The sequence below is a fragment of the Prunus persica genome, chromosome G1, assembly GCF_000346465.2.
Source record: "Prunus persica cultivar Lovell chromosome G1, Prunus_persica_NCBIv2, whole genome shotgun sequence".
Classification (NCBI taxonomy): domain Eukaryota; kingdom Viridiplantae; phylum Streptophyta; class Magnoliopsida; order Rosales; family Rosaceae; genus Prunus; species Prunus persica.
This window is the reverse complement of record NC_034009.1, coordinates 22,238,254-22,348,738: the sequence shown is the minus strand read 5'-3', so window position 1 is coordinate 22,348,738 and position 110,485 is coordinate 22,238,254. Positions and strand designations below refer to the sequence as shown.

Genomic DNA, 110,485 nt, shown 5'->3' with positions numbered 1-110,485 from the left:
ATGAGCAATCCGTTGAGATATCCAATGAAGTGGATAAGTACTTGGCAGATCCTTTTGAGAGCCCTTTGACCAAACAATACAATCTCAACCATTACAAAATGTTTCAAACCAAAAAAAAAAAAAACCATAAAAAATGTTCAACTAATAACTATTTGTAAGCATCTCCCCGTAATATCTCTGCAACCAACTTCAATTGGAAAAATGGCATGTTATGCGAGGTGCAACTAGTTAAAGGAATCCCAGCTTTCAAAAACTCAATGTATTTCAACACGAACATGCCACAATCGCCTCTTAAGCAAACGAAGAACCCAATCAATTCAAGAAATACATTCGAGTGTAATTGACAATTTAAAGTAGTAAAACTAAATTAACAAGTTGTGCTCTCACTCATTAGACTACTGTAGAATACTCACATGTTCTATTGGCCACAGACACTACCAATCTCGGCTGTAATCATTTGTGTAAAGACCTTCTTTATAAACGTCTATATCGTTCAAAATATTTGGAAGCGAAGTTGAAAGGGGGGCAAGTTCATGCTTCAAGATCTCATTCGGAATAAGTACAACCATTGAATCGTACACTTTGATTTCACAATTAACTAGATCAATCATTAGAGCTACCCAATGCTTATGCTTTGTCAACATAAAAGGGACATACACCTTAAACATGATGTGTCAACTCATCCCACACGCCGGAAGCTCGCCATTAACAACTTTGAGTAAACTGTTTCTAATTTTCCACCTGACATGCTCTTTTTTTCTTTTATTATCCACAAAGCAAGTATGGATGTGATTTTTTGAAATAGAAAATAGAAGTTGTAAACATCTCCAAAAAGTAAGTATGGATATAATGTGTCATAATTAAATGCACTCGGTTAAGGCCTATGACATACCATGAAAAATAAATTTGTGGTTGTTCACTCCAATATTTCTACAGCCTCAAATTCTTATTGTTGCTTTTGGATGAGATACAACACCCAATCAATGTGCTACACATGTTTTTGTTGCCAATTTCAAAAACTAAGTACATTAAAAGAAATGCATAATCAATTACATTTACATCTCCTTGCAACCAACTGTCGTCTTTGACAAGGGGAGCGAAATTCAATCCCATCTGCCACATAGCCAAATTTCATCACTAAACTGCGAATGTAAAAAGGTTTTACACGAGAACATTTCAAAAATATACACTTATGCCATCTCTATAAGAAAACAAAGACTTACTTTGGTCCCTGGTGCCATCCCAAAAAAATTTCATCAACTTCACCATATCATCATGCGGAATCACCTTCATCGGGTCGAAGTTGGGTTTTAACTACCATAGTTTTATTCATCAATTCACTAGATTCGGTGATCTTCCACATAGAAATATTCCTCTTCCTCTTCCGTAATTGGACTCCTTGTTCCACGGGTTTAACTTCATCATTCAACCAAACATTCAATTGAGATACCATAACTGTAGGTTGACCCAAATCAATGTCCCCGATACTTAACTCAACATTTGTCAAAGATGTTGCATTCACTCACTCTGAAGATGTCACCATGGTGTTGCCATCGTTATCATCAACCCAAATAACTTCATCTGCCTCTTCCTCACTTCTTTTTCTTTGCACTTCATCCCCTTCAATCCCCTCATCTTCCTTTTCCTCTCCTTCATTTGATAAGTTCATAATTTCAGACAAAAAGGGATCACATTTGATGCAACCCATGCTTGTTAAGGGCTGATTGGGATAAGAGGAATATGAGCTTAAAGACAAACCCAATTTGGGCCACACTCCTTGTTAGTCCAGTTTCGTATGTCATATTGCAGGCCTCATTTCAGCAACTTACACAGGTTGGATGAGGAGATATCCTTGATAGAAGTTGTTCCAATGGGTGTCTATTAGAACATATCCAAATTTCAACCCAATTGGATAAATCCGGGGCCCTCAGCACGTTAAAGCCTCAACCAAGTTCACAGAAAAGTCATAGTTGGCTGCCATCACATTTAATGTGGCTACATCCATAGAGCCATGTGCTACACATAAGAGCAGCACCACATGGGAGACAAATTAGCTTGGGAACTCAGAAACATGAACAAAAGTCAAGCTTTCCATAAAGAGACTAAGAATAGTCCACAAAAGACATTTATTGGGCAGCTGAGGTAGTTAGGCAGCAGCTAAGAGAGGTGCGCTTCACCAGCCAAAAGGGAGGACAAATTTGGCATTTTATAAATAGAGAGCTGCACTATCATTCAAGGAGACACATACATTCATTTCATCCATTACTCACATTCAGATTCCCTCATTCACCACAAAGAGAGAAGAGAGCTAGTTGCAAAGGAAGAAAAGCTTGGATCTGTCTTGGGAACTACCTTGCTGCCATCATCTAGTTCTTCTCTTCTCTTTATTCTATCTATGTATTTCTTATTTTCTGTATTCCTAGTTATGTCTAACTAATTCATTTAGTTAGGGCTTAGGATGAAGCCCTAGTCATAAATATTCAATGTTATGGATGATTTCATAGTTAATTGAATTCCTTGCTTTCATTATCAAGTTGTTAACCTCCAGTTTAGTATGTGCTTGATGTATGTTTTCTTGGAGTAGCTAACTAGAATTTTATGGATCTAGCACATGTTGGGGTTTAGATTCACCAATTCTACTCTCCTTTCACAAGCAACATATGAATGGCCTAAGAATCATTCAAAGGGTTAATAACCATAGGTTGACTAGGACAGATACCATGTTCTAGGACTTGTGTGATTATCATATTCTCAAGGAGCTTAATGACTCTTGTATGCTTTATTCTAAGTAGATACCATGCTTAGATTGCATATTAGAGATCACGTGTTGTGTAGATACCATGCACAATCACATGACTTAGGAGAATCATGCATCTTGACCTAGATACCTTAGGCTTGTATGTGATAATCTATTGTTGATGAGCTTGAGTCAATTGCTATGTATTCATAACTTGGATAGGAAGACTAGTGGTGGATTCCAAGGCTCTAATACCTCTCAATCATTGTTTCACAACTTGTTGATTGATGCTAATGTTTACCTTCCAGCACTTTCATTTCACTTTCTTATTGTCATTTCAACAAAAAACCCCTCCATTTCGAGTGTGTGTGTGGTGCTAGGATTCTATCCTAGACTTTGCCATTTGTTAGTTTATTTTGTTTCCTTGTTTTTTATGTTTTGCTGCATTCTAACTAATTTAACTTGGAACCAAGTTACCATTCTCCGTGAGATCGACCTCGTATTTATATAAGCTATACTATAAACGGTTCGTGCACTTGCGAGAATTAAAGTTGTTATTTTTAATAACTCATTTTAGTTGTTAAGAATAGGGCCAACAAGTTTTTGGTGCCGTTGCCGGGGAAACCGGTAACGATGGTGCTATAGTTAGATTACTTTGGGTGTTCTTTTTTGTTGTTGTTAGTTTTATTTGTTTCTTTTCATTAGTTTTTCGTTTAGTTTTCAGGTTGTCTTTTTAGTTGTTATCTCCATTGAAGACACTAAATTTAGTTTCTTAGTGTGTGCATGTATGTCCGAATCTGACCAAGAGCAAAGTTCACCTGAGCCACTTTCACCAAGAGTTGCTGCTGTACGTACTGGTTTGAGGAGGAATTATAGTTCTTCAAGCACTGAGTCTAAGAGTTACGAATATGACAGTTCAAGCAAGATGGCGGAGATTCCAAACAACAACAATAATGTTGAAGGAGGTGGTGCGCTTGTTGTCCAACCTCGAAAACCTATGTATAAGTTTTCCATTCCCGAAGTCACCAATCAACCTTCGTGCATCGTCTATCCTCAACTCACAATTGACAGGTTTGAGCTTAGAAGTGGTATGATTCATCTTCTTCCAAATTATTATGGTAATACCACTGAGGATCCTTACGTGCATATTAAGCAATTCTTTGAAATAAACAATCAAAATTTAAGGCCTTGGTGATGAGCATATCAAGATGAGGCTATTCCCATTTAGTTTAAAAGATAAAGCTAAGCTTTGGTTATACTATTTGCCTAATGCTTCAATTCATACTTGGGATGAGCTTTCTAATAAGTTTTTGCAGAAATTCTTTCCAGCTTAAAAGACCAACAAGATTAGAAAGGAAATTCTTGGTTTCACACAAAAGGAAGGAGAAGCTTTTCATGAATATTGGGAGATGTATAAAGAGATGGTAAGTTCTTGCCCCCACCACAACATAGAGAGTTAGATGTAAATGCAATCTTTCTATGAAGATTTGCTTGATTCTGAAAGGATGATGGTAGATGCAACAAGTGGAGGAGGACTGATGAACAAAACATCAGATGAGGCTTTTACTCTCTTTGAATCTTTGAGCGCTAACTCTCAACAATGGAGCTACAATAGAGGAAGAGCAGCTCCGAAGAAAGATGTGGTCTCTGAGGTAAGTACTAATAATGAGATTGCTGCAAAACTTAATGTTATGTGTTCTTTGTTTCAACAGGTAGTGACTGGCCCTCTTGGAAACAAGGTGGAAGTTCAAGACTAATCTTTTGCGGAGCACATGCTGGAACAAGCAAATGCCCTTCAAGCAAGGAATCCTCATAATGATCCTTATTCAAACACGTACAATCCGGGGTGGAGAAATCATCCTAATTTCCGTTGGAATAACAATCCAAATGTGCAACAATCTCAAGGTGTAACATCCCATATCGACCAACGGAGAGGAGATGATGTGCCTTATATCTAGCACGAGGCCTTTTGGGAGCTTACTAGCTTTGGAGTCATGGGAACTCCGAAGTTAAGCAAGTTTGGGCTAGAGCAATCTCAGGATGGGTGACCTACTGGGAAGTTGCTCGTGAGTTTCCAGAAACAAAACCGTGAGGACAGAGAGGGGAGCCCAAAGCGGACAATATCATGCTACGGTGGAGCCGATCCCGAGATGTGACAATTTGGTATCAGAGCCATTCTGTCGTGTGGTGCGAGTGTGCCGACAAGAACGTCGGACCCCTAAAGGGGGTGGATTGTAACATCCCACATCGACTTAACGGAGAGAGGGTGATGTGACTTATATGTACATGCCCGCCTCTATCTAGCACGAGGCTTTTTGGGAGCTCACTGGCTTCGGAGTCATGGGAACTCCGAAGTTAAGCGAGTTTGGGCTAGAGCAATCTCAGGATGGGTGACCCACTGGGAAGTTGCTTGTGAGTTTCCAGAAACAAAACCGTGAGGGCAGAGAGGGGGGCCAAAGCGGACAATATTGTGCTACAGCAGAGTCGATCCCGGGATGTAACACAAGGACCTCCCCCAAGATTCCAAACACAACAAAGGCAATTCCAGCAAGCTCCCCAACAAGTAGAAGAGCAAAGGGCTGATCAAATGGGAGAATTGCAAGACATGTTCAAGAAGTTCATGGGGAAACAGATGCAAACCAATCAGAATCTTCAAAATGCAGTGAACAAACTAGAAGTGCAAGTTGGGTAGATTGCATCCTCCATGAGCAATAGAGCATTCAGAACTTTCCCGAGCCAAACGGAGGTGAAATAGGCCTAAAAGCATTAGATGAAATTGGAACTTGATTAGCATTAGATGATACCTTAGGGTTTGTGCTTTTTCCAGAAGGATTGAGGGATTGTTTGTTGGAAGCTGTGGGCTGCCCTTCTGATGGTTGAATGATCTCCATGTTTTCTCCCTCTTCTTGCTCTTCATTGGTATCTCTAACTTTATTATCAATTTTTTTACCACTTCTTAAGATGTGCACTGCTTTAGCATGCTCTTGATGCCTTGGATTCACCTCTGTTTGGCTCGGGAAAGTTCCGGATGCTCTATTGCTCATGGAGGATGCAATTTGCCCACTTGCACTTCTAGTTTGTTCACTGCATTTTGAAGATTCTTATTGGTTTGCATCTATTGCCCCATGAACTTCTTGAACATGTCTTGCAATTCTCCCATTTGATCACCCATTTGCTCTTGAACTTGTTGGGGAGCTTGCTGGAATTGCCTTTGTTGTGTTTGGAATCCTGGAGGAGGTCATTGAGATTGTTGCACATTTGGATTATTGTTCCACTTGAAATTAGGATGATTTCTCCACTCCGGATTGTACGTGTTTGAATAAGGATCATTATGAGGATTCCTTGCTTGAAGGGCGTGTGCTTATTCCAACATGTGCTCCGTAAAAGATTGGTCTTGACCTTCCACCTTGTTTCCAAGAAGGCTAATCACTACCTGTTGAAGCAAAGAACACATAACATCAAGTTTTGCAGCAATCTCATTATTAGTACTTACCTTAGAGACCACAACTTTCTTAGGAGCTCATCTTCCTCTATTGTAGCTCCATTGTTGAGAGTTAGCGCTCAAAGATTCAAAGAGAGTAAAAGCCTCATCTTAATTTGCTCATCATCAAGGCCTTAAATTTTGACTGTAGCACATATTTCAAAGAATTGCTTAATATGCATGTAAGGATCCTCAGTGGTATTACCATAATAATTTGGAAGAAGATGAATCATACCACTTCTAAGCTTAAACCTATCAATTATGAGTTGAGGATAGACGATGCACAAAGGTTGGTCGGTGACTTTGGGAATGGAAAACTCACACAGGGGTTTTCGAGGTTGGACAACAAGCGCACCACCTCCTTCAATATTATTGTTGTTGTTTGGAATCTCCGCCATCTTGCTTGAACTTTCAAATTTGTAACTCTTAGACTCAGTGCTTGAAGAACTATAATTCCTCCTCAAACCAGGACGTACAACAACGGCTGTTGGTGAAAGTGGCTAAGGTGAACTTTGCTCCTAGTCAGATTCGGACATACATGCACAAACAAAGAAACTAAATTTAGTGTCTTCAATGGAGATAACAACTAAAAAGAAAAACTGAAAACTAAATGAAAAACCAATGAAAAGAAACAAATAAAACTAACAACAACAAAAAAGAACACTCAAAGTAATCTAACTATAGCACCATCGTTACCGGTTTCCCTGGCAACGGCGCCAAAAACTTGTTGGTCCTATTCTTAACAACTAAAATGAGTTATTAAAAATAGCAACTTTAATTCTCGCAAGTGCATGAACCGTTTATAGTATAACTTATGTAAATACGAGGTCGATCCCACGGAGAATGGCAACTTGGTTCCAAGTTAAATTACTTAGAATGCAGCGAAACAGAAAAAACAAGGAAACAAAACAAACTAACAAATGGCAAGGTCTAGGACAGAATCCTAGCACCACACACGCACTCGAAATGGGGGGTTTTGTTGTTGAAATGACAATAAGAAAGTGAAATGAAAGTGCTGGAAGGTAAACATTAGCAGCAATCAATAAATTGTGAAACAATGATTGAGAGGTGTTAGAGCCTTGGAATCCACCACTAGTCTTCCTATCCAAGCTATAAATACATAGAAATTGACTCAAGCTCATCAACAATAGATTATCGCATATAAGCCTATGATATCTAGGTCAGGATGCATGATTCTCCCAAGGCATGTGATTGTGCATGGTATCCACACTACACGTGATTTCTAATATGCAACTAAGCATGGTATCTACCTAGAATAAAGCATGCAAGAGTCATTAAGCTCCTTGAGAATATGATAATCACACAAGTCCTAGAACATGGTATCTATCCTAGTCAACCTATGGTTATCAACCCCTTGAATGATTCTTAGGCCATTCATATGTTGCTTGTGAAAGGAGAGTAGAATTGGTGAATCTAAACCCTTACCCAACATGTGCTAGATGCATAAAATCCTAGTTAGCTACTCCAAGAAAACATACATCAAGCACATAATAAACTGGAGGTTAACAACTTAATAATGAAAGCAAGGAATTCAATTAATTATGAAATCATCCATAACATTGAATATTCATGACTAGGGCTTCATCTTAAGCCCTAACTAAATGGATTAGTTAGACATAACTAGGAATACAGAAAATAAGAAATACATAGATAGAGAGAAAAGATGAACTAGATGATGGCAGCAAAGTAGTTCCCAGGACAGCTCCAAGCTTTTCTTCCTTTGCAACTAGCTCTCTTCTCTCTTTGTGGTGAATGATGGAATCTGAATGTGTGTGTGAGTAATGGATGAAATGAATGTGTCTTCTTGAATGAGAGTGCAACTCTCTATTTATAAAGTGCCAAATTTGTCCTCCTTTTTGGCTGGTAAAGCACACCTCTCTTAGCTGCTGCCCAACTACCTCAGCTACCCAATAAATGCCTTTTGTGGACTATTCTTAGTCTCTTAATGAAAAGCTTGACTTTTGTTCATCTTTCTAAGTTCCTCTTATCCCAATCAACCCTTAACAAGCATGGATTACATCAAATGTGATCCCTTATTGTCTTAACCTACAAAACAAACAAAAAGAAGTAAGTGACTCAAAATAACGAGAAACTAAGCAAAGTCACTAAGTAAAGAAGGCATGCGAATGTATGAAATTATGAGTTATTACAAATATCCTTGAATCTCATCATCTTCCTCACATCCGCTAAATAGATGTGAAACGTCACAACTATTGGTCCAATTTTTCAGTAAAGCTAGGTTCCTCCTTACTTCCCGCTCAAACTCAGGACCTAAACAACGGTCCATTGTTTTTCCATCCTTATGACCCTTAACTCAATGGCGTTCTTTTCCCGCTTTACTCAATCCAACTTGGATCTCAACAAGCTTGCCATCTTGTTCATGTCATCAATGTCAGCACATGAAGAGGGAATTTACTATGACGAGACAAAAGCAGAGCGATCCTGTGGCCAACTACAATATGGTTGTCTCATCTCCTCCTCACTCGGATGTATCGCCCGCAATTGAACTGACTGCTTAAGAATACAAACAAGATTCATATTCATTCATTCTACTTAATAATTTCATTTAACCTTATAAACAAGTGCTAGGTTGCAAACCAAACCTCTTTGCTCTAGAAAAAATAATTGTTCAACTTTCTGAACTCGGGAATAGACATCATAGTTTTCCATCGCAAAATACACGAGGACAACTGTTGGATCACCAGCCTTGCAATAATTCAGGTCCGCCAATCTAGGAATTAATTCATATGCCCAAATCTACATAATTCACAAGATATATGTCATTATTTAAGTTTTAAAGTTCACAAAACATAACTAACATGAACATTATTACTATGTACCTGGAAAGCATATATCAAACCTTTAAAACTCCAGTAAGGCCTTTGCACTTCAACATGCCTACCCTAACAAACCTAATGCTTATAATCCCCAAACACAACCTCCAATTCAAACACAACATCCCACACATGAAGGGATTTTGTAGGAGATAGGAGGAAAACCCCAAAATCGAATTGGGAATTGGTTATTGTTTAGGCTAATTTTGAGGGTTTCAGTTAGGGCTTTAAATTAGGAATGGAATTGGGAATTATGACTTTCAATTGATTTAGTTTCTGTTTTTTAAGTTTAATTTGTTGTTTTGTGGTTTACTTTGATTATGTTTTAATATATTAATATGCCTCTATGTTGTTCTTGTTGTGTTGTGTTTAATAAATGAAGTCTAGCCACTCTAACACGCGTAATGCCTATAATCCCCACACACAACCTCCAACTCAAACACAACATCCCACGCATGAGGGGATTATTGTAGGAGACATGAGGAAAACCCTAAAATTAAAGGTGTGGTTACATTGCACAAAACAAATAAAGAAGGATGGTAATGGGGTAAAGAAGATTATAGGGGTTTGCAATTATTGCAAATTGGAGATGTCGACAGACCCTAACAAAAATGGGACAGTGAGTTGAACAACTCACATAGAGAGGAGGTGTAAGCTCTCTCATTTCTATCAACAAGGTGATGCAAATCAACCTACCTTGACTTCAGATATAATGGGTAGTGGATTGGTCCATAACACATTAATTTTAAAAAAAAGTGAGTTAAATATTGTGAGGTTCATCATTAAGGATGAGTATCCTTTTAGAGTCATTGAGAGCTCGAGTTTTAAGGAAATGATGCATGAGATGCAACCTCAGTTGAAGGTACCAAGTAAGAAGAAGGTTGCCGAGGGAGTGTGGAAGTTATACATGCTTGAAAAGGGAAAGATAATGAGTACGATTAGTGTGCAAAGAGTTAGTATTACAACTGACACTTGGATATCGATCCAAAATATAAATTACATGGTTGTGACAGTTCACTTTATGGATAGTGATTGGAACTTGCACAAAAGAATAATTAGTTTCACAAAGATCATTAGTCACAAGGGGATTGACTAGTTCTGATGATATACTCACGAAGATCACTACTCACAAAACAATTCGGTTCTGTTGATATACCCACTCATAAAAAGATAAGTATTTTGAAGGTGCAATATGGAGGAATGGAGAAAATCGGTTTTACAAAAAAGGATATTTACAATTTTGAAAAGATACCTCACTCCATGTACACCTTTTTCTTCACCAAATATTAAGATTATCGTTCAATACAATATTTGTGTGAGGAAAATATCCATAATTACTTGTCTAAGAAGTCAATAATCTTATGATGGCTATCCATATATATATATATAAAGGATATTTACAGTTTTGAAAAGATACCTTACTCCATGTACACCTTTTTTGTTCACCGAATATTAAGATTATCGTTCAACACAATATTTGTGTGAGTAAAATATCCATAGTTACATGTCTAGGAAGTCGGTAATCTTACGATGTCTATGTATATATGCAATGGTATATGAGGGCACAAATACCAAACAAAATAGATTAAAACCCAATATTTAAACAACATTTGGACAACGTAGCAAACCTTAGACAGCCTTTAAGCAAGTTCACAATGTATAAAAACATACTACAACTAATTATAGGGGTATGGATTCCCTAACATAACAAACACGAGTATCACCTTGAACCAAAAATCACTCTTACGGTGCCATTTGCATCAATTGCAACAAGTCCAGAAGGCAAAATTTATCTTTTCTTTAGTAGGCTAGCCTTCAATAAAAAAGCACTAGTCGCTGTTGTTACAAGCGCTACAGTGTTCGAACTTAATTCTCTCATAGTTAAACATATCTACTATATGTCTTGAAACAGAGAAAACTCCGCTTAATCTTTGTCTCAAAGCATCCCTGGTTCCTTTGATATCAATGTTGTTACGTTGATTCAAATAACACAAAAATTATAGTGCATCCTATTTTGACTAACAAATTCTGGACACGCCAAGTAGTCCAACTAGATATGCCGCTACTAGACGGCCTGTCGTGGCCGCAATGCGCATCCTATACAACGCTTCCACTTTACCCTACATGAAAAAAAACTTAGAAAACTTTTCTAAATATCGACTCAGGGTTCGCGCATGCCTTGCATTGTTGCAAGAAAAGTTAGACTGCAGGATTGGCATGGTACCAGCTAGGATGATTTGAGTATTTTGCCATTGAAATGGTTTTTCACACTTGTGGAGTATTTGAAAAAGTATGGAATAGTGACACACAGAAGCCATACGGAAGAAATCTTCCGATGATTGAGTCGCCACATATAACATCACTTTAAACCAAGCTAACTTTGGGGCGAAGGCTTGGGGCATTTCTAAATGGAGATGTTTCCTTCTCTTTCCTCCGATTATAGCGAAATGTTTTGAATTCATTGAAAGTATTTTGGAATGGAACGATATGGGGGGGTTTAAGAGTGGAGAATTGAAAATATATGGGGTTTTGCTTTTATTTTAGCTTCTGTTTTTAGTGTTTTAAGTTGGTGTTTCAAACTGGGATTTTGCTTCTTAAGTCCATTATTTAAATAGAATCCAATTGTGAGTTGGGAAGAAGCTAAAGTGGGTTTCTATCAACTCGTCACCTATGGGTCTGTGCTTGAACAACCACTTTATTGGCACCCTTTATAGGATAAAATTAATGGATTGTTGACTAGTGATAGAAAGTCCCATTAAATACTTTTTCAGTAACCAACCATAGTAAGCTTATACAAATCAAACTAATGTTGATGGATTCTTAGCCAACTAGTTACCTTCATTGAATTAGAATTAAAATAATATATTGCAAGCAATGTCATATATTTGTAACAAGTTTCACATTAATGTTTTGCTGGTTAAATATTATATTGCCTTTTCGGCGTAAAAAGTGGCACAATCTTGACGGTACAAGTGTCTCTATCGTTACCAACCCGCCCAAACACACCAAAGGATGATATATTTGATTTGGGCAGAGATGAGAGAGACCTGAGTGGGAAGAGGTATGAGTTAGAAGAGGTTTGAGTGAGAAGAGGTACGAGTAAGAAGATTCAACATGTCGTCGTCTTCATCTACCACTCAAACAAAGAGGTGTTAGTATTGTGGAGCTGCAATGGTGCTTCGGGTTTCGAAATCAGATAAGAATCGGGGGAACCCATTTTGGAAGTGCCTAACCTCCTATGTAAGTTTTCATTTCCATAACATGTATATGGGTGAAAAAAAACCTACGTCTAACTCTAAAACACTTGTCCTGCATATATGATAACTCCAATTAGGGAGCCAGCAGTTGCAATAGATTCAAATCGGTTGATGTAATCTCCCCTCAAGCAGAACACCAAGATAACACGTACGAGGCTAATGTGCTGAATATGCTCAAGTCCATTAAGGACATGGTATTAGTTTTATTACTTGTCTCAATTATCAGCTTATTTGTACTTTTAATGACCCATTAAGTGCACAGTTTCAAGGGTTGTAAAAGTTCTTCCAAAAATGACATATTATGTGAGGCCAGAGGACATTGGTTCCACTTTGGTTTAGGGTTGTCAAATAGATTGTTTTGGTTTAAAAAATGTTATTCGTACTTGAAATGAAACATGGCTTTAAAAAGTTTTGAAAAAAATATCTACATATGTTGTTTTTAATATGTGAGTTTGCTGTTTTAGCTACTATCCTTGCATCTAATTAGTTATTTTAGATAACTCCAGATATAATGATGTTACTTTTAATATTGCCCCCAAAAGGCTCAGTCCTTTTTAAATTATGTACAGCACTAATGGATTAAAGTTAGTATCATTAACACAATCTTAACCATCACAAAATGTTTCAGACCAAAAAAAAAAAAAATCACAAAATGTTCAACCAATAACTATTTGTAAGCATCTCCTCGTAATATCTCTGCAACCAACTTCAACTGGAAAAATGGCATGTTATGCGAGGTGCAACTAGTTAAAGGAATCCCAGCGCTCAGAAACTCAATGTATTTCAACACGAACATGCCACAATCGCCTTTGAAACAAAAGAACCCAATCAATTCAAGTAATACATTCGAGCGTAATTGACAGTTTAAAGTAATAAAATTAAATTAACAAGTTTTGCTCACTCATTAAACTGTTGTGGAACATCCACACGTTCTATTGGCCATAGACACCACTAGTCTCGGCTACAAACGTTTGCGTAAACGCTTTCTTTATAAAAGTCCACAGTGTTCAAAATATTTAGAAGCGAAGTTGAAAGCGGGGCAAGTTTTTCCTTTAAGATCTCATCCGGAATAAGTGAAACCATTGAATCGTACACTTTGATTTCATAATTAACGAGATCAATCATTAGACCCACCCAATGCTTATACTTTGTTAACATACAAGGGGCATACATATTATACACATTGTGCCAACTCATCCCACACGCCGGAAGTTCACAATTCCCAACTTTGAGTAAACTGTTTCTAATTTTCCACCAAACACGTTTTTTTTCTTTTATTATCCACAAAGAAAGTATGGATGTGATTCTGTGAAATAGAAAACATAAGTTGTAAACATCTCCGCAAAGCAAGTATGGATATAATGTGTCATTATTAAATGCACTCGGTCATGGCATATGACATACCATGAAAAATATATTTGTGGTTGTCCACTCTGATACTTCTACAGCCTCAAATTTTTGTTGTCGCTTCCGAATGAGATACAATCCCTAATCAATGTGCTGCACATGTTTTTGTTGCCAATGTAAAAAATTATGTACATTAGAAAAAAAAATGCATAATCAATTAAACTTACATCTCCTTGCAGCCAACAGTCGTCTTTGACTACGGGAGCTAAAAATTCAATCCCAGCTTCCATATAACCAAATTCCATCACTAAATTGCGAATGTAAAAAAGTTTTACATGAGAACATTTCAAAAATATATACACTAATGTCATCTCTCTCAAAAAACAAAGGACTTACTTTGGTCTCTGCAGCCATTCCCAAATTAATTTCATCAGCTTAACCATATCATCATGCGAAATCGCCTTCATTGGGTCTAGCATCCGAAGTCGGATTTTAACTGCCACAGTTTTATTCATCAATTCACTAGATTCGGTGATCTTCCACATAGAAATATTCATATTTCTCTTCCATAATTGGACCTTTTATTGCACAGGTTTAACTTCATCATTCAACCAAACATTCAATTGAGAGAGCACAGTTATAGGTTGACCCAAATCAATGTCCCCGACACTAAACTCAATATTTGTCAAAGACGTCGCATTCACTCGCTCTGAAAATGCCGCCATAGTGTTGCCATTGTTATAAATAACTTCGTCCAAATCTTCCTCAATTCTTTTTCTTTGCACTTCCTCTTCCTCTTCCTCACTTTTTTTTTTTAGCATTTTATCCCCTTCAATCCCCTCATCTTCCTTTTCCTCTCCCTCATTTCTTTTACTTTGCCCTTCATCCCCTTCAATCTCATCATCTTCCTCACATATGCTAAATAGATGTGAAACGACACAACGATTGGTCCGATTTTTCAATAAAGCTAGGTTCGTCCTTACCATTGGTGGATTTAACTTTATGCTCATACACTCTAAATGTGAAGGGGAAATACAATATAACGGACTAAATAAATGACATATTTTTGGAGATGTGAAGTCTGAAGGCTACACATAGCTCCTATACAAACGTACTTGAGACAAACTTCAATAATATTGATACTTCAAATACTCTACTACAACACACACTTGATACTCTTGATACACCCTAACATAGAGTGGATACAACGTCTATTTATAGGCCATAATATTAACTCAACATTAAACATAATCATAACCTTTATACCCACTAAACCTCACATTAACTTCAACTTATAAACTAGACATAATAGCTAAAACATTTAGATTCTAACTTTTATTTCCTAAACTTCTAACCTTTGAAATTACCCCAACAATCTCTCCAATAATTTCAAAGCTTATTAACGTAGATAATTTCCTCCTTACTCGTCTTCCATGTTGCTTATGTTCACGATACTTTGAGGTTGGCCAATACAATTTTCTTCTGGATTTTCATCTTGTGTTAGCATTTCAAGTTCTAGCTCTTGATCCATCACTTGATCTTGTAGCATCTCAATATCTTCCTGTAGCTTTCCACATTTGATCTTGAAATTCAACGCATTAAAGTTGACATCAAGCACTTTAATGATGTCCTGTTCGATTCAATAATTAAGACAAAAATATGCCACCAAGTGTTCTGCCTCATTCTTTGTGTTTTTCTATATGCTTGAAAAATTCGAATGTGCGCCTCCATCAGAACTAATATGACACATGAATTGCATTACATGAGAGGGTCCCTTGGTTACAAAATTAAAATGTGGTTCAATATTAAGGTTGCGTGTAGCTTCAATCAAAATGGGCTTGAATGACACAACGACTAATATACTCATCTTTTTCCTATTTTGGCTGCAAGAGAGAATACAATTAATAACCAAATACTTTCCTTCATGAATAAAAAAAAAAATCTACTTTTTTTTCCTTTTTACTTTTGGGTGCACAATTTCCCCAATCTTCACAGGAACCATTGTTCCTTTTTTCTTAGACATCCTTGTGTCATTCTCTCTTCCTTCGGCAACCATGTGCTTCTCTCTCTTCATTCGGCATCCATGTGCCTTTTTTTCATTGGCATCAATATGCCTCTCACTTACAACCAACACACAAAAAAAACTGTTTTTTTTACACATCTAAAGCCTACGGTAAAACTTTTCAATAATAACCAAAAATATTTTCATCATGCGAACACAATTTAAATATAGAACCATAACCAACGCTTCATGTTACATGCCAAAAATTATTTAAAAATTGGACCATGCTCCAAACACCACATATGTGATATATGTCCTCATGACCGTATTAGCTCTGATATCACTTGACAGGACCCGATCCAAATTTCGCTGTGGAATCTGAGCTGGACCCTGTGCGTGTCCGACACCTGGCGGATGTCAGGCACGAATGACCTATTTTTCCTTCTATACAAAACACGATAAAATAACAAGGTTGACTTCTACCGAAAAACTAGCAGAGTTTCCCTTGTAACTGGCTCAATACCAAAATATTTTCACCTGCCAAACAAGTATATATATATATATATATATACAACCAACTGTCAGCATACATATATATATATATATATTCCAACAGTTATATTCTAAGTTTATGGCAAAACATCAGAGCGACTACTAAGAATTTACAAAGGAGTTAATCCTTTTACAAAATAAAAGTCCTACATTAGAAAGGAAAGCGCGGAAGGTGGAAAACGGCCTGGTGGTGGATTCCTGTGCACGCTTACTGCCTGGGGGCTCAAAACATTAAAAAGGGTGAGTGGACCGAAAAACAAAGTTTCAGAAAATAGCATATGAACATACTAACCCCACTGTAAAAACAGTTATACAAACTAAATTATTCTCTTTATTTCTGAAATCAATGCACTCATATAATTATACACGTATAAAGCCAATCATACTCATGGTCAATATTAATTTCTTAAGGCATCGAAAACAGTTTAAAACTACCACCTAGGTGTACCCTTTATTTCCATCAATTCCTTGCAACAACATGGGTGACACATACTTGCAGGTCTCAGTGACACGAGGTCAGTCCGAGCCGCAACTCGCAGGATTCAGGGGACCGTAGTCCACCTGATCAGCATTACTTTCTCTACACGAGTTCGAGTATCAGAGAACTCGTGGGGCAACTGTCAAGCATGATGACAAAACTGAAGGCAACCAATATAATCCGAAGGCAACATTTAATATCTGGGTACAAGGTTGTTTAGGAAAATATAAAGTTCCTGTAACTTTTCAAATTCTGCTGCCATTTATTTGATAATTAACTAGAAGATCTTTTCCTATATCCTTTAAAGGAGATTTTACTCGGCAGCATGCAAAATAAAATATTTAAAAGCATATTATAGCTTTGAATAAAACTTATTCAAGATCAAATACTGTAACTGCACTGCTTAAATTCATTTATAAAAACAAAGAGTCCACTCACTGGTAGTCTGTGCTCACTGGACCTCTTGAAGGTCCCTCCTGTGGGTCAACTGGTGCCCGGATGCCTAATTTAATTACCATAATATTCTATTAATACAATATAGTATTAATTTAAAAACCCTGACCCCTGGCTCTTAGAAGTATGTGCGTCAAATTAAAGTTGTTCCTAAGGCCATAAAAGCTTTCTTTCAACTTAGGATAGTTTAGCAGTATCTTAGGACTCAAAAAACCCTAAAGTCCCAAAAAGTCAACCCGAGACCCCGCGGGTCCATGACCTCACAATATGATCCGGAAGCCTCTAGAAGGTCCAATATATCTAGGACACATGTCCCGATGGTTTGGTCTCGATCGGACGGTCGGATTGATCACGATCGTACAATCGAGTAATTTCTAAACTCTAGCCCTAGGGTTCACGATTTCAGAGTATCCAGGACTCCGATTCACGATCCGTCGAATCCTACACGATTCAGAAATTGTCTAGAGTAACATATCTAAAACTGATTACAATCCAACGGCTCCACAGTATTGAACCCGAAAATCGCCCAATATTGAAAATCCGTTCGAGGCTCAAACGGTATCCAAATTGAGATCCGCAAATTCCTACGCTCTCGTGACAACCTAAGGATCTCATCGAGACACAGTGCCACTTCACTACCCTCGCCCACGCACCGCCGCACGCGCCGGCAGCGCTGGGTGTCCAAAGCGATTACGTATTGCTGAAAAACCTCAAAACCACGGCTCCAAACTCCTACCCTAGGTATAACATCCTATTTGGAACCACTTTTGTTCTTGGACCTACCCCAAAAACTGACCGAAAGTGGCCGAACTCGGAGGCCGAAAACCGACTGAATTTTCAATTCGAAAATCAATTACCTACATTAAGAACCGATTGAATCCTACCCAACAGGCAGCTAGAACAGCTCGAGAGGTTCAAAATCCATACATGGGTTGTCCGATTTGGTGGCCGGACGACGGAGATCGATGGCAGTGAAGTTTCTGTCGAAATTGCTCGGATTTCTGCAGTTTCTAGCCAGCACCGGCGGTTCCAAGGGCTGAGAACGATCGGAAAGGGAAGAGGAGGTGGCAGCGGTTCGAATGAGTCCGGCCTCGTGGCCAGTGGTGCTCCGTGGTGACGACGGCGCCACAAAACTCTGGTAGGGGGGAGGTGGAGTTCGTGACGAGAGAGAGAGAGAGAGAGAGAGAGAGAGAGAGAGAGAGAGAGAAACTGAGGGAGAAGAGAGAGAATGAGGGTTTTTAAAAATCTAATTTTTCAAATTACCGTGTTGCCCCTCAGAGTATTTTAACCGTAATTCCTTCGTTAAAGCTCCGATTCGAGTCCACTTCGTGTCTACGAACTCGTTTCGTCATGCTCTACGCAACGGTGTGTGGAGAATTGTCAAATTCCTTCTCGATCAAAAAGTCAACTTTTCTTTAATAAATTATTCCAAGGGCAAAATTGTCTTTTCCTCTTAATAAATTAATAATTAAATATTAATTTAGGTTTGGCTTATTACACCACTTATTGATGGATTTAGCTTTATGCTTCATACACTCTAAATGTGAAAGGGAAAATACAATATGACAAACTAATTAAATAACATATTTTTGGAGATGTGAAGCCCGAAGGCTACACATAGTTCCTACATAAACTTACTTGAGACAAACTTCAATAAGATTGATACTTCAAATACTCTACTACAACACACACTTGACACTCTTGATACGCCATAACATAGAGTGGATACAACGCCTATTTATAGGCCATAATATTAACTCAACATTAAGCATAATCATAACCACTATACCCACTAAACCTCACATTAAATCATAAACTAGACATAATTGCTAAACTTTTTAGATTCTAACTTTTATTTCCTAAACTTATGACCTTTGAAATTACCCCAACACTTACTTCCTGCTTAAACTTAGGATCTAAACAACGGTCTAATAGTTTTTCCATCCTTATGACCCTTAACTCAATGACGTTCTTTGTCTATTTTACTTGATCCAACTCGGACCTCAACAAGCTTACCACCTTGTTCATCTCATCAAGGTCAGCACATGAAAAGGGAATTGACTCTGACGATACAAAAGAGGGTGATCTTGTGGCCAACTCCAATATGGTTGTCTCATCTCCTCCTCACTCAGATGTATCGCATGCAACTTGACTGATTGTTTAAGAATACAAACAAGATTCATATTCAATCATTCTACTTAATAATTTCATTTAACCTTATAAACAAATGCTAGGCTGCAAACCAAACCTTTTTGTTCTAGAAAAAATAATTGTTTAACTTTTTGATTTCGGGAACAGACATCATAGTTTTCCATCGTAAAAAACGTGAGATAACTGTTGGATTAACAACCTTGCAATAATTTAGGTCCGCCATCCTAAGAATTATTTTATATGGCTAAATCTACACAATTCACAATATATATTTCATTATTTAAGTTTTAAATTTCACAAAGCATAACTAACATGAACATGATTACCACGTGCCTGGAAAGCATACATCAAACCTTTAAAACTCTAGCCAAACCTTTGCACTTCAACATGCTTACCCTCCTTGCCCTTCTGATTTCTCCGGGTTGTTTCCGTTAATTTACATGATGCCTTACTTTTCCCATTCTCTATTCCATCTTCCTTTTCATAGCTTTTAGGAAACTTTGTTGGTGCGGACAATAGACTGTCTTGGGTTTTGTTAAAGGACACCGAACCCCACGGATAACGGTTGAATGCATCCAAGATTAATATTCAAATGCTTGTCCTTTCCCAAAACCACAAACTCAACAAAGTAAACAAGAGCTAGCTTGTAGATATCATTGCTCTCTCTGCACCTCAGAATTCCTTCGTCTAGAAAATATATTTCCTTAAGTTTGATCTCATCACTATCTCCACTGGAAATTTCAGGCATTTCCCCAAAATGGAGCCCTATGATCAAACAGCAATCCTAACGAGTGAATTGAGTAATGTTGCATCCTATCCAAGTCTTTCACACCTCGCCCGGCGACTCAACGCAAGACAATCCCATGCACAATTTGCCTGCTAAACTGAATCTTATCTATATTTGCAAGATGACCAAAACATGATTTCTTGAATTTATCTAATTGTTCTTCCATCAACTTCGTGTGTGAGCATGAATTCGCATGTGAGCAGTTATCGTTGTTTCTTTTCTTATGAAGCCAGCTTTTGATTAATCAAATGTCTACCCTCCACTACATGGTCATGTCTTTGGTTTGGGATTCGATTCCTTAGGGTACTTATCTACCTATTTTCATGAGTTTCTTGCCTCCCAGTTACATTACAAAGAGACTGCATTACATCACACAACTAATCAACCAAACACATTACAAAATTGACTAAATAGATGTACATAGGGATTAGTGATAAATCTCATTGGCTTTAACATAATTAAAGATTATATTATTCTTTTCATTATTGACAGTTTGTTACTCTGTAAATGCGTGTTGCTGATATTTTATTGAAATGATGCTCATTCGATTATTTTACATATACCCAAGCAAAAACTAAAATGCAAGTGAACCACAAACATGAAATGCCAAATCCAACACCATTGACTGTAAAAATAGGGGAAAACTGTAACTTTAACCCTAAACTAAAATTCCACTAAATTACTTACAAATTACCAAATGTTGGTTCCACTTGAACAATCGCGGCTTTACTCTCGAAATGGAATATTCACACTTATCACTTCCGAAATGGAAGAACCGCAACTTTGCTGCAAGGAATACGGCTTTGCTCCCTCAATTGCTTCCCCCCTTCCATGGCTTCGAACCTTCCACGGCTTCACCCCTTCCACTCAAACGAACTAATTTTTCAGGGTTTAGGGAACGAAATTGCCTTCAACTGTTGTTAGTGCTATGGGGTTTTGTGTTCAAACTTCAACCTTTGGGTGTCCAACGTCTTCAAACTTTCACTACAAGGAAAAACCCTTTTGTCGACTACCATGTTTGGTCGCTAAAAGGCCTTATTTCGTCGCCATATTGGTCGCTGAAACCTCGTGGCTGAAAGTTCGAGGAGACGGAAATTGAAGTTCATCGCGAAAACCTTTAAGCGACCACATATTTTCTTCGCCTAATAGAATTTAGTTGGTTGCCTATGAAGGAGAGTTCCCGCTAAAACACCAAATTTTGGAGCATACTTAAAAGGGATTAGGCAACCAAATTTATTTGTTCGTCGCCTACAGGCTCTGGCGACTAATGGATTTTGTCACAAAAACACTTTTTTTTTCTTTTTTTTTCCTAATTTTTTTGTCATAGAAAGAAGTTTTCTTACAAACAATAAATAAACATATTGTAATTTCGGGAAACAATAGATTTAGGTAAGCTAAAGCAATAGAAATTACATAAAAAAATTTCACATTCAAAGGTACATGAGCATAGTAGTTATTTAAGTACACATAAAAATAAGCAGAAATGAATAAAGAACTCTCCACTCAAGTCTAAAGCTCAGGCTTCAAATTTTCTTGCCCTTTGCAACCCCAAGTTTTGCATTCATTATTTCTCCACATGAAGACTAGAGACCAAGCCTGTGGGATAGGTGGGGTCGTGATCTGATCTCTTGGAAGTTCTAATCTCTACCAATTGTTTCCTCACCTCAAACTCATCCATCATCTTCCTCTACAAAAGAAATAAAATAAAGCAACATCAATATGTACACACACACACACACACACACATATATATATAAAATTAAAAAAAATATATATATAAATATGTATATACATAGTACTACAAAAGAAAAATTGGTATTAATATGGTACATCTTTGATCTGTTCCATTGGAACCATCACTCCTTTTATTGCTATATATGCAGATGAGCAGAAGTACAAACAAGCCCAATTTAAAATCTCCAACTTATATACACATCAAGAAAAGACAAACTTAAACTCAACGCAGACTAATTTCCTTATAAAAATGGAGTTCAAATAAGTTAATTCACTTTAACTTAAATTGAAGAAAGAAAACTTACTCTTGCATATCTTTGGCCCTGCTCCCACTGATCTCAGACTTATTGTTTTTCGGAGGAAAAGGGTTGTCTGGGAGGCAAAAAATAGGGAAGTTATAACCGTAAGGATAGAAAGAGCAGTGAAAGTTTTGGTGCCTAATCATAAATAAGTAGATTTAAATCATATTCCTTTTGCTAGTCCGATATAGCAATTCAAATTCCTTTCCATTTAGTACTACAATATGCATCTCATGTGCCATCATCATTGACTAGCAGCTCGAAGCATATGCAGAAAATCAGGGGATAAAAGAAACAAGAAGTACATTAAAAAAAAAGGAAAAACTCAATATTCTGCTGCAAAAGTTAGTCCTCTGGTCTTAAAATCATGGATGCTTTACCAGCTAATGTAGTAGTAATTTCAACCTTCTACATATTGCCAACCTAAAATTTGAGAACTACTTGAAATTATAATAAACAAGATTAAAACTAACAAACAAAAAATAATAACCTGTTAAACAGCTGTAAGTGACCCCTTTGTACGATCAAATTATTTCTCTCTATTCAAAAAGACAATAAAAAAAAGATAAGATCTTCTCTCTCCAACAAAAAGAAATGGATCTATATGGGAATGTTTATGCACGGTCTAAACCAAGAAAACTAATTTTAGAAATTACAAATATAGCAAATCACTTAATTTTGAGAGAGCTTTAGATCAAATTACACTTCAAACTCAAAATAGTATATGCTCCACCCTCCTAAATTTAACTAATCATCATAATTCAAGCAAATGCCAAAAGCATTAATCTTTTGCTCATTTAACCCAAAACAACAACATAATAAAACTAATCACAAAAAGCACCAAATATTCAAGAGAAAGCCCCAAGATAAAACTAAATGGTCCAAAACTAGGTTGTGGTGTCTCCCAAGTCCAAAGGCAGAAAGAAATTATTTTTAGGTAAAGGTATTAAAACAAGGGAAGCACAAAAAATCTTAAAAGGAGGTAAAACATGATGTATAAACCCGACAATACACAACATGAAAAAATCGACACCTATGTAAAAGGTACAGGTTCCTCATTTCAAATTAGGAATATTAAATAAAAAAATAAAAGGCAAGTGCTATTTATTAAGTTGGTCACCGATATTATCCACATACAAAGAACCACAAACTAAAATGAAGATAGATGATAAAAGCAAGAGGAACGAAAAGAAAAGAAAAAAACTTGTTTCAATTTCAAGCTATTTGATAATTCAATGACCCTTGATTAAATTTCATAAACATTAACATGTTACAAAACTCACAACTCAAAAAAAAATTAAAAAACAGAGAAACTAGTTGTCATACCTATACCTAACATAGAAGCAGCAGATGAAGAAGTGGTGAAGGAGGAATTCGCCAACTCAGTGGTTGAAGGGCTGTCTATGACCTCGTTATTATGACAAAAACAAACAAGATTTATTGTTCTAGAATCAAAATCAAATAATTATAGAAAATTGGTTAAATAAACAAAATAATTAAATGAACACACCGTTGAATTAGAGTTGGTCTGTGAGTGAAGTGATTGTAGAGATTCTCTGGTATTTGCATGAGTCAGAGAGTGTTGATGTAGCAGCAAGTGGAGTAGAGAAATCTGGAGGGGAAGAGAGAATGGGAAATAACTCATCGCACGAGAAATCTGAAGGGGGGAGGAAGAGAGGTTGGGTATATGAGTGATTGGTCATCGACGAAGGATTGCGCTAGGAGCGTCGATGGAGGATTTACTTGAAGGCGGCGGTTGTGTTGTGTGGGAGATGAAGAGAGTAGGTACCAGAGAAAGGAAAGGAATTGGGGGAATCGATGGGTTTGGGGGAAATTTTTATTTTTATTTTATGAATTTAGTCTAAAAATCAACCACAAAACCCAAAAGGCCAAAGAAGTAAAGCTAGTTTTAATACTTTAGATGCCTACCTCTCCATGATCAGCAACCAATTTGTTGGTCGCTAAATCTGACGAAATTTTTGGGCAGCAACTTTCATTTGCAAACGAACCAAGTAAACTTAGAGACCAGATATTTTAGTCGCATTTAATTTTAGATTTTGCGGGTAACCAAAATTGAAAAAGGGCAACCAAAATTGAATTTGGTCGCGAATTCATTGAACTGTGTCGAAATATTTTGGTTGCCCTTCGAAAAGATTTTGTCGCCAATTAGTTGGTTGAAGTCTTAATCCATGCCTAAATATCACGACACTTTTGGCAACAAAAATACAAAATGTCCTCGCTAATAACTCTATTAGGCGACCAAAGTTGCGTTGGTCGCTAAAAATTTGGTCGCAAAAAAGGTTTTTTCTTGTAGTGTTTGCTGGGTATTAATTTCGGGTTTAGGTTCTTCACCTACCCAGTTGTAAGTTAAGGATAAAATTTGATCTCAACTGTCCATATGATCTAATGGTTGAATTTTGTGTCCTCATTTATTGCACTCAAATAAGTGTCCTCAAGAGAGAATTTCTATAGCTATTTGATCAATCTAATGAGCCAGGGAGTAGCCCTTGCAAATAAAGAAGGATGACAATCGGGTAGAGAAGATTATAGGGGTTTGCAATTATTGCAAATTGGAGATGCCGGTGGATGATAACTCGTATATTTATACATCCATTTTTAGTCTATTTGTGATGTTTTGAGTTAAACTTGTTGCGTTTTACCCTATTTTGTGTTAGTATGCAGTTGCATCTACTTTAGGATCAAGTTGAAGGCAAAAGAAATGAAAACATGCCATTTTTGAAGCTGACCCTTATTCAAACGTGGAAATAATTTTCGTGACCTGTTTTGAAGTCCAAATAAAGAATCCAAGGTGAACCTGGCTTGTTTGATGACTAAGAGCAGAATGGGAAAGCAATGAGGATTTCTAGCCTGATTTGGAGGTGCCAAATAAGGCAAAAACGTGCAAAATAAAGGCTAATTTGTTAGGATCTCTTTGGAATATCTTGCAGCCTCTTTTACCTCATAAAAACTCCCTTTTAGCCACTTTTACAGACTCTATTTATTATGGAAGAATTTCACAACCCTGGACCGTTTTTGTTTTTCTCTCTTTTCATGCACACTTAAACCCTAGCCGTTCCATATATTTCCACCATCATGACTCATTGCAGCAGGCTGTTCTTGGAGAAGTTCAACACTAAAATTGGTTCAAGGTTTCCTCTCTTGAATTTATTTTCACTCATGTTGTTTATTTTCGTTTCAATCTCTGTGAACATGATGTGTAACCAAATTCATAGCTAGGGATTTCGATGTAGCCTTGCAACATTGATCCATGTTTCTAAGTTAAAGTATTCAGTTCATCAATCTGCTTTTTGTTTCATTCACTGAATTTATTGTTAAATTTGTTTGTCAATTTTAATGTTTGATCACCATTAGGGTTGCCTACATATTATCTGAAAAAGGTTATAGTAAACATCATGCTTAATCTTGGTAGACATGTGTATGAATGAAGAGAATGCTATGCAAACATTCTGTCGTGTATTTTCTTTGGTTCTTTAACATTTTCTTGCATGCTAATGACTCTTAACTTGGAACCAAAGTTGAACATTTCAATTAGGTTGCAGATTAGGAGAATTTGATCAAAACCACACATTATATGGTTGAATACGGTTTAACTTTATAAACATGGAATTGGTTTTGCAATGGTGAATTCGGAATCCCTAGTATCATCCCTATTCTTTCTACATCAATATATCATTCACTGCTACATTCTTCTCGCATTTTAAGTTATTTTTCATTTACAACACAAAAACTACTTTCAATATGTCACTTTCATTTTTTTTTAAAGTTAGGGTTCTTTCAAAACTAGTAATTTATAGAGGTCCAATCGGTCCCTGTGGTTCGACACCCTTACTTGTAACACTATACTAACCATATATTGGCACTTGGAAGGAATACAACAACGGATCTTAGAAAAAATGGGACAATGGGTTTAAAAACTCACATAGAGAGGAGATGCAAGCTCTCTCCTTTCTATCAATAAGGTGATACAAATCAACCTACCTTGACTTCGGATACAATAGGTAATGGATTGGTCCCTCACACATTTAATAAAATAAAAAAAATGAGTTAAAGATTGGGAGGTTCATCATAAAGGATGAGCATCCTTTTAGAGTCATTGAGGGCTCGGGTTTTAAGAAAATGATGCAAAATGTGCAACCTTGATTGAAGGTACCAAGTAAGAAGAAGGCTGTCGAGGGTGTGTGGGAGTGATACATGCTTGAAAAGGCAAAGATAATGAGTGTGATTAGTGAGCCAAGAGTTAGTATTACAACTGATACTTGGACATCGATCCAAAACATAAATTACATGGTTGTGACAGTTCACTTTATAGATAGTGATTGAAAATTGCACAAAAGAATAATTAGCTTCACAAAGATCACTGATCATGAGGGCATTGACATAGGGAAAACCCTAGATGCATGTTTGACGGATTGAGGGTATACACAAAGCGTTCATAATTACCGTTGATAATGCTTCCGCCAATGATGAGGCAGTTGAGTACATGGCACAAAGTCTAAAGGCAATGAATACCTCAATGTTGTATGAGAAGTACTTGCACTTGAGGTGTGCTTGTCACATTCTTAACTTAATTGTTAAGAATGGGTTGAATGAGCTTAGTGCCTCAATTGAGGGTATAAGAAATTGTGTGACGTTTATTCACTCTTCTCCAGCTAGGTTAGACAAGTTTAGAAAGTTTTCCATTGCGTGTAAGGCAAACGTGTCAATAGATGTGCCTACAAGGTGGAATGCAACCTACAAAATGCTTGAAGGTGTATTCAAGTATAAGCAAGTCTTTAAGAGGATGTCCTATGGTTGTGAAGTGTTTTAAGCTTACTTTCTAGAGGAAGAGAACGTTAAGAAAGTGATGGTTAAGAGAGTGGGACCTCCAAGACTGCGAGAAGACATTAGTTTTTGTGCATACATTGAAGTTTAGTGCAACCAAAACTCGTATATCCACAATAATTTTCCTAGAATTGGTTGGGTTACAAGTTCTAATAGAAACGAAAATGAATGATCCTAGAAATCCTACTATGCAATGGGTAGCATCTTCAAGGAAGTTGAAATTTGACAAATATTTGGGGGAGCTTTGAGATTATGAATAAGCTTATATTTTTAGGCAATGTGCTAGACCTAAGGATGAAGCTTCAAATGCTCCAAATAAGCTTTGGCAATCTTTATGAGGTTGTTAATGAGGTTGTAAAGTATTTGAATGATTTGTATAATGAGTAAAAAGGGGTTAGGGTGATGTTGTGAGTCAAATTGATGAGGATGAGGTTGCACAAATTGGTGAGGATGTTGATGTCACATTTCAACTAATACAACAACTTGTGCAAAGAAGGAAGGATGAGCAATCCGTTGAGATATCCAATGAAGTGGATAAGTACTTCGCGGATCCTTTTGAGAGCCCTTTGAGCAAACAATTCAATCTCTTGAATTGGTGGAAAGGGAACCAAACAAGATATCTAATTCTTTCACAAGTTGCCAAGGATATCTTTGCAATTCCAAGTTCTACGATTGGTAGTGAAAGTGCTTTTAACCTAGGCAGGAGGATTGTGGATCCTTTTAGAAGCTCATTGCATCCTAAAATGGTAGAGGCATTAGTGTGTACTTGTGATTGGCTTAGGGCGGGCGAATTTTCATTTTACAAGGAACCCATGGATGATGAGATTGAATTCTACAAGAAAATGGAACATGTTACAACTTGTAAGTAATTAGTTTATTATTTTCATGTTCTTTATGCTTCTTATAATGTTTTTTGAAAAATTTACATAAATACCACCTGAACTTTTAGGTCAGTGCGAAATTACCTCCTGAACTTTTAATTTTAATTATGAGCTACCTGAACTTTATAGGGTGTTGCAATGTACCACTTACGTCTAACCCTGTTAAACTTTCTGTTAACTTTAAGGGCATTTCTATCAATTTGCTATAACTTAAAAATTAAAATTTTAAGACTAACATAATTATCAGCTAAAAAAAAAAAAAAAACCTAATTATTGTTATCCTAAGACTTCCACCACCCCGTCTAACTATCTCCCCCACCCTCTGTATAAGCTGCAACCTCTTGCATGCAATGATCCATGATCCATGGAATCCATCTCTCAAAGTTTATCTTGACAAAAAAATATTTTTCTCAAGTTTATCAAAATTCAAAATATATACATACTCTCTGGCAGGTGAAGCTTTCACTCAGATTTCAATTGTCCTATCATTTAATTTGTTTATAGTTGCTCGCACTAGTCTTCGTTCATACTCAAAAGGCTTGGCCTTCAGTTGAATGAAAGCTTTTATATTCGAACAAAAAGAACAGTTAGATTGCAATTTCTCTCTTTCTCCATCTAACAGTCCAAAAAGTTTCACCCCAAAAGCTAGAATTTGAACTTTTTAACTACATCGTAGCCTCTGGAATGAATTAGTTGGCTTCCTACTGCCATGTACTAGTCTTACTAGATATCCCAAAATGCCAGGAATTAATTCTAATAAGCTGGAATTGCCAAAACAAATTCCAAACATATGTAAGAATCTCTAAATTCCAAACATTAGGATCTCCAAATCCCTTTTTTTCTTAAATTTTTTATTTGATGGAGAGAGAGAGAGTGGGGGAGGGATCTACTGGGCACTAGGGGAGAATTGGAAGGGTGGGGAAGTTGTGGGATAATTAGGTTAGGTTACATATATACAGTTCTCTTCTATTAAGGGATCCCTCAAATATTATTTGAAGGACACCCTTTAGGGTCCCCTATGATTTTTTTTTCAACGATCCAAACCATCTATTTTTTAAGTCTACATTCATAGATCATGCTTGCAAAAAATTAGAGAAATCGAAAACCGTTTCGACATCCAATTGTGTCATACAAAATCAATGAACACGGTATTTCAAGATAGTACTAAAATTTTAATAATTCAATTGAGTGGTAAAATGATATTGGATTCAAGTGATTTTTTGTAGAGATCATATTTGAATGAATATCTACAAATAGATGGTTTGGATTAGTAAAAGGCTTATTTACTGTAGTACCCTTTGAAACTTCGGTCAAATTTCACTTTATCCCTCAAAAGTTAAAATGACCCACTTAACCCCCTTGATCATGGTTTCGTGTTCTACTTTACTCCCCACCGTTATCTCCATTAATAGCTCAATGAAAGCTTATTTGAGGGACCCTCAATAGAAGCTTATTTTGAGGAATCCCTCAATGGAAGCTCTTTGTATATGTATATATTAGTTTTAAATTTTTTATATGTGTTTTTAGTTAAATGAAATTGACGAAAATGCCCTTAAATTTAACGAAAAGTTTAACGGAGTTAGATGGAGGTGGTACATTGCTACACTCTATAGAGTTCGGGTGGTTAATAGCAAAAATTAAAAGTTCATGTGGTAATTGTGGACATGGTTAAAAGGTCAGGTGGTAATTGTGGACATGGTTAAAAGGTCAGGTGGTATTTATGCAAATTTCCCTTCTTCTTTTTTTATTTTTTTTATTTTTTATAACTAAACTTGTGTTGTTTTATTTGTAGATGGTGGCCATGCACAACCGAGTCCTTCAAATTCACTCACCACCAACACTTGAGTTCTCTATGTTTTATAACTTTAATTAAATTCGCATTGCAGTTTTTGGAGTGTAACTTTAATTAAATTTGCATTGCATTTTTCGTTTGGGTTGTAACTTTAATTAAATTTGCATTGCATTTTTCTTTTGGGTTATAACTAAATTTTAACTTTATTTGCCTGGGTTTAAATTTGCTTATTTGGGTTGTGAGTCTATTTGCTTAAATTTGTAAAGTTAAAATGTTTGGACTTAAAAGGCTTCAAAATAAGCTTAAAAACTAGGCCTACAAAAGTATGGAAAAGATTATATATTTTTGACCCAAAAAGACCCAATTTAAAAGACCTAAAATGTTAAAAATTACGCCCAAAACGGCCCAATCAGAGAATCCCGCATTTTTTGCAGACACCAACAGAGTTGCGGTTTAACTGAAACACGGTTAACTGCAAAAACTCGACCGGTTTGCAGTCTCAAAATAAGCCATATCGCAAATACTCAGACGATTTACGATATTCTCCAAAAATCGCAGTTACCGAACCTCTTACACCCCTACTTCTCTCTTCCCCCCTTCCCTGTTTTCACTTTTTGCTTTATTTTCTTATTGTTTGAAATAATTCACTGTCATTTTTCATATCTCACCTTCTCTTTTTTGAAAATTTTTACCCTTTGATAAGCTAATAGTCGATGAAATAACAATAGATAGCTAGAGGTTTCATTTTTGGGATTTAGAATTTGAATTCAAAGTCTTAAATCTAGAGTTTAGAATTTGAAATCAGTGCCTAAATTGGATTCTGAATTGTAGAATATAAAAATTGTAGAAATGCCATTTGCATTGCTATAAACTTATAATGAAGAATGACTCAAAAGTTAACCAAACAATAAGAATGGTATTCATGTACTAAATAGAAAGAACCAAATTTTATATGAGAAATACAAGTAATTATAATTTGACTAAGTATATTATCGTTTCTATGGATCATCTCCTAAATCGATGTAATTAAGGATCGAAATTTCTAACAAGACTTTTTATTCCTCATCTCCTAATTAATTTCAGCAAATAAAACATTTTCTCAAACTCTCACACGCAACAGTTAAGCCATTGACGTTTCCGGTAATTCATAGTCAGCCTCCTCCACCACAAGCGGCTGCGACGCCGTGGGATTATACTGTTGAAGCACCACAACCGACGCCGTGGACGAAAACTCCGACGACGCCAAGAAGCTCCCCACGGGGCCCAACTCCGCGCAGTCACTCGTGCTGTCCACCAGCGGCGCCGTTGGAGGCATTCGTCCCACCACAAACAAATTGACATTTCTGCCCATCGATTTCAACACGACACAAATCTCCGCCTTGCTCTCCACCACCTTCTCCTCGTACAGCATCGAAGGCTCCCCGCCCTCCTTGTTCTTACTGTTCCTTACACTCATGTATTCAGCCAAAAACGACTCGTCGTCCTCCTTCTCGTCGCCGCAATCTTCCTCCTTCACAATCTTCTTGTTCTTATCCGAAGTGATACCGACCAACTTCGCGCCAAATATCAACGTTTTCCCCGGTGGGGCCACAAACTTCACTAAAGTCATCACAATCCCGGGATGCTCTGCCAGTCTCATGCCGTACGCCAGCGCCTCCCTGTCGTCCCGCCCACCGAAAAACGCCACAACCACATTATACGACACGTCGCTGGCCGAGACCTGCGCAGTGCCGCCCAGACCCCTGTCCACCAAAATCCCAACCGAGCACGGCGCGTGCCTCAACACGCGCTCGTTGACGGACCTAAACGAGTTCCCCAGAGACTCCATGGTGCCGTCGAGCCGCTGGTGCTTGTGGAAAGGGAGCAGGATCATGGCGACGCTCTTGTGGTGGGCGCTGGCGCAGATGTCTTCGTGGATGTCGTTGAGGGAGGAGATGGCGGTCATGGGGCGGACCTTGACGGTGCTGAGCTGCTCGTAGGCCTCGAAGGCAATGACCATATGGTCCTTGTTGGAGTTGGTGTCGTCAGTTTTCTTGTTCCAGAAGGGGAGGCCGTTGTAGCGGGCCTTGTGGACCATGGAGATGGCGGAGGAGCGCTCGGAGAGCTCCATGAGGTGCATGGCGTAGACTGTGAGGCGGCCGCGCTTGCGGGTGCCGCGGGAGGACTCGATGAGGTTGATCATAGTGGGGATGTTGCGGGTGCTGTGGAAGCAGGCCAGCATTCGGAGCTCTGTGTCGGGATTTTTGCGGAAAAAGCTGCGGTTCTTGTAGGGGGCTCCTCTGCGGGCGGGCTTGTAGATGGCCATCACCAGTGGGGTGGTGATGAAGGTGGTGAAGAGCGCCATTAGAACGAATATGGCGAATGTTTGGTCGTTCAGTACCTGCCATGCGTACGTAGTGACGAATATAAAAAGTAATTAACTTGTAACATACATTGATGTAACAAAATAATAAATAAATTGTAAAATTTGTGCAGTACCAATCCAATATCATACGTACTAAACATTGCATTGCAAACAAGTAAAAGAGAGAGCAGCTAGTTATGCAGAGCATTAATTAGTAAACAAACAAACCTTTCTATCCTTGCCAATATTGAGGACGATGAGCTCCACCAGTCCCTTGGTGTTCATAAGGAACCCAAGTGCCAAAGCTTCCCTGAAGTGCACCTTACACATCATCGACAAAGCCACCGTCCCCACAATCTTCCCGAAAGAAGCCGTGAATATAACCAGCACCAGCAGCCCCCACGACAGCCCGCCGCTGATGGTCGCCACGTTCGTCTTCAACCCACTCGAAACAAAGTAGAGCGGCAAGAACAGCCCCGACACCAGATCCTCTATCTTCTCTATCAGCACCCCAGCGAACGGCCCGTCCTTAGGCACAACAATCCCCACCACAAACGCGCCAAACAGCGCGTGTATCCCAATCGTGTCGGTCACGAAACTCGCCGCCAGCACCAGCGACAGCGTTATGCATATGTACAGCTCCTTCACCGGCTCGCCTTCCGGGGACCGCCGCGCCATCATGGCCAGGAGCGGCCTGAGAGCAAAAATGCAGAACCCGACGAACCCGGCCCCGCAGAGTAGGACCCACACGGAGACGAGAGGGGACGTGTTGGTGCCGGTGAGGGCGATGGCGAGGGCTAGGAGGATCCAAGCGGCAACGTCGTTTATGGCGGCGGCTGACATGGCGATGCGGCCGACGTCGGTGGTGAGGAGCTTGAGCTCGGCGAGGATGCGGGCGAGGACGGGGAAGGCTGTGATGGAGAGGGCGACGCCGATGAAGACGAGGAAGGGGCCCTGGCTGACGCCTTTGGAGACGGTGGAGCGGAGAACGAAGGAGGTGAAGACACCGAGGACGAAGGGAAGGGTGATGCCGGCGACGGCTATGCCTAAGGATTTCTTGCCCGTGCGGCGAATGGCGCGGATGTCGAGTTCAAGGCCGATGAGGAACAGGAAGAAGAGGAGTCCGATGTTGGCCACGGTGTCCAGTACGGTCATTGATTTTGCCGGGAAAACGGTGTGGAGAAACTTCTCGCTTCTCCCCAATGCCGAGGGTCCAAGTAATATCCCTCCCTGCAATTACATGCATGTGTGCATGCACGATGAATTAAATTTCATGACGAAATTAAATAATGCAGGTAAAATTAAGGATTATGTTGTCAGATTGTGAACCTGGAGGAGGATTATTTGATTACGCGATTTTTTTGTCCAAAATGGAAGATAACAAAGATTAGGCTTAGGCGATTAATTGAGAAAAGACTTACAATGACTTCGGCTATAACTCGAGGTTGCCGGAGAGGTTTAAGAAGGAATGCGAGTGTTCTGGTGAAAACTACGACCAAGCAGATCTGGAGGATGAGTAAGGGAAGAGCAAAATCCAGAGGATTTTCACCTTGAAACGATCCATTGGATGTTGCCTTCATCGGGGCAACAGGGCTGGCCGGCGGTGCCATCTTAAGTAACTAACTTAATTAATCAAAGATTTAAGGGATCACCAACAGGCACAATGGATCCGCCACCACAGCAGCACCCCACCCCAACGCACCCACATGTAAAAGGCAAATAAAAAATCAATTGATGAGGAGATGAAGGAATTCAGTTTCCCTTTTCTTTTGATTTGGTGAAGAGAATTTCATGAGGCTGGCTAGATGTGGGAAGTCTTATATGATGATCGAATCTTTGTGGATGGATCGATCTCTGCATGTGCGTGTGCGTAACTGTAATTCAGCTCCGCAACGGACTTCGGGGTAGGAACAGAAGAAGCTATAGCACAGCAAGAGAAAGAGTAATGCTAAAAATAGAAGAGGACAACACGTTGAACGCTTTCTTTGCTTGGGAGTTGGGAAGGGCATGATAGTTCCTTCTTCCCCTCCTACATGTGGTTCTTGTTAGTTTGAAGATTAATTTCAACTCCAGTCTTGGATTGACCCAACAAATCTCAACTTTGAATGCAATGCCCTACTAGATCATTTGATAAGCTAGCAACCAAGGGGCCATAAAATGAGATGAGAAGAACCAAGAGCATAAATAAAGTAAATTGAAAGCCTCTTCTTGGCAAATGTTCAATTGACTACGAAAAAGCAACTCTGCTTACACATTAATACATTCTACCATCCCAAGCTTTTACAAAAAAAAACTGAAAAAAAAGGGGTACATCAATCCAAAATAGATTTAAGTCCGACCAAATCTTAGAATTGAAGGCCATGTTCCCTAGCCGCATCAGCAAGGGCTTCCACACGACCGTGATAGGGGTATCCACCCCGGTCAAAGGCCACTTTTGTAATCCCTTTCTCCAAACAGGACTTTGCAATCACTTCTCCCACCTTCTTTGCTACTTCCTGATGACACAAACGTAAGTAGATCAGGACTTTTGTTTGACAAACATCAAAGCTAAGGGCAAGAAGTTTTATAAAATATGTACAAGGTAAATTTACCACATTAGCAATTGACGAATCAAGATCTCGGTTCAATAATAAGTAATTTTTCCAACTGTTAAGTTTATTACAATCATCATTTATCTATGAATCATCCAATATGAATTGACCTACGGAAGGGTAAACAGTAAAAGAAGAATGATAGAAGTAGCTTGCAGATTGATGCTATGCAACAGTTCAACTAAACAATAGGTTTCAGAAAAATAAAGCTATTGAAAGCCTATTTGGCCATATTTCCATAATAGAGATGTAAAACTGAAATAAACTTTTCAGACTAACGAACCACATGGCGAAGCAAGAATATTTAACAGGTTATTTAGTTGATATCAGTGAACTTACAATGGTAGGACCAGCAGTGTAATCAAATTCATCAGAGACGGGTTTCTGCATTGTTGAAGCTGAAGCAAGTGTGTGCATCTTGGTATCATCAATCACTTGGGCATAGATATGCTTGTTGGAGCGGAAGACAGCTAACCTTGGCCTTTCCGGAGTCCCTTCAACCTGAAGAAACAACAAATGCGTCATCCATAATCAGAACCAGCAACTCTCATTTTCAGGAGATATCTTTCAACTTATTTGAGGAATGAATCGTACAAAAGAACCACTAAATTTAGAGGCTCCTTGAACCAGCAAAGCAAACAAATGTTCACAAGATGATCCCATTTGGTAATTTTAACCAGTATGCTTTGATGAGTGTATAGAAGAAACTAATAGAATCAAAGGGAAATTGTTGAACAGAAGTTCATTTGCATTGCAAAGGGAGAGTGTATCAGTGTTACTAATAAGCACCCAAATTAAAGCTTCCAAATTTCACTTTGAAAACTGCCAACAGAGAAAACACACTAAATTTTTCCAAACCCACCTAGTACAAGAACCTCTAGAGATTATGGGAGGCATACTCACGGGAACTAATATAATCTATGATTAATAAGGTAAATCAAAACCAAAACAACCAAAACAGGCTAACCCAGTTCATGTATATGTACAATGAAGACACATTTTCCTATCTTGGGAAGCTAAGCTCCAGTAATGTATGTTGGTCTAATCTAATGGCAAAAAGTCCATGCTCTTGTAGAAGGAGAAGAACCCATTACTCAGAAACTGACAACAAAGAGTTTCTGGGTAGGTAGGGAAGAAGATAAGGGAAATTCAGAACACGTAAAGTACAAGGGGGACAACTCAGATGCCTTGAATTTGAACGGTAAAATTCATCTTACATTATGTGGGTTGAAAGCGAAGCAACCAAATTACAGAAATTAGATAGAGAAAACAAGAGAGAGAGAGAGAGAGAGAGAGAGAGAGAGAGAGAGAGATGGTTGGCAATGGTACCTTCTTTCTGATACGAATATGGCGGGCGGTTCTGTCTTCTCTTTTGGTGGTGGCTTTGGCTTCCACAACAAGAGACTGAGATTGAGGCCTTGGACTTAGAGTCGTCGTCACTCCCACAAGCTTGGGACGCAGCCATAGCTGTTGGGAAGACGCAATTGCAGTGCCAAGGAACGAAATTGACGCTGACATTGTAGCTCCCTATCTCTCTATCTCTCTCTGTCTCTGTGTCTCTACTGTATTTCTAAAGCCCCGTTCTTCTATTTGGCACCTTATCCCGTTCCACCCAGAACACAACGCACCGTTCTCAACATTACCCTCTCTGTTCTGTTTTTTTTGGGCACAAGCTAAGGTCATTTATCTATTTTTTTTAAATGAAAAAAAAAAAAAAAAAAAAAGCTTTTGCCAATGGGAATATTTTTTTTGGGCATTAGGCAAATTTCTCTTTTTGTTGTCCAATCTTGAAGATGGATTTTTATTTTTTGAAATTATTCAGCGAAAGTGTGATTGGATTTTTTTTTTTTTTTTGTAAGGTAATTTCCTTCACTTAAAGGAGTTGTTTTTTAATCCACTCAAGAGAGATTCGAACTAGGAACTCTTTTGACATTAAAAAAAGAAGTATTACTAGAGTACGAACTTGTTTAGCATTGACCGTATTTTAGGAAAGAACTTGTCTAGCATTTGTGCTGCTGGCCATGCTGGGGAACCAACCAATAAAATTTGCTGAATGTACGCTACCGACAATAAGAAGCAAACTTGGATTAAATCATATAAGATCTGCTTATAAGAAAAGCGTATATATGAGATTGTACTTTTCCAGAATGCCAAGCGCACATGTTTAAAAAAATTGCTGATGATTTTTCCCCACACCAGCCTTGCAACTTGTGTGTCATGTGCCAGCTCTTTTGGCAATTCTAACTCATATATTTTACAAGCAGGCAGGTAGGCTGTTAATACAAAAGCTCATACGCAGCTGGTACATCATGCACGGGGTGACCTTTTCGGTTTCTTTCCGTTATCTTTCGTGCAAGGGAGACTTGCTTGCCCACCACAAAGATGAATGCCTTACCTATTCCTCCAGCACCTCTGGCAGTTCTTCCAACACGTCGAACATACTCACTTGGATCACGAGGGAAGTCAAAGAGTATTACATGATCCACGCCGGAAAAGTCGATTCCACGAGATGCTCTGCCAGATATTTCATAAACGTCAAGTTGCTATATACTAATATGACTCACATTTAGGGAACAAACAATTAACCAGATTATATACTTGTAGTGCAAACAGAGTTTAGTACTGGAAATCATGCGCAGAGAGCAATACCTATCAGTGCAAACCAAAAACTGTGAGACTTCCTTTGAGTGAGAATTGGTGAATTGCTTCATATTTGCAAGCCTAGATTCTTGAGCCAGAGCAGAGTGGAATGGTAGAACTTGAACACGAGTTCCACTTCTGTCAAAACGTGTTAAGACATTCTCAACTTTTCTGCATGTCTCAATCTGCAAATGGGAAAGGAAAAGCTAACTTGAATTAAAATTTCTCAAACGACCTGAGAAGAAATTAAGTTCCATATTCATAAAATTCTATGCTCTCTTTTCCCTCAAAAGAAAGTCAGAAATGTATGTGAAAGCCCACAATCCCCAGGTACATGGTAACCCATCCAGAAGGAAAGGTTCCACCTTACCTTGTTACAGAAAATTATTGATTTTGCAACTGGACTTCCCTCCACAAGTTGCAGAAGAGCAGATTTCTTATTTGAGAATGCCATCTCTGGAGATCTTTCACTTCCATCATCTCCGCTGCAATCTACAAGAACCTGGACATGAATCATGATAATTAAAATCCATAATGTTGGAGTAATTAAAACTCTTCAATTCTAATCAAAATGATATGAAGGGGAAGATAGGAAAAAAAGTTGATTAAAAGTAGAATTAATAATGCGGCAATGATAACAAAGGAATACCCTTTTCTCCAACAACTGATAGTGTTTTTCTTTTCTTTTATATCAGAGTAAGATGTTATAAAATTAGTACAAGGATTTTAGGACTGTCCAATCAAAGTTGAGTAGAATAGTGGGAAGGCCCAGAGATGATAAAAGATGGGATGGGAATGAAGGCATTCCAGCCCAACATGATCTGGTGAATGGATCGAGTTCCCCGTGGAGCATTTTTTCTTTCGTCCTCAATAGTCAACAAGTATGATAATGAAACTATGTAAACCATAAAATAAGAGCCTTCGTATTGACCTAATTACCAGGACCACAATTAAATCCATCGTGCAACGCAGGAGAACTAACCTCTTCAAGGCCAGGGCTTACACGGTGCATTCCAGGTGCCATGACCACTTTACAATCAGGAAAAGATTCCACTAATTTGTTGTAAATGCCAAGAGGTAAAGTTGCAGTCACAAAAAGATATTGTGTGGTAACAGGTGAAGAATTGATCAAACTTTCCAGTGCTGCTTCAAAATCCTCATCATTAAAGAGTATATCTACCTCATCCAGCACAGCACTGCAACAAGAGGTTCTCATTATATTAGCACCAGTAAAATATCTTGTCACATATTGATGTGCCATGTATGTAAATCAACAAACACAAGCATGAATGCAAGCACACACCCAGATCCACTCACAAATATAGAGATTGACTAGTCAACAACATCACCAAGAACTCCTAAGTTCTATTATTTATACTTACATCTAGATTAATTTTGGAAGACTGAGTGAATTTACTTGTCATAGTGAAGGAAACATACAAGGTGTAACAGTTCAAGACAGTTTATTGTGGCTGGAGAAGACAGTTACAATACTATACCAACCAAACAACCAAGATAGCTAAAGAATACAGAACTGAAATCAAGGTCCATAGTTTTCAAACCTCCCAGAGTTGTTAAATAAACTTATCACTCCTTGACAACACAAGCTATGAGAACCCATCCCAGCAAACCCTTAGTTACTCATCCATGTCTCATGCTCTGTCCAAAATATATGGGACCGAAATTCAAATTACCCTCCCAGAGTTGTTAAATAAACTTATCACTCCTTGACAACACAAGCTATGAGAACCCATCCCAACAAATCCTTAGTTACTTATTCATGTCTCATGCTCTGTCCAAAATATATGGGACCGAAATTCAAATTACAAAGAAGCTTTAATTTATCAACCCAGAGACAATATGACAGAAAAAGTTATGCAAAGTTAAAGGAAAACTGGGTTACCATCTTAGATTTGATAATTGCAAGAAGCCCTCTTTAATTAGATACATAAATCGACCAGGTGTTGCGATTAGAATATCAACATCTTGTTGTAAATTTTCCAACTGAGTTTTCTGTCGATGACCACCTGTTACAACCATAGACCTGACTGGAACCCCAAATTTTGACATTGAACGGCAAATACCCAAAACCTGCACAAGTACACTTGCATTAAGCACTTGCTGCAGCCAGCATGACAATATAATTATAAATACATATAGGAAAACAGTTCACATTTTTCGAAAGAGAACAAGGTCAACCAACTGAGAGCTGGCAATGAACTAATATGCGAAGAGCTCAGAAAACTGTTGTCGAATCAACCTGAGCAGAGGTGACAACAGACAACAAGAACTAAAAGCATGTAGATCACAAGATGAAAATAGCAAGTTAGAAACACAACAGAAACTGACCTGAGAAGCCAACTCAGCAGTCGGTACCAGTATAACAACTCGAGGACTCTGTGACAGGGGCTTGCTCAGTCCTTGAAGTTCTTCTTCCCTTAAACGCTGAATTACTGGAGCAAGATAGGCTAATGTCTTGCCAGATCCACTTTGGTCAGCTATAATAGAGGTTTTTCCCTCAACAACTGGAGCAAATGCCATGGCCTGCATTTATATAGGACGTGTAACAAGAGTATTAATTATGAGTTGGTGCATCCTTGTACAAGTAAACTAAACATGAACTTCATAAGAGTATATTAGCTGGATATTGCACATTCCACTAATTTTCTGATGTGTTAACTTTATTAGCAACCCAACCTATCAAACTATTATCACAACATTTACATCATGGAATTCATTCAGTCAAATCTAAAGAAAAAATATTTAAGAAGAACACTTCCATGATTACAGTAGCTATAATAATGCCAGATGTATGACAAGGCAATCCTAAAGGATCACAATGTGATTGCAAGCACATAGAGATTTCAGAATCCAACGTAGCAACCACAGGCAAAACTACCAGTCTCAACATATACTAGACTTTAAATCAGATAAATATGATCAGATGATTGAAAGGAAAACGTAACGAAACAGAGTCATACAGGACGTATAAAAACTGCATCAACCAAAACTCGTTTAAAACAGGTCAGAAGTTCTAAAGTACAGGAACAATAACAGGATGAAGTCCGTAGAGCTGATAACTATTTATAATATTTTACAGGACATTATATATGGGACACTTCTTGAAGTGGATACATTTCAGAGCAAACACCAAACCAAATTCTTCGCAGATGTAAATATGGGAACAACATTGATGTACCTGAATATGCGACGGGCGCTGGAAAAGCTGCCTCCTTAGACATTCAATCATATAGTCACTGCATCCCAAATCCCTAAAGGATTTTCGACTGAAAAAATCACTGTCAGTGGAAAATTTTCTTCGCTGCTTTAGGTCTGGCAACTCGGACAAGTCATACATGGACCCTCCTCCATTACCCCATCCTTTTGCATTAGCAGAAGAACCTCTTGAAACGGAAGCCTTTTGTCTGGATACCATGGTGTCAGACCTATGAGGCTTATGCTGTTTAGTCTGATTGTCAGTGAGCGGCTCAAAAGCATCTTTCACATTTACACCAGAGCGGTCAATGCCATCTTCTGTCCCCTTCTTCCGCCTCATGTTTCTAAATTCTTCTGAGCGAGAAGCACTTGAAGCTCTTCCTCCATGACTGGGGGCATTTGCATTCTTCTTGTTCCCCCTAACTTCAAGTGTAGATTGTGAATTGATAAATGGTGGTGCATCTTGTACATTTAGTTCATCATCACTTTCATCTACTTCTTGCTTCATCCGAGAATTTTTCTCGACTCCGGATTTCACTCTATGTACTTTCAATCTCCCAAAACTTGCAGCAAGTTTCCTAGTACGTGCTGGTTGACGGTCATTGTCTGTAAATGGTGGCACATGCTCAATTCCCACAGGATAAACATATGTGCAGTTTAGATGGGACAAATTATGTATGCATGTTCAACCAACCCCGGATTACTAAACCAATGTGCCTTATATTTACAACTTTAATTTGTCTAAAGCTTCACGGAAAAATAGATTTTTTTTTTAGGAAAAACCAACCTTGTGAAATTTGAAAAGAAAAAATTGATTCTCAAAAGAGGAAGTCTTTTGACTCACAAATATTAGTAAGTTTAGGTGGACATGAACAAACAGAAACAATAAGCAAAACCCAAATTGAAATAAAAAAGGAGAGAGAGAGAGAGAGAGAGAGAGAGAGAGAGGACCTCTATGGGTGGTGTTTCTGTTGGGAGGGTCATTGTTGGCTGGTCCCAGAACAACGAAATCGTCCATGAGGTCATAAGCAGGTGCAGGGTTATCAGTGGGGCTCTGACTGAAACTACAACTTATCCCCCATTTTCTCATCTGACGAAGATGGAGACACCTGCAGTTGTAAGGTGCCAGTGCCACCGTCCATTCTGGTTCAAGGCGTTTTGGCCTCAGGTGGTGGTTGACTGCTGGAGCAGGAGCTTTGGCCAGCATTTCAGTGTTGCTGGTTCTGGATATGGGCAATTGGGTATGGCTAATTGGCTGTTACTTAATAACAATACTATATTGTTGAGCATCAAAACTCATTCAAGCAGAAGAAGAAGAAGAAGAAGAGTCGTTGGATGGTGGAGGAAACAACGGTTATCTCTTCACTCCCTTATCACTACTTGTTCTGCTGCACGCACAGACAGAGATGCCGCGCGGTTTACTTCGCTCGACGACAGTCGACAACACTCAGGTGAAGGTCTGCTACAAACTTGGATCGGCCCAAAGAAAGGCTGATTTTGGGCCTTTTTAAACCCAATTTCCTTTTTCGTTTTTCTTAATGAACCCAAGTTTTTTTTTTTGGTTGAAAAATATACTTTATTGAGAAATATCACAAGAGGTACAATGGATAATCCACAACCCAAATGTTAGGATTATGAACAAGTGCAGAATTTTAGTTAAAAAATTTGCGGCTCGAATACAATCACATGGTACAAAAAGAGCAAAACTACAGAACAGAGGCAATAGCAGCAAGCAACATCGAGCCAAGTTTCCTTAACAAATGTCTTTTGTAAAGTGTAACTACTATTTAATGTTAGAGAAACATATTTGTATATCATTAGCAACATTGATTCTTGTAAAAATGCGGTGATTGCAATACACGTCTTTATGTTCTTTCACTATACTATTTCTAATTTTATTGTGGAAACTCCCTTGAGAGCCGATGCTCCCATACTTCATTTTCTTTTACTAGATTTCTTGTCAAATGGCAACAAATGTTTGATGATGATGCTTTATTCAGACTTCGGTCTGATTTTGCTTCCCTCTTTATTGTTTGCCCTTCAAATCAAGTTACTTTCATCAACCATTCCAGATGTTACATTGGACCTACCAACATTCATTCACAAAACATAAACCCAGGCCATCCTGAGCCATAGAAATTCTCAACGATCAACAAACAATTGATAAAAGTTCAGCATATAGTTGGACAAAGACCAGTTAGCTAAGACAATATGTTCCAAGTTCTAACCAAATGAGTTGATTAAGCAGCATAAGATCAGGATCAATGATGCCAGATTGACATTCAAATGAAATGGGGTGAGGAGAGGAAGAGGTATTGCATTTGCATGTCATGCATTGCCAACATCATCTGTAACAAGTCTCAGGAATGGGAACCCTATCATCTCCCAAATCTTTCCATCCTCCGCCGACGTAATTCTTCCAAAGGAAGGTCACCGGAATAATGTGCCGATCGAGGTGAAGCCATGCCATTGGCACTGCCAGTGGCCCTCCTATTTGTCGAACACATTTCGCATACATCTAACCAAGCAGAATTCTCATACGTACAAGCATGGCATCTCCAGAAACCAGACACAGAAATTCCTCTCTGACCCCCACCAACAGGTCCTCTACCGGATATCTGCCTCCTTCGAAATGGAAACAAGCGTCGTAAAAATCTCACAGGCCATTTCAGCACACCAGTAAGACCTCTGACGATAACAGTAAGTGGGTCTGAGCCATTGTAAGAACCCCTCAACTGAATATAGACAAGCCCTGCAAGAATTCCACCCAAATGACCAATAAAAGAGACACCAGGAACCAAAAATTGGACCAGAGCCAATTCCGCCCACGCAGCGTAACGAGATGGTATCGGAATTCCATAAACATAACTGTTCTCGGTCTGGGAATTGAGCACAACCTTCATGGCAAAGAGCACCCCAGAAAACCCAACAGAGTATTCAGTGTAGTAAGCCCATTCATAGTCAAAGAACGCAAGCAGGGACTTGGAAATCAGCAGTGAGATTCCTTGGGACATGCCCAGTAGCACAGCAACCATGGAAGCGAACTCAGCACTGTCCATTGAATTTTCCAATTGAATTCCCTTCCACAAGAGGGAGAGCATGTTGTAAACCAAGTGAGACTCTCCCACATGATAGAACGGCGACAAGAAGAAGCGCTTCAAGTCTCCATTCTGTTCAAGCAATTTCACATACAGCTTACCCGCATCAATATATAAAACACCCAATTCACATATGAAATCAAAAGAACAAAAACTAAAAATTCAAGGTTTATTACAGAGTGATAACATTTCAACCATTTGGGGTTTTTGTGAACTTAGAAATGAGAATGAGAAATTACCTTGAGGATGAGGTGGGGGTTGAACCAGACTTCTTGGAGGGAAGGGAGAATGGGGTCAAGAAAAGCAGGACGTAAGTAGATGAGAGAATTGGCGGCAATGAGTCCGGCGGTGACCGGAGGCTTCCGGTCGAGCCTGTAATACTCGCTCGCCGCGTGAAGTGCTAACAGCGGCAGCATTCCGTTCGATCGCGGCCCGTTTCTTGTTCTCACCATCTTCGTTTCGATTTAGGGTTTGATAATTTTGATCTGCAACTGCAACAACAGAGCCTTTTCTCTCGATTTGGCTCCTTGGTTCGTACGAAAAGCACCTTCTAGAGTCCCCAAGACGGTTCGTCTTCGCGGTTACTTTTTTCCTTTTTCTTTTCCTTTTCCTTTTCCTTTTTTCTGTGTTTTTAATTGGAGTGTGTCATGGGCCATTTCTGTTCGAAAAAGAAATAGCCTGGCCCATTAACTCATGGGGCTTCATGGCCTGCTTATTTTCTTTTGGATCACCTGCTAATGATTTGACAACAAAACAAAAAAAACTCTACTATACATTATTTATAGATTGTAAATAAATAAAAAAGCTCTGATCAGTGATCACCATAGCATTTTTTTATGGTTTTGTTTCATTTTTCATATTTTGTCTTTTTACTGTTTTGCCTTTAAAGTGTTCTCATCAAGCTAAATCATTTTTTATTAATGACGAAAGACTCGAATTTGAGATTTCCTTTTAAGATAGCGTAACATTACTTCATTGTCCTTTTTTCTTTTTTCGTTCTATTTTCTCCTTCTCATTCCATAATTTGATCCTATGATTAGAATCGTACATTCTCTAAGTCATATTGGTTAAATATTTTTCAAATTAAATAAATTAATTTTTTTCAAAAAAGTAATATTTATAGAGTGACATAAAACAGAGAGAACCACATTGTGAAATGCAAAAATAGCACTAGATTAGTAGTTGAATTTATTTGAATATTGAAAATAAAAATAGCACTAGATTAGTAGTTGAATTTATTTACAATATTTTATATTTCTTGATAGGAGTGGTATGTTATAAATCTGCCACATCACCATAGAATATTACCCTGCTACCAAAAATAAAAATAAAAAAACCAATTTCTCCTCGTTTTTCATAATTAGCCATCTTTTTTGGACTTGGACGAAAGTATTATTCATTTATCTCTCAGCTCCATATTCTTTCAGTTCATACTGGTCCCTCTCCTTTCTCTCTCAATAGGGCATCTCTGGCCCGCGCGTGAAGTATGTGCTGAGAGGCAAGGACATTGGAGCTGCTGCCTTCTGCAATGCAAAAGCAACCAGCTTGGTTTTGATTTTCTACCTCTCTCACCATCAAATTTGGACACAAATTCCAGAGGCCCAAACAATGCATCTCCCCAAAGCGACACAATGACTAGCTGCTATTTCTGTAAGTTATTTTTCCCCTAAATTCTCTTTATCCTTTTACATTTTTTTATTATATATAATTAATTTCTTTGTCTGTGCCTATTTATCTGAACCTGAATTCAATTTGCAGGAAATTCATCAGAGGGTATTCGGTGCAAGCCATTCCCTTTTGTTTTTCAGTTTGATTTTTGATTTCCAAGAGAGGGGTTGCAGGTGCCCATGCCAGATTCATAAGAAAAAGGAACAATTTTGCTGGATATATTGAGTCATGTAAGAAATTGTTTCTCTCAAGTCTCAACTAACATATCGGTCCCCATTATTGTCCCTCAGTAATAAAATTGTGTAGAAATGATTTAATAAGTCAATCAGAGTTTTAGCTGATGAATGAACTCTTATGTGACTGTTACTGCATATGCTCATCTTTTGCTGTTCTTGTGTTTCTTTGCGTTTTTGTTTTGTTTTGGGTTTTATAGTTTTGCAATTGTTGTTTCGAATAACTGACCTTTATTTTATCTTTAATTCTATGTGCATGTATTTTTTCCATTTTGGACACAAGTATTTGGTTGTTTAATTTGTCAATCTGTGGGCTATAGGGAATCTGTGCATCAATCTATCATTCCTGGATTGCCTGATGATTTGGCATTGAGATGTTTGGCAATGGTTTCTCATGGGTATCATGGACTGCTCGAAACCGTCTCAAAGACGTGGAGATATTTAATCCGTAGCTTGGATTATGCCAACTATAAAGCTAGAGAAGAATGGTGTGGCAACTGGCTGTTTGTTCTGACAGAAGGCTCCAACAATGAGTGGGTTGCTTATGATCCTGAAGCTGATAGGTGGCATCCTTTGCCAAAGATTCTAACTGTCCATGCTGACCGGAAACACTTCGGATTTTCAAGTATTAGTGTCGGAAATCGGTTTTTCGTCATTGGAGGGTCCTATGCACCGCATGATCCAGCTTTTCCACACCAAAGGCCTTTTATAACAAACGAGGTGATGCAGTTTGATCCCTTTAAGAAACAGTGGACCAATGTGGCAACCATGCTTACACCCCGTTCTCATTTTGCATGTAGTGCTGTTTATGGTAAAATTTATGTTGCTGGGGGGCGCAACTTATCTTGCACCAGAGGGCTTGCTCTTGCTGAGGTTTATGATCCGGTTGCTGATAAGTATGTTCCTTTATTTGACACTTCAAACATGTCTGAGTACTGATGTTACTATCAACGCTTCTTGCATTTGTACTTACGAAAAAAAGTTTTTCATTTTTCATGTTTTGCTGTATTATCTTTCACTATTTTTGTGTGGGGCAAACTACTTCAATCTTCCTTGAGGATTGGTAGACTTGTCTTTATAATCTGTTGACCTCCCTTGTTAGAAGTGTGGCCTGATGGTATTTACTGCAGATAGCGTAGTGTGTTCATATACGTACGTGTGTATGCATATGTTTAGATGTTTTTGTGATATATATTTTATAGCGAATGGATTCAATTGGCTTTCTTTCTTTCTTCTATATTTTTTTCCTAAACTGAAAATTCTTTATTTATGTTATGGCTATAAATTTTGCAGATGGGAGGAGTTGCCACCAATGCGCAACCCTCAAATGGACTGCTTGGGCTTATCATACAAAGGCAAATTTCATGTTCTGAGTGACCAAGTAGGCCTGCCAGACCAAAATACCTCAGAGGTTTTTAGTCCATCTGATGGAACATGGCGCACAGTTGAAGACATCTGGCCTTTTTCAAGGGCAATGCAATTTGCAGTTCAGGTGATCGGAGATAATCGAGTATATACTGTTGTAGACTGGGGTGAGAGCTTGATTAAAACAAGGGATACCGAAAAAGGGGAGTGGTACAACATAGGCTCAGTTCCATCGGTGAATCTTCCTGATCACTCGAGGCAGCTGGAGGCTTTTGGTTATGGTTTTGCTGCATTAAGACATGAACTTTATGTTCTGGGAGGGAAGGCTCTCAAGTGGGAACAGTCAGGTGCTGGGAGGTTTGACATTGTGAAGTTGGGTTTGGTGAGAGTTTGCAATCCCTTGGTTAAGCCCTTGAAATGGAGGGAAACTAGACCCATGGTTGGGTCCGCTTGTGGAACTGTTATAGGGTGTGCGTCCATGGAAGAAGAATCTTCAATTTTCCCAAGGTAGGGTTTTTAGGCTGGAAAAAGGGATGCATATGCTGAAATCTGATGCAGTTTGTTCAATGGCAAGCCTCTAAGACTAAATGTGACATTGGCTGAGATTTTTTTTCAGTAGAATTGGCTGAGATTTGATGATAATGTCTGAGAAGATCATAAAATGGGGTGATTTGAGCTGATGCACTGACTAGAAAAGCCTTGCCTGGAGAGTGGAAACATATAGGAAGAATAACTCAAATTTGCCAAAGGGAACGTGCTTGGCTGTGATTCAGAATTGTTATACAATCAAATTCTTTTATGAGTTACAAACTTCACTGAAGTGTGTTACCGTGAATGTTTTGATTTAAGTATATAAAGTAAAAAAAAAAAATTATATAGTTTAGACTATCGTTTATACTAAAAAACAATATATAAAGTAAAAACAAGATGATTACTATTAAAAGAACAGAAGGAGATAATGTAAGAAAGAAGTTGAATGTATGTATAGCACTCATTTTATGTGTGCATATATACCATCACTGCATAGAATTCTATGGCCTTGTTTGGTGGGTAGGATAAGTAGTAGGATTGGATTAGCCTAATCCAATATCATGTTTGGTGTTAAAAAATGAACGTGGATACAAATGAAGGATTGGATTAGCCTAATGCAAATGGTGTTAAAAATTAAATGTGGATACAAATGAAAATGTGAAGCATCTTATAAAGGCTCAAGCTCCCCGAATTGATATTACAAATGTGTTGGTGCTTCAAACGCTTGCAAGAGGCTTTTTTATTAGTTACTTGACGACTTAAAATACTATTATATGTTATTTTTCTATAATTTTATTTTTTTAGATGTCCGTCTCAAAAAAGAAATATACACGATAGAAAGAAAAAAAAACTTTTGAAATGAGCATATAAAAAAAATACAATTGCACATAAATTAATATATATATATATATTAATTTTTGTGACATTCAATATGCGCAATAAAAAAGCTTTTAAGACAAGCATCTAGAAACTTTTGAGACAGACATTTAAAAAAATACAATTGAGAAAAAATAAAATGTTTTTAAGTCGTGATTAATACTTACATTTAGAAAAATACAATTACAAAAATATATAAAATAAAATAAAATAAACTTTGTAAGTCGTGCGTTATTTAAAAAAGCCTCTCCTCGTAAGTGGAGAGGCTAGTATAAATAAGGGCAAAAATAAGAAGATTTGCTTTGACATTCCGGTGAAACCTAGATCAATTGGGGGAACAACTCTGTTAAGTATGGATGAGAATCACAAACTGTCAATATGTGACCCAAAAAATAGAGTTACTTCCTAATAAATTAATCTTGTTACGCATAAAGCAAAGAGTTATAATTGTACAACACATAAATAGAGGAAACTTCAAAAATATCGTAACTTATGAATTGTAAGATAAATTAGAAGCTAACATAGTCCATTAAACGGTAGCACAACCCAAATCGCTCTTTGAGAATTGGAGTGTAGAGAGTAATGTTGTGTGATGGTTCCATCCTCCAAGTTGAAGATTCCCATATCATATGCTTCATCACCCTCTAACGATGGATAGTTTGATATGTAATCATCCGCGTAATATATGGAATTTGGTTGGCATCCAGGAAAGTTTGAAGCCAAAATAGAAATTGAATGATTGTCGCCCACGAACAGAGCCTCATCTCCAATGCTTTTCACCTCAACATTGTGCCCAATAGATCCTGCATCTTCATCATCAAACACCCAATTGTAAATCACGAAGTGCGTAGTCTGCCGCCCAGCACCATAATTGAACCTACTGTCACTTAATGCATAAAATCTTAATATATGCAACAAGTCTCCCTTAGTTGATTCAACAAGATATGCATGAAAACAATAAGGTTGAAATGGCCGAAAAGGTGTGTGTGGCTTCAGTTGTGGCGACTGTGAAGGGTTATTATCACTGCTAAAAACATCCAATGACTCAATGTCTCCCATGGTTTCAAGTGCGTACACTTTGCTTTTATAGAATATAACATCACCAAAGTCACCATTTGGGTTGGGGTAAGTCCAAGTGTTTTGACCTGCCTTGATAAAAGCCAACATAGGCCAGCGACTGGAAAGTGCTACAACCACATAATTCTCTGGATTCATAGTAGGGTCAATGGACAAGATAACCGACTTTTTGACCGGAAAGGAATTTGGGTATTTCGACTATACCGTTGCATAGAGCACGGCGAGATGAGTCCGTAGACACGTGGTGGGCTCGAATCGGAGTTGTAACGAAAGAGATACGATCAAAATACCCATAGTGGCATAACTGTAATTTTGGCAAAAAGGGTTTGGTAAAATATGATTCTCTCTCTCTCTCTCTCTCTCTCTCTCTCTCTCTTCTCTCTCGTAACGGCAGTGACAGCTGGACATGTTTTGGCAAACCATGCTCTCGTCCGGCCACCAAAGCTGACGGGGCCGGTACCAAAATGACCGGGCCATCATCCTCTTCCAACCCCAGCCAGGTCCCGCCGCCTGCCATCGTGATTTCGCCGAAAAATGGAGAAAAAGCGACTGGTTTTCTCTCGAACTTCTACGACTTCGTTCTCCCTCCTCCGGCTACCGATTCCGATGAATGAGGCATGGTTTCTCACCTAATTTTCTTGCTCTAGCTGCCTGTTGGGTAGAAATCGATCAATTCCTAGCATAGGTAACCTGATTTGGAACCCATAGTTTGGCCGGATTTCAGGATGAAATTCTGGCCACTTTCGGCCATTTTTCGAGGTATGTCCAAGAACAAAAGTGACTCCAAATAAGGTGTTGTACCTAGGGTAGGAACCTTGAGCCGTGATTTTGAGAATTTCCAGTGATGCCTAATCACTTTGGACACCCACGCACTGCGGGTGTGTGTGGCGGCACATGGGCACTGTAGAAAAGGGGCATTGTGTCCCGATGCGATCCCCTTGTTGTCTTGAGCATGTAGGTGTGCTTGGATTTCAATTTGGATACCGTTTGAGTCTCGAACGGATATCGCATATTGTGCGTTATCCGGATTAGATAGGTTTGAACTGTTGGATAGTCCTAGATTTGTAATATGTTAATCTAGACATTCTTGGGATCGTAAGGGATTTGACGGATCGTAAAACGAAGTACCGGATACTCCGAAAATGCTAACCCTAAGGCTAGGTTCCTAGTAACCGTCCGATCGTGCGATCGTGAGCGATCCAACCATCCGATTCGGACCAAACTTGCTGGACGTGTATCCTAAACTTTGTGGAACCTATAGGAACTTTCGGATCGGAATTTGGAGGTCGTGGGCCCTTGGGCTCGTTTGACCAAGTTGGGGTAATTGGACCCCTCAGTTGACCGTGAGTCTTCTAAGGTAGTTTCACCCTTTGGAAGGTATTAGGATAACCTTTTTATCGAATCTTAATTGTTATTTGAGGTTAAATTGGAAATTGATTCAATTTAGGATTTTACTTAGAGGTTGTTGCTTATCATTAATTAATATTATTTGATTATAAGTAAAGTATAATGTTCTAGTTGTGTAATACAGTATTTTTATGGAATTTGTGTGAAAACTAGCGTTGATTAATATTTAAATTGTTCTAGGATCTTTATGAAATTTAGGTTTATGTGCATGATCGTTGGTCTAAAAATAATATTATTTTCCTGATTAAATTATGTTGCAATCTACTATAGACTGGTATCACTAAATTGGGAATACCTCTATTATTAGTTTAGATAATTGAGAGTATGTCAATTTGAAGTGCTATATGCACTACCCTAAGTATCGCCCTATGATTGTTAGGTCACACGTGGCGCAAGATTTTTCGGCGTGCTAACAGACCCCATACGTGGAGTTGGATGTTCCGGCATATGGGGAGATTTTATGATTGTTAGGTCTCACGTGGCGTCTGATTTTCTAGCGTTGAGATAGACCTCATACGTGGCGTTGGATGTTCCAGCGTATGGGGAGATTATGTGATTGTTAGGTCCCACGTGGTGTAGGATTTTTTGGAGTGAGGACAGACCTCATACGTGGCATTGGATGTTTCGGCATATAGAGAGATGATATGATTGTTAGGTCACACGTGACGCAGGATTTTCCGGCATGCTGACAGACCCCATACGTGGCATTGGATGTTCCGGCGTATGGGGAGATTATGTGATTAACAGAGAGATAAATAAAGGTATTGTATGTGTTTGGATTCAGGATTTAGTGGAGAGAACTACGTGTGGCTTGATCCCTCAGTAAGGGTACGTAGGCAGCCTAGGGTAGTGCCTAGGTGCAGCCGTGGGTTAAACTTTTGTTGAGTGTGGTGCGGACCTTGTCTTTTGGTTTCGCTTCGATTTATGTGAGCACCGAAGGGCGAGTTGTGAATTACATGAAATTATATTGTGCGTGCTACCTGTTGGGATATTAAATGTGTTTTATGCAAGTTGAAATTTTTGGGATTGTTCAAATTACATGGGAGACTCTGCCAAAATTTCAGTAGAAAGTCTCGGTCTTTAATAAGTGGACCCGGCATTGGGGTGATGTCGGAATTTCCACAGGATTCGTCTTGGGCTTCTGAAAATTTGGGCGGGTCCTGTCAACGAACATAATAATCATGGTAGGAGGTTTCATAGTTTGCGATAAGGATATCCAAGGGAGGGAGAAAGATGGAGCTTGCTTTTGTGAAAGGGTTCCTGAGTACTACCATGAGACGTCTTTCCTCTGTTGTTGGATTTACATCTATTGTGGCCAACCAGCCACAACACCTCCTGCTAAAATGCATTGGCAATTGAAAATTGTTGTAGATTCTTCCTTCACAAATGCTGTACACTACTCTTTGGTGGTTGTCGTCATGGTTCCGAATCAAGAGCATAGGGAGAAGTTGTTTGTTGTGCCATCGCTGCGTTTCATGATTATAGAGTTTGGACATAGAACGTCATTCTTTGCAAACGGAAGCAAAACGAACATGGTCAATGGGTTCTAATAACTTGTCCATAATAAAAAAGACGAGTACCGGAAGACTTGCCCATTCCCCATTGCTGAAGCTGACAGCCGTGTCTTACGGTTGGGATTCTTATTAGACTTACAACTGGACATGATAATGAATTATTCTTAGGTAGCTTCACTAGTATACCTAAAATAGGAGTTGAATTTATTAAAAAAAAAAACTCATAGTCACTTTAGAAACACACCCCACATCCATTTGTTATATAACAAATTGGTTTTGAAGTTCTTATAAACTACAGCACTGCCACTATCAAGCCCAACAGAAGAAAAAATACTCAAAAAACCCAAAACAACCCCAGCCCAATTTTATAAAAAAGCCCAAACATTTTACCATCTCGAAAACCGTAATTTAACTTCCAGCATGCGCCTTCATTAAACCATCTCTGCAAAACGTCTCTTCATTCACTATCTTTATCAAAAGCGTCTTCATCGTCTATCCAAACCAAAACTCCATAACCACCACCAAGCTTTATCTACTTTCAAAAACAAATACCACACTCTGACCTCCACCTACAAAACCAAGACAATATTTCAGAGAACAATTTCAACAAGAAAACGCTTCAAAGGTAAGACATTTACAAACCAAACCTTTATTATAATGTTGATTAATTGCTATAAAGTTCCAGTCTAGGGTAATAACAGTATTTTAGATTCGAATCAAGGATAAAATCTTGTAACTATATTGGATTTCACTATTGGACTGACTGCATAGGACCATAAAATAGTCAGTAATTTAGTCGCTAGTTTACTGTCATGTTGATTAATAGCTATAAAGTTCCAATATAGGGTAATAACATTGCCTATTTTCTATGAAATCCTATTTATAATGCATGTCTACCACTACAAAGTTCCAGTATAGAGTAATAATACTACTTGTTTCCTATGAAATCCTATTTGTAATGCATATCTACCACTGTAAAGTTTCAGTATATGGTAATAACACTGATTGTTTCCTATAAAATCCTATTTCTGATGCATGTCTACCATTGTAAAGTTCCAGTATAGAGTAATAACACTGCTAGTTCCCTAAGAAATCCTATTTCTAATGCATGTCTATCACTGTGAAGTTCCAGTATTTAAGGACCCGCCCCGAATTTTCTCAAAACCCGAGACGAACCCTTTAGAATTCCTGACATCACCCCGATGCCAGGCCCACTTACTAAAAACCGAGACTTCCTACCGAAATTTCGGCAGAGTCTCCCCTATAAATTGGACATTTCCCAAAATTATACCTGCATGAAAACGCATTTTTTATTCCCAACTGGCAGCATGCACAATATAATTTCATGCAATTCACATAAATGGCCTTCGGCCTTCCAATAATTCTCAAACGACTACCAAACAATTCAATTACAAAATATGACTACTATTTAGTCTGCGGCTGCACCTAATAACCTCAGGCTGCCTACGTACCCTCCTTGAGGGATCAAGCCACACGTAGTTCTTCCCTAAAACTCAATTCCCCACTTGGGCGATACCTTATTTCATTTCTTTGTATTTCATATAATCTCCCCATATGCCGGTACAACCAACGCCACGTATGGGGCCTGTCAACACGCCAGATAACCTACGCCACGTGCGACCATGCCATACTATCATAATATCTCCTCATACGCCGGTACAACCAACGCCACGTATGGGGTCTGTCTCAACGCCGGATAACCTACGCCACGTGAGACCTGCACATCATATCACATAACTCCCCATACGCCGGTACAACCAACGCCACGTATGGGGTCTGTCCCAACGCCGGATAACCTACGCCACGCGGGACCTCAATATTATATCACAAAGCTCCCCATACGCCGGTACAACCAACGCCACGTATGAGGTCTGTCGACACGCCGGATAACCTACGTCACGTGCGACCTCAACATAATATTACATAGCTCCCCATACGCCGGTACAACCAACGCCACGTATGGGGCCTGTCCCAACGCCGGATAACCTACGCCACGCGGGACCTAACTTTCACTTGGTGGTACTTGTAGTGGATCCAACATCCGAGGAGGTACCTAAAGTAGTGCGTATAGCACTCCAAACTGACACTTTAGACTCTGTTGTACCCTTGTACAACCATATATAATTATAGTTATATAAATTAATTCTAATATTGTGTAACCCTCCACAATCATCTAGCACCCGATAATCCCCCTAGAAAGGTGAGATTACTCCGGGAGACTCACGGTCAACCAAGGGTCAAACTACTCTAACCTTGGTCAACCGGACCTGCAAAACCCACGACCTCCAATTTCCGATCCGGAAGTCCCTATGGGTTCTACCAGGTATAGGACACTTGTCCTGCAAGTTTGGTTCAGATCGGACGGTCGGATTGCTCACGATCGCACGATCTGACGGTTAATATAAAATATAAATTTAAAATTATTATTCGGAACATCCGGGGCTCCGATTCACGATCCGTGAATTCCTACACGATCCTAGAAATACCTAGATTAACATATATTAAATTTGGGACCATCCGACGGTCCCAACCTATCGAACCCGGATAACGCATACTATGCGATTATCCGTTCGATAGTCAAACGACGTCCGAATTGAGATCCGCGAAATCCTACGCACTCGTGACAACCTAAGGATCTCATTGGAACACAGTGCTAATTTTCTACAGTGCCCACGGGCCGCCGCACGCGCCGGCAGCGCGTGGGTGCCCAAAGCGATAACGCTTCGCCGGAAAATCTCAAAACCACGGCTCCAAACTCCTACCCTAGGTATAACACCCTATTTGGAGCCACTTTTGTTCTTGGACCTACCCCAAAAAGTGGCCGGAAATGGCCGATCACGGCGGCCGAAGTTCGGCCGATTTTCAATTCGAAAATCGAGTTGTCTACGCTAAGAATCGATCTAATCCTACCCAACAGGCAGCTAGAGCATGAAAAATAGGTGAGAAACCATACCTTGCTCGTCGAATTTGGTGGCCGGAGGAGGGAGATCGAGCTCCTTGAATTTTGGGTTAAAATCGGTCGGATTTTTGCATTTTCCGGCGAGCACAGGTGGTTCCGGTGGCTGAGATCGGTCGGGATGGAAAGAGGAGGATGGCACGGTTCTTTTGGGACCGGTGCCACCCCGAGTGGTGGCCGGATGCGGCGGCGGCGGCCCAAAAACCGCCGCTGTGAACAGTAACAGGGGGGGGCTGTTCTGCGCAGGAGAGAGAGAGAGAGAGAGAGAGAGAGAGAGAGAGAGAAAATCTGATTTTATAAAAATCCCATTTCAAAATATTTACGATTGTGCCACTGGACTTCTTTTGACCATATCTCTCTCGTTACAACTCCGATTCGAGCCCACTACGTGTCTATGAACTCGTCTCAGTACGACCTATCCAAAAATATAAGTCACGGTCCCAAACTCTCTCCGGTTAAAAATATGACTAAAATACCTTTAAATAATTAAATAATTAAATAAGGGTAAAATTTGGGAAAATTTGGGGTCGGGGTGTTATACAGTATAGGGTATTAACACTGCTACTTTACATGTTGATTAATGGCTGTCATATTGCTATCTCTAATGCTGATATACCAAATAAAGGATGAAGAAAGAACAACCAAACCAACCTCCAAGCCAAAAGGAAAATAGTCATCATCCAAAACAAAAATAAACAAGAAGCCAAACAGAAGTACACTGTTAATACTATGTCATAGAAGTACATTGTTAATACTATATCATAGAACTATCTTGTTAAAACTACTATGTCATGGAAGTACATTGTTAATACTATGTCATAGAACTATCTTGTTAATACTACTATGTCATAGAAGTATATTGTTAATACTATGTCATAGAAATACATTGTTAATACCCTATCATAGAACTACTCGAAACATAATTTCTGCCTCTTCGAAAGTAAAAGAAGCCATGACCTCCTCCTCATCCATCTTTTAACTAAATTGTAGGGAATTTACCTAATTACGTGGGAGGAGAAAGGTCCATGGAGGCATGCAATTATGATATTGTAGTCATCTGCTCATTATCCAAACATAATTAGCCTTTTCAGTCTTTGAATAAAAATAGAAGCCCTTATCCAATCATGGTGTTGTTATATGCTCCTTCAATCTTTATCAGCACAAGTGGTTTATCGATACAAGAGAGAGGTGCTGAAGCCAAACCTCTTATTTGAATATTTCATATAAAAATAAAACTAAAATTATAGATCATATTGTAAATCCTATTAGAACTAACACAAATAAGCAAGCAAGCAATCCTCATTTTTTAAAATCAATTTATTTATCGCAATTTGTAAATGAAATGCAAAACTAAGGAAAAAAACAAAAGACATATTCAAATTAATCACAAAATGGCAAAGAAACTGCTCAACGAGCTTTGAATTTCGACGATAATCAAACTAGACCATACCAGTATGATTCAGCTGACCTTGAAATGGTCTCTTCATTCTTCTTAAGCTCGTCCTTGTGAGCCTTCTCTCAGATCTGGTGCAGCATGTGGCCATGAGTGTATGAATAAAATTACGGCTCAGAAGCTGTGGTTGTGGATGAGGTATCTCCTTCAACCTTTCCTGCTCATGAATCAAACAAAAACATGAGAAAATGATGTCGTTGAGGCCACTGGTGATGAAATTGAGGATTGAAAATTCTAAATGGAGAAGAGAAATTGAAAATGAAATGAGCGAAGAGGAAGACGACGAACCTACATCTTGAAAGAAGAGCCGATAAGAGCGTTGGCTAGAGCACTGAAAGAATTGGCAGAAGAAGATGAGCCTGGAACCGCACAAGCTACTCCACCAGTCATGAGCTCACGCATCGTCATGGTCGATGTTCTTCTTCTTCTTCTCATTCCTCTTTAATCCACAAAGTAATTGTTATTAAATAAAAGATAAAAAAGAATAATTTTTAAGTCAGCTAGTTGGGTTGAGATTTGAGAAAAAGTAGCAGTTGGTCTTCTGGGGATGCCAACTTTTATAGCTTCCAGTTTTTTTTTTTTTTTTTCACATGCTTTTATGGATTCCACGTTTCTTGAAGAAGGTGAGCTGGCGATCATGGGTTTTTCTCTATAGTTCATGCTAAAAGGGTAAAATCATAATACAATATAAGTTAATAGGACAGCTCTCAATTTTTGGGTGTGTTTATGGGTTTTAAATGATGTAGGGTTTATTTATAACACTAGTGTTAAGAATGAGTATATAACTAAATTTCTATTATCCCTTCTTATAGTAAATTGAGCTTAGACCCATAAAATTCATTTTAAATCAACTACAACCCTTTCCTTTAGTTTTCTATTTAAAATACCCAATTTTTTCAAATAATACATGATGACTAGGATCTAACTAAGCAAGTTACCTAATATAACTTAAAATCTGATTTATTGTATTTTTAGGATTCCAAAACTACCCCTATTTATAAGTTAATGTGTTATGAAAAGGTGTAACTAATGACACCCGTTCAATTTGGAAATATCTCCAAATAGTTGTAATGGATGTAGGAACTAATTTAGAAACTTATTTGAAATTAAATATTAAATTCCACATTAAAGTATTAGTAATATATTTTACGACTAGTAATCTATTTTTGAATGAATGGTACTTTCCTTCTATGAATTATGACTAGTAATCTATTTAAAGTATTAATAATTTAAATTCAATATTAAAATTAGGAATTAATGTTGTTTTCTTTTTATGAATTATATGACCAGTATTCTTTTTTATTATAGTTTAATGAATAATAGTGTACATTATAATTATGAAAAAAATAATTTGATAATCTATTTATTGTTTTGTTTTTAAAATATTTTTTTAATGAACTTATTTTTTCTCCAAATAATGTACCTAGTAAAACAATTTACCTAGTATAATGAGCCTATTTTTTTCTCTAATAATGTATACCTAGTAAAACAATTTACCTAATATAATGAATTTTTTTTTCTTCTAAATAATGTACCTATTTTCTATAAATTATTGTGTACCTATTTTTAATTTATGAAAAATATACGGAAATTTCAATTACAAAGTAATTGACCTATTTTTGTTAATTTTTTTTGGTAAATAATATACCTATATTTTTATACGGATATATTTATTTTTATATTTTTCATATGTACATTATTGGATATGTAATTTACATATTTTTTTTTATTTGCAATTTTAAGGGGTCATATGTTAGAGGGAATGGCAACCAAAAGAAATGGGGTGATTGATATGCTATTAATAGGTAGTTTTAATTACAATTATGACAGTTAATGAAATGCTTGGAATAAATTATAAATAAAATAAGAAGTCTAATGGCTAGGATGTAAAAACATAGGAATACTATGACCTCTTATATCCTATTAGTCATTTAAGTTTGAAATTGGGTTTTACACATAGATTTATAGAATGATGGATATATATCTAGGAAATAGAAATTGTATGGACCTATATTTGACAAGCCCTTATTCTTATGAAACTTTAATTTTGAAACACAAGGAAAAGGCAAAACTAGAGAACGTAGGAACAAGGAAAGAAACTGTAGGGTATAATTGTATGTATGTGATGCAGAGAAGAATGCTTTGATAGTAATTGATGATGAGAAGTGAACTCTTTATATAAAGAATTGAAAACAGAATCCTATAATAATAGGGAAACTGTTGTAAATGCATGAGTTGGTGGATGACCACCATACCTCTTAGTATTCCACCGTTGGATTTTATGTAACCTATGCACTAAGTATTTGTAATTAGTGCTGTAACCTATAGGTATATTGTAAATGATGGTATTCAATCTCCTATCTTGTAAGCCTATAAATAGGTGGTTCTACCAAAGATTAAGACATGAATAAACATGGTGAAGCTTTATCTTTAGCATATCACTTCTCTCTACATTTTCTCCCTTTAGTTTTATAATACGTTATCAGCACGACATTGCTCTTGGTATGTTTTCTTTCTCTGAATTTTCTTTCTTCTTATATGAGCTAGAGTCATCACATGGTATAGAGTTTCTTTGTACTCACCATCAGACTTCATCATACTTGTTTAAGAAAAAAATTTCTTATTCTTATTACACATGAATATAATGCCATGTTTTTGTTTTTATTTGTTTGTTTATTTAATTTTAAGTATGATCTTAATTATTATGATGAGTTTGAATTATACAAAAGATCAGGGGCCCGAAGTTCCGTGATCCTCATCATATAACTAGATTAGGACATAGAGTCCTTTTGATTGAATCAGAACCTGAAGTTCTTTGATTCCAAATAATTGAGGGCGTGAAGTTCCGCGAATTTAAAGAGCACATAAGGACATGAAACTCCTCGATTTTGTATTAATCAAAATCAGAATTCCATGAGGCCTACATATGTCAAGAACTCGAACCAGAAGTTTCGAGTGCATATACATCGATTTGAGTATGAAGTTCAAAGCACAACTATTAATTCAATTTATTTAGATCTACATATTCGAACCCGAAGTTTCGAATATAGATTGATATGAACCTGAAGTTCATAGTTTTTCATGGATCTTAATACTACATATGAACCTAAAGTTCATTACTTATTTGTGCCCATATGAACCTGAATTGGTTGGAAATCCAATTCTTAAACTTGTAGTTTTATCTACATATTGAATCCACATTAATATTGGATTATCTTGGAATTTCATAGTCTTTAATTTATTTATTTTATTCCTTGTTTATACCACTTTACTCATTTTATTTTATTTATGTTGTGTTATTAGTTAATTTCGTTTTACAATGGTAATGTTTTGTATTACCGCCCCAATATTGACGGCCATAGGCGTCTATTGGAGAAACTTCCTACTTTCTTTTGTGGGTAGGAAGTTTATGATGTCATGAACCAAAAGTTCATGAGGCCTCAATATTACACAACTATTAAAGTAGTTGAAGATTATGATGTCATGAACCAGAAGTTCATTGACCGGATAACTTTTATGTTGTAGCATGACTCTCTTGGCAATCCATGTTCCTCAATGATACATAAGATTTTTATAAATTTGTAAGGACATCGTTTAAAGACTCAAAATATTGTCTTGTCCAACAAATATGATTACAAAGAAAGCTCACAAATAAAAGCTGTCATAAGATCATCCCAGTTAAAAATTGACTTTGAGCCCTAATTCAAGGGGATATTTGTGAGCCTATACAACATTTAATTATGAATCACTTCACCAGTTTTACTGAATGCGCCTACTAAAATGGTCACATATTTGATAATGACTGTGAGTTTATTTTCCTAAATTTTGAGACAATTTTCACACCGTTAGGGAGAGGAATGGCAGTTTCTGAAGAACGTCGTGAAATAGTGTTGAATCAATCCACTTTTGTCTCATCAAGATAATGCATATATAAGTTGTACATATGCTAACATGGATTGATATTCTCGTATCACAATCCATTAACATGGTGACTATACATATAATGCATGCCTGAAGCATGACAGAAATATAGGTTCTAAAGACTTAACTCCTCAGAAATGGAGATTATTTGAAAAATTCAAGCCCTATAAAAAATAACGCTCTATAGGAGGTTATGATTCACATATTCTAAATAATTCATTGTAAAAGAGATGTTTGTCCCATAAGTGACAACATAAGCCCCTGAAGAGGCATTGGTACCCCAAAGCAATGAGATGATTATAAATTATACATGCACATGCACATAAGAATTGTAGGATCACAAATCGATGATACATTTGGTTTATTAGTAGCTACTACAATCATCAAGGGCTATGATTATATTAAATCACGTTTCATGAATGTCGACAAGTTAAATGATTGGCCAAAAATGGAAATAGGCAATTCCATTTATCACTAAATAAGAAGAGTTGCATATTGAACCTATAACTCAAACACCAAATTACAAATGTTCAGTATGAAGGTTACAAATTGGTGTTTGTGAAGTGAAATAAGATCACTAATATGACATAAGGTTTCCTGGGAGAGACATGTGATTTTAGTCTCCAATCTCATCGTAAATGCATCCACATTTCTATAAGTGCAGTTGTTACTTTAACGCAAAACTTATAGCATGTGTTAAATGCATATTTATTAAGACTATTTGGTACATGGAAATCATTCAAAGCTTATGAAATATTTAAGATATATTGAATGAAGCAACCTCTTGAAGGATATAAAATACTACAATATTCTTAATTAAGAGTTAACACTAAGAGTTTGAGTATTTTGAATTCAAATTTGATATTGTTGTAACATATTCTAACTATTAAATTAGTTGTTGATGCTCCTAAATATTTCAATCATTTGAAAAGTGAAAAGCAGGTCGAATAACGTGATAGATGATCATGTATGAAGACAATGTTGCTTGTATTGCTCAAATCAGAGAAGGGGAGATATTAATCAGGGGAAGATATCAATCAGGGGGAGCATCCCCATTCTACTACATATAGGACATATGCTTGTTGTACTCTTTTTCCCTTCGACTAGGTTTTTTTCTTACTGGGTTTTTCCTAGCAAGGTTTTAATGAGGCAACATAAGTGCATCCAACACCATATTAATGATCCAAAAGAAAGTTTCACTCTTTTTCCCTTCGCTTCGGTTTTGTCCCTCTGGGTTTTCCAAGCAAGGTTTTTAATGAGGGAACTATGTCATTGTATGGTGGACATCCAAGGGGGAGTGTTGTAAATGCATGAGTTGGTGGATGACCACCATACCTCTTAGTATTCCACCGTTGGATTTTATGTAACCTATGCACTAAGTATTTGTAATTAGTGCTTGTAACCTATAGGTATATTGTAAATGATGGTATTCAATCTCCTATTTTGTAAGCCTATAAATAAGTGGTTCTACCCAAGATTAAGACATGAATAAACATGGTGAAACTTTATCTTTAGCATATCACTTCTCTCTACATTTTCTCCCTCTAGTTTTATAACAGAAACTATTTTCCCGCAATAAGAAGAAAATAGTAAGAATGAGTAACCAAAACCCCATTAAATACTTTATTTAAATATAAAAAAAATACTTGTGCATAGGGCTCGTCAATGGCCCGGGCCAGGCTAGTCCAGCCCAAATTTAATGGGCTTGGGTTAAAGAGGAGAGAGAAAATATAGGGCCGGGGTGGGCCAGGCTTGGTTTTTTTAGAAAATTCAAAGCCCAAGCCCGACTCATGAGCCTGGCTTGAGAAAGCCCATCGGGCCAAGCTTAAATGGGCCCTACTTCATTAAAAAAAATCATAAACTTAATCATAAGGGCATTTTAGTCTAAATTTGAGATTAAACTCACTTAATTCCAATATTTTCACATCAAACCAAATTCATAAAACACCCAATAAAGTCACACAACTTATAAGATTTTCCACAAAAATAATAAAACCAAGTATTATTTTTTAGGTTATTACATAATTAGATCGTAATACGTTTTAAGAAATAATTTAAAAAAATAATAAGTATCAAAAAAATATTTTTTTAAAGGATGGTATGAATAAATATGCAAATATTTGGTGATGTGTTCAAGAAAAGCATGATTATATTTGATGGTACGATTATGTTTCGTAATATGATTATATTTGGTGATGTGATATGTTGTTCATCTTATATATATATATATATAATTGTTGAATTAATAATTGACACAAATTAATATGCTAATCATCCAATTAGAAACTAGGAATGAGTAAAGAAAAGTAAATGAAATGAAACAAATTATATATGTGATTTACAGTCTCGATCTCTTGGACCACAAGAGTCCAAGAGATTTGTGGTCACTTACCGTTGGATGTAAATTCAACGGTTCACTCAATCTTGAACTCCTTTTAAGAAACTTTTTTGAACCATTAGATTAATATCCAACGGTGAGTGACCACAATCTCTTGGACTCCTGTAGTCCAAGAGATCATGACTGATGTGATTTAAGTGATATAATCCTAAACCTAAACTCTTATTTATACATAATCAGTCCCGATCTCTTGGACTACAGGGGTCCAAGAGATTTGTGGTCACTAACCGTTGAATGTAAATTCAACGATTCACTCACTCTTGCACTCCTTTTAAGAAACCTTTTTGAACCATTGGATTAATATTCAACGGTGGGTGACCACAATATCTTGAACTCCTGTAGTCCAAGAGATCGAAACTGTATACATAATTATTTATGCATGCGGGCCTAACGGGCCGGGCTTCAGACACCCAAGTCCAAGTCTAGCCCTGCCCAAAGTGGGACAGGTCATCTCAAAGCCCATAACAGGCCGAGTCAGAATTTTTTTCGATAGGTCGGACGGACCCCATCGACCATGAACCCGCGGGCCAAATGATGAATCCTACTTATGCATTGGGGTGGGAATTAAAGGGCTAAGGGGTAACTCGTAAGCCAATTGTTAAACGAAACAATTAGGGAACCCACTGGCAAATTGGATTTAGACGGCAGGGGCACATTGGCAAAAAAATAGGTAATTCGATAGTCTACTCTGACTCGTAAGAAAGAAGTTGCGGGAGTTGGGGAAAATTAATGGCTACCTACATTTGAAGACCAGTGAAAGCCCAGTGAATCAAAGACATCAAGGCACGGTGATTGATCACTCACCTCAAATGGAGGATCTCATAAGATTTGCCTGAAATTGGCGGCCCACGGTTGTTCCTTTTGAAGAAACACAGTAACCAGTCTTCGTTTCTTCTACTTCTTCTTCTTCGTGCAATTACTTGTAAGATGGGAAAACGAATATGGGTTCACTGGGTGATCATGGCGCTTCACGTTGTCGCCATTGTCATCTTCACCCGAGGCTTTCTGCTCACTCGAACGGAGCTTCCGTTTTACAGCAATTGCTCCGACGTTTTGCAATCCCCTTGCTCCTTCAGCGTCAACGAAAACCAAAACCAGAACCAGAACCAAAACGACACCGTCGATCAGAATCAGCAGCGTTGTTGGAGCAAACCTGCTATTGGCCGCCTTGTCATCATCGTTTTTGATGCTCTCAGGTAACCCATTTCCATTATATCAAATTTTATCCAAATCTCATTCTGTTAATCTTCTTCTCTCAGGTTTGATTTTGTAGCTCCCAGTACTTTTTTTCAAGGTTAGCATTCTCACCTCACAACTCAGTGCCTGCAAATACATTTACGTTTATAAAATTCGAATGTATAATAAATCATATGTTGTAGAATCAAAGCCATGGATGGACAAATTACAGTTTGTACAAGACCTGGCAGCTAAAAATGCATCATCTGCTCGGATTTTCAAAGCCATTGCTGATCCACCTACGACAAGTTTGCAGCGTTTGAAGGTTGCTTATCACTTCCTTGTTCTGAATTCTAATGCTAGCTTCAACATGGCTGCTCTGTAGAATGCTTCATGCACCACTTTTAGTTTATTGCTTCTATGAATTATAATTTCTGCTCATTACATTTGGGTTTGCTTTTTCTAGTCTCACAGTATGCTTTGATATTCCAACTTCAGTGAAATTAGAGCCTGCTTGCCAGCTTTATGTCAAGGATGAGTTTTTTAACTTCATCAATTTCTTCCTTTGCAATATTTTCTAGGGCTTGACAACCGGTGGACTGCCGACTTTTATTGATGTTGGGAACAGCTTTGGTGCTCCAGCAATAGTTGAAGATAACTTGATACATCAGGTTGCTCTATCTGTATCTGTCCCCGTCCCCACCCCTTTACTTGCATCATGTCATGTGTTGTATTTCCTTTTTTTCAAGTTATATAACTTCTTATTGTCATAAATTTGAAATGTGGACCAACTTGCAGTTGGCTAAAAATGGAAAGCGAGTTGTGATGATGGGGGATGATACATGGATGCAGTTGTTTCCAAATCATTTTGAAAAATCGTTTCCTTATCCCTCCTTTAATGTTAGAGATCTTGATACGGTATGCCTTATATGCTAAAATTTTAGTAACATTTCCTTGAATGCGGTCATATTGTTGCATATAAAGATGGCTAAAAGTAATTTGTCTTACTGTTCCAGGTGGACAACGGTTGCATTGAGCACCTTCTTCCATTCTTGCACCAAGAAGATTGGGATGTTCTTATTGCACACTTTCTTGGTGTGGTATGGTTTGTTTCCTTGATTTGTGCAGTGATGAATACACTTGGATATTTTTGTTTCCTTGATTTTGGTTTCTTTTTGGCTCAGGATCATGCTGGGCACATTTTTGGGGTTGATTCTGTGCAAATGATAGAAAAGTTGGAGCAATACAATAGCATCTTGCAGGTAAACCCTCAAACTTACTTATGGAAATTGCACATAGAAAGTATTCTTTATTGGACTTTCTGTTTCGATGGATTCCTAATTCTTGTTCACTTACTAATTGGCTTGTTACTTTGGGTCCATGTGATAAACTACCCTGTTTTTGTCATTGTTTTGAAAATTGAAATTGAACAGTCAGGTTTGTTTCCTTCGTATTTCTTTCGACGTTGGTTTTACTTTCCCAATAGGCCGTTGACATGCAAGATATTGTTATAGGAACATAAGTTTGGGTGTTACCCTTTCTACTTAGCGTCTTGTTCACCTAAAATGTGCTATAGGTCTAGCTTTTTTTATCTATCCTTCCCTAATTTCCTCAACAAACTGATCAGTTTGCTTTAGAAAGTAGTTGAAGCACTGGAGAGCCAGTCTGCACCCGGGGGACTACATGAGAATACTCTTCTACTTGTGATGGGTGATCATGGGCAGACCATAAATGGAGATCATGGTGGGGGGAGTGCTGAAGAGGTATATTACATGTATAAGACGTATATTGTTTTTAAAGGGTTTTCATATTATGTTCGCTAATGCTAACGTAAACACAATGCAGGTTGAGACATCAATTTTTGCTCTGAGCTTTAAGAATCCCCCATCTCCCTTACCATCAGAGTTTGATACTTCATCTTGTGGACTAGATTTGGTACTGCCTCTCTCCCAAAGTACGCATATATGCTTGTGGCTTATACATTACGTGGAGATCTTCTAACTTTGAATTAGTTGCTCCCTTTGCCATCCTTTTCTACTTCAGTGGAGGGTCAGTTTTATTTCCTTGAAACAGAAAAAAGAAACATTTAAATTGGTTGGACTGTGAGATATTTAAATTCACAAAAAATAGTTTTCATATTATAGTGGCGAATAAAACTTGATTAAATATGTCAACATAACTAGTTTGTCTTCCAGATGTTTGATAGAAGTAATCTTTGTTGAAGAATTTTATAGAAGATATTTTCGTTGAAGAATTTTAAAGAAGAAAGTATCTTCGTTGAAATGTCATTTTTAATTAGGTTATTATGAGTCATAAGCCAATTTGTTTTCTTCTGATTAATTATTTGTTGTACGGTTTTAGGGAAGGAGGAATATTTGCTTCAGTTCCATCCAGCAGGTTAGAATGAGTTAACATTTTTTTTCTTCATCTTACTCGATGTAATTTATGATATATTTCCAAACACCCATCCTTAGTCCAAGTCACTCTCTGCAGCTTGACTTTGCAGTGACGGTATCGGCGCTGCTTGGTATCCCCTTTCCTTTTGGAAGGTGTAGTGTAAGCATCCTGTCAATATAAGTTTCGCCATTATACATTTCATTACTTATTGATTATGTTGATCATGAAATAACTGCCTCAGCTCCTTATTCTTCCCTAAACTCTATAACACCATGGGCAACTCTGTACTTTTGGTGAAAATGAAATGAAACATTTATTTAGCCTCAGGATTGTTATGTAAAACAATGTCCAGGAAGTCAACTTGGTGCCTTTTATTTGAGTCAGTGCTTACACGCAGGACAGTATTCAACCAGGTTGCTCATTTTTAAACTTGAAAAGACCATAAAGCAATTTATTAGATAAATCTGTCAGTGTAGCAAACCTTACCGAGTCAATGAATATGCAAGATGGCATACAAATTGGTTTTTGTTAGTATCTTTTTAGGAAATCAAATGATCATATGGTTGATTTATATGGTTTTGTTTTGGATTGTTAACATGGTACTCGGTTTGTTAGAGCATTGTACACTAAAAATGCAGCCATTCACTGTGTCCAATTGTCAATATCTCGTGTTTTTCTTCACAAGCTTAACGTGCTTAAAAACTTTATTTCTAATGTCTATGGACTCTGATAATTTTTCCAGTCTACATATCCTGGAGCATATGTTGGCTTCCTGCATTTCCAAATTTTTTATGTAGGTCTCACAATAGTCAATGTATTGTGGACGGTTCACATCTGTACCGCTGTTTCATGTCTTTAGCTTTTTGTTGTTGTAAGAATTTGTATGCAAGTAATATCACTTACGACATTAGTTTTCTTTTCAGTATTGGGCGTGTTAATCCACAGCTATATGCTTTAGGGGCTGGAACATGGCATTTTGAAGACACTGCGGGAAATTACCAGAATAAGTCAAAGTTGGAAGAATGGATGCTGAATTATGCCAATGTACTCTGCACCAATTCTTGGCAGGTATTTACTTTTTAGTTTATATTATGTCAATGTACTTCATTAATTCGTTGAGGAATGGATGAGTGATCCTTTTTTGACGAACCACTTCACGGGTTGTATTAGGTTACGCAGTAAATGGGTTGCCCTTTTACTGCCGAACCCTCTGACCACCCGGCCCTCTCAAGGGAGGAGAGATAGTGAGTATCACTTTGACTAGATTAGTGGCATGTCTAGAAATCTGAATGAATCGAATTCTTTTATTCTTCTCATTCTGAGGTATTTATAAGATGTACAAAGTATACAAAGTCAACTATATTAAATAATAATAAACCCTAAACCTAATATATCACGCCAACAGCATGTTTATCAGAATATAAAGCAGCTGTTTTGACAGTTTTATTTTGAGAAAGAGAAAGCTCATCATTTGATGGGCATCCAGAAATAGTATAAGAACCTGTCAGATGACATGACATCAAAATTCATTAGAATATGCTCAACAAAATGAAGCACATTTGACTTTATGGTTTTCTAGACTCAGAATTGGAGATGGGCATTGTAGCTCTCCAAAAAGATATGACTTGTCAGCATACATTTGTTTCGCAACCTTTTGTTTCAAAAGAAAATTTTGACCCTCCGGTATCATTTATTTTAAATAACAGTTGGATTCTTCTTGTTTAGGTAAAAAGATATATAGATATTTATTCAGCTTCATCTGTTATTGGATTTTCCAATGAAGACTTGTTGCGCATAGCAAGCATGTATGCTAAAGCAGAGGAAAAATGGTCACATGCTACACAGAAGTTGCTGTTACATAAAAAGGAAAGCCACAATGAGTTATTGCCTGCTCTAAGGAGGCAAATTGATTTGTATTCTGAATTCCTAGCAAGTGTTGCTGAACTTGCCCGCTCCAAATGGACTGAGTTTAATTTAAAGATGATGGGTACTGGACTTGGCATTATGTTGATATCACTTCTTATCCACTTCCTTGCAATTAAGAAAGTGAAGGAGCAATATGGTTTTTCTTTTACTTCATCTGGAGATTCTGGGATTTCCTTTGGGTTGATTTTTTCTTGTTTTATGGTGGTCATACGTGCATGCAGCTTCCTCTCGAATAGTTTCATCTGTAAGTAATAGGAACTGTTCATTTCTGTATGATGCACATAATCCATGGTTAATGCTCACATTGGGAAATTAACTTTTTCTTTTTTTCTTCTTTTTTCTTTGATGGGAACTTTGAGAGCAGTGGAAGAAGGAAAAGTGGCATGCTTTCTTTTGGCTACAACTGCACTAGTTAAGATGCGATATTCAATCATGAAGAAGAAGATGATATTAGAAGTAAGTTGTTTATTTCCCTCAGGTTTCTATAATTGTTCGCCCACCGAGACCCCTTCATTAAATATTGCGAACGTACTGTTTTATATGAAGAAATATGTGATGGTGTAACTGACAAAAAAATAGAAATATGGTTTCTTGTAATGATCATTTTTCACTGATATAATTGCAGGCATTTGTTTTCCTTCTTCTGATCACCATTTGCAGATTTACTATTGAAGTTGGATTGTCGAAGCAGGCTCCTAGTTCTGAATTTATGAATGCATATCCTTCGTGGATGCTCAGGATTGCTGCAGGGTTTCCAATTTGGAATTTTGTTGCTGAAGCTTTACCGGTAGTTGCCCTGATTTTATTGGCATTCTTGCTGCGTGAGGCCATTACTAGAAGCTCTTCAAAGGGTATTTGGAAGTATATTATCATGGGAACTAATTTAAGTTATATGCTAATAGCAGTGCATTGGGCTTCAGAAAGTGACAGATTGAATCTAGCTTGGGTGCTTAAAGGCACTGGAAGAAGTTATATTCCTAGACTAATATATGCCATTGGATTTGGACAATTGTTATTACTGACATTTAATCAGCTGTTCAGTAAAAGGAAATCCTCAGATCACAGCAATCTCTTGTATATTAAAACAGTCGCCATGTTTTCTGCATGGAGCTCAACAATCATTATTCTGTTGGGAAAACAGGGGCCCTGGGTTGCTTTAGCATTCATAATTGGAGGTGCGTGTATTTACATTTTTGGTGCTTTAGTTTTCTAATGAATGGAATCTTTTTGGCCAATAAACTCTCTTTCTGCATGAATGCAAGACTTTGCATTCACCCTTCTACAGGACTTGTTTTATTTAAATTTTGATATTTGTTCAGTCATAGAAGTTGTTTCATTGGATTACTTGTTAGGTTTTTAAAAATAATTTGTGCTCTTTTTCTGAAACTTTTGGTATATGTAAGAAGTCTGTTCTACGTTTTGACAGGCTATTGCATAATGAGGCTGGATAACATAGAACTGGATGTCAAAGATGGAGGCAATTGGAAAAGGATGCTTGATCCTGTTCCTGTAACACAGTGGAGCCTTTTTGCTGTGTGCCTGTTTTTCTGCACTGGTCATTGGTTTGTTGTTTGTTTCCCACTTTGAGGCTTTCATGTTTTCTGATTTCTCTTTTCAGCACATTTTGCGTTAGGTTCTGTAATCCCTTTGGTTTTGTTCCTACAAAAAGTAGTAGTTTCATTTTTATCTAGAGTTGAACCTTTCTGTAATAAATTTGTTTTCTCATCTTTTGCGCTCTTATGTTTCATAACCCAAAAACAAACTTTTCTTCAGGTGTGCTTTTGATGGCCTCCGATATGGTGCTGCATTTACTGGGTGAGTCATGGGCATCCGCTCTCATTTATATAGTTATTAACTTTTTTTAACATCCAAGGGACTGAGGAAGCCCACACACTAGTCATGTTCAACATGTGTCAGCACTCACTTAGACCTTTATCTTTTGTAAGCTCAGGATTCAGTAGTGATTGGCTCCCACTTTTGCCCTTGTTACTGTTCACATTCTAGGACTTATATCCATTGCCTTGTAGATGAACATTATTAAAAACCCCATATTATTTTCAGGTTTGAAGAGTTCCTCCTAGTTCCCCAAGCAATCCTTCTTACAATGGACACATTTGGTTTTTCTCTCATCCTTCCAATATTTGGAGTTCCATTTCTTGTCGCACGCCTGGGTCAGAGCGATAAAGGGAAGAAGTTCATACTTTTGCGACTATCTCTGGTAAGTTTTTTCCGTGCGTATAGATCATATGTTTGACAATTGTTGTAATCTTTGTTCTTGTAATAGGGATCCTTTTGAAAGTTAATTGGTCATTGTTGATATTGTTGATGTCTTAGGTGTACATGATTTATGGGCTCATCATGGCAACTTCAGTCACAGCCACCATAATATGTGTTACGATGCATAGGCGGCATTTAATGGTAAATCTATTTTTATAACACAACTTTATTATTGTTTCCACAACAATTTTTGTAGAGCTAAAACCCATAACACATGTTTAAATTGCAGGTATGGGGTTTATTTGCTCCCAAGTTTGTTTTTGATGTGGCGGGTCTGATCCTCACAGATATACTCGTTTGTTTGGCCTCACATTACTATTTCAGTGAAGTAGAAGACGATGCCCTACAAGATCTGTATACCAAAAAATAAAAAAACCCTACATGTAATCAACTCCAAAATTTTGTCTGCATTTGTTATTGAATATTGTAGCAAATTCATGTGAGGTAAAGTTGAAATCTGCATCGAAAATTTTGCTGTAACTTCACAACCCAATGCTGGCATTATTAGAAAGGAATGTTGTGTAATATTTACAACCAACCTGATTGAAGCTCTTGTTTGTCGAGATTTAATAAACAGCATATTGGTTCAGAAGGTCAAGCGCATTAAAAATTGACGAAAAATACAATTGTGATGAGTACTGGATGTGAAATCAATGATGCAACTCATTTTGTATGAACTTCAGAGGCAAAGAGATTTTGGAAGATCCGCTTGTAAACTGAGACATGTGGAGGGCAAGGGGAGGTAGATTTGGACGTTTTTGTTGGGGAGCTATGGTCTTCAAACGAGAAAGCCACCAAAGCATCTGATGCCCTAAAGGCCGTTCATGAGCAGCCAGAATCTCACACCCCCAAAAGCAACAAAAAAAGAAAAAAAGGCATCTAAACAACGACTCACTGTGGTCACCTTTGGGAACTTCTCTCCAACTAATTATCTTTGGTTCTACCTTTTATATTACTCAGTAATTTGTCGTCTAATGTTGCCCTTTGTAGTTACACATCACATGTTGGAAAACGACATTTGTAATTAACATATATATATATATATATATTTTAAATTTCTGTATAGTAGAACGTATGATTGGTGTATAAATTAAGATAGAGCCGTTCGCTGTCGAAGCTACCTTGATTGAGATCAGTGTTGGATCTCTCACGGCCGGTCCGTCGGCTTATGCTGGTTTGGTCTTGCAAATGGTGTGACACTGTTTTTGTATGCTACTACTAATTAGATGGCATTGGCATTGGGATGATGGCGTAATATTTTATGCTCTTAACAAAACATTAATTCCTTGGCTATTATTATATGTAGTACAATGCTGCTCACTCTGTTATATATATGTATATATCTAACTGGAACCTCCTTCACCATTTACACCAGGAGCCTTGTCTCTCTCTCTCTCCTCACTCACTCTTCTTCTCCCAGAAGTCTCTACCATCCTTGGCCATGGTAATTACAATTTTAAACAAAGGCAAAAGAAGTAAAGTTACATGCATGGCTGTTCATGTTCAGAACTACAACATATTTTATGTTGTTTTCTCATATTAGTTAGTTCCAATTTGCAGGGGTTGGACAGTGAAGTTGGCACTAAAAACTTAGCCTATGAACCTATGAAGAAACTAAAACATGGTGGATTTAAGGCCAACTATTTTATCTTTGGTAAGTGATGGATCGATTAATGTACGATATGGAAACTGGAGGAAATTAAATATTTGAGGCAGCAACTAATTAAACTGCGTTCATTTATATGCAGCAATGATGTTCCTGGATAACATAGGCTTTGTGGCTAACATGGCAAGCCTGGTTTTATACTTTATGTTCGTCATGCACTTTGACCTCTCCGGCTCCGCAACCACCACAACAAATTACTTGGGCACTACATTCTTGCACACAATCGTTGGAGGGTTCATCTCTGATGCCTACATGAATCGTCTCAACACGACTCTACTCTTCGGTGCAATTGAATTGCTGGTAAATCTTGTTCCTTCCCAGCTTCCCACATACTTAATTTGATTAGTTTGTTTCTTATGTTAATCAATGCATATATATGTTTTGGCTTGCAGGGATACATGTTGCTCATAATTCAATCCCATGACACAAAACTGCAACCTTTACCTTGTGGAGAATCTACCTGTGTGCATGGCACAAAAGCCCTGCTGTTTTATGCTTCGATTAGCTTTGTGGGACTCGGAGGAGGTGGAATCAGAGGAGCTGTCCCTGCTTTAGGAGCTGATCAATTCGACCACAAAGATCCAGAGGAGCACAAGTACATAGCCAGTTTCTTCAATTGGTTTTTGCTTAGCATTACAGTTGGTGCTGTGGTTGGTGTCACGTTTGTGGTGTATGTGAGCTCAAATGTTGGATGGGACATAGGATTTATCATCTCCTTGTCCTGTGCTGCTGTTGGTCTCATCTTTGTTGCTCTGGGAAAGCCATATTATCGTGTTCGAGTGCCAGGAAAAAGCCCTTTGACAAGGGTTCTAGAGGTCTGATCTCTCTCTCTCTCTCTCTTTGTTCCCTTGCTTAGGTAATAACGGGGTTATTATTAGTAATGCCAGTAACAGAGTACTGATTTTCTATGACCCATTGTGCAGGTTTTGGTGGTATCTGTAAAGAACTGGAGGTTGGAGGTACCCCAGAGTCCAGATGAATTGTACGAAATACGCGACCGTGAATCTGTTTCTCGAGGAGAGCTCATCCCCCACAGCAATCAATTCAGGCAGGTTCCTCAAAGCTTTAGTTTGTTATCACCACGCTTCTCTTTGACAGTTGCTTGCTATTCAAGCATGCCCGATAAAATAAACAAAATATACAAAACTGACTGACAAGTCCCACATATCTACTTGAGCAGATTGCTAGACAAGGCAGCCATTCTCCCTAAAGGCACGAACGGAGCAGGAAAATGGAAAGTTTGCACAGTCACACAAGTGGAAGAAGTGAAGGTCTTGACAAGGATGATGCCTATCCTTCTAAGCACAATCCTCATGAACACATGCTTAGCCCAGTTGCAAACCCTTTCAATCCAGCAAGGCACCCTCATGGACACACGCATCGGCGATTTTGACGTCCCATCAGCCTCAATCCCAGTGATTCCTCTAGTGTTCATGTCCCTTCTCATACCCGTGTACGAATTTGCTTTCGTTCCCGTTCTGCGAAAAATCACAGGTCACCCCAATGGCATAACCCACCTACAGAGAGTTGGTGTTGGGCTTATCCTCTCAGCCATCTCAATGGCCATAGCAGGGATTGTAGAAGTGAAGAGAAAGCATGAAATCATTCACCACAATCACAAAATCAGCCTCTTCTGGCTCTCTTTTCATTATGCCATATTTGGAATTGCTGACATGTTTACACTTGTGGGTCTCATGGAGTTCTTTTATACGGAGGCTCCTGTTGGCATGAGGTCTCTGTCCACTTCCTTCTCTTGGCTCTCTCTGTCCATTGGCTACTACTTGAGCTCGGTTTTTGTTGAGCTCATTAACTTGATCACCAGCAAGCTGACAAAGAGCAAGACAGGGTGGCTAGAAGGGCGTGACATGAACAAAAGCCACGCGGACCTTTTCTATTGGTTCCTGGCGATTCTCAGTGTGCTGAATTTTGCAGTTTATGTTTGGTGTGCCAAATGGTACAAGTATAAGAACGATGTTTCACTCGATGAGGAAATGTTACTCAAAGCCGGTGGACGCAAAGATGATCAATCTTTCTCTGCAAGTGTAGGCAATGTGTCCAAGGCAGAAGAGAAAGAAGAAAAACAGAACGGCGCCAAGTAAAATTGGATGGCGCCAACTACAACTACTATGTCTTTTTTGAGTTCATGCATAGAGAAAGTTTTGAGTTCTGTGTCTAAAAACGTGGAACAATCATGGTATGAAAGGCTGTTTTTATGAAGAGTAGTAGTATATAATATATATATATATATATAGGTGGATGCATGGGCCACAACATCATGTATAATTGTAATTTGTACCACCCCTAAATTAAGGAAAAAAAAGAGATTTGATTTGGGAATTTCTAGTATGAATATCATATCAATCATGGATATTAATTAAAGAAATATGACAGTATTCTAGTGCCATATAATAATTTCTCGTGCATATATAAAATCAAATTGTCAAGACAGGTGGGAATGTGGGACATGGAAATATGCATTAGCAGGCCTAGGATAAGAACTCATGATGGTATGTATGACATTGAAATGTCACTTACTAGGGATGATAATGTTAGATATTTATAAGTATGGGGTCATGTTCATGCATAGATACCAAATGAGTGAGCTGAAGTGTGAGAGTGTGGTACAGCTCTGCTGGGTATGGTTGGTCATTAAATAAAGTGTCGGCGGCCATTCTCAATAGTTAGGTGTTACCCTGTGTATTGCGTTTATCTTGGCACTTGGCCTAAAACATCATTAAATCCACCCTAAATTAGAATTTGTGAGCTCATGAAAAAATGCAAGTTGACCTGACCAAAAGGAGAAAAACCCATTTCTCTCCCGCTTCATCTCCACCATTTTCTTTATTTTTAGTAAATAACTTTGACTGTCTTGTCTTTTCCAATGTCTTGCTGAATTCTAAAATCTCGCTGTTCATAAAATATTTGATTTTTAGCCACTGCCAAGCCAACTGTTGGGTTGCTCACTTCCTCATTTTACGACAACATTCCTCTTCATATTATTACCATCCCGCCTTCAGTCACATTCTCTCTCTGTTTCTCTGTATCTCTGTCTCCCCCCTTCTAATTCTTTATTCTTTTCTTATGCACCACCCCCTTTCTTCAGCTGAAATACAGTGAAATAATTAAAGAAAAGAATTTAACTCTAGTTTTCTAATCAGCATTTGGGTTCTTTTTATTAAAATCTCAACATTGTCTTAGGTGTAGCTTTTACCATTGTTTCGCTGTGCAAAGAGATTTCTGGGCAAAGCAAGTGAGAGTGAGAGGTTCAACCAATATGAAGCTGTTGTGGGTTTTGGGGTTTATGGGGATGGTGTTGTGCAGAAGGACGGATGGTTTTGCGGATGTGAATGGTACAAAAGAAGAAGACTTGCATTACACTGAGAGTAATGTTTATGGTTATGGACCTAATGGTTATGGGGTGTTCAGCAGACCCTTGATGGTGGGTCTCACTCTTATCAATGGAGCTGCTGCCAAAGGAGCAGGTTTGCCTCTATCCCTCACCTTACCTCCATGGACCATGCCTACTAGACTGCTAGTATTAATTACTAAAGAGAAATAAGAAATAAAAAGTTCTCTTTATCAGCTCTATCTATTGCATATTACGGTTTGTCTTGATGGGCATACCCCTTCCTGATATTTTATTCTTAAAGTTTGATTCTTTCTCAAATCGTTGGATGGATTCAATGGCATGACGAGCATTTTATTTTTCTGTTAAAACTCATCTGTTTCTTTGAATGCTCCTGTGGCCAATTTCACAATGATAAGGAAAAGGAACTGACCCTGTTTCCTGAATGCCTTGAGTCATATGATTGGTCTTCATATAATGTATTTGCCTAATTTGTGCTCATGGAAATCATCATGTTTGCATAAAAACCAGGGCTTATTCAAATATTTCAATTGCAGTAAACTAGAGCATGCCCTGCAGACTGTTAGTTAAATTCTTTAGTGATTTCTTGACTCCTGTGTTCTCTATGTGCAGTCTGCCTAGATGGAACATTACCCGGTTTCCACATCCACCGTGGATATGGGTCAGGAGCAAACAGTTGGCTCATTCAGTTGGAGGTATGTCATCGGAAGCAAACTCAGACTTGTCATGCAGTTGAAAGAGAGCACTATGATAGTTCTGTTTTTATCATCATCACAATTGAGATCATTGGGTGATTGTAGTTGTATTACCATCTGAAGATTCTCGCTTGCCTAAGTTATTTTGTTCGTCTTTGCCTTTTGTATGGGTCTAAAGGAGATGCAGGAAATAGGTCTTATCCTGAGCTATCAGGGAAGAGACTTGCTATCACTTTGTTTCTTTTATTGGGTAGCTCACCGGTAACACGGATTGGAGCTAAGAAGAATTTCTTTCATTTTGAAGTTCAATTTCTTACTTGTGAGGGAGACTGGGAGCCTGAGTTACCATATACAGCTTAGTGCAAAGTGAAAGGATTGGATATCAGCAGCATCATACTGGACTCCTTACATTTCTGCGGCATTTCTTATACTGGGAATTAGATGGGGAATTCCTACTTTTTGTGCTTGTCCCAACTCTTTTACTTGTTAAACTCACCTTTTGTTAAACTTCTTTTATTTACAGGGAGGAGGATGGTGTGATACAATCAGAAATTGTGTCTATAGAAAGAAAACTCGTCGTGGTTCATCAGCATATATGGAGAAGCAGATACCATTTGCAGGGATATTGAGCAACAAAGCTGGAGAAAACCCTGGTGGCATATCTGGCTGCATCCTTATTTATCTATACATAAAGCTCTACTTGCCCTTCATATTTCTTTCTGGAGAAATAAGTAATCTGATATTCTGAATGGGACATAAATAATTGCAGACTTTTACAACTGGAACAGAGTCAAGGTTCGATATTGTGATGGTGCATCTTTTGGTGGTGACAGTCAAAATGAGGTAAGTGGGAACCAATGATCACAGGCTTCTATACACTTTCTCATAGAAGATTTTTTTGTTGCTTAATTTCCAAACACCAGATGTGAGGAACTCAAATAAAATAAAGTTGATGTAGATACTGGTAGTTGTGATGTAACAAATTCTTAAGATTTCTATTATTAGACATTTGCTGCACTCAAACCAAGCAGTATTTCTTATAGCTATAGCCAACACTCTGGAGGACCATTTTTTATAGATTGGCCAGGTCAACCTTGCATTGCTTATGACTGAAATATAGTTGCTTATTATTTGATGCACAGGCAGCCCAATTGTATTTTCGAGGCCAACGAATCTGGGAAGCTGCTATGGCAGATTTGATGTCAAAGGGAATGCGCTATGCTAATCAGGTCTTTGTTACTGAATTTTTGGAGATTATATTGTTTCTTTCTTCTGCTAACGTTATACATTTTACTTTGGATTTCTAGGCTCTTCTTTCTGGATGTTCTGCTGGTGGTGTTGCAACTGTACTCCATTGTGATGAGTTTCGTGCCATGTTTCGTGGAACTACTAGAGTCAAGTGCTTGAGTGATGCTGGATTATTTCTTGATGTGTAATAATCTTTTTCGTTTTATCAGTTTTTGACATGCCTTTCAGATTTTACTCGGATAATAATGGTGTTCTCTGAAATTGCAGAATTGATGTATCTGGTAGGCGCACATTAAGAAATATGTTTAGACGAGTGGTTAGCCTACAGGTATTATCCATTGTAAAATAGATTATTCTTTATCCGCCCTTTAAAATTCTAGTCATAAGGGATAAAATCTAGGTGATTCTAATGTGCTTATTGTGAATTGAAACTGCAATTACTAATTATAGATGCCAAATTACATTCTTGCTGATCCTCAAATGTAAATGGGTGCTATGGAGGCGTGTGCTGAAAGTAGCCAAACAAGTGATCTTAATTACTTTTCCAATCAGTAGATTTCTAAGTCTCCTGATTTGTGCTAAAAAGTAATATGGTAACTAGAAGAGTCAAGTGGCCATAAAATAATCAGATAGGTAGCTCAGAAAGATGGGGCTGTATCTATGTGGATGTAAGATTGTTGGATAATGATAGTATGAACTAGCTATGGTAATAATAAGTGGTAATAAAGCAGAAGACAGATGCAATTTGTCATTGACTGTTGAACTCCTACAAGTTTTTACTGGTTTCATCTGGGGAACTTTTTATGAACATAGATATAATTATTTGCAGGGAGCATACAAGAGTCTTCCATGGAGTTGTACCAATCGCCTCAACCCGACTTTGGTAGTTTCTTTTCTCGTATTTAATCCTTAGAGAAATTCTCTAAGCAAAAGAAGAAGAAAAAATTATACAATGAACCCGATTTCAGAAATGAAGTTTCCCCTTTAGTCTTAATTATTAACTATATCATTTGAATTTCAGTGCTTTTTCCCGCAGCACTTAATTGCAAGTGTCAAGACCCCCCTTTTTCTGGTCAATGCAGCTTATGATACATGGCAGGTGAGTTAAGATTTGCCAGTGTGCATCCTTTGTATCCCCTGAGGAACTAATTTGTTCAAAGTTGAAACTATTTTAAAGTCCCTTCTACCATATGACTCTTAATATGGCTCATAAAAGGTCTCTTATGAGCTTGTATATTCTCATACTGCATGAATGACCTTATATCCTGCAGTAGAACTATAATACCTGATGACTGAATGATCAATTTGAATCTTTGTTATCCTTTAATCAGATCCAGGCCAGTTTAGCTTCACCAACAGCAGATCCTAATGGCCTTTGGCATGAATGCACAAAAAATCATGCGCGTTGTGCTGCATGGCAGATGAACTTTTTGCAAGGTGATCTCACTAGTTTTGTTAGCGTCTTTATGCTTTGTGTTCCTAATGATGATTAATTATAAGCTCAATGCTTTGTGTTTCAGGTTTGATTCCAATTGTGTCTTTTATGTTTTTCAATAAATCAGGTTTCCGGAATCAAATGCTCAAGGCTGTAAGTGGCTTCTCAAGGGCCAGTAAAAATGGTTTATTCATAAATTCTTGCTTTGCTCATTGCCAGACTGAGAGACAAGATACATGGTTTTCTCAAAATTCTCCCCATATTGGAAATAAGGTATGCCCTATTGTGTACTTATTATTTCATAAGTTACATAATGAACAAATTCCCTGTCATTTCTTTTTCACATTATTTTTTGTTATAGATGAGTCTGTCTGTCTGTGTGGTGTACTCATGCAATCCATTATATATCTTCAGGGGATAGCAAAATCAGTCGGAAACTGGTATTTCGATCGAGTTAATATCAAGGCAATAGATTGTCCATACCCTTGTGACAAGAGCTGCCATAATCTGGTGTTTAGGTGAAAATTTATGTATCATCTATTTATGTCTTCTCGTCCCCAATTATATTGCCAAGGGCATGTAACAATCTCTGTTTAAACCCGAGTCATTGCTGTGAAGCTCGAAGAGCGATCAGCAAGTTCATCTATTGTCTTTATGAGCCAATATATAAATGTTCGCATCTTGATTATCTTTCATCAGCAATGAAGTCATTCATGTGTTGTATACATATAAGAAGCAACTCCTCAAATGAAGTTCATCCAAAACATAAACACGTATCTAAATAAATATATGGCAAACGGAGAAGATAAAAGTTCATACTGAAACAAGGACACATAGCATAACTAACTGATGCACAACTGCCATATGTGGTGTGGGGGCTGAAGGCCGTGATTCACATTTTCTTCGACACAGGACTTTAAAATTTCTAAATATGTTAATCTAAAATGCCTAAAACAGCACCTTATGATTGTCTGCTCTTACTTAACTGATCCTGCCTTTGGCTCAATACTTTCGTCCACTTTCGGCCTTGTATTCATAAGAACCTGACGGATAGAGAATGAATTATGTCAAAATAATAAAATGCAACCACACAGAGCTTACATTTGTAAACCACAATTAGTACTAATTTAACAGTAAGAGAGCAACTTCACCTTTCGAAGCATGGCGTTTTCGTTGACGAGTGTAGAGATCTTTTCTTCCAACTTTGAATTGCTATCCTCCAATTCTTTGGCTCTTGATTCCAGTTCATTGACGTAAACCTTCTTTCTTTCCCGAGCTTGTTGAGCAGACACCCTGTTCCTTAGCAATCTGTAAACCAAATTAAATTGGACAAGTTTTTTGACAAGTCACTACAAACATTTCAATGAACTTATTACTAAGCTGATATGATCAGATCAACCCATATCTATTTATATCTATTTCACATCAACATTTAATTTTCTCATACCTATACATGCCTATATATACTAGTAAGTTGTTTCCTAGCTATATGTGCATGCATGCAATTTGTACATACATAACACTTGTGTAAAACAAAATATAGAAGATATTAGTTTGACAATATTTCATATATAGTACCTCTTGAGTCGTCTGTACTCCTTATCAACTGGGTTCCGGCCTCTGCGGCGTTTTGCCGGAAAGCCAGACTGAGCTTCTGGGTTGTTGTTATTGGTGGTGTTGCTGGTGGCATTGGTGGTGGAAGAGGTATTATTAGAAGTGATGTTATTGAAAGGAGGAGGTAAAGCCTCCACGTCCGGAACCGTGAACATATCTTCATCGCTCTCTTCTGGAACATTAACATCATCACCATCATCACCATCATCATCATCATCATCATCATCATCATCCAATGACCAAAACCAAGGAACGTCTAATTAAGACCCCAGTACATACAATACAAATATACATTCAAAATCAACAATTAATAGAAATAGAAGAGAAATGTGCAGCATTATTAATTTCCAGTCACCAAAAAAGTATCACAAAACTAATTAAAAATAGCTAACCTAGTTTGCTCTTCTTGTTGTTTTGATGGACAAGAGAATGAGGCCTCAGTGAAGAAGACCCAGATGGCTGTTGGTCCAAACTGGAGGGCATTATGGGGTTTTTGGCTTTACCATCTCCTGGTTTGATGGGGACTGACATGGCTTTAGCAGCTAGCTAGCTCTGCTCTCTGCTCTCTGCTCTCTCTCTCTCTCTCGATGAAGAGGTTATGAAATAAATTAATACTGATTTATGTGTGTGTTTGTTTGGGTTTTTGAGCGTAGAGGCAGCAAAGCAAAGCAGAGCAGTATGATGGGATATGAAGACTTGTGTTGTGAGCAAAGCTTTGGCTCATGAAGGAACACGTTGATATAAACACAACCGCGCTCCACTTTTCCCCACAACAACACACAACCAACCATTTTTTCTCTTTTTCTCCAATAACGGGCAAACTAAAAACATATTATTATTTGCAGATGTATGTTACGCCAATAAGCCAATGCAGTGTGTTTGCCTTGCACCCGAGTTTAATTCCCTTTTTCGTACATTAGAGTAATTTAGGATATTGCTTTATAAAAGGGATATTCTCATACTCCATTTGGTTCACTGAATGAATTTGAGGAGAAATCATTTTCCAAGGGATGAGAAATGAAAAATTTATTTCCCACATTTGGTAATACTGAGAAAGTAACTAGGAGATAGCACTTTATTTCCTTTTCCATGTTTGTTTTGAGTAGGAATGGAAAACAAAGTTTATATAAATTTTCAATTATACCCATATTAAATTAAATACAAAAAATAATGCATTTAATGATATATTGTAATTCTAAATTGTTAATGGGGACAAAATGGTCATGGAAAATGTGTATTTAATATTGGTTCATTCCCCAAACTTTCCCATGAGGAGGGAAAACAAAACCTAAGTTGGAAGAATGATTTCACTTTTCCCTTTACTTTCCCATAGGCCAGGCAATGATTTCCCATGTCTGGACTTAACAAATAGGGAAAAGTAATTGATTTCTCATTCCCAAGTCTCCTTTCCCATGAACCAAACGGGGCCTCAATGGAAGCTCAAGCTCTCTCTATACCAGTCCCCTTCTATTTAAGGATCCCTCAAATAATTTGAGGGACACCCTTTAGGGTATCCTACGGTTTTTTTTTATAATGATCCAAACTATCTATTTTTTAGGTTTTCATTCATAGATCATCCTTTCAAAAAATTAGGCAAATCAGAAACCATTTAGACATCTAATCGTGTCTTATAAAATCAATGAACATGGTACTTCAAGAAAGTACTAAAATTTCAATAATTTAATTGAATGGTCAAATGATATCATATTCAAGTGATTTTTTTAATTTTTTTATAGAGATGATCTCTGAATGAATATCTACAAAATAGACAGTTTGGATTAGTGAAATACAATACGGAATACGCCCTACAAGAGTATCCCTCAAATAAATTTATTTGAAAAATTCCTCAATAAAAACTATATATATATATATATATATTCTTCCTCCTCTTTCCCTTCTTCTATATATATATAAAGCAAAAGGCAGAAAATTGTGAAACATTCAAAATACTAGAAAATGCCCTTGGTTAATTCAAACATTAAGAATTAAATTTATTAATTAAATGAGGATAATATGATAAATTCATATTTTTTTAATATTAAAAAAATTAAAATTAAAAACAAAATCAAATAATAGATCCTACTTTTATGTAATATAACTACCAATATTATTTTTTCTTCATTCTAAAAATTAAATAAATAATAAATAAAAAAATCAATTGGCACATGCGTGAGCATGTGCCAAGAGGCTAGTTCTCTTTTAAGGCAGAACATTAATATTTTAGAACATGTTATGCTCTGATATATAATTTTTTAAAGGCATATGTTATTATAGATTATGGAAGAAACTAACAACAAACAAATGAAATCATCCAAATTCCTATTCAACAATATTCCATAATCACATCTTTCACTTTCAAGTTTCAATTCAACCAACCATGGTGGGCCAAGTCCTGGTGTGCATCCACATACCCAAAACATAGTAAATAAATAGGATATGGCGCAAGTCAAAAAGTTGGAAAGCTTTGCTTTAGTTTGCTTTAACTTTACAGACAGGGAGAGTACTGGTATGTCAAAGACCACAAAATTCACAGCTCCAGGAACCATTCTCGCGTCATGCATTGCCTGCCACTGTGCTTGCATGCTGTACATCCTTGATTCTTGGACTTGCTGCCTCACTAGTCACTACCAACCCTTTTAGAGATTCGTATGTGTTATGTCATGTAAGATAAATAAGACCACAGCCTTCACTTGAGAGAATTCAAACTTGAAATCTTTTCATTTCCAATATTGTATTAAGAACTAGTTAGAAATAAGATAATAGCTTAGGATTTAGTTGTGTTTTGTCCAACTACATGATTTTACACTGATCCATAATTGATAGAGGTACCAATTGGCCTTCTCCTTTTAGAGATTCAAATGTGTTATTTCATGTAAGATAAATAAGATAACAGCTTTCACAAGCGAGAATTCGAACTTGAACTCTTTTCTATTTTCAATGTTAAATTTAGAACTAATTAGAAATAAGATAATAGGTTAGGATTTAGTTATGTTTTGTCTAGTTCATGATTTTACACTGATCCATAATTTTTTTTTTGGGGACAAAAAGCGATAGTGGTACCAATTGGCCCATTGGGTTGTTTCTAGAATTGAAATAAAGTCGAAAGGACTTGTCCAAATAGCAAAACAGAGTTGAATTCAAAGCACGCCCTAAGCACAATGAATGAATGGGCCCTGTATCGACAGCCAGATAGCTATTTACAGCTATTGAGATATAGATATTCAAACTATATGTGCTTGCATTGACAAACTGACTTGAGATCTAGGGCAACATGATTCATGAGCGTATTGGCGCCATAGCATATGCCAGACTTGGGAGCTCTGAGCTAGATGGAGAAAAACTTACATATCCTGATTTTATTTCATACCCACCTCATTATATCCCTCTCATCACTTGACTTGAAAAAGACGGATAAAAAAATATGTGTACGAAACTGTTGCATCGAAGTTTTTCCGACTGACACTGACAAAACATGTTTGCCAATTGCCTGGACAACTGGACGAGTGCCTTCCAAGTCCCAATTGCAAAGAGGATGAACGTATTTGGCCTTTAGCCCACAAGAGCTACAATCTCACGTCTAAACTAAGGCCATATGCTACATGTACAAGTAGGTCAACATTAATAAGTGACACATATCAAATGCTTAATCACTTGCCTTTTCTCTTGGGCAATTATAACGTGGTTATAGAAAGATCATATATTAGATATAAAGCAGCAGGGAGAGAGAAGTGAGTGGTCCATTTTCTTGAGAAAAGAAAAGGTGGACTGGCCCCTGCCTCTCCACATGCTCTTGGGTCAGTTGACAACGTGGGGTTCTTGGCATACCCTGCTTTCTGTCTATCCTCACCCCTTTTCTCAGAGAAGCTTTTGGAACTTGCTTTTACTATCCATCCTCGCCCCCCCAAAACAATAATGTGTTTCACTAAGTTTCTACATGTTTTGTTCTGTTATGTCACATTGGTAATGATAATTAATAATTGTAAGAATCAGACGTGGGTTAGGGCAATGAATTCGCCTCTTTACACACAAGTTTGATTTTCTCTCGTAACATAAATTAGTTTAGACTATTACTTGTATCAATAATATATAATTATAAGAAAACAATCCCCATATCTATTTAGATTACAAAATCTTGATTAAATATCCCTGAAGAATACAACTCCATAGTCGGTTGATTTGTCTATCTGTTCATAAGCTGGCAAGCCAATCAACAACTTCACATTCTCTGTTGCATCCCTAAGAATATTGGTTGCTTTGCTTTCAATTCTAAAGGCGGTTGTTGATTAAGACTTTATCATATATTTTATGCTATTTGAAACACTTTAGGCTGGTCATTCTGTGGGATGGGAACTAATTAAACATCTAAATAACTGTACTTTGAGAAGAGAAAAAAGAAATCATTTAAGTAGAAGGTCATGATCACTTTCTGTGATACCATGCCAAAGACTATTACTTTTTTTCTGAACCTTCAAGCCCAAGTTGGGGGAGGAAGCTTTTAACTTTCTGGTCAAAATCTAAACTTCCCAAAAACAACCAACAAGCGGTCTGCAGCAAGCCTGGTGCATGCCAAGGCCTGAATGCTAGGTAGATTTTTGTATATCCTCACTATTTACCAATATGAATATATTAATACACCTGAAATGATAAAGTCTGACACTGAGAGGGGGGCTTTGTGCGTGCCACCATGTACATATAGAAGAAAGGAGACTGAATAATATTTAAAGTGTTATTCTATTATGAAAGATTATGTGTTTATTTAAATATGATTAAGGCTGGGAAGGGTGAGTTGTCTTCTGGGATTAGTGTGATACGTGACGCCTTCATACATGCCTAACCAGCTCATGTGACAAACCCCTCTGTCAAGTGCTTTTCTCAAATATATATTTTTATGTATATATAAATATATAGGATGCATGCTCTTTATCCTTTCATTTCTATTTGCCTCTCTGTTTCTTGAAACTCAACTGACAAAACATATTCTTTTTCTTCTTCTTCTTCTTCTTCTTGAATCTCATCTCATAGCCATCATGTCTACTGAGACTATTGTTGCATCTGTTCCTGCTGATGATCAGGTAAACCTGCTTAATTTTAACAACTGTTCTATTTCTTTCTTCAGTTAGATGTTGTGTGTGTGTGTGTGTGTGTATATATATTTCATTATTTTTACCGACAGAGGAGTTGCTATGTGTAGGTTTAGTGTATGATATGTATATAACTCTTTGCATGTTTTTTTAGATATGCAAGCACTTTCAAGCCACAGTTAGACTGGCTTTGTTCTTCCATGACCAAACTTGTTTCTGTGTATGAAACCTTCCAATTTTGGTTGTTTTATTTGCAACTCACTGTGTTTCAGTAGATGTTGGTAGAAGAAACATATTGAGTTTTTGCTTTAAAGCTGTTTGAAGAGCACCCCCTTCTCCAGCTGTGTATGATTAGTTTGTAATATGTTTGTGTTTTTTCTATGGAACTTTTAGATTCTTTAATTTATCTCTTTTGGCAGTTCAATTGTTCACAATTTGTCTGGCTCCAACTTTCATTTCATTTAACTCACGGATCAATACATAGAAAACTCGCAATATGTTAATAATTTAGGTCTCATGAGGCTTTCTTGATTTGTGGATGCTGTTGTTACCAATCTGTTACTATGATTCGAAATTGGTTGTGTGTTCTATTCTTTGGTCGTGTTATGTTGCAGCTAATATCATTTTGTCTTATGGCAGCCAATTGAGGGAAAGGTGCATGAAGAAATAACACATGCAAGCAAAGAGATTGAAAGTCTTCCATCCAAGGATGATGGAAAAAAGGATGAAAAAGATCTTGTAGTTGTAGCAGAGAAATCTGATGGTTCAGAGTCTCAGTTAATTTCAAGTATGTCTGAAGAAACATCAGAGAATAACCAGACGGAGCATCCTATCGTTGTCGAAGGCCAGGTTGATCATGTTCCAGTCGAAGTGGGCGCGAAAGAGGTTGAGAGTTCTGATCAGGATCCAGAAGCATCAATCACAAAAGACTTGGCCAGTGAAGCTGTTGCAAGCCAAGCAGATGAGAGTCTAACAATTGAAAATGTTCCAGTGGAGAAACCAGCAGTTGAATCAGTTGAAAATACACTAGTGGAGAAAGTAGCAACTGAAGCAGTTGAGGAAGAAGCAGAGAAGGCACAAACTGTTGAAGTAGATGAGGATAAACCAGTGGAGATAGTAGGAATTGAAGAAGCTGAGAAAGAAGCAGAGAAGGCAGAAACTATGGAAGCAGCTGAAAACAAACCAGTGGAGGAAATAGCAATTGAAGAAGCTGAGAAGGAAGCAGAGAAGGCGGAAACTATTGAAGCAGCTGAAAACAAAACAGTGGAGGAAGTAGCAACTGAAGAAGCTGAGAAAGAAGAAGAGAAGGCAGAAACTATTGAAGCAGCTGAAAACAAACCAGTGGAGGAAGTAGCAATTGAAGAAGCTGAGAAAGAAGCAGAGAAGGCAGAAACTATTGAAGCTTATGAGAATAAACTAGTGGAGACAATTGAAACTGAGGCAGTTGAGAAAGAAGCAGAGCAGACACAAGCAATGGAAGCAGAAGAGAATAAACCAGAGGAGAAGCCAGCTACTGAGCCAGTTGAAAAACAGATAGATGATGAGAAGCCAAAGGTTGAAGCTTCTGAGGCTGATCCATCAACTGAAGCAGCTGGTCAGGCAGTGGAGGAAACCTTGGAAACATCTCTTGTCAAAGATTCAGAACCAGTAAATGAAGTGGAGGGTAAACCACATGAACAGTTGAAAGTTTTATTAGAGATGGAGAGAAATATTGAGAAGGTACTCAAGCCTGAAGAAAATGTTGCCACTGACTCTGTCCCAGCCATTGAGGAAGCTCAAGCAAATGAAAAAGTATCTCATGTTGCTGAGAATGCAGAGAAAGAAGCAGGTGTGGTTGATGAGGTTGGAAAGTTGTTGAAGGATGAGACTGAGGTGAGTGAAAATGCTGCAGTGGAAGAAGAAAAGATTGTCAAAACAGAACAAGAAACTGAGGAGAAAATTGAAAAGACTGAGGCAAAGAAAACTGAGGATGATAATAAGCTTGAAAATGTTGCAGAAGTTGCTGATAGAGAATTGGGTGAGGCTAAAGAGGTACTGGTCAAAGAAGATGTGTACAAGGACATCAAAGAGAATGAAGAGGTGGTTGTGCCTTCTGCCATTGTTGAACCTGTAGTAGAAGCCAAGGCTGGGGATGATGCTAGTAAGTTGGAAAATACAGAAGAAACTGCAAATGAGTCAAAAACTGAGCCTGAGACTCTTGAGGCTTCCAAAGATCAGGAAAAGCAAGATGTTTCAGTGAAAGCAGCACAAAAGCAATCAGGTGGCATCATATCAAAGGTGAAACAATCTATTGTGAAGGTGAAGAAAGCTATCATTGGGAAATCTCCCAGCTCAAAAGTCCTCTCACCTGAGGTCAAAGCAGAGGAACCTGTCAAGTAAGTTTTGTGAAGAGAAAGATAGTTCATATATGGAGGTTTTTTTCACTGTGTAGATTCCATGCAGTGAAACCCTTGGTGTAGTTGATCTGGTGTTTCCTCTTGTGCTTGCCTCCGGAATTGTGAGGACATACAGGAGGGCAAAGACCATGCGTTTTGTTTTGTGTGGGATTTGCTAGATTTTCTTGGCTCTTTTCATCATAGGTACAAGGTGTTACTTGTGTTTGTTTTGGTGAGTCATGTGTGTGACATGTAATTGACATTATATTGATTTGTTTATTAATTTTTTTAAGCTATAGATTGGTATCTTACATGTAAAATTACTTCTGGAAATGACAAAAATTTGTTTGCCTTATTGCTATAATGATTCAAAGAAATGTTATTAAAATTCAGATGTATGATAAGAATTGCCCATTGAAGAATAATAGTAGGGATTACATCTGCATGTTACTAAAAAACTTACAATTTAAATAAAGAATCTAATGCATATTGATAATTTTTTGTGAGAACACATACTATTGATTGATTTCGTGTATTTGAACAAGTATTTTAACCATGCCACTATGAAAAATAATCCCAAGAACGTCATTATGTAGGACACCTTGTGACCGTCGAACACAAGACCTAGAGTGCAAGGATAATTACTTTTAATCATTTCAGCTACAAATCCTTTGTTTATGAAACATTATTTTAGTGGTATATACTTCATTGTTCGCTTATTGGTGCTCAATTTAGAATTGAACGAAACAAACTCTACTACCTTGGAAGAGTCATTTTATTCAACAATTAAGAGATAGGCCTCATCTACGGGCCTTAGATAAGACCCTCACTATAGAATTTTTGAGGGAGTTATTTATGAAATGCGCTGCTAAGGGCAATTACTATTCATTTTTTTGTGTTTTTTCACAACTTTTTTAATGAAAATAATTAATTTGGATAATATTTTCAGATAAGATTTCCGGGTTCCTACGTGTCAAGACTATTCATAATCGGGTAAAATTTCCGGATAAGATTTTTGGATTCAAATTTCGGATGAATTTCAAAATTCAAATTTCAAATAAATTTTTGGGTTCAAATTTCGAATGAATTTCAAAATTCAAAATTCAGATAAATTTGGGTTCAAATTTCGGATGAATTTCAAATTTCAAATTTCAAAATTCATATAAATTTGGGTTCAAATTTCAGATAAGATTTTCATCCAATCAAATCAAGCCACGTGGCATGTCTATCTTGCCAAAATTTTCTATAAAACCAGAGGCTCAGCTCATACCTCTCACACCATATCTTTCTATATTTTCATTTCTCAGAGTTTAGATTTCATACTTCATTCATTCTCAATGGAAGAATTTAGGAGATGCTTGGAGAGGCAAGAGCAAGAAACAAATGAGAGAAACCGTAGAGCAGATGAAATCAATGAGTTGCAGAGACAAGTCGATGAGCAAGTTCTCATAGCAGTGGCTTTGCAAGATGAAGAGAACCAAGGTCGCCGCCGTGGTTCACAAGTCGGCCGCCGCCGGAATGTGGAAAGACATAGGCATTCTCGGGGTAAGAATCTTTTGGAAGATTATTTTATCCCAACTTCTTTGTACTCTGATGTTGATTTTCGAAGGCGATTTAGAATGCAACCTCATTTGTTCAATAAAGTCATGCATGATTGTTGTCATATTTATTGCAAGCGCACAATTCGCACAAGTAATATAGTGATGAGTGAAGTGTCGTTCCCACGAAGAGTGATTTAATTTACCAAGTACCGATTGTGATTAACCCAAGACTTTATTTGAACAATTGATGATGAGATTTGATTGATTAATTAACTAAAACAATGAATAAAAACAAGCGTAGAAAAATAAAGTAGTGAGATTCAAGTTATGAGAGCACTAGAGCTTCCGATTTCACCATAGCCAATTCTACCCAATTCCCTTAGCATGTTAATCCTAATTATTCTCTATGTTGACAGTTGATTTTCCCTACTTTATTCGATACTCCATCCCTGGTTATACCAAAAGTATTCTTATTACCAACCCACTCTATCCCTAGTAATGGAATTAAGATAATAAGAACCCATTAAATTCCTTGAAAAACCTACAAAACAACCACATAAGTCATGACAAACATCCCTGTCTAATCATGTAACTCATGGCATCTATTACGAGAAGCAACCCCAAATTGGATATTCCTATCTTCAATTTAGCATCAAAACAATTAAATGTTGGCCAAACATTCAAAGCATTAAGCATGGTAATAGATACTCAACATGGAAAAATACTTAGAATTAACATTGACTAAAGTAATTGAGTATTCATGGCTAGGCTACATCGTAGCAAGAAGAATTTAGTTCATGACAACTTTAATAAAAACCATGATAAATAATATCATAGGAAAGAAGTAACCAATTGAAACAACAACTCTAGCTCCAGGTTGTCTTCTTTGTCTCTCTAAAACACTCTCTCTCTCTCTCTCTCCTTTGAGTATTTCGGCTATGAGTATGAATGTGTAGGAATTTTAGGGTAGATGATGGGTAATGGATCCCTTCAACAATGACCTAAACTCCCTATTTATAAACCTCCTAGAAATCCTACCTAAGGAATAATTACAATTGTTATAAAAATAGGATTCCTTCTAAAATAAAGTCTTCTTTATTTCTCCTTGTTTGACTTGATAAGACTTGCACCATCTTGAACTAGGAAATTTGACAACATTCCTTGCAACAAAAGGAATGACTTGGCTTCTTTTTAGTTGATCTTCATCTTCTTGCCTTTTTTTAGCACACTTTCTCCTATTTCACAATTCCTTCACAAATCTCACAAAACCAATTAAAAACAACCAATTTAAACCAAGAAATTAATAAATAAATAAGCAAAGGAGGCATAAAATATATATAAAATATAGACTTATCAAATACCCCCAAATCTATCTTTTGCTAGTCCTCGAGCAAAACTGAAAATCAAAAATAAATTAAAACAAACTAACTAAACTAAACCACTTTCGTAGGTAATCTCGATGGCACTTAGCATGTGCCACAAGCCTTTAAACCTCTAGGTGTCCCTAGTAGGAGGAGTTGTGTCTCCTGAGGATTTACCAGTCACGACACCCACAAACACTCCTTGCAAAACAAATTCGTTAAAGCAATACTTCTAACAAACTAATAATAACCAATGAATGACAATCACAGTTCAAAAACTAAAGTTTTGCCACTACAAATAAAATGCACCATAGTGTAAAGTGTTAAGCCAAAACTCCAAGCATTCAAACATAAAGATAACCACATTCGGCGTGTGTACAAATTCGTCTCAACTCTAGGCCTCACAGGATAACTCTCAATTTTCTCACAGAACCTAGGGTTGCACTCTTACCCCGCATATGTGAATGAAGTTAGGTGAAGAATTCAAAATATAAGACACATATGCATCCAAGAATGAATAAAAGGAAATTTCTAACAATAGATCTCATGGAAAGGAAATCAAATACTAAAAACCATAGATGAAGTACATACCTCTACTTCAGAGTAAGAAGTCCCCAAAAATCCGTTAGGTCTTTACTATGGTTGTAATGAAGGGCTAGGTTATGAGTTATGAAAGAAAGGGAAGGAAATACTAGAACTTGAAACGTACCAAGGCATTTATCACGTTATAAGGCTCGGCTCTTCAAATTTACTTCACAGAGGCGTCCAGGATTTTTGATATGCTTCACTTTTTTTTTTTCTTTAATAGATTTCTCTTTTTTTTCTTTTCTTTTTTTTTCTTTTTATTTATTTATTTCTTTTTAAGCACATATTTCCTCGGTACACACCACCTCTTTTGTTGATGTAGAGATTAACCTTCATCTTGTCTTCATGCCATGGCATATCCCAAGTTATAGGGTATAGCTAAAAATAGGGTGAAAATGGTAAGAAAATATTGTAGGTGATGAAAGAAAAGGCTAAATGTTTGGCTTCAAAGGGTTGATGGCACACACAATGGGTAGGACATGAGGTTTTATTTAGTGGTTAGAACATGCATAGCCTAACATCATCTCTCAAGGTCCATCCAACTCAAAAGTAAAAGCATGAGATGATTCCAAAAATAGAGATTAGTTCTTAGTATTCAATTCAAAAGCCTAATTGAGATCAATTTAAATAAGAAAGAAAGAAAATAGTGAATAAGACTAATCCCAAATACTCTCTCAATGAATGGCAATTTGGCTCAAGTATCTCACAATGGTAGCCTCCACTATTTCTCCACAATCATCCAAGTATAGCTAGCTTGTCTATTAAAATACTTGAAGCATGGCCATGTGAAGTGCTATACTTATGATGCATAAACTTTCATGGCAACACTTTAGTTAAAGAAATATGATCAAACATCACATATACATCACTATTAGTAAGAGAAAGTAAAAGCTTTAACAAAATTTTTATTTTTATTTTTAAAAGTTAAAGGCATTTAGTGATTTTTTTTTTTCAAACAAATGTGAGTGAATTTATGGGCCATAATTGCTTAGGGATAAAGAAATTTCATCAAAAGGAAAAGGACACACCTGGAATAGCTCCTAGAAACCTCTGATCACAAATGGAATGGATCATAATTGATTTGGAATGAAATTAGAAAATTCTGGAAAATTGACCTTTAGCGACGAAAAATCTGATGAACACCGTCGCTGAAAACCCTTTAGCAACGAAAAATCTGATGAACACCGTCGCTAAAAACCCTTTTGTGACGAAAAACTTCATATTTCTGGGTAGATAGCAGCTAGTCTTTTTTTTGGGTTTTAGGCCACTTTTTTAGCTTCAAATCTCCCTAAAACGTCATGTAAAGCACTTGAGACCCCCAAAACAGTTTCAAATCATCATAATAACCATTCTAAACATGTTGGTGGCTTCAAATTTGCCTGAAAAACATCAAAAAGGAAAATAGGCAAGATTTTTGATTTTGACCAAAATAAGAACATAATAACCTATTTTGCTATTTTCTGGGTTTTAAAGTCATCTAATGGCCAAAACAACATCTGTAACACATCTGGAACATGTTTCAATCATCATGGGGCTAGAAAAAATCGAGAAATGTTCTTTGAAACACAAAATCCTTTCTTTGGAACACAAAATCTGTTTTTTTTTTATTTTTCTTTATGACTCAAAACTCAAACAAAAAACAACTAAACTCCACACCCCCAAACCTAAACTAAGCATTGTCCTCAATGTTTAAAGTAAATGCATGTAACAATTAGTAAAGGCATAGAAGGATGGAAAATAAAGGGAAAACAAAACAAAATAAAATAAAAAGGAACGAAGGTACCTAGTTGGGTTGCCTCGCGCTTGGTTTATAGTCCCCAGCCCGACTTGCGAGGTCATCACTTTGGATCATGCAGAGGAATGGAAGTCCGCTATTGATCAAAATTGACTTCCAAGTATGGCTTCACTCGTTGGCCGTTTACTTTGAAAATAGTACCTTGTTCGTCATGCCTAACCTCAATAACTCCAGAAGGAAATACTTGCACTATTGTAAATGGTCCAGACCAACGTGATTTCAGCTTCCCGGGAAAGAGTCGGAGGAGGGAATTAAATAGGAGAACTTTCTGACCAGCGAAGAAATCCTTCCTTAGAATATGCTTATCATGCCATTTCTTTGTACGCTCCTTGTATATCTTGGAAGTCTCATAAGCTTCATTACGAAACTCATCCATATCATTCAATTGAATTGCCTGTTTTTCTCCCGCTGCAATCATGTCAAAATTGAGTGTTTGGAGTGCCCAATGTGCCTTATGTTCGAGCTCAACCGGTAAGTGACAAGCTTTCCCAAAAACTAGACGATAAGGAGACATGCCAATTGGTGTTTTGAACGCCGTTCGATAGGCCCATAAGGCATCATCCAATTTCAGTGACCAATCCTTTCTTGAAGCACTCACCGTCTTTTCCAAAATTCGTTTTAATTCTCTATTGGAAACTTCAACTTGTCCACTAGTTTGTGGATGATAGGGAGTAGTAACCTTGTGGGTAATACCATATTTAGCTAAAAGAGAATTAAATTGACGATTGCAAAAGTGTGTGCCTCCGTCACTGATGATGCCACGCGGAGTCCCGAATCTGGTGAAAATATTTTTTCGGAAAAATTTGACAACACCCTTGGAGTCATTGGTAGGGAGAGCGACGACTTCAACCCATTTCGACACATAATCAACAGCCACCAATATGTACTTGTTCTTCCAAGATTCAGGAAAAGGTCCCATGAAATCTATTCCCCAGACATCGAACAATTCAACCTCTAGAATATTATTCAATGGCATCTGATTTCTGCTAGAAATATTTCCAGTGCGTTGGCATCGATCACAGGCAGCTACAAATGCATAGGCATCCTTGAACAAAGTTGGCCAAAAAAATCCAGATTGTAATACCTTGGCTGCTGTTTTGGAGGCACCAAAATGCCCCCCACACGCCAATGTGTGGCAATGTCGCAATATGTCTTCCATCTCCTCCTCAGGCACACATCTCCGTATAACTTGGTCAGGGCAATGTTTCCACAAATATGGGTCGTCCCAATAATAATGTTTAACCAAGGAGAAAAACTTCTTCTTCTGATGGAACGATAAATCAGCTGGAATGATAGTACTAGCTAAATAATTCACAAAGTCAGCGTACCAGGGAGCTTCGGATGATCGAATGGCATACAATTGTTCATCCGGGAACATCTCCATAATGGGTGCAGCATCATCACTCATCTTTACCTCACTGACCAGCCGCGAAAGATGGTTAGCTACTACGTTTTCGGATCCCTTTTTGTCTCAAATTTCAAGATCAAATTCTTGGAGCAGTAGTACCCAACGAATTAATCGTGGTTTTGCATCCTTCTTCGAAAGTAAATACTTTAAAGCTGAGTGATCGGTATACACTATCACCTTTGCTCCAATCAAGTAGGATCGAAATTTATCCAAGGAGAAGATTACTGCTAACAATTCTTTCTCCATGGTGGTATAATTCCGCTGGGCGTCATTCAAAGTACGACTGGCATAATAAATTACATGAAGTAATTTATTTCTTCTTTGACCCAAAACTGCCCCTACCGCATAGTCACTAGCATCACACATAATCTCAAAAGGCAAGTCCCAATCCGGTGCGACAATGATAGGTGCAGAAGTAAGCTTTTCTTTCAAGACATTAAATGCTTCCAAACACCTTGAATCAAAATTAAATTCTACATCTTTAAGAAGGAGATTGCATAAGGGCTTCGTGATTTTGGAAAAATATTGGATAAACCGCCGATAAAATCCAGCATGGCCCAGAAAGCTTCGAATCCCCTTTACTGTAGTGAGCGGTGGCAATTTCTCTACGGTATCAATTTTTGCCTTATCAACCTCTATTCCTTTAGCTGAAATTTTATGCCCCAGGACTATCCCTTCTTGCACCATAAAATGGCATTTCTCCCAATTCAAAACCAAATTGGTTTCTTCACATCTTTTCAAAACTAATGCCAAATTATGTAAACAAGAATCAAATGATGAGCCAAAAACAGAAAAGTCATCCATAAAAACCTCAATGAAGCGCTCCACCATGTCCGAAAAGATGCTCATCATGCAACGTTGAAAGGTGGCAGGGGCGTTACACAACCCGAAGGGCATGCGCCTGTATGCAAAAGTGCCGAATGGGCATGTGAACGTCGTCTTTTCCTAATCTTCAGGTGCAATTGGAATCTGATTATACCCAGAATATCCATCTAAAAAACAATAATATGAATGCCCAGCAAGTCTTTCCAACATCTGATCAATGAAAGGCAAGGGAAAGTGATCTTTCCTTGTCGTAGTGTTCAATTTCCTATAGTCTATGCAGACACGCCATCCTGTAGTTGTTCTTGTCGGGATCAACTCATTCTTATCATTTTTCACCACTGTAATACCCCCTTTTTTCGGTACGACTTGAACTGGACTCACCCAACTACTATCTGAAATCGGGTAAATTATTCCAGCATCTAATAACTTTAATACTTCAGCTTGCACAACTTCTTTCATATTCGGATTTAATCGGCGCTGATGCTCAACCGAAGGTTTAAAATTATCTTCCATCAGAATACGGTGCATACACATGGAAGGGCTAAGTCCCTTAATATCTGCAATAGTCCACCCTATTGCCGTTTTATGCTCCCTCAAAACTCGTAGTAATTTCTCTTCTTCTAGTTTACTCAAATTTGCAGCAATAATCACAGGAAGAGTTTCAAAATTACCCAAGTATGCATATCTTAAGTGGGAAGGTAGGGGCTTCAATGTGAGGGTTGGTGCAGTAATGACACTGGGTTGTGGCTTGGAGGTTGTGACTCCAAGCTCCTCAAATTCGAGCCACCTTCCAGGAGGGCGCGGTTTCATTGCTTCCAAAATGTACACCATCTCAGAAATTTTAGGATCCTCATGCTCAGTAGTAACGGAATGCACAAGGCAAGCCTCCAATGGATCACATGGATGTTCTTCTTTAAATTTTTCAGAGACAACTTTTTCCACTATATCCACTCGAAAGCAAGAGTCTGATTCCACTGGGTACTTTGTTGCTTCAAAGACATTGAAGGTCACCTGCTCATCAGCCACTCGCAAAATTAATAAACCTTTGTCCACATCAATTAATGTCTTCCCGGTTTTTAGAAAGGGGCGGCCTAAGATAATAGGGGTTTCGGCATCTTCTTCCATGTCTAAAATCAAAAAATCTGCTGGAAAAATGAGCTTATCAACTTTGACTAACACATCCTCAATTATGCCTCTGGGATATGTTATGGACCTGTCCGCCATCTGCAAAGAAATAGTGGTTGGGTTAATTACCCTCAACCCAATATGTTTAGCAATAGAAGAAGGCATTAGATTAATACTGGATCCTAAATCACATAAAGCTTTTTCAAAGTAAGTGGTTCCAATAGTGCAAGGTATAGTAAAACTCCCTGGATCCTTTAGCTTAGGTGGTAGCTTCCTCTGCAAAATAGCACTGCATTCTTTGGATAATTTCACTATCTCATGTTCGCCCAATTTCCTCTTCTTTGATATAATATCCTTCATGAATTTGGCATAACTCAGCATTTGCTCCAAAGCATCGGCAAAAGGAATATTGATTTGTAATTTCTTGAAGATATCAAGAAATTTCAAAAATTGGGCATCCACTTTGTTTTTTCGAAGATGTTGAGGGAACGGAATTGGCAGTACATATGGCTTTACAAGGGAAGCAGGTTGAGATAATTTCTCTACAGTAGCAGGTTCAATTTCTGGAGAAATTTCATCAAGTTGTGCAACAGTTCCAGCAGTGATAGACGACGACGACACGTTAGTAATTTCTGATGTCTCTGCAGTTTGTTGCTGGATATTCTTTTCTTCATCCAAGTCTACTGCTGTTTTTATTGGCCTCTCATTCCGAAGAGTTATCGCCTTCGCATGTTCTTGGTTTTTCGGATTAATCTCTGTTTGGCTTGGCAAAGCTCCATTTACTCTTCCTGTCAATACATTAGCTAGCTGGCCCATTTGAACCTCCAAGTTTCGAATAGAGGCAGCTTGGTTCTGAAGGGTCGTCTCGATTTTGCTCATAAATTGATTTGTATTGACAGAGAGAGTGTTGACATTTCCAGCAAGTTGAGTAATTATATCCTCCAATCCATGCTTCTTTTCTTGAGGTGTGAAACCAGGTGGAGGTCCCTGTACATTTTGGTTATTACTCCATGAAAAATTCAGATGGTTCTTCCATCCTGGGTTATAAGTGTTGGAGTAAGGATTATTCCGTTGTCGATTAAAATCAGAGACTTGGTTCACTTGTTCAGATGGTGATGTGAATGGACTAGCTCCACACTCATTGCCATGATGAGGTCCTGCACAAAATTCACAACTTAAATTAGTAGACTGAATAGCATTAACATTTAAAGTACCAAGTTGTTTAGACAGAGTAGAAATTTGCGTAGTTAACGCAGATATGGCGTCAATCTCATGAATTCCAGCTTTCTTTGGTGTTGATCTCTCACTAGGCCATTGATAGTTATTTGACGCCATCTCTTCCAGCAAGTTATACGCTTCAGTTTCTGTTTTTCCCATCAAAGCTCCTCCGGCTGCAGCATCAATTGTTGTTTTGCTTGTATTGTTCAAACCATTGTAGAACGCTTGAACTTGCATCCAAGTAGGTAGGGCATGATGTGGGCACTTCCTTAGCATATCCTTGTATCTGTCCCATGCTTCATAAAAAGGTTCCATGTCATACTGAGCAAATGACATGATGTCATTCCTGAGTTTCGCAGTCTTTGCAGGAGGAAAGAATTTAGCTAAAAATTTCTTGGCCAAGTCGTCCCATGTAGTAATAGAATTAGGTGGTTGAGAATTCAACCATGACTTTGCCTTTTCCTTTAATGAGAAAGGAAAAAGCCTTAAGCGAACATCATCATTGGTAGCTCCATTGCACTTAAATGTGTCACATATCTCCAAGAAATTAGAGATATGGCTATTAGGGTCTTCTTGAGGTAAACCACAAAAGATGGAGGATTGCGGAATCATTGAAATTATGGCTGGTCTGATTTCAAAATTATTGGCATCAATGGTTGGACGACGAATGCTCGATGGTGATGCCACCACAGATGGGACATCATAGTCCCTTACTGGTTTTGCTTCCTCAGCCATAGGTGATGGCTTTTCCAATATTGCGTCCTTCCCCCTTTTGAGTTTGTTAAGCTTGTGAAGCGTTCGCTCGATCTCTGGATCTAATGGTACAAGCAAAAGACTTTGCGAACGTCTCCCAAAACTCATGCACTAGGTGAAGTACCTAAGAAACAAAAAAAAAAAATTTAATTCAAATTCAAATCAATCTATATCGATATTAATAAAATTTAAAACACTCCCCGGCAGCGGCGCCAAAAACTTATTGTGATATTTATTGCAAGCGCACAATTCGCACAAGTAATATAGTGATGAGTGAAGTGTCGTTCCCACGAAGAGTGATTTAATTTACCAAGTACCGATTGTGATTAACCCAAGACTTTATTTGAACAATTGATGATGAGATTTGATTGATTAATTAACTAAAACAATGAATAAAAACAAGCGTAGAAAAATAAAGTAGTGAGATTCAAGTTATGAGAGCACTAGAGCTTCCGATTTCACCATAGCCAATTCTACCCAATTCCCTTAGCATGTTAATCCTAATTATTCTCTATGTTGACAGTTGATTTTCCCTACTTTATTCGATACTCCATCCCTGGTTATACCAAAAGTATTCTTATTACCAACCCACTCTATCCCTAGTAATGGAATTAAGATAATAAGAACCCATTAAATTCCTTGAAAAACCTACAAAACAACCACATAAGTCATGACAAACATCCCTGTCTAATCATGTAACTCATGGCATCTATTACGAGAAGCAACCCCAAATTGGATATTCCTATCTTCAATTTAGCATCAAAACAATTAAATGTTGGCCAAACATTCAAAGCATTAAGCATGGTAATAGATACTCAACATGGAAAAATACTTAGAATTAACATTGACTAAAGTAATTGAGTATTCATGGCTAGGCTACATCGTAGCAAGAAGAATTTAGTTCATGACAACTTTAATAAAAACCATGATAAATAATATCATAGGAAAGAAGTAACCAATTGAAACAGCAACTCTAGCTCCAGGTTGTCTTCTTTGTCTCTCTAAAACACTCGCTCTCTCTCTCTCTCCTTTGAGTATTTCGGCTATGAGTATGAATGTGTAGGAATTTTAGGGTAGATGATGGGTAATGGATCCCTTCAACAATGACCTAAACTCCCTATTTATAAACCTCCTAGAAATCCTACCTAAGGAATAATTACAATTGTTATAAAAATAGGATTCCTTCTAAAATAAAGTCTTCTTTATTTCTCCTTGTTTGACTTGATAAGACTTGCACCATCTTGAACTAGGAAATTTGACAACATTCCTTGCAACAAAAGGAATGACTTGGCTTCTTTTTAGTTGATCTTCATCTTCTTGCCTTTTCTTAGCACACTTTCTCCTATTTCACAATTCCTTCACAAATCTCACAAAACCAATTAAAAACAACCAATTTAAACCAAGAAATTAATAAATAAATAAGCAAAGGAGGCATAAAATATATATATAAAATATAGACTTATCAATGATATTTGCAATTATGATGCATACTTTGTTCAAAAGTGTGATGCTACTGGGGTTTTGGGGCTTCTTCCGGAGCAAAAGCTTACAGCTGTTATACGAATGTTGGCGTATGGAACATCTACTGATTAGGTGGATGAGATTGCCCGGATGGGGAAGTCCACTACGTTGGAGGCTTTGGTAAGATTTTGTCAAGTAGTTGAAACTCTATATATTAGGGACTACCTGCGTAGACCTACTCCCAGGGACCTCCAACAGCTTCTACAAAAAGCCGAAGCTCGAGGATTTCCAGGAATGATTGGTAGCATCGACTGCATGCACTGGCAATGGAAGAATTTGCCCAACTGCTTGGCAAGGTGATTACGGAAATAAAAAAAGGCCAAAAAAGTATCATCCTTGAAGCCGTTGCTGGCTTTGACACATGGGTTTGGCATGCCTTCTTTGGAGTTGCAAGATCCCAAAATGACCTCAACGTGCTGGGTCAATCCCCGGTCTTCAATGATGTATTGAGAGGCCAGGGCCCCAATATCACCTATCAAGTCAATAATACAGTGTACCAGACGGAGTATTATCTAGCTGACGACATCTGCCCGAGGTGGACCACTTTTGTCAAATCCATTCTGAATCCCCGATTCCAAAAGCAAAAATTATTTGCTACCTATCAAGAGGGATACAAGAAAGATGTCGAAAGGTGTTTTGGCATCCTTCAAGCTCGGTGGTTGATTATTCGAGGTGCGGCCCGTATGTTTGATGAGGAGATTCTCATAAGCATTATGATGACTTGCATCATCCTCCATAATATGATTGTGGAGGATGAGTATGATTATGATGCTTTAGAGGTCTACGAACCGGATCCAATGAACACGGCCTTGACACGGATTTATGAAAGGCCCATGAGGTCAAATGGAGAACCATTTGAGCCGGAACCGTTGGTGAGGGATGGTCATTTGATGACCCGAATGATAGATCGATATACAAAGATGCAATCTTCGTATATTCATGAAATGCGTCAAGTTCACTTGATGGAGCATCTATGGGCGGTGAAAGGCAATGAAGAAGAATGATGGAGCATAGATGCTTTGGTTATGTTTTATTTAGTTATGGTTTGGTTGTGTTGTATTTTTATTTATTATGCTTTGGTTGTAGTTTGTTATTATTATTGTGCCTTGTTTGTAGTTTATTTTTATTTTTATTTTGTTTTGTTTGAAGTATGGAATATGTTGAATAAAAAGGTAATTTATTGAATGCTTTGTTTATTAAATAACGAAATCTAATACAAGTCATTACGAATTACTACTACTAAAATAAAATACATGAATTACAACAACTTTAATAGAAAACATGAAAAATACAAATACATAAAAGGTAGGCTAACTAATTTAATGGTTTCCATCATTTAACCAATCTGTGTTGCTAGGCCCATCATCCCGGAAAAGTCTTCTTCTCATAACATCCCTTCGTTCTAGCTTCCAAAATTGTTTTGTTTTAGGGGACATATGACTTGTATCCATGGCCATAGTTTCCCGATCCGTCTTGTCCATATCTTTTTTGCCCAAATACTCCCTTTCTCATGCATGCTCAGCTTGAAGGGTCAACTCGTTATCTTGGCGTTTCTGCTCCATTTCAATTCTTAGGCCGTTTTGCCTTGCAATTTCCTCCAAAAACTTTGAATTATTATTGCTTGAATTACCCACTTTCTTTGCCTTCGCGGCCTTTCGGCCAATGGGCCTCGGCTCCTTTTCGATGGGTGAGTCTTGACTCATAGGAGAATCGAGAGGTGAATCTGATGCCATTGAATCACGGAGTGGCGTCTCGTTTAACACAACGGCGGGACCCGTCGGAATAATTATGAAGCGTTTGCAATATTTCACCACCTCCCAACATTCATGATGGTTGAAACTTTTTTTGCCACCCCCAGTTGCACCGAACCACATTTGTGCTTGAATCATCTATTTAACAAAAAAAAAAGAAATGCAATAAATATTTAAAATATATTGGATATGCAAGTAACAAAAATAATAATAATGGAAATGCAATTAACCTTACAAATAAATTAGAAATGCAAGAAAATTAAGAAACAAGTGGAAATGCAAGAAATATTAACAACATATTGAAAATGCAATAAATATTAACAAAATATTAAAAATGCAAGAAATATGAACAAAATATTTAAATTGCAAGAAATATTAACAAAATATTGATAATGCAAGAAATATGAACAAAATATTTAAAATGCAAGAAATATTAACAAAATATTGAAAATGCAAGCAATATTAACAAAATATATATATTAGGAGATTAGACTTAATAAAACAAAAATTATAAAATACTTACCTCGTTAGTACGATTTTTCCCGCTTCTATAGTTGTCCATCGCTTTTGCTAGGGCAGCTCTCCATTTTCCCAACTCTTTATTGAGAATTTTTCACCTACTGGATAATGTCATCTCCGTACGAGTAGACCCCGGAATTTTTTCACAAAATTCGGCATGAATTTTTTTCCACATATGAAAAAATTTCATCTCATTGCCGGACACGGGACAATGACAAATTTGGAGCCAAGCCTCACACAAGGAAACATCTTTCATGGTGCTCCAAGCCCCTCTGGTTTCTATAGAAGAAGCCATAAAAATATGAAATCAAAATACTAGATGAAAAAGAGGAAAATGTTGAGTAAAGAGTGAATAATAGTAGAAGTATAATGAAATGTATGAGGATTGGTGTTGAAAGTGAAGGGTATTGATAGGTATTTATAGAAAAAAACAATTTGAATTTTTTAGAATTTTTTAAAAAAATTTACGATTTTTTTTCATAATTTTATTGCCCAAAAAAGCCTCAGCCGTAGGATTGGATTTGAAACGCGCTAGCTGACGTCAGCGTGACGCGAGCGTTGACGTCAGAGACCGCGAGCTGCAAGTCGGGCTCGTCTCGTCTTCGGGCTGGCCCGAGTTGGTGGGTCCCACACCCCCCCGGCCCGTCCGCTGGAGTGGCTCTAATGTTTTTCTTTTTCAATTTCCCATTTAAGGGGCATTTAGCAAAGAATCTAAAATATTAAAAATAAAAATAAAAATAAACCAGCAATTAGCTATTAAATTTTGAAGAGATAGGCTAACAACATGTCTGGGCTTGAAATATACATGCCAGCCCGAAACAAATATTGGATTCACTCTCCAAAATGGTATTGGGCTTTAGTTTACCAAAAGATGGTGAAAAGCCCGTACTATTCAACTATTGGGAATCAATTTAAGCTAATTCACATTTTTGACAGTTGAGAAACAAAGTTACTTTCAATCCAAAAAAATCAAAGTTGTTTATAATAGTTTTTTCCCAAAAGATCACAGTTTATTAGTGGCTAAGGTTTTGTTAGGGTAAACCCTCATCGTTGGTGGCTAAAATCCAAAGAAAATTTATGACCTTAAAAGCTGGAAAGTAAAGTGAGACTTGCTTTAGTTAAAAAGACATGGCTATTTATTGCAAAATCACTTGTTTTTTTTTTCCCTCCCACTAGGATACTTGGATATTTATGGTACCAACGTTGGAACAATATGCACATTATTGCTCACTTCAGCTACGTTGTTACAAAAGAAACGATCAAGAGGCATTCAGGAACATTGATGAACAAATGCCAAAATTGATCAATGCATTGAACTCACAGAACTTTTGTCAGTTGTGCATTAAATGGAGGATAGTCTAAAACTATAATATCCAGATTTCTTCGGCATCACTTTTTCTTCTATAAATACAAGAGTGTCTGGAGTGGAGAAAATCAACCAACTAATCAAACAAACACACACTCAACAATCAATCCAGATTGATCAAAAGAAATCAAAGGTCATACACTCTTGCAATTACCAAAAGCAAGCAAGCAATCTTCCTTTAGAAGCAATCCAACTCAAGAAGAAGTTCAGAAAACCAAGAAGAAAACAAGATTTCCCTCGTAATCTAGACTAGGTAAATCAGGCAGAATTCAAAAGAGATTAATTTCTCTTACAAATTTGGTTCAGCAAATTAGATAAAACAGGCAGAAGTCAGGTATTTCATTATATGAGAACCTGAACAAATTTTCCAAAGACATCTTAATGTCTTGAAGTCGTCTAGATATATAGCTTCCAGATCATTTAGAATCGACCACATGTAGTTCTAATCACTTTCCCAGCCTCTTCAAGGCTCAACTCGTTTATAGCTTTGCCAACTTCAAACTTGGTATCAATTTCTAGCCAGTCCATATTAGTTTAAGATATTGACGTGCAATTCCAGTATAGAAACATTTAGTCCAATCAACAAAATCCAGTCCAGCCTGATCATAAGTCATCATTGCGACTATTGTTTCAATCAGAAGTCAAAGTTCAACACCTCTAAGAAGTAGTAGATTTAGAGATTCATTTGATACTTGTGCTTCAGACAGTTTTGCTTGGATTTGTTTGTTATGTTATCCATAAATCAGTGTATTTTGCTTTGCTGACCATATTTGTCTAGATAAATTGTGAAGTCCTCACAACCAAAATCACAATGGTTTGTTTAAAGTCTATTGCTTGGGGCGCTAGTATATAAAGTCACTTAAATCTGTTAGGGTATTATCTACTAACCGTGGCACACTCACATAAAGAAAGTTAATCCAAAGGGTAAACATATTACAAAACCCACTGATATTATCCTCAACTTAACTACCTATAAAGCCCGATATTTATGGAATTTTATCACAAAAGATATTAGTGATGTTAGCAGTGGAACCATTCATTATATGTTGTATTTTATTTAGTAAATTTTTGATGTAAAACTTTATATTCTTCAACAATAGTTCGTCATATGAGAATAAAACAGAAAGGAAATTCAATAAAAATGTTATTTGAGGTGTTTTCTTCTCTTCAGTTTGTGGCATTTGTAGTATCGTTCAAGTAACATTGGGACTAGGTGTGTTTTCTCTTGAAAGGAATAGGATTTGATTTGACGGTCGCGATTTTCAGAATAAATTAGCAAAAGGTCACCTGACCACCTAACATAGAGGTACAGCATAGAGAAAACTCCACAAAGCAAGTCTTGGAAAAGGATCGTGCCCCACACCAGCGAGGCAGTAACTCAAACACCTTCTTATATTTGACTGAGAATGAAAAGGAGGACCCAAAAAAGAAACCAGATCAAGCTCTATATGTAGTAGATTAGGAGGACCATTTAGTAGGCGCAGAATAAAGTTCAAAGAGAGAGGGGGAAAAAAAAGGGTTCTTCTTTTTTCTTTTTTTTTTTGTTACAGAAAAAAAAAAGAAAAAAAAAAGTGGTTCTTCAATATAGCGGCCTTTATTGGGTTCATAAATTTTGAGACGTGAAAGAAAAAAATAAAAAAATAGAAAATTGACATTGTAGGTGACAATGGGGGCAGTGGTAATTAGATGTTGGGAGCTAAGGGTTGGTCCGGGTTGGAACTAATTGAAAGTGAGAGGAGCTAAAGCTTTCCCAAGCTTATATATGGTGGATATATTAATATATTATATGCTTGAGATGTACACAAAGTGATAACATGAAGATCAATTCATTGGAGCAAGAGAAAGATATGTATTGGCAAAGCCACTGTGCCAGACCGAAGCAACATTGGGGGAACAACCTTTTCTTTTACCCTTCTTTCTTTTGTTGGTTTACAACCCAAATCTTTCTTCCCTCAAGTCCCTCTCTCTCCTTTTGGACCCTTACCTTTCTTCACCACCAAGCTTGCCTGCCTGTCCCCCCATTACCTCTCTCTCTCTCTCTCTCTCTCTCTCTCTCTCTCTCTTAGTCATTTTCTCTTTCCAAACAAATAAATTTCAGTATATATCTAATATATATATGAGTTTTCAAATAGATAGAATTTACATGGACGTAGCTTTCTTCTGTTACAAATGTGATCATCAATACTTCGTGCTAAATCTGTCCCGACATTTGAAGGGGGAGGGGATTTTGGGGCAGGAATCTACCTCTGTTTTGGTTTGAGATCCAGACTATATTATGCTTCACGTCAGTGACGCTTGCCAACAGGACTCTTGCATGATGCAAACAAATTTTTTAATGCATTTAGATAAACTATATGACTTGTGGCAGATGTCCTTGGTCACATAAATAGATAACCTATGACACATAAAATGATCACATTGTTGGAATGTTGGAACGAAACAACATAATTGAACTGTTTGTTCTCATGAAATATTAATTTTTCGTGTAATGCATTATGCATGACAGATAAGATTTACTTAAAACAGAAAAAAATATTGATAACATGTTGTCGATCACGAATACATTTATGAATCGTTGACGTGTGTGGATTTCACTACGTGCTCAAACGCACCAACGATTTTATTTGAGCACTAGTAGGAAGGAACTATCAGGTCAAGGACACTTCTCAAATTAAGGGGATGATTACAAACACGTGATAACTGGTCGTGTGTGAGGAGGGCTAAACTTGAAACAATAATTTGTGAAAGCATATATATTGATTCTAAAATAATTAATTTAATCCTGCATTCTTTTTGCACGTGTATTAGAGACCCATGTGCATGTATTAAATATTTTTGGAATAATTTTTCAGACGATGGAGAGAGAGAGAGAGAGAGAGAGAGAGAGAGAGAGAGAGAGAGAGAGAGAGAGAGAGAGGTAGGTTTATAGGCGTTGGGTGCGGAATTTAGTTGATTGCATGTTTCATAAAGTTGAGCTCATGTCTTCGCTTTTGAGAGACGTCTTGGATTAGTTCAAAAGTCCTTGAAACAATTTACCAAACACCTCATCGACCCTCCTACGACTTTTAAGACTTGTTTAAGTTTCAAACCTCATGTCCATCTCTGTCTCCCCCATTTTCATCCTTTTAATTGCTTTAATGTCCCTTCTAACCTCTTCCATTTTCATAATTACCAATAGCAAATAGTTCAATTTCATCTAGTATCTTGTACAGATATATAACATTCGTCCTATCAACTGTTAATGTAAGTGATTTTACATACATCAACGATTAATAATTATTACACATCAACGTTATGTATGTACAAATCTTTCTTATCTACTAAATTTCATGTCGGATAGCTTTTCAAAATTGCTTATTTTCGCCAATCAAGTGTTCAAAGGGGCCAACAAAATTAAGGTCCAATTTTGTGTTAAATCACGTGAGATATGTATGTAATTTACGGGAGGAGAGCGTGTTGCCGATGCCAACAAGATGTATTGAAGGCGGTAGATGATGATTTTATAAATTTTGTCTGATGGGTGGTGGTGGAAAAGCAATCACTTCACTTTATTACAATTATAAATATAAATAATTAATTGATGGTGGCTCGTCTGTCATAACCATGAGTCTATATGAGAGCAGAGGGATTAATGTGAAGGGACAAGGTGTATGTGCATGGCTGAGGCGTGAAGGCAGAAGGCTGTCCCAAGAAGGAGACCTATTAAAACCATTTTAAATAAATCATGTTTATTAGGTGTTTAATCATAAAATATACTCTGATTAATAATAATTAAATCCTGAAAGAGAATTTTAAAAAGTATAAAAAGAGAAAGAAAAAAAAAAGTGCAAGAAGGCAGATCATCTGCTCTCCAAAGTCTGGATTTGCAACTTTAAATATCTGCTTGTTTGTCTCCACTAGGCACTAGGCAAGTCCCTTTGCTTCCTCATCTGCACATCACGTTTATTTATTTATTATTTTTAAAAAAGGTTGCTAAAAGAAACAGTTGTCTGGCCATCAAGTTCCTTTGTTTGGATTAACAAGGGTCTAAAATTTGTTTAACATACACAAATATTATTGGCAAAGGAGACATACATCCAGTCCAACCCAAGGATGTGCCTAAGGTGTCTATAGCCCTATGGGTGCCATCATTAGTACACCCAATTCTCTCCATATATAACTTAATTTCATGTCAACAGAAAAACACATTGTATAGTATAATATAACTTGTGCAAAATAAAATATTACAAGTTTCTGTTGTATATCGGTCTTAGATCGAATCAAACTAATTGCAATTTAGCAGGTACGTCTCTTTGTTACGAAATACATGAATCGTGAAATGCTAGTGTTATAATTTTCCTATGCAGTAAGCGTTTAAATCTACATGTATTCCCAGATTACAATTTTTTTTTTTATGGCATCATCTAAATTTGATCTCATTCACAATTAGATTTTTTTTTTTTCTTTCTTTCTTTTTGGCTACACCATAGTTCCATAGACAATCTGTCGTTCCTTTAAGAAGTCACAAAAACGTACACACCAACCATGGAACACAACATTTCTCCTTGACAGCAAAAACCCAGAACATGAATTAAAAGCCTGACTAATTTCAATTTGATTGGGAGGCAGCCTCTTCAAAACTTGTACAACTCTGGTAGTGGGGACATTAAATGTGATTTAATTAACACTTATCTACTCTCCACTTTATAATCAAGGAGGGCCTGCATGCAATTCGATTGCCAACATGCAGCATGATTAATGTTGATATAGAAACACGACCACAGAATGTGAAAAGAAAAATGCAGTAAAAATTTCTCCTTTTGAGGAGATGATCTGTAAATATCAATAAGAACAGAACAAGAACGTAAGTTTTCTTTCTATGGTAAAATAGATTAATTAAAGTTACTTCTTTAAAGTTAATTAAATACTTCAGAACTTTTTCCACCTGTTTAGGCGCTGAGTGGGTGGTGGTTACTTTTGTTTTTCTATTTGTGTTGTTTGATTCTTGAACTAAAGAAAAAATAAATTAAATTGAACAAGGGGATTCTATCAAGTATATAAGAGCATTTACCCTTACATCCGAGGTACTAGGTTTGATTCTTTGAGTCTTCTTTGGCTTTTTCCAAAAATGAAAGTTTTTTTATGGGTAAAACCTAAATTTACTTATTTAATATCGCTTGTAATAAAGTTTGGCTCCTTAAAACTGAAGAGCAACTCCTCCTTACCACTAATGTGGTTTTGACACTTATCAATTTTTTTAAATAAAGGAAAAAGCCATGTAGGATATGCTGAGTGGGCATAGTGGGCCCACCCTGCTAGCAAAATCAATGATAAAAAAACTGACTAGAGTCTTCTTTTTATGACTAGTTCAGTTGTTTGGGAGTTGGCTCTGCCTGCCTCCTCTCTTTTTTTCTGGAGTAGTTTGTGTGTGTGTGTATATATATTATACACACAGTTTCATGGCCTGAGATAGCGGCTTTTTCTCTCTGAAGTCTTAATATCTGAGTAGAAAATGGGAAGAGCTGCACATTCATCATCTTCTTCAATAGATAGCAGCAGCCATCCTGATCTTCTTCTTCCTGTGCCTGCTGGCTCATCATCTTCTTCCTCTCTTTCTCAGAAAATCAATGGCAATTATGGTAACAGTCATATCAACACAAGAACAGATTTGAGCACTGATCTAAGACTTGGCCTCAGCATCTCCCCCTCTAGTCACAGTGACTTGTCTTCCACTTCAACCCCAGGGTATGCTAATATCACATTCATTGAACCAACCAATGTACAAATTATTTTATTATATTTTTTTAAGAACAAGAAGAAAGGAAAAGTTTTCTTGGGTTTTTCCCAAAATTTGTTCTTGATCAACTTTTGTGGTTGTAACTTGGTATGTATGTTTTGACTCAAAGTTGACATTTCAGGGAGGAAGCACTGATAAACTGGCCACCAATCAAATCTATCTTGAGGAGCAGACTTGCAGGAAAAGCAGACCATCCCTCCTTATTTGTGAAGGTCTACATGGAAGGCATTCCAATTGGTAGAAAACTGAATCTGTTTGCACATGATGGCTATGCTGCTTTGATTACAACTCTTAGCCTCATGTTCAAGGCCACCATTCTATGTAAGTTGTTCTTAAACACAAATTCTAGGACCTCTAATCATGAGATCAAATCAAATCATAGTTGGGTTCATATTATTTTGGTCACAGTATTTGACTAAGAAAAGCTTCAATGCTATTTCCATCTGGAAGCAGGTCCTGAGGAAAATCATGTTCATTCAGACAAATATCATGTGCTGACTTATGAAGATCAAGAAGGAGATTGGATGCTGGTTGGAGATGTGCCTTGGGAGTAAGCTTACCAACTTTTGATTCTTCATGTTTTTCATAATTGTTTTCCTTACATTTTGTTTCTCATTTTGGGTTTGGTACACAGGATATTCTTGACAACTGTGAAAAGATTGAAGATCACCAGAGCAGACAGATGTTAGTTAATTTTTTTTGGTCATCTCGGACTCAGTTAGCAGAT

At 37.5% G+C, this 110,485-nt stretch overlaps 12 protein-coding genes across 17 annotated transcripts in view; 6 read left to right on the top strand and 6 right to left on the bottom strand.

Annotated features, from left to right (window-relative positions):
* On the bottom strand, positions 30,769-33,602 carry LOC18792320 (cation/H(+) antiporter 19). Its single transcript, XM_007225211.2, has 3 exons — positions 33,414-33,602; positions 32,221-33,222; positions 30,769-32,028 (listed from the first exon to the last, which is right to left on the bottom strand). Exons 1-3 carry the CDS (start codon positions 33,600-33,602, stop codon positions 30,769-30,771), a joined length of 2,451 nt encoding a protein of 816 aa, XP_007225273.1.
* On the bottom strand, positions 34,156-36,245 carry LOC18791554 (50S ribosomal protein L18, chloroplastic). The gene is made up of 3 exons (XM_007225901.2): positions 35,913-36,245; positions 34,923-35,084; positions 34,156-34,487 (listed from the first exon to the last, which is right to left on the bottom strand). The coding sequence occupies exons 1-3, from the start codon at positions 36,099-36,101 to the stop codon at positions 34,338-34,340; spliced, it is 501 nt and encodes a 166-aa protein (XP_007225963.1). The 5' UTR covers positions 36,102-36,245; the 3' UTR covers positions 34,156-34,337.
* LOC18789054 (DEAD-box ATP-dependent RNA helicase 50) lies at positions 36,640-41,921 on the bottom strand. Its single transcript, XM_007225089.2, has 8 exons — positions 41,391-41,921; positions 40,423-41,045; positions 39,573-39,767; positions 39,127-39,314; positions 38,206-38,419; positions 37,594-37,725; positions 37,233-37,408; positions 36,640-37,097 (listed from the first exon to the last, which is right to left on the bottom strand). The coding sequence occupies exons 1-8, from the start codon at positions 41,644-41,646 to the stop codon at positions 36,860-36,862; spliced, it is 2,022 nt and encodes a 673-aa protein (XP_007225151.1). The 5' UTR covers positions 41,647-41,921; the 3' UTR covers positions 36,640-36,859.
* LOC18789538 (rhomboid-like protein 14, mitochondrial) lies at positions 42,476-44,265 on the bottom strand. Its single transcript, XM_007222502.2, has 2 exons — positions 43,777-44,265; positions 42,476-43,609 (listed from the first exon to the last, which is right to left on the bottom strand). The coding sequence occupies exons 1-2, from the start codon at positions 43,987-43,989 to the stop codon at positions 42,818-42,820; spliced, it is 1,005 nt and encodes a 334-aa protein (XP_007222564.1). The 5' UTR covers positions 43,990-44,265; the 3' UTR covers positions 42,476-42,817.
* On the top strand, positions 44,673-47,685 carry LOC18792567 (F-box/kelch-repeat protein At1g16250). The gene is made up of 4 exons (XM_007223024.2): positions 44,673-45,187; positions 45,296-45,435; positions 45,759-46,334; positions 46,732-47,685. Coding segments are annotated over exons 2-4 (1,161 nt in total). The 5' UTR covers positions 44,673-45,187; positions 45,296-45,433; the 3' UTR covers positions 47,315-47,685.
* Positions 48,727-49,425, bottom strand: LOC18791750 (putative F-box protein At1g65770). The gene has a single exon (XM_020555674.1). The coding sequence runs from the start codon at positions 49,423-49,425 to the stop codon at positions 48,727-48,729; it is 699 nt and encodes a 232-aa protein (XP_020411263.1).
* Positions 63,636-71,331, top strand: LOC18790910 (GPI ethanolamine phosphate transferase 3). The gene is made up of 20 exons (XM_007225295.2): positions 63,636-64,153; positions 64,217-64,251; positions 64,337-64,458; positions 64,715-64,804; positions 64,932-65,051; positions 65,150-65,233; positions 65,318-65,395; positions 65,771-65,896; positions 65,979-66,068; positions 66,495-66,530; positions 66,627-66,682; positions 67,454-67,598; positions 68,256-68,700; positions 68,821-68,912; positions 69,082-69,631; positions 69,883-70,018; positions 70,230-70,271; positions 70,518-70,674; positions 70,791-70,874; positions 70,963-71,331. Exons 1-20 carry the CDS (start codon positions 63,885-63,887, stop codon positions 71,101-71,103), a joined length of 2,898 nt encoding a protein of 965 aa, XP_007225357.1. The 5' UTR covers positions 63,636-63,884; the 3' UTR covers positions 71,104-71,331.
* LOC18788586 (protein NRT1/ PTR FAMILY 4.5) lies at positions 72,127-74,634 on the top strand. Its single transcript, XM_007224439.2, has 6 exons — positions 72,127-72,177; positions 72,294-72,387; positions 72,482-72,699; positions 72,792-73,214; positions 73,323-73,447; positions 73,580-74,634. The coding sequence occupies exons 1-6, from the start codon at positions 72,175-72,177 to the stop codon at positions 74,496-74,498; spliced, it is 1,782 nt and encodes a 593-aa protein (XP_007224501.2). The 5' UTR covers positions 72,127-72,174; the 3' UTR covers positions 74,499-74,634.
* LOC18789954 (pectin acetylesterase 10) lies at positions 75,136-79,839 on the top strand. 3 transcript variants are annotated; one of them, XM_007222009.2, is made up of 12 exons: positions 75,136-75,881; positions 76,379-76,461; positions 76,985-77,114; positions 77,231-77,304; positions 77,604-77,690; positions 77,769-77,893; positions 77,977-78,037; positions 78,539-78,592; positions 78,731-78,808; positions 79,041-79,146; positions 79,272-79,417; positions 79,559-79,839. In XM_007222009.2, exons 1-12 carry the CDS (start codon positions 75,674-75,676, stop codon positions 79,664-79,666), a joined length of 1,260 nt encoding a protein of 419 aa, XP_007222071.2. In that variant the 5' UTR covers positions 75,136-75,673; the 3' UTR covers positions 79,667-79,839. The 3 variants fall into 3 exon arrangements, with proteins under 3 accessions (XP_007222071.2, XP_020409866.1, XP_020409865.1); XM_020554277.1 differs by having other exon boundaries at positions 75,208-75,881; positions 78,746-78,808; positions 79,230-79,417; XM_020554276.1 differs by having other exon boundaries at positions 75,210-75,881; positions 79,230-79,417.
* On the bottom strand, positions 79,893-81,452 carry LOC18792251 (transcription factor HY5-like). Of its 2 annotated transcripts, none has more exons than XM_020554278.1 (4): positions 81,151-81,452; positions 80,723-81,014; positions 80,296-80,452; positions 79,893-80,187 (listed from the first exon to the last, which is right to left on the bottom strand). In XM_020554278.1, the coding sequence occupies exons 1-4, from the start codon at positions 81,287-81,289 to the stop codon at positions 80,122-80,124; spliced, it is 654 nt and encodes a 217-aa protein (XP_020409867.1). In that variant the 5' UTR covers positions 81,290-81,452; the 3' UTR covers positions 79,893-80,121. The 2 variants fall into 2 exon arrangements, with proteins under 2 accessions (XP_020409867.1, XP_007223521.1); XM_007223459.2 differs by having other exon boundaries at positions 80,723-80,930; positions 81,151-81,448.
* Positions 85,298-88,602, top strand: LOC109946447 (enolase-phosphatase E1). 2 transcript variants are annotated; one of them, XM_020554275.1, is made up of 3 exons: positions 85,298-85,342; positions 85,781-85,830; positions 86,479-88,602. In XM_020554275.1, exons 1-3 carry the CDS (start codon positions 85,336-85,338, stop codon positions 88,216-88,218), a joined length of 1,797 nt encoding a protein of 598 aa, XP_020409864.1. In that variant the 5' UTR covers positions 85,298-85,335; the 3' UTR covers positions 88,219-88,602. The 2 variants fall into 2 exon arrangements, with proteins under 2 accessions (XP_020409864.1, XP_020409863.1); XM_020554274.1 differs by lacking the exon at positions 85,298-85,342 and having other exon boundaries at positions 85,552-85,830.
* The window catches only part of LOC18788305 (auxin-responsive protein IAA31), a 1,289-nt gene continuing 145 nt past the window's right edge, over positions 109,342-110,485 (top strand). Inside the window, exons 1-4 of one of the 2 annotated variants that reach the window (XM_007225829.2) lie at positions 109,342-109,706; positions 109,880-110,079; positions 110,212-110,308; positions 110,393-110,485. The exon at positions 110,393-110,485 is cut by the window's right edge and continues 145 nt beyond it. In XM_007225829.2, the coding sequence (XP_007225891.1) occupies positions 109,474-109,706; positions 109,880-110,079; positions 110,212-110,308; positions 110,393-110,447 (585 nt within the window). In that variant the 5' untranslated portion in view covers positions 109,342-109,473 and the 3' untranslated portion in view covers positions 110,448-110,485. Of the gene's footprint in view, positions 109,707-109,879; positions 110,080-110,208; positions 110,309-110,392 lie in introns of both variants that reach the window. The other variant, XM_020554208.1, reaches the window with a different exon arrangement.

Coding starts and splice junctions, on each gene's coding strand:
- LOC18792320 (XM_007225211.2), bottom strand. CDS start 33,602: ATGGCACCGCCGGCCAGCCCTGTTGCCCCGATGAAGGCAACATCCAAT. Junction 33,223..33,413: donor GAGTTATAGCCGAAGTCATT/GTAAGTCTTTTC, acceptor ATGTAATTGCAG/GGAGGGATATTACTTGGACC. Junction 32,029..32,220: donor ATATTGGCAAGGATAGAAAG/GTTTGTTTGTTT, acceptor TACGCATGGCAG/GTACTGAACGACCAAACATT.
- LOC18791554 (XM_007225901.2), bottom strand. CDS start 36,101: ATGTCAGCGTCAATTTCGTTCCTTGGCACTGCAATTGCGTCTTCCCAA. Junction 35,085..35,912: donor ATATTCGTATCAGAAAGAAG/GTACCATTGCCA, acceptor TTGTTTCTTCAG/GTTGAAGGGACTCCGGAAAG. Junction 34,488..34,922: donor ACACTGCTGGTCCTACCATT/GTAAGTTCACTG, acceptor TTGTGTCATCAG/GAAGTAGCAAAGAAGGTGGG.
- LOC18789054 (XM_007225089.2), bottom strand. CDS start 41,646: ATGCTGGCCAAAGCTCCTGCTCCAGCAGTCAACCACCACCTGAGGCCA. Junction 39,768..40,422: donor AGCGCCCGTCGCATATTCAG/GTACATCAATGT, acceptor ATATAAATGCAG/GCCATGGCATTTGCTCCAGT. Junction 39,315..39,572: donor CTGCTGAGTTGGCTTCTCAG/GTCAGTTTCTGT, acceptor GTACTTGTGCAG/GTTTTGGGTATTTGCCGTTC.
- LOC18789538 (XM_007222502.2), bottom strand. CDS start 43,989: ATGGTGAGAACAAGAAACGGGCCGCGATCGAACGGAATGCTGCCGCTG. Junction 43,610..43,776: donor ACCCCCACCTCATCCTCAAG/GTAATTTCTCAT, acceptor TTGCTTGAACAG/AATGGAGACTTGAAGCGCTT.
- LOC18792567 (XM_007223024.2), top strand. Junction 46,335..46,731: donor TATGATCCGGTTGCTGATAA/GTATGTTCCTTT, acceptor TAAATTTTGCAG/ATGGGAGGAGTTGCCACCAA.
- LOC18791750 (XM_020555674.1), bottom strand. CDS start 49,425: ATGAATCCAGAGAATTATGTGGTTGTAGCACTTTCCAGTCGCTGGCCT.
- LOC18790910 (XM_007225295.2), top strand. CDS start 63,885: ATGGGAAAACGAATATGGGTTCACTGGGTGATCATGGCGCTTCACGTT. Junction 66,531..66,626: donor GCTTCAGTTCCATCCAGCAG/GTTAGAATGAGT, acceptor CACTCTCTGCAG/CTTGACTTTGCAGTGACGGT. Junction 68,913..69,081: donor AGAAGAAGATGATATTAGAA/GTAAGTTGTTTA, acceptor ATATAATTGCAG/GCATTTGTTTTCCTTCTTCT.
- LOC18788586 (XM_007224439.2), top strand. Junction 72,388..72,481: donor GGCCAACTATTTTATCTTTG/GTAAGTGATGGA, acceptor ATTTATATGCAG/CAATGATGTTCCTGGATAAC. Junction 72,700..72,791: donor TCGGTGCAATTGAATTGCTG/GTAAATCTTGTT, acceptor TTTGGCTTGCAG/GGATACATGTTGCTCATAAT.
- LOC18789954 (XM_020554276.1), top strand. CDS start 75,674: ATGAAGCTGTTGTGGGTTTTGGGGTTTATGGGGATGGTGTTGTGCAGA. Junction 77,305..77,603: donor GTGGTGACAGTCAAAATGAG/GTAAGTGGGAAC, acceptor TTTGATGCACAG/GCAGCCCAATTGTATTTTCG. Junction 78,038..78,538: donor GACGAGTGGTTAGCCTACAG/GTATTATCCATT, acceptor AATTATTTGCAG/GGAGCATACAAGAGTCTTCC.
- LOC18792251 (XM_020554278.1), bottom strand. CDS start 81,289: ATGTCAGTCCCCATCAAACCAGGAGATGGTAAAGCCAAAAACCCCATA. Junction 81,015..81,150: donor CAACAAGAAGAGCAAACTAG/GTTAGCTATTTT, acceptor GGTCTTAATTAG/ACGTTCCTTGGTTTTGGTCA. Junction 80,453..80,722: donor GAGTACAGACGACTCAAGAG/GTACTATATATG, acceptor TTTGGTTTACAG/ATTGCTAAGGAACAGGGTGT.
- LOC109946447 (XM_020554274.1), top strand. CDS start 85,672: ATGCTCTTTATCCTTTCATTTCTATTTGCCTCTCTGTTTCTTGAAACT. Junction 85,831..86,478: donor CTGTTCCTGCTGATGATCAG/GTAAACCTGCTT, acceptor GTCTTATGGCAG/CCAATTGAGGGAAAGGTGCA.